This window comes from Pelobates fuscus, chromosome 7 (genome assembly GCF_036172605.1).
Source record: "Pelobates fuscus isolate aPelFus1 chromosome 7, aPelFus1.pri, whole genome shotgun sequence".
Taxonomy (NCBI): Eukaryota; Metazoa; Chordata; class Amphibia; order Anura; family Pelobatidae; genus Pelobates; species Pelobates fuscus.
Genome location: NC_086323.1, coordinates 145136797 through 145280975, shown reverse-complemented (window position 1 = coordinate 145280975; position 144179 = coordinate 145136797).

Genomic DNA, 144179 nt, shown 5'->3' with positions numbered 1-144179 from the left:
TTCTTACCAGGTAAACCAGTTGGGCTGTTGATAAAGTCCTCCATTCACTTCCAGTGCAAATAGAAGGAGGTGTATGTGGAAAGTTCAATCTCAGCAACTGTTGTCTGCACATAGATGATGAAGGGCAGGCAGTGGCTGATCTCACAAGCCACATGGCTAAACTGACGCATGTACCGACTTAAGCCTGGAACGAGTACAATTCTAGTAGTTGGTTTGGAAGTAGGTACGAGCAGCTTGGAGGGATCAAGACATTGGTAGGAGGAGTCATGTTGATTATAGTGTGTCTCTTTCTACCATGTTTGGTTCCATTGGTAATTAGGTCCATACAGAGTGTCATAGAGAGCACGACAGAAAGGAAACCAGCTGCGCATGTAATGGCTGTTTGCAAGTATGAACCCTTAGCCCAGAGAGAATATATTCAGAATGAGGAGTGCTGAAGGAATTTGTAAGGATGCTAAGATGCTTACGAGGTCTGTTCTGATTCATGGCAACCTGAGGTGTAAGCAAACTATGGTTAAGTGATGCATCTGGAATTGTGAAATATCAGAAGCATCAAAGGGGGGAATGTGGTGGAATCTCAGTAAAAATAAATTTACTAGGACAAGATTGCCATGTGGCATATGTGTAAATGTTGTATCAGTTAGTTAGTTTCACGTAGCTAAGATACAATCAACACCGTATTGAGCAAATGCAGGAATGCAGAAACTGAAAACACTTCCCCCCTCCTCCATTGTTCTGGGTGAGCCATGTGGTCTAACAAGTAAGGGAAGTTAGGCTTTGTTCAGCTGATTGTGTAAAGAATATATGTGGGTAGAGTTAACTATAGGAGGAGCTATATGTCTATATCATGCATTTACACAGTCAGTTCTGGGCTCAGATCTTGTTGTATTTTGGTGACATAAGTCCCTCTGAGCCCCGGTCGGTGAATCGAATAAAGAATCTCTTCCTTCCTGAAGAAACCTGTGTCCATCTCTCTGTGCTTCGCTTCCGTCAGTTTCTCCGGTATCAAATGTAAGGAACTTCTTTGTAATTTCTGAACATGCCATCAGTTCCTACACATTACACTCACGTTATGTGCATGAACCACATCCCCCACAATGCCCATTTATCACCTTCATTGTTTCCAGCAAACATCAGTTGCCCACAAAAGCACTGGGGTCTCATCCACCACTTAAGAGACATATATGGCATCTCCTTTACATTGCAAGTGGCTGGTGGCCTGAGACAATAATGGACAACATCATTATTTAGTTCTTTCTCTAGTTACGATAGAGTCCAGTACCAGAGACAGATGTGCAGAGTCACCGTTAACAGCGAAGCTTGCCTGAATGCTCCTTTTTGCAGTGTGCATATCTCTTGTCGGTGTGTGCATGGGACTGGGAAATGACTGAACTTTACATCCCCACTTTCTGTCTCTAAGTACAGGAGTGGCCATCTTTAAGATTTTTTTTTTTTAGTGAATGCCACACTTTTCAAACCAAACACCATGAAGTTAATGGAAAGCTAGCGCATGTTCATTAACCTTAAAGTCATACAAGTACTGGATATTAAAAAAGTGAGACATGTGTGCAGGCAGTGGTTACCGTGTAGTGTGACCAACCTTCTTTACCAAACATTCTCCCCCCAATAAAATTTTTGACAGCTTTCAAAGCTCTGCTTAGGGTCCGACAGGTTAACAGATCTGTAGCGGATTATACTATCAAATTCCGCACTCTAGCAACTGAAGTGGTTTGGAATAATGACGCCCTCGTAACAGCCTTTCGGGAGGGTTTGGCCGCTTACATACTGGATGAGATAGCATCCAGGGAATTGCCTGTTCTTCTGGATGATGTTCTGGACTATATAATTCTTATTGACAACCGTATTAGAGAGAAGCGTAGTCAAAGACGGATGAATACACAGGTGTTACCTGCTCTACCCAGTACTGCATTACTAGCATTACCCGCTCCTAGTCAACCATCCCCCGAACCCATGCAATTGGGTGCTACGGGGTTAACTGAGGCTGAAAGAGCGTATCGTAGAAGGGAGGGGTTATGCCTTTATTGTGGAAAGAGGGGGCACCACTGTAATACCTGCCCTAAATTACAGGGAAACTTCAGCATCTAAGGCCTAGAGAGGGGTCGGCCTCGGGTGTTATGACTTTGTCCCCTCATGTGTCCATCTCCAGACCGTTTATTAAGGTTTCTCTTTTGGTCAATAAAACCACTATAACAACCAAAGCCTTGATCGATTCAGGTGCGGCAGACAACCTAAAACCGCAGCCTTGACTTTGATCCAAAAGGCCACACCCTTGGCCGTTGAGGCCATAGATGGTAGACCACTTGAGAAACCTCTGGTGACCCATGAAACCCAAGAAATAGTTATGTCTGTGGACTTAAGGCTATACAGCGGTTTATAGGGTTTGCCAATTATTATAGGAAATTTGTTAAAAACTTTTCATCCATTATTTCCCCCATCACTAAACTGACTAAAAAAGGTTTACACCCCAGGGTTTGGACTCCTAAAGCTATTGAGGCCTTCGAGACTCTTAAAAAGGCCACTGCCCCTGTGTTACACCATCCTGATCCTTCCCTTTGTAATGGAAGTAGACGCTTCTGAATCAGGTATAGGAGCACGAACCCCTCCTTCCCTGTTGTTACTTTTCTAAACGGTTGTCTGAGTCTGAAAAGAATTACGACGTCGGGAACAGAGAATTATTAGCTATAGTGATGGCTTTTAAAGAACGGAGGTACTTATTAGAAGGATCTAGACACAAAATCCTGGTTATAACTGATCATAAGAATTTATCCTATATCGCAGATGCTAAAAGGTTGTCCTCTCGTCAGGCTAGATGGTCTTTATTTCTCTCACGCTTTCAGTACATCATCACTTACAGGCCTGGATATCGCAATGTCAAGGCTGATGCTATCTCCCGACAGTACGAACCTTTAGATTCAATTGCCTCCACTCCTGAGCCCATTTTGCCTACATCTAATATAATAGCTGCTACCCGTTTGGTTATTTTGTCTCTTTTCCTTGGTGGTATCAAGACATACCAATCCCAAGCACCCTCTGAGACTCCTGTTATTATTATTATTATTATTATTATTGCCATTTATATAGCGCCAACAGATTCCGTAGCGCTTTACAATATTTTGAGAGGGGGGGGATGTAACAATAAATAAGACAATTACAAGAAAACTTACAGGAATAATAGGTTGAAGAGGACCCTGCTCAAATGAGCTTACAGTCTATAGGAAGTGGGGTATTAGAAACATTAGGATAGGAAATATCAAGTAGGAGTGAAGCAGAGCTGGAGGAGAGAGCAAAGCACTATCCCATAGGGACAGGTATGTAAGGGAGAGATTACTCTGGGAGGCCATACGCTTTCCTGAAGAGATGGGATTTAAGGCCCTTCTTAAATGATTGAAGACTAGGGGAGAGTCTGATGGAAGTAGGCAAGTTATTCCATAGGAGAGGAGCCGCCCGTGAGAAGTCCTGCAAGCGTGAGTTGGCCGTACGGGTGCGAGCAGCGGTCAGGAGGTGGTCGCGGGCAGAGCGGAGGGTACGAGGAGGGGCATACCTCTGGATCAGTGAAGAGATATAAGAGGGGCTGGAATTGTTCAGTGCTTTAAATGTATGGGTTAGCACTTTGAATTGACTCCTATAGGATACAGGGAGCCAATGTAAGGACTGGCAGAGGGGCGAGGTGTGAGAGGACCGACTGGATAGGAAAATCAGTCTAGCTGCAGCATTCATTACAGACTGTAGCGGGGCAGTACGGCTTTTGGGGAGACCAATCAGGAGAGGGTTACAGTAATCCATGCGGGAAATTACTAGAGCATGGACAAGCTCCTTGGTAGCATCTTGCGTAAGAAAGGGGCGGATGCGGGCTATGTTTTTGAGTTGGAACCTACAGGACTTGGCAACAAACTGGATGTGAGACTCAAAGGTGAGACCAGAGTCAAGTATGACGCCAAGACAGCGCGCTTGTAGGGATGGACTTATGTGGATATCACTGACTTGAAGGGAGAGTGAGAGAGGAGGATCAGTATTAGGAGGAGGAAAGACAAGGAGTTCAGTTTTAGAGAGGTTAAGTTTGAGAAAGCGTGACGACATCCAGTCAGAGATGGAAGAGAGGCAAGCAGTGACACGTTGCAGGACGGCCGGGGAGAGGTCCGGAGAGGAGAGGTATATCTGAGTGTCATCAGCGTACAGGTGGTAGTTGAATCCAAAAGAGGCAATAAGTTTTCCAAGAGAGGCAGTATAAAGAGAAAATAGAAGGGGACCAAGGACAGAGCCTTGGGGAACTCCAACCGAGACAGGGCGAGGGGAGGAGGTATCCTTGGAAAAGGAGACACTAAATGAGCGTTGGGAGAGATAGGAGGAAAACCAAGAGAGGACAGAGTCACAGAGACCGAGTGATTGAAGAGTTTGAAGGAGGAGAGAATGATCAACTGTGTCAAAGGCAGCAGAGAGGTCAAGGAGAATTAATATGGAGTAGTGACCTTTGGATTTAGCGGAGATTAGGTCATTAGTCACTTTGATAAGAGCGGTCTCAGTAGAGTGGAGAGGGCGGAAGCCAGACTGAAGAGGGTCAAGGAGAGAGTTGGAATTAAGGAAGTGAGACACACGGGTAAAGACAAGTCTTTCCAAAAGCTTTGATGAGTAAGGGAGCAGGGATATGGGACGATAGTTCGAGGGGAAGGACGGGTCAAGAGATGGTTTTTTCAGGATAGGTATTACAGTGGCATGTTTAAGGTCAGCAGGAACAGTGCCAGAAGAGAGAGAGCAGTTAAAGATGTGTGTTAGGATAGGCACAAGACAAGGGGAGAGAGATCTGATGAGGTGAGATGGGACAGGATCAAGTGGGCAAGTGGTGGGGCGAGAGGAATGGAGAAGTGCTGTTGGTAAGCTATACGTGAAAGTGAAAGACAGAAAAAAGTTATTAGCTTTATTTCACACCGCCAAAACTGCTGGTCATCCAGGGGTTACCAAGACATATAAGGGTCTCCTTCAACAGTTTTGGTGGCCCTCACTTAAAAAAGACGTGGTAGATTATGTGCAGGCTTGCCATGTCTGCACACAGTGTAAGTCCCCTAATGTTAAACCCCTGGGACTCCTTATGCCCCTATCTGTACCCAAGAAACCATGGACACACTTATCCATGGACTTTATTGTGGATCTTCCTTCATCTGATGGACAGACAGTAATTTTGACTGTAACTGATCGGTTCTCCAAAATGGCACACTTTATTCCACTTAAAAAGCTACCTTCTGCGGTTCAGTTGGCTCAGGTGTTTGCCAAAGAAGTGTTCCGCTTGCATGGTATACCATAAGATATCGTATCCGACAGGGGCTCTCAATTTGTCTCTCGGTTTTGGAGGGGCTTTTGTGCTGAGATGGGGGTCTCCTTATCGTTTACTTCCTCCTATCATCCACAATCTAATGGAGCTGCCGAACGGGCAAATCAGTCTGTGGAGTTATATTTACACTGCTTCACGAATGCACACCAGGACAACTGGTCTCATCTCCTTCCCTGGGCTTAATTTGCCAGGAACACTGTGACTCGATCTTCTACTGGCGTAAGTCCTTTTATGGTGGCTTATGGGTTCCAACCCTCTGTCCTTCCCGGTGTGTTCTCCGACAAGGGAAAGCCCGCTTTGGACGAGCACCTCGCCTCCTTCCGGAAGATGTGGGATCAGGTCCATGCTGCTCTTTCTCGTGCTGCAGTTGCTCAGAAGAGGTTCGCTGATCGCCGTAGGTGTGCGGCTCCTTCTTATGCTCCGGGTGATAGGGTTTGGTTGTCCTCTAGGAATCTCTGCCTCAGGGTTCCCTCGATGAAATTCGCGCCCAGGTTCCTTGGCCCCTATAAGGTATTGCGTAGGATTAATCCCGTGTCCTTCTCCCTGGCATTGCCTCCTTCCATGCGTATACCCAACTCTTTTCACACCTCCCTTTTGAAGCCCTTGCTCTGTAATCGGTTCTCTGGGTCTCTCAGACGTTCCGATGCCCTCCGCGCAGTCTCTAGTGACGTGTACGAGGTGGCTGCTCTCCTTGATTCTCGTTTCTCTCGAGGTCGGTTGCAGTATCTGGTTGATTGGAAGCGTTACGGCCCTGAGGAGCGGTCTTGGGTTTCTGTCACTGATTTGGACGCGCCCTCTTGGATCCGCTCCTTTCATGCACGGTTTCCTTTGAAGCCTTCGGCTTCCCGCCCTCCGGGCGGTCCTCAAGGGGTGGATTATGTCAGGGCTCCGCGGGCGGCTGTGAGGGGAGGCTGCAAACCTCTCGCAGCACTCACCCTCGGTCCGTCGCCCCTTACCTGTCAGCGAGCGGCGTCCTCTCTTCTTGACACGCCGCTCGCGTCCTCCTCTCCTCCTCCCAGCGGCAGCATGTATAACGCTGCCCGCTGGGAGCCGGCACAAATATCTGAACGCGGAGGTCACTCACATGACCCGGCGTTAAAGCTACAGCACAATAATCACAGTGGGAGGTATAGATATCCCCCACGTGTGATTGTTAATTCTGATTGGAAGTTTTCCAATCAGAATTAAGCACAGGATTTAAATGCTTACCGTTCCTGTCTCTCAGTGCCCTGTTGTGGTTTTTGATACCTGTATTGCTTTTTGCTCGTGTGTCTCTCTGGTTACTGTATTTTTGGCTTGTTATTCCGATTCTCCTGCTTTCTCCATTCCTCTGACCTTGGCTTGTTTCTCGTTCTCCTGTTTTCTGGCTCCCTTTACTTGGCTTGTCTTCTGACTATTCTTAGTGTGCTTAACCCGGCCATTCTAAGGACCGGTATTGCACCCTCTACTATCTGTGACCTGTTAGCGTGTTAGGTTCCGAATCGTGACACCGTCAAGCTGTTAATGGCAAACAGCCAGGTTGTCGCAGTGGAACACGATCCACCGATCCTGAAGGAAGGACCCCTACAGATGAACCACTACCACAATTGGGAACAGTTCCAGGAATGCTAGGTTCCTAGTCAGACCTGCCGAATGCCATGACTCCGGCCAGGACTCCTGACACACGTGTACAGGGCCGGTGAAAGGATTTTTGCCGCCGTAGGCAAAAAAAAAAGCCGCCCCCCCCCATATGTCATGCCCACCATGTGACATCACAATGCCCCGCCCATATGCTCTGCCATATGGGCCAACGTCAGTCTTCACAAAGTGTCTATTATCTGAAAAGACTGTGTTTACATTAAAAAGCCTACAGGCACAGGCTATAGACACCAGAACCGCTATATTATGCTGTAGTGCTTCTGGTGACTATAGTATCCATTTAATGTGAGGTAAATTAGAGATTAGTGCCACTAATAATATATCGGATTGCCTACTTACCACCAGATGAGGACAAGAGGCTGATGATGGGCTCAGTCTGGCTCCACAGGTCTGGTGTAGAAGAGGCTCTCTGGAGGCTGTTTTTAACAGTGCTCACAACAATTAACGAACAGGAAGCAGCTCCATTTTTTAGGGCCCCTTACACAGCTCAAGGTCTGGGCCCCCAGGGCTTGACTGTGAGTATGCCTACAATGCCCACCCATATATACCTACATGGCCCACCCATGAGTTCTCTCACAGGAAGTGGAGTGTATGTGTGTAGGGGATGTTTTATGTGTTCTTGTAGAGGATGCAATGTGTGTGTGTTCCTATGCAATGTAGTGTATAGGGATACCAATTTGTGTAAGGGATGTAGTGTGTTTATAGGGGATGCAGTGTGTGTTTGCGTGTAAGGAATGCATTGTATGTTTCTGTTTGTGAGTGTGAGTGTAAGGGGTGCAAGGTGTGTTTCTGTGTATGTAATTGAATGCAGTGTGTGTCTGTAAGGGGTGCATTGATTGTGTTAGAGATGCATTTTGTTTCTGTGTGTAAGAGAATAAGTGTTTGTGTGAACGTAAGGGATGCATTGTGTGTTTCGGGTGTGTCTGTGTGTGTGTGTGGGGATGCATTATGTATGTGTGTAATGTAAAAGAGAGGGTTTGTGGGGTAGGATAGGGACTGAGAGGGGAGCAGCTCTTTATTTTTTATATTTTACATTTCATAGTGCTCTTCCCTCCTGTCAATTATTGATTTGCCCTTCCTTCCTGTCCCTCCGTGTTCTCCCCTTCTGTCCCTTAGTGCTCTCCCTTGGCCCCCTGTCCCTCTGCAGTCCCCCCTTGGTTGTCTTCTCACTCCCCCCTCACCCCCTTAGTGGTCCTCCCCCTCCCAAACCCCTTAGTAGACCTTCCCCTCCTCCCCCACCCCCTTAGTGGTAACCTCCCCCCTCCCCCAGTGGTCATTACCCTCTTCCCCCTCTCCTTAGTGGTCCTCCCTCCTTACCCCCCTTTGGTGGTCCTTCCTCCCCTTAGTGGTCCACCCTCTCCCAAACCCCTTAGTGGTCCTTACTCCCTCCTCCCCTAGTGGTCCTTACTCCCCCCCTCCCCTAGTGGTCCTTACCCCCCTCCACTAGTGGTCCTTACCCCCTCCCCTCCCCTAGTGGTCCTTACTCCCCCCCCTCCACTAGTGGTCCTTACTCCCCCCCCTCCACTAGTGGTCCTTACTCCCCCCCCTCCACTAGTGGTCCTTACTCCCCCCCTCCACTAGTGGTCCTTACCACCCTCCCCTCCACTAGTGGTCCTTACCACCCTCCCCTCCCCTAGTGGTCCTTACTCCCCCCCCCTCCACTAGTGGTCTTTACCCCCCTCCCCTCCCCTAGTGGTCCTTACTCCCCCGTCCCCTCCACTAGTGGTCCTTACTCCCCCCGTCCCCTCCACTAGTGGTCCTTACTGCCCCCCTTCCCTAGTGGTCCTTACTCCCCCCCCCTCCCCTCCCCTAGTGGTCCTTACCCCACCTCCCCTCCCCTAGTGGTCCTTATTTCCCCCCCCCTCCCCTCCCCTAGTGGTCCTTACTCCCCCCCCCTCCACTAGTGGTCCTTACCACCTCCCCTCCCCTAGTGGTTCTTACTCCCCCCCCCCTCCCCTAGTGGTCTTTACTCCCGCCTCCCCTCCCCCAATGGTCCTTACTCCTCCCCCTCCCCTAATGGTTCTTACCCCCTCCCCTCTCCCCTAATGGTCCTTACCCTCCTTCCTGCCTATGTCGCGTGGCCGGGCGGCGCGGAATGCGGGACAGGAACTTCTGTTTCCTGTACCCGGCTGCCGGCGGACTGAAGGGAAGTGCTCACTCAGTGAGCACTTCCTGTCAGTCCGGCGGCGGCCGGGTACAGGAAACAGAGGTTCCTGTCCCACGTTCCGCGCCGCCCGGCCACGCTACATAGGCAGGAAGGAGGGTAAGGACCATTAGGGGAGAGCTCAGGTGGCGCAGCATGAGGTGCCGCAGCGGGGACTCCGGGCACAGGGATCTGGCGCCCCCTGCTCTTGATAACAAAAAAGAGCGGAGCATTTCTCAGGTGTGTTTTCCCCAATTACGCTGGCCAGGATGGAAAAAGCCCGAATCCAATGACCGAAGGTCTTCGGGATGTTCTTGTAATTGGATTTTCTTGGAAACTGTCCTTCTCTTTTTTGACTCTTTGGCATCCTTATCCATCAGTGGCAGGTCCTCCAAGGGGAGGAGGGAATTTTTTTTCCAAAAACTCCCCTTTCCAAATTTTCTCCCTGATGTCCGACTTCAAGTGCAGGCCCAGTGGGCCAGACCAACACATGTAAGCCACTCCATGGGCGGCTTGGGCCACCTCGCCGCAGGAGGCTGACACCACCGCCGCAGGATGCTCGGGAACCAACACCGGAAACACAGGCAGAACGACCTGTAGCGCAGGAACCGGGCCCGAAACAGGCACCTTCCCGCTCGATTGAGTCGATGTGACACCAGGGGTAATACCCACCCGTATCTGGCTATCCAAGGAAGTGGACAGTGGAGACACCACTTGATTGCTACACTCCCAGGAGTCTAAGAAACCCCTCATGCTCCTAACCAAGTCAACCCATTCCTGTAACCCACCAGCGCCTGTACCCCCACTACCCTCCCCCACACTGCCACCCGCAACGGAATACTCGCTGATGGTCGCAGGAGTCGTAGGCAGCAGTGAAGCTAAGCCAGGACCAACAGGCTGAGCCGTATCAATGGGGCAGGCCCAGGGTAGACAGAGGGGGAGGCATGTGGGGAAGGGGGGGGGCTGTCAGACTCACTTGCAGTTACTGGATCCATGCCCTGCCCCCCCAACCCTTTAGAGCAAGCCCTCCTGCCAACCTGCTGCCTACTCACCATACCAGTGGACTGCCTGGATGGGGATGCTGGGGATGGAGGATCCTTCAGCCATATACATGCACCTTTTGGTCCGAAAAATCTCTATGACCTCTCCTGCTATGTTAAAAAAAATAATAATAGTTTTTATTTGTCCTTTTTAAAGAAGGCTGCTCTAGTGGCGTCAGGTTTAGTCAAGATCCACTGGAAAGCAAGCTTTACTTATGTGTGCATTGCAAAATGACATGCACATTATACTTAATTTTTCATAATAAAAAGTTTCTTTAAATAGATGACCATTTAATTTATTGAAAGCTCTCTACCCCTCCCCCCCACATCTTCCTCTTCTCTTTTACCCTTATTTTTTTTTTTTATATTCAGAATCTAAGTAGCCATTTAAATATTCCCTACATTTATAAATGCAATTTAGCTATTGACAAACCAGAACCTTGAAAGAATTAGATTCAGTCAAATAGAAAGGGAACTGTCAGTGTGTGAGCTTATCAGAAATGGCTGAGAGGCAACTGAAATGATATGTAATAAAGGCATCATTCTAAGTAATAATTTGAAACCAATATTTTTATTGAGATACTTATGACAGGATAAAAAAAATCTTAAATGCCAATTAAAGCGAAAGCAATTTCAGTAAACATGTTCTGTGTACAAACCAGCTCAGAAAATACAAAGAACAAGGGTAGCTACAGACTGGCAAAGGCCACAAAATATTAGAATTTTCTGTCTCTGATTGGAAAAACACAGCATAATGTTTCAGATTAACATCATCCCTTCCTGCCTGTAATAAAACGGACATTATGAAAAACAGGAAAATTGTCTTCATAACATGAAGTCTTAAATGTCTAAATAACGCGGCATAGTTTGGCTTCTACAGTGCGGGGATAAAACCACAATTCTGATTTTAGAAAAACAATCGGTAAGAAGAATATAATAACGTGGATTATTGAGGGAAAGTGAGAGTAGTATGATATGATATAAAACGTTTGATATGCTGACAACCTCAAAGGAAATCTACACTTAAAGCAACTTTGTGATCCAGCCACAGATATACGGATAAGCTTATATTCCAGTGTGTGTATGTATCTGTGTGTACATATGTGTGTATGTAGTTAAAAAAATTAATGTTAGAATGTTCTGCATTACCAACATATAACAAGTTAGACCATGGAGATAGTCCATCTTAACACAACAATGCTGCAAAATAATGTTTCCATATTTCTCCCAGAATGCCCTGTTAGATATGCAAACAAGCACAGAAAGGCATTGTGTTTTAGACTTCATGCTAGTTACATCAAGCACCATTAGTAATGGAACCAGGGGCGGACTGGGGATGCAAAGCAGCCCTGGAAAAAAAATCTATGCCTGCCCCATAAATCAATGCGCCATATATTGTCGCATGTAATATGTAAAGCTATGTCTTGCCACCCCAGATGATTGAGTTATTACATACATTACATACATACGAAACATGGGGGATGGTTGCACTCACCTGAACATGCTTAAATGGGGTGCTGCTGGGGGCCATATTATACAATAAACAATTCACAAGATCCAGCGCACTCTCCTATCTACTAAACAGCAACTTCAATGTTGACAAATTTTATTAGTTTTTAAAAGTTTTTTTTAAAAACACCTAATCTAGGCAAAAAACAAAAAATAAAAAAAATAATGGGGATTTAGTTACATTATATGATCATACATTGCATAAGCCTGCCACAACGTCAATGTACCCCATCTTTGACAGGTCCTACTCTCACAGTCTAATGTCTGCTCTTATGAGATTAACCCACTTACTTGGGAAAAAAATCCATCTGAGGCTCTCTGCAGTACAAGGCTAAATAGGGACCTGAGATGAGGCACCTGTAACAGGGAGGGGTGCAAAACCAAGGAGTTGGCTAGACTCTTCGAATATAAAATATTGGTCCTTTCAGCGTAAAACGTTTAATTATACAGTAAGCATACTCGCATGCCGACACAGACAATCTCACTGACACGCACAAGCTCATTGATATAAAAACACAAGCTCACTCACTAGCAGACACACACACACACACATACATGCAAGCAAGCTCACTAGCAGGCGCACACACACACAGCTTAATGTAGTGGTTCTGGTGTCTATAGCCTGTCCCTGCAGGCTTTTCAATGTAAACACTGACTTTTCAGAGAAAAGGCAGTGTTTACATTGCTTCCAAGTGACACCTCTAGTGACAGTCACTCAGACGGTCACTAGAGGTGCTTCCTGTGTCAGTGAGTAAAAACACTATTTTTAAAACACACACACACACCATGACAGACACACACATAAGACGACAGACACACACACACCCCATGATACAGACACAAACTTGATACAGTCACAGACACACACCATGACACAGACACACACCATGACACAGACACACACCATGACACAGACACACACCATGACACAGACAGTCTATGACACAGACACACACACCATGACAGACACACACACACACCATGACAGACACACCATGACACAAAGTCCATGACACACACACCCACACTATGACAGATAGACAGACACACACACACACACACACACACCATGACAGACACACACACACCATGACAGACAGACACACAAACACACATACATACACTGACAGCATTACACATTACCTGTGGGTGATTGGCTAGGGGGTCATGCAGGGCAGAGAACTGGGAGTGCTTACGGCCGCAGAAGGAGCTGGGAAGGCGGCCACAGAAGGAGCTGGGAAGGCGGCCGCAGAAGAAGCTGGGGAGGCGGCCGCAGAAGAAGCTGGGGAGGCGGCCGCGGAAGGAGCTGTTCTGGCGGCCGCATGGGAAGCTGTGCTGTCTCTGCTCCCCCGCCCTCGAGCGCTACTGAATGAGACCGGGGCTGGAATATGACGTCCTATTCCGGCCCCGGTCTCATTCAGTAGCGCGCTGGGAGCAGAGACCGCACAGAACAGCTCCTTCTGCGGCCGCCTCCCTAGCTTCTTCTGCGGCCGCCAGCACACCCAGATGTTTGCCCGGCCCCAGGTGCCGACGGCCCACTGGGAAATTTCCCGGTGTCCCAGTGGGCCAGTCTGGCCCTGAATGGATTGTTATTTTAAACATTATCTTTAGTTATGTGTGACCCTAAATGACCAATAACTATGGCCTGGACCATCTATGGCTGTTCTTTGGAGCCATATAACATACAGGACTCTGAGCCAGTGGCAACATTTCAAATGGACAAAGAGCGACACTTTAATTTTACGGGTGTGAGTAACAGTGTGGCCAGGGGTGGGGCTGTTCTGAGAAATTCTACGTAACTTACTAATAACAATTTATGAAACTAAAAAGTAATTTTAAACAAGAAAAATATATCTAATTTACACAGTTGTTTCTGAGCACATTCATTGTAGTTTAAAGACCCATTGCTGCGAGTATTACTGCTCTGAAACTCTTTTATACACTCTCACAGACCAACGATATGGAGCTCCTAGAAATGAGGGACATTAGGGTAGGAAAGAGGACAAAGGCATTTGAGTCCAAAAGAAGCACTGCCCCTTCTAAATGGGGACACTTGAGAGGTATATGAAAACGTAACCCTAGTGAGTAGAAATTTACCCCTGGTGAGTGTGCTATCAAGTCTCCAGTCTTGCAGTTATAATTTCCATGGTCTGGCTCTTAGTAACATAGGACTTAACATTTTAAGATGGACACGTGTGTGTGTGTGTGTGTATATATCTCCCACCTCCACTACAACCCTTTATGTACAAACTTTGTGTGTGCCTCTCTCTGCCTATATCTACATCTATGTGTGTGCATGTGTTTATGAAGTGGAGTTTTTGGAAGGCATCGGCAAACTATTTTTGACATCACGGCCTTGGTGTTTTGGACCCTAGCAAGGCTCCTGTCTAGCACAGTCACAACAGTTTTATATGTTGTGGCAAAACCAACCTCGCCACTGGGCATTGGAGAAGCCTGTTTGCCCGCCTCCTGCCTGCTGACTATGTCCCCTGGGAGATTTGGCCCTTTAAATACAGTATTTGGGCATATTGTATTTTATTATGCTGCTGCTGGCCCTTTAAGAACCATCTGGGGACATAGTGACTTTTGGGAACAATGCCCCTTTAAGACAGTGTCCCCAGTCTTATTTGGGACAATGTTCCTTTAAGACTTTGTCCCCAGTGTCCCCAGACTGTTAATATACTGTGTTCCTGGCTTTCTCCCACTTGGTTCAGTAAATGGGGCTTACTGAACCAAGTACCACACAAGCGGACCACCCAGAAGTGGAAGTGTGCAGGCAATTTACCCCCCAGGCTGGGAGCCTGCTGTAGGTAAATTGCCGAACGTTGGGTGGCCGCCATTCGACAAACGAACACGTGGCGGCGGCCATCTTTAATTCAGCTGACTTTTTACCTTCTCCAGACTTCAATGCATTCGACAGTTCAAACGCCGTTCGACAGTTCGACAATTCGAATGGTCGTCGTTCGTCTGTTTGAACTGACTTTAACATGGGAAATAGACCGACCACACAGCCTGATTCTCTGGAACTCTTTTGGGCATGAAAATGTGCTTGCGGTCGGTCAAAAAGGGACCTCCAGCTAACTTTTTAACCCCTGGATGGAATTGGCTGAATATTGACTATGTTTATAATTAAAGTGTGCTGAGTTCGAATATGTGATTGTTTATGTTTGTGGCCTGTATATTTTGGAAGTTATTAATATTTTGTAAAAACTGTATTTCTCTGCCTGTGACAATTATATTAACCATTGTGTTCAGTAATCATATCACAGGCAGAGGGGAGGATTTTGTGTGGGAGTGTCTGTGTGTATTGTACGGATTGATTGGTTGTATTTAAAAACCCTGGGGGCCGTACTATGTTTGTGGATTGTGAATAAAAGAGGCTGTATGTGCCAGTACAGTCAGTTCTGCTTGACCCTCAAAACGAAGTGTCGTCTCGTTATTGGGGGAATTGGATTGTATGCTGATTGCCAGGAGTGTAAGCTGATTGTATGCTTTTCCTGTTCAGCTGTTTACAGCATTCATATGCTTGAGAGCATTTGTATGTTTCTCCGGTTCGGTGGTTGTGGTGTCTGCTGCAGTGCTTGGAGTCCTCAGGAAGCGCTAGGAGCATCCTTCAACGGAGGTACCCAGTCGGGGTGCCCGTCGATCCGTTACATATGTAATCTAATCAAGCCATCAAAAATCTTTCTTTAGGTGTCTCTAATATGTGCAACTTTATTAGAAAATTATTTGATTATTAATACATTAATACATAAAGTGTAATGCCAACAGAATATACTTTGAATTCATATACTAACAATACAATATCATTGCAATTTCCAGCCATTGTGTTTTATTTCTTTCACTTTACTTATAAATCAATCAATACTTTGTTAATTTGGAAATTTCATTTGTGTATGGGTTTTTATGGCTTTGATAAGGTAAGGTTGTTTCATCTTATCGTTTTAGTCTCATTGTATCTAAGACATCATCTGCCTTCTCTGAAGAGTTTCTTGACATTTCAAGCAGGGGAAAGGTCAATAAAACAGACAAAGGTGGCCACTTTTATTCTGTCAAGGTTCCATAGTAATAATGTTTCATGGGACTCAGTCTATAAAGTATAACCTTGGAGATTATACAGTGAAACATTGCATGTATCGATCTGAACTGAAGAAATTCCATTTTTCTCCTTGTGGGTATATCATGTTGTCCAATTCTACAATATTGTCTTTGTGTTCGGTGCACTTGCCTCCTATAAAACTTTACCTGTTAAGATAGCTCAGTGGATTAATTTCCCAACTACTGATTTGTGGGCAACCTGAAGCCACAGAGCTGATTCCCAGCAGGTCCACTTAGCTTTCCATCCTTCTGATTTAATGGTACTCATGTTGACAAACCCAGATTACTGCAGCACTTGGGTACCTCTCAGGGTGAGGATGTCACTATATAAGAACAACACGCTTTAACTGTCTTATTTTCTGTGTGTTATATACCAACGTAATTTCTTTTATTTTTGACACATTGATTTGGCCCTTCTGTAGATCCATTTTGGAAGTAAGCCGCATATGTGAATTTCTTATTTTTAGATAATGTTTTTAGTTGGTTCCCGCTATACATTTTATCCATGGTTGGTGTTCTTCACTCTTGAACTATTGCAAAATATGATACTTGTCGGTGTGGGATTATAGAACAGAATGCAGTAACTAGGATTTAATAGACAAGAATCCAAAATTCCTTTGACAAGTCTGCAACCGAATGTCCGTTATCTTATTTATTTCCAATAATACAATTTGTTAAACCTGACACCCAAGAGTATTTCCACATTATTAATGGGAAATCTTTTTGTCACTCACCGTCTATCTTCTATTTATTTTTTAATACCTCTTATATCATTTCATATATAGAACCAAATGTTGCTTGATTTATGAGCTATATAAATCCATTGAAGAACTGTACACATTTCCTCTCGACAATGGTATTCAGTTTCCCAATCGACTGTATGGTTTGATTTTCCTTGCAGTTTCTATAGTCTATTCCTATGTTTATAATTATTTTGTTATAATAATCCTCAGAAGTCTTTTGACATGTCAGACTTGGAAATTGAAACCTATCTAAAATACTTATTATATTTTTTACAAAGAGTCCATGTATCATGACAACAACCTTTTGAAAGCTTCTTAACAAGGACTGGTTACCCATTCGATTTATATATGGCTTGGGAGAAAGACCTATAGAGCTTTATAACAGACAAGGAACGACAAAACATGTATCACGCATACTGTCCCTCTGTCTATTACTATAGTCTTCTCCACCCCCCGTGAGTAAAGGGTTAACAATATTTTTTACACTTACCTCTTTCCAGCGCTGAGGTCCCTTTCCACTACATTGGTCTCCTCCTCCAGCGAGATTACACCAATGGGGTAACCGCTGCGCATGTGTGATGAGCGCATATAATAGTTTCCCCATAGGAAAGCTTTCCTGTGGGGATTTTAAGACATTGGACGTCCTCATGCACAGCGTTGGACGTCAAAGTAGTTTTTTATAGAGTTAGATTCTGTTAGAATCCAGGAAACACCTTTTTAGCGGCTGTCTGGAAGACAGCAACTTGAGGTTGTAAACATTGCAGGGTTAATTGGCCAGAAGCACTTCACCCAGACCACTTCAATGGGTGTCTATAGTGTCCCTTTAATCATCAACGTAGACTTCTTCACTTTTTAACAACTGCAATGACTGGTGTATTCTTGTAAAACATTCTCTCTTTGTAGACAATGTTCCCTTAAACATTCCGTTAACAGACCTTTTTAACAGCCAAACCCAGTAGTTTGCATTACTTCCTGATTGTTCCTCTACAAACAGGTTGTGATTGCTGTAATAATGGAGATGGGGGAATATATATATATATATATATCTGCATAGGTGATGATAAACTGGAATACAGTTTATTCACAAAATCCACAGACAGAAATACACTGTTACATTATCAAAGTGCGCATACATTGGCACTCAAAAACTCCCTACCCAAATCGCAGTACATGCGGGTTATCAGGAATAATTCGAATTCAGAAGTAATGGAACAAATAATACAGGCGATGACTACTAAATTTATGGAAAGAAGCTACCCACAAACAGTCTTACTAAAAGCGCTTCAAGAGGCAAGATATGCACGCGCAAATGAAAAGGCAAGCAGCCCTGCGAGATTAGTCTTTCCTATACAGTTTCATCAGTCTGCCACATACATCACTTCTGCAATCAAGAAAAACTGGAAGATGTTATCAAGTGACGACACTCTCCCCAAAGTTTTCAAGGAACCTCCCTTAATATGCTACAAAAGAAACAGGAATTTAAAGGACCTGTTAGTACACACTGACCCTGTTAAAAGCTACACAACAACAATGACAACCCAGAACCGAGGATCAGTCCGCTGCTTGGGGTGTGTGACATGCGGCCATATGATGCCAGCCCGATCATTTAATCATCCCCATACCAACAAGAAATACCACATTAAGTGTACAATCACATGTAAAACTACCTTTGTAGTGTATAAATTATCATGCCCATGTGGTTTAGCATATATAGGGAAGACGGAGACAGCGTTATGCGAACGCATCAGTGGACACCGGTCCAGTATTAGATTAGCATATAGAGTCTTGACATCGGATAAGCCCATAGCAAAACACTTTTTGGAATACCAGCATCCATTGATGGCTTTGAAGTTTGTAGGGATTGACCATGTCCCAGTACCTAGGAGAGGTGGTGACCGTGGCAAATTATTGCTACAAAGAGAAGCCTTTTGGATACATGAATTGGAGACAGTATCCCCTAAAGGCCTCAACGAGACATTACCTTTACATGCTTTCCTATAACCTTGCAATTCTGTAATCATGTTGTTATTTTTAAATACTTGCTCATTCCGTAATTTTTAAATTAGAGTGTAGTATAATGGTAACATTAATCTGGACTTTAATGTCATATAATAGTAACCATTATTTTTTATTACCGTAGCTACATTAAGGAACTATATGGATATTCATATATATGTATGTACATTTATACACAAGTGAATAGCAACTAATATTAGCTCGTATAGTTCATAGGATGCCTTAGATTATCAATATATTTTTTGTGACACAAGTTTTACTGCTATATTTGTCTCATGAGGCATCTTTATTTAGTAAGCTATGAGTTTGTATTTATAGTCCAGTTTCATTGTATAGTATACATTTTGTGTACATCTAGTTATGGGAATATAGAACATATTTTGATGTTGGCACTTTATCTTTGCAGGCACTTTAATAAGTACCATTAGCACTTTATTTGTCACTAGCACTTTTCAATCTTTTTTTGACTTTAGTAAGCACACATCACTGCATTAGACAATATGCAATATCCTGAATTTATTATCTATCTCTCGCTGATATTTTATTATATTGGCAGTATATTCACCAATCAACTATGCTGCACTATTACTTAAATATTGCTTTTAATTCATCCATCTCCATCACCCCTCTTTCTTTTTTTTTTTAATATATATAAAATTGAATCTGCATAACTGTCTTTATAATAACGCATAACTTCAAGCACTTTACATTTTCACAGGCACGGCACTTTTTTCAAAGACATTGGTTGCCATGGCGAGGTCGCCATGACAACAATCACTGTTAGTAAACACTCCCCGTCCCCGGGACGTAATATTATGCGTCTGCCGGCTGTTGATGTAGAGACGGGTTTGCACATGCGCATATCGCGCCTGGGCGGTTTCTATGCCTAATAGTTTTTGGACAGTCACGGCTTCCGTCTTATACAAGGCTGGAGCCAGTTACACATTACACATGTGCACTGAGGTCGGCTAGACGCCGCCAGTCATACAAGTCACCTGGGGTGAGTCTATTTTCTTAATTTTAGTGATGTTTATTTCCTTAATCACTATTTATCTCTTAATTGTATAGCCTATATATTGTGGCAGTTTTTTATGTAACACATTGATCCTGATGAAAGTCCTGAGAGAGGACTGAAACGTTGATCCTGGACCTGGAACCTATGTTTTAATTCTTGCAAAATAAAGAAGATATTTTAAACTGAAGACCGTGAGTGCTACCATTACTATTTCTTGTTATTTATATATATATATATATATATATATATATATATATATATATATATATATATATATATATATATATATAAATTTTGTTATATTTTATTTTTTATGGTTTGAATAACAAACCACTCACATGTAAGTGTTTTGAAAGAATACTTATAGGATGGAAGTAACTAAACTTCGTATTGTCTACCTCAACCCCTGCTGGAATAGCACACTGTGACAGTCGGCAAAAATGAAATTCTTACAAGATAAAGATTTGTAGCTTTCAGTTTCTAGTCGCTCATTAAAATGTCCCATTACGGCTCAATATCCCCAATTATCCATTTTAGGTCCTTGGAGTCCCTAGAACCTCCATAGAAGTCAGACAACCACCCAGTGTGATTTTGCCATTATAATGATAAATACAGACTCTTTGCAGATTAGGGCATTTGTATTTCCTGATTTCATTACATCACGTTTGATGCATTCAGTAAATTTATTCTTTTATTGCTTGCCTTGCTTCATGGATCATTATCACAGGTCTATGTAAATTTGAAGCCGATTTTATTAGCTGTTTCTGTGTTTCCATCCTCCCGACAGAGGTCCAGACACGTACCCCTGGGAGCAGATCATCAAACACAGGTTGGTGGAAGCATTGACTTGACATTTCGGTTGATTCCAAATAATGTCTGTTACCAGACACATGATTGCAATGCAGCTGTGAGCTTCCTTAGTTACCCTATCACAAAATTAACTAGGGACCAGACATTTGTTTAATAAACTGCCCTTTGCTGTTCACTGCTGTGCCCTGAACCAGGATTGGATGCTTTTTCCGTATCTTAATATTCTGCTGTGAATCTAATCACAAATTTGACATTCAGAGGAATATTTTTGAGTCGTGGAAGTCTAACATAAAAATACAAATTGCATTAATATCTGGGTCTTTGTAATAAACTAGGAATTGTGGAGATTTGACAAAGCAATTCCAAATTTTGGGCCATAATGGTCACATTTTACAAATATTCTCCAATTTTGTCCTAAAATTTACAACTTCGTAAACTAATCTCTATGCGTTGTGACAAAAGTACTCCTTTCCCTTGGTACCTTGTCCTGGGATTGGGGTGTTACACACAGTCTTTTCAGGCTTTAGAGACACTTCACACGCTGGATGAGGTAAATTAACTTGCTCTTTTATTGAGGTTCCAAAATAAATGCACAGTAAGGTATTGTAATGCCTTAACTATGGTATCCTCTTACTTCCTGGTTCCACGGAGCCTAGCCACACCCCTGTATGACACGGTCTGCCTATTTAATCTGACTGCACCAGCTGATCAAGGCTGGATTATTGAACTACGTTCCTTACTCACAACCCGGCTACAACTTCGTTGTGAAAGCCTCTGCTACCAGACCGGACTGAAAGACTCTGCAAAGTTCCCTTCACCTCTCCTCATCCACGACTAAAGATTAAACACTCTTCATACGCCTCTGAGGAGATCTCGGGAAACCAGTGTTCTATGTGCCGGAAGCTAAGTAAAACCAATGTGATAAGAGTTTCATCTAAAAGCTGTTATTACCTGTCTCCAAAAGTCCTTCGGTAAAAACAATTCCGTTACAGCTAACTTCAACTCATACTTTATCTCAGTTAGCTGCATCTGTCTTGCTTTGGTTAAAGTCTATGGAACAGCTATTGTGACTGCTTATCACCTAAACCGTTGATTCTACTAAGAGACTCTTTATTGATTCAGTGTCTGCAATTTACTATCGTTTACTCCTTAAAGCTACAGTGCCTGTAATTGTGGACTTCAGTTATCATTTACTACTTAAAGCTACAGTGCCTGTAATTGTGGACTTCAGTTATCATTTACTACTTAAAGCTACAGTGCTTATAATTGTGGACTTCAGTTATCGTTTATTACTTAAAACAACAGTACCTGTAAATTGGAATTAAAGTCTTTACCTTTTACTTTCTTTAATAAATATTCAAACTATACGAAATCTGCAGTTGTGTTCCTTCATAACAAATGTTTAGACGTGACAGGTATAAAGGTAACAAAAATATATAAAACAAAAGCCTTGCTCTTCTGAGCACTAACTAAACAAAATAATCAGCTAACTGGGTTGGATGGCTTGTCCATTTCCCAACATAAACATAAGCATAAACAACCTTACTGTTTCAGGCTTTTCAGCTCTCTGTTTCCACTCACAGAAACCAAACACAATCTCCCTCCTTCCTTGGCAGGGGAGTACTTAATAGCACTGGTAATTGACAATCCTTTTCAGGTGAGTTAAATTAGGATTCAAACTCTGGAACTGGACTTCTCACCTGTAGGTTACAAGCAACTTCCAAAATGTGGAGTGGAGCACTGGCCCACCCTACTCTCCAAGTACTCCACCCCAGGGCCCAAATATACACATATTTAAAGTGCAACATTCATTATAACATAACACATTTCCCTGGGGCTAATTACACAAAGTAGGATCCTTGCAAAATCTGGAGAGGTATATAGATTCCCTCCAGCACAATTCCTTGCTTTCGGTCACACATCCTCCCCCCCAGCTCAGACCTATTGGGTCGAGCGACCATGGACATTAGCGAGTGCATCCGCGAAAGACCATCTGCATTTCCCTGTTTACTCCCAGCCCTATGCTCTATGGAGAAATTATAGGGTTGCAAGCTAAGGAACCAGCGGGTTACTCTACTATTTTTCTCCCTGTTTTGGCTCATCCAAGTAAGGGGTGCATGGTCTGTCACTAGTCTGAATTTTTGTCCCAAGAGATAGTATTTAAGTGTGTCTACTGCCCACTTTATAGCCAGACACTCCTTCTCAACAGTCTCTTTCTCCCTACTTACAGACTTTGCCGTGTGCTGCCCACATTCTCCACCATATGTGACAAAAGTACTCCTTTCCCTTGGTACCTTGTTCTGGGATTGGGGTGTTACACACAGTCTTTTCAGGCTTTAGAGACACTTCACACGCTGGATGAGGTAAATTAACTTGCTCTTTTATTGAGGTTCCAAAATAAATGCACAGTAAGGTATAAAGGTAACAAAAATATATAAAACAAAAGCCTTGCTCTTCTGAGCACTAACTAAACAAAATAATCAGCTAACTGGGTTGGATGGCTTGTCCATTTCCCAACATAAACATAAGCATAAACAACCTTACTGTTTCAGGCTTTTCAGCTCTCTGTTTCCACTCACAGAAACCAAACACAATCTCCCTCCTTCCTTGGCAGGGGAGTACTTAATAGCACTGGTAATTGACAATCCTTTTCAGGTGAGTTAAATTAGGATTCAAACTCTGGAACTGGACTTCTCACCTGTAGGTTACAAGCAACTTCCAAAATGTGGAGTGGACCACTGGCCCACCCTACTCTCCAAGCACTCCACCCCAGGGCCCAAATATACACATATTTAAAGTGCAACATTCATTATAACATAACACATTTCCCTGGGGCTAATTACACAAAGTAGGATCCTTGCAAAATCTGGGGAGGTATATAGATTCCCTCCAGCACAATTCCTTGCTTTCGGTCACAGCGTGTTGTTTTACTCTATAAGCAAACTCTACATCACTATAAATGTCAAACCTATTTTTTCATATACATTTTTTAGGCTAGATGATACTGAAAACACCAGTATAATAATGTAATCTAGAGTAGCAATTTTGTCCTCCACCGTTGTATGAGAACGCCCTAACAAAAGATGTTCCCCATCTGTCTATAACTGAAAAAAGACACTTGCATCCATTTAAAGTAGACTCTTAATGATGTATTTCTGAATGTCATGTGTATATATGAGATCATGGGTCACATGCTTGTTAGCGTGGTCAGGGCCGGCGCGTCCATAAGGCGGCACAGGCGGCCGCCTTAGGGCGCACCGACTCCGGGGGCGCAAGATTTCAGTGACCGGCAGGAGGGAAAACTCTCCCTCCTGCCGGCCACCATCTCCGCCCCCAGTGCGGCAGTGCTGCGATCAGGCGCGGCGAGGGAGCTCTAACCTCTCTGCTCTGCTCCCTCGCGCATCAGCAGACTGCCGCACGTCGCCCAGCAGCCCCACTGGACCCCAGGGAATGATCCACACCAGCTCTCCAGGTAGGGAGGCTGGGTGGATATTATTTATTTATTAAAATAATTTGTGAATGTATGTGATGTGTCTGTGTGTGAGAGTGTGAGTGTCTGTGTGAGAGTGTGTGAGTGTCTGTGTGAGAGTGTGTGAGTGTCTGTGTGAGAGTGTGTGAGTGTCTGTGTGAGAGTGTGTGAGTGTCTGTGTGAGAGTGTGTGAGTGTCTGTGTGAGAGTGTGTGAGTGTCTGTGTGAGAGTGTGTGAGTGTCTGTGTGAGAGTGTGTGAGTGTCTGTGTGAGAGTGTGTGAGTGTCTGTGTGAGAGTGTGTGAGTGTCTGTGTGAGAGTGTGTGAGTGTCTGTGTGTGTGTCTGTGTGATAGTGTGTGAGTGTCTGTGTGAGAGTGTGTGAGTGTGTGTGAGTGAGTGTGTGTGTGTGAGTGTCTGTGTGAGAGTTTGTGAGTGTCTGTGAGTGAGTGAATGAGTGTGTGTCTGTGTGAGTGTGTGTGAGTGTCTGTGTGTGTGTGTCTGTGTGATAGTGTGTGTGTCTGTGTGATAGTGTGTGTGTCTGTGTGAGAGTGTGTGAGTGTCTGTGAGTGAGTGTGTGTGTGAGTGTCTGTGTGAGAGTTTGTGAGTGTCTGTGAGTGAGTGAATGAGTGTGTGTCTGTGTGTGTGTGTCTGTGTGAGAGTGTGTGAGTGTCTGTGTGAGAGTGTGTGAGTGTCTGTGTGAGAGTGTGTGAGTGTCTGTGTGAGAGTGTGTGAGTGTCTGTGTGAGAGTGTGTGAGTGTTTGTGAGTGAGTGTGTGAGTGTCTGTGAGTGAGTGTGTGAGTGTCTGTGAGTGAGTGTGTGAGTGTCTGTGAGTGAGTGTGTGAGTGTCTGTGAGTGAGTGTGTGTGTGTCTGTGAGTGAGTGTGTGTGTGTGAGTGTCTGTGAGTGAGTGTGTGTGTGTGAGTGTCTGCGTGAGAGTGTGTGAGTGTCTGTGTGAGAGTGTGTGAGTGTCTGTGTGAGAGTGTGTGAGTGTCTGTGTGAGAGTGTGTGAGTGTCTGTGAGTGAGTGAGTGTGTGTCTGTGTGTGAGTGTCTGTGTGATAGTGTGTGAGTGTCTGTGTGATAGTGTGTGAGTGTCTGTGTGAGAGTGTGTGAGTGTCTGTGAGTGAGTGAGTGTGTGTCTGTGTGTGAATGTCTGTGTGAGAGTGTGTGAGTGTCTGTGTGAGAGTGTGTGAGTGTCTGTGTGAGAGTGTGTGAGTGAGTGTCTGTGTGTCTGTGTGTGAGTGTGTGTGAGTGTCTGTGTGTGAGTGTCTGTGTGTGAGTGTCTGTGTGTGAGTGTCTGTGTGTGTGTGTGTGTGTGTCTGTGTGTCTGTGAGTGTGTATGTGTCTGTGAGTGAGTATGTGTCTGTGAGTGAGTGTGTGTCTGTGTGTGTGTGTGTGAGTGTCTGTGTGTGTGTGAGTGTGTCTGTGAGTGAGTGTGTGTGTGAGTGTATGTGTGTCTGTGAGTGACTGTGTGTGAGTGAGTGTATGTGTGTCTGTGAGTGACTGTGTGTGAGTGAGTGAGTGTATGTGTGTCTGTGAGTGACAGTGTGTGAGTGAGTGATTGTATGAGTGTTGCATGTGAGTGTATGAGTGTGTCAGTGTATGTGTGTGTCTGTCAGTGTGTGTTTGTGAGTGTCTGTCAAATCAGTGAGAGTATCTTTGTCATTGAGTCTGTGTGTGACTATCAGTGTGTCTGTCAATGAGTGTCAATCAGTGTGTGTGTCAGATCAGTGAGTCTCTGTGTTTGTCATTGAGTGTGTGTGACTGTCAGAAGAACACAAAGGGACAGGGAAGGGAGGGGACCAATAATATAATATATTCAGGGGCACCAATATATATATATATATATATATATATATATATATATATATATATATATTGCTGTACAGATGCTATACAAAAGAGATCTATCACATTAACAAACTGGTGAACAGAAACCATTAAGGCTGATGGGAGTTTCAGTCCAGGAAATACTTGAAAGATGATGTTTGGCCAAATCTGCGGTGAGAACAAAGTGACAGGCGTAGCAGGATGCACTGGTGTACAACCTTACTTGCTGGTTCTGTCTGTGCAATGAGAAACACATCTCATTTTAGTGTGTGTCGTTGTAACGTCAAAGCTGATTTCAAATTTGTACACCAATGGCAAAATGACAACATGGACTGGAGAGTTTTTTTAGTTCTGTTAGTTTGGCCTGAAATTTGACATTCACTTTGATTTTTTTTTTTTTCATACTAGTGAAATATCCAGTAAGACATTTCACTAATTTTTTGTAGTATCATTGCCTGTTGTGTTATTTTGTTGGAAATGTTCATTTTATTATTTTATTTTTTATTTTTTAATACAATCTTCAATTTGCCAACCTTACCATACTCTACGGGAAGAATAATAATCATATAAAAGAATGTAGGCAGGAAAATTTGCTAAGAGAAATTAAACTTGAGCTTGTTTTTGCAATAGATGCTAGGTGTGCAATGGTTATCATTTTATTAGTATCAAAAATATGAATGGCTTAGAACAGTAGTTAATGCAAATGCCTTAGCACCTATATCTATCATGCTTAAAGTGACATTCTAGACATTCAGTTTATTGAAGTTATGGGGCAGGTGTGTCTAGGTACTGTCTTATATTCAAGGGTTAAATGGTTACATTGGTAACAGATTTTGTGACCGAGCTCCTGTACTCGGCCGGGTCAGCTTCTTCTGTGCTATCAGGAGGAATCGAAATGTTTTGATTCCCATTACAGCCTCCCTGATGAGGGGACTTGGGTCACGCCACCAATAGGTTCAATATGCCTCGAGTCTTAATGTAGAGGTAAAACAGAACTGTTTTATTGAGCACACACCACACACCCTAATCTTTTGAATGTGTAGCTGCCAGCCTCTCAATAGATAGAGGATTCCAGATACTGTTAATATACAGACTCCCAGGAGATAGGAAGAGATTTCTTCAGGAACTCTGAGACCTGTTGGCTGGCTTAATCCTTGTACTCCCAATTTGGCTTATATTGGGAGATTGCAACACTTGGATTGATGACACCCTATCCCTGCTTGGGCAGGATCTCCTCAGCTTGATGAGTGCACTCTGCTTCACAAATAGTTGCCACTTCCACCCACAGAAAAGGTCATACACTTGGTCTAGTGTTTCAGTCTGGACTAGAAGTGTCACCAGTAACTGTAAATCCAGTTCTTTGGTCAGACCACCACTCTATTCACTTCTCCATTGTATCACAATCAGCAAGACCCTAGCCTCAGAACCTGGTCAAACACCGCTCATTAAAATAAGTGACACCATTGGATGTAACATCACATACGGATCTAAGTGAATCAATGGGTACCTGTGAAGACCCCAGCTCCTTAGTCTGACTCTACAACAAAACCAGTTCAGTGTTCACTAAAAGATGGAGACTTCCCAGATCCTCTAAAAAAAGCTGTGGTAAAACGACTCATAAAGAAACTTTTATTAAACCCATACTGCATGACTAATTACAGGCCAGTATCCAACCCTCCATTTCTGGGGAAAATAATTGAAAAAGTGGCAACTCAACTGGAGGCCCATCTATCAAGCTTGAACATCTTTGATCCTTTCCAGTCCGGTTTAAGATGCTGCCACAGCACTGAAACAGCGCTAGTCCGAGTGCTAAATGAGCTCCTTATGGCTAGAGACAAAGGTGATTACTCCATCCTAATCCTCTTGGATCTCTCAGCTGCATTTGACACCATTGACCATAGGCTTTTAATAGAGTACTTGCAGCACATCTGTGGTCTAGGAGGCACAGTCCTTAACTGGTTTAAACCTTTCCTCACTGGTAGATCACAGAGAGTATCATCAGGATCAAGCTTATCCACACCAACAGAACTGGCCTGCTATTCGCAATTTACTTGCTACCACTGGGGGACATCATTAGGCGACATGGCCTAAGTTATCATTGCTACACTGATGACACACAACTACTTCTCCTTTGCCCCAGATACCACAGACCCAGAATGCCGCATCAACAGTTGCTTAGCAGACTTCATAGAATGGATGAATGCTGGTAGGCTTAAAGTGACCCCGGGCAACAAAAATATCCCATGATCACCCAACTGGCCTGGTGCTTGGAGGCTCTGAACTCATTAGTTCATCAAAGGTACGAAACCTTGGAGAGCTAATGACTCTGGACTATCATTTAAACAGCAGATTTCCTCCGTAATAAAATCTGCCTACTTTCATCTGAAAAACAGCCAGGATACAATACTTAATTCCACCGGATGATATGCCAACATTAATCCATGCATTTGTATCCTCTCGGCTAGATTACTGTAATGTACTTTACTTGGGCCTCCCAGAAAAAGAACTCCATCACCTTCAGACTGTAAAAAAAAATGCAGCAGCCAGACTACTGACCAATCAAACTCGCTCCTGCCACATAACACCTGTTCTCCACTCCCTGCATTGGCTTCCAATTAAATGGCAAACATATTTTAAAATTGGCCTGCTAGCCTTCAAAGCTTTAAACAATCAAGGCTCACAGTACATGAAAGCGCTCCTGACACCCTACATTCCATTCTGTTCACTTCGGTCAGCCTGCAAATCCCTCCTGTCAGTGCCAAGAATAAAGACAAACTCCGGTTCCAGGGCATTCAGCCACGCTGCCCCTACCTTCTGGAACTCTTTACTGTGCTCAATCAGAGAGGCACCGTCCTTACAGACTTTTTTTTAAAAAAAGTTTAAGACCCACCTCTTCCATCAGGCATTCAGTCCGCTCATCTGACCTTCAGAAACTCCTAACTTTTTTTTTAATGTCTTTATGCTTGTATATTTGTAAAGTGCTTTGAGTCTCACAGGGAGAAAAACGCTATAAAAATTGCAACTTATTATTATTATATTTCTTTACCCCTGATGTGGATTCACCATACAGGGAGTGATCCGTACAATACAATATAATAGAATCCCCTCCCCGGCGCCACTCTGTCTAGGCTGATACGTGTTAATGAGATCACTTTATCTGATGAGTCCAGAGTTAATGATATTTTCCCTCTGCTGTATACACTCCAGATAAGGTGTCAGGAAATCTGAGCCCCATAATTCCCTTTCCCAATATCAACACACATCACTGGGTAGCTCACCCCCATCAGCTACCCACTATCTAAAAAGTGCCTGGATTGGATGTACCCAGCTCAAGCAACAGTCCTTTAAAGTTCCACTGGGTCGGAGCCATCCCTTGATCTGGCCCAAAGTTCCATGTGGTTCTCGTTTCTAGGGTTTCGGAGTCTACAGGACGGTAGTGACCCAAACTCCTAGGTATCCCCAGATAGCTCCTCACCTCCTTTTATTTCACTCCAAAGAGCACCATGATTGGTGGTTAGGGTACAGAGAGACAGACAATCAAAGAATAATTCCATAGAGTGTCAAGCTATCTCCCGGTCAGGTGCTTGGTGCGTGAGTGGGTCCTGTGATCCCTAGAGTTCACCAAGCAGTAAGGTAGGCCTGCTTATACCATCAACCCACAGTGATCATAGCCCTTTGTGGTATTTTTAGAGTGTCCTGGAACAGGGTTCATAGTGTGGGGGGAGTAGGCTGGCCTCCATCAACAAGGGGCACATGGGCTAAGTTATGTTGGTGGAGAGTTTGGTGCAACATAGACCTAAAATGATAGAGAATGACTATTTTTTTTTTAATAATTCTTTTTTTATAGATTCAGATTCAAAGTAAGTACCAGTATTGGGGGGGGGGAGGGGGGTACAGAAGAGAGAGGGGAGGGTAGGGGTGGAACATTGCCTTCCAATCACGTGTGTACCATCGCAGGTTACTTTTTCAACCATTTTATTACAATTACATAAGTTGGTAATTCGACAGTTGGTTGAAGGTTTTGTGAGTCAGGTTCGGTTTGATTCACCCTTATCGGTCTTCTGTCTGTATCGGTGTACGTCTATGTTTCATCCGTGTGTGGATGAGCTGGGGTGGAGAGAAGGGGTCCGTTCAGGTTGAGTGCCCAGGGGTGGGTTTGTGTGCTTTTCTAATAGGGTTGCTGTTGGTCACCTGTTGAGTGTCCTGTTCCGGGTGACACGTCTCACTCAGTGGTGGGTCGTCAGGGCGGTTATGTGATTTTAGTGGGTTTGTTAGGTTGTCCTGTTAGCGTCACAGGTGGGTTGCTAGGGTGCCCGGGGTAGTGTCCCTGGTGTAGTCCCCTTGGGTCTTGTGTTGTAGTGGGTTACCGGGGCGGTGCCCCCTGTGGTCCCTTCGGTAGTCCCGGTCTTTTATTTCCCCCGCGTCTGTCTTTCCCGTTAAGGTAGAAATTCTGAGGTTGTCTGCGTGTGTTCCTAATTCGTAGATGACGTATGTATCCTTTTTTGTGGGTGGCTTAGGGGTGGGTTGAGGTAGGGTGTGGGGTATGGGTTGGGATGGGATGAAGTTGATGTTGGGGTTGCAGCCCGCGTACCGCCCGAGGGAAAGCGCCCTCTCATTCAGACTGTAAGGGAGCCGTGGGTGGCATGGGGCTAGTGGTGGATTTGCGATGTGTGTTCAAGGGAGTGTGTGTTAGTTTCCTGGTCGTTTGTCCTGGGGTTGTGTAGCTACGTCTCACGTTTGAATGGTTCACCATGGGATGGTTGTGTCTCCCTCTAGCCATGGGTCCCATATTTTGTGACACTGTTTGGGAGTGTCTCTAATTTGTGCTGTAAGTTTGTCCATCTGTGAGCTTTCCACTATCTTTCTTGTGATTGCTTCTTGTGTCGGAATGCGGGTCGAGGACCAGAGCTCCACTATGGCTCTGCGTGTTGCTAAAGTAATTTGGGCGATCAGCTTGTTTTCTGCTCTTGTGAATGGATCTATAGGTTTGAAGAGCAACATGGCCCAGGGGTCTGTGGGGCAGGGTTTGTTTAGTATTTTGGATATTAACTGTGCGGTGCTCTGCCATAGTGGCTGGAGTTTCGGGCACGTCCACCAGCAGTGGAGGAACGTCCCCGTTTCCCCGCATTGTTTCCAGCAGGTTTTGGATGGGATGTGGTGCATGGTGGCAAGGCGTGGTGGTGTGAGGTACCAACGGAACAGCATTTTATATGCTTGTTCCGTGTGTGTCACACAGATGGAGACGGAGGCTGTTGCCTCCCATATGTCTGACCAGTCTGTTACATCATCTGGGGGGCCATGCTGCTATGTATGGGAGGGAGCGGTGCATGTTGTGATTGGCTATGGTCATGTAGATGTCTGAGATTTGTCCCTGCCTGTTCGGGTGGGCTATGCAGTCGCATTCGAATCTAGTGAGCGAGGCCGTGCCAGCTTGTCTGATGCTTGGGGTTGCTGCAAAACTGCGTAGTTGGATATATCTAAAGTGGTCCAACGTCGCTAGGGAGGCTGACTCTTTGATGTCTGTGAATTGTATGATTTTGTTGTCCTGGTATAGGTGTCCTATTCTCGAGATATCCCTGTGTTCGAACTGGGAGAAGTGTTTGGGGGTGAGTCCTGGAGGAAAAAGTTTGTTCCTCCAGATCGGGGTCATGGGTGAGAGGAATGATGATAAGTCATACTTATCCCTTGTTTTGTCCCAAAGGTCTAGTGCATGACTAATTGCGGGTGCGGTCGGTGGAGGTAGGGGTCTGTGTGGTCTGGGTGCCCACATATATAGGGACGGATGGTCCCATCCGAATATCAGGTGTTCCAGGTCCACCCATTGTTTCTTACCAGGTGGTACGTGCCATTGCTGGATCTGTGCTAAGTGTGCCGCAGAGTGGTAGTGTGCGAAGTTCGGGAGGCCCAGGCCTTCGCATTTCTTGGGCACGTATAGTGTGCACCTGCGAACCCTAGGTTTGCGGCTGTTCCATATGAATGTGTTGATTGCCGTTTGTAAGGATTTGAAATCCGGTTTGTGGAGCGGCATTGGGAGGGTCTGGAAGAGGTATAGGAATCTAGGGAGGAGGTTCATATTAATGGAGGCAATCGTCCCAGCCACGAGATCCCCAGGGGTTTCCATTTGGCCAGGTCTTCGTGTGCTTTAAGTAACAGTGGGGTATAGTTCATTCATGGCATACAGGGATGAGGTATCTGATGGGAGTTGGATCCCCAGGTATGTTATTGTCGTGTGGCGTATCTTCAGCGGGAAAGTTTGTTGTATCTTAGCTAGGCTCTGGGGGTCCATCTGTATAGGGAGTAGTTCAGATTTAGTGAGGTTGAGCTTATATCCGGAGAGTTCAGAGTATTCTCGTACGATATCTAGGAAGGGGCTCAGTGATCGTTCTGGGTTGGTCAGTGTCAGCAAGATGTCATCGGCATACGCCGAGATCTTGAACGTCTCCCCCCGCACAGTGATCCCCTCTACCTCGCCGCTGGAACGCACCGCCTGGAGTAGGGGCTCCAGGGATAGGGCAAACAGCAGGGGTGATAAGGGGCATCCCTGGCGCGTGCCATTAGTAGTGGGGAATCGTGGGGGTGGTATGTTGGGTAGCAGTAGTGCCCCTTGTGGGGCATGGTATACGGCATGTAAGAATGAGGTGAATTCCGGCGGTAGGCCTATATGGGTTAGGATGTGGTGCAAGAACGGCCAGGTCAGGCGATCGAAGGCCTTTTCTGCATCAAGTGAGATGATTGCTGTTGGAATATGTCTATGGTTGGCTAGCCATATGAGGTCGATGGCCCTGCAGGTGTTGTCCACGGCTTGTCTGTGAGGGATAAATCCCACCTGATCTGGGTGGATGAGTGATCCTAAAAATGGATTCAATCTATTAGCCATGACCTTAGTCATGAGCTTGAGGTCGACATTGAGTAGTGAGATCGGCCTATAGTGGGCGTGTTCTAAATGATCTTTGCCCGGTTTGGTTATGAGATAGATATGTGTGCAAGTCATTTCGGGTGGGAGAGTTTCTCCCTTAAGTGTAGCGTTAAACACCGTGCAGAGGTGGGGTAGTAGTAGGGGGCTAAATTCTTTGTAGTATAGGGCCGAGTAGCCATCGGGCCCAGGGCTTTTGTTGGGTTTAAAGGATCCTAGAGCCAATGCCATCTCCTCCACCGTTACGTCTTGACTTAGAGTGGCTTTGGCTTCTTGGGACATGGAGGGGAGTGCCAAGTTCTGTAGGAACCTGTCTATTCGATCATGGAGGGGGTCTATGTTGTGTAGGGGCTGTCGGGTGTGGTTGTAAAGGTCGGTATAGTATTCCTGAAAGACTTTCCCAATTCGGGTTGGGCAGTCGCTAGTGTCGCCTTCCTTGGTGCGAATAGAGGAGATGCATTTATTCTCGATGCGTTTCTTAAGGCGGCGGGCCAGCATAGTGTCCGCTTTGTTTCCTTTTTCGTAGAATTTTTGTTTGAGCCACATCAGGGCTTTGGAGGTGTCTGCCTGTGTGAGTTTTTTGAGTAGGTCTCTGAGTGCTGTCAGTTCGGTCAGCGTGGTAGGGTGGGGGTGTTTTTTGTGTATGGTTTCTAGGCGGCGCAGTTCCGTCATTGCCTCAGTTAGTGGCCAGTAGGTGTTGGGTTAGAGCGTCTAACTGCTCCGTGGGTGGTCTTGTACGAGTGATGTCCAGTATAGTCTGGGGTTGGTGGCCTCTCAGTCAGGGCTGCCAGCAGGCTGTCTGATTACTGATTTGTGTACCCGTGTTAGCAATGGTCGGTCTTAGTCTCATGCGTCTCTGTCAGTGGTAGAGTCTCACGCCTGGTGTTTTGCTAGGAGCGTGTTGGGTGATATCTTTTCGCCATCGGTTTGGTGGTCGGGGCGTCAGGTGGGCGTCTGTCCATTCAGTTGTCGCGTTAGTCCCATGTTTGTGGTTATTGTCCACATTCCCTGGGTCAGTCTTTCGGGTCATCTGGAGGGTTGAGGTTTGCGATGTAAGGAGCGACATAAAAAGCGTAACATTATATCAACCAAACAGTAACATGAATTTGCTACAACTCCTATTGCCCTTACGGCTCTATACATAATCCTTGCTGAGACCTTTGGGGATCTTGTAGGATGAGGGTATCTGGGTGAGGGGTGTAGGTAGGCAGGTGAGTTAGTATCTTATGTCCACCCTACATGCTAAGGTGGTTCCTTGTATGTGCGTTGCCTTTACGTCCTATTGCTTGCTTGTCTATGTACAAAGTTCGGTCCATTTATATGGATCTAATGATATACAGTTCTGTTTCATTATGGGTTACCTTTTTTTTTTTTTTTTTCCTTAGTCTCGGTAGAGGGGGTCCATATGTGGAAATGGTATGTCAGTGAGTTTGGGTTGGTGCTGTCCCATGCCCATTGTGCCCCAAGTGCCGGTGCCCGCCTCCCTCCTTGTCCTTCTGCAGCGATGGTGGGGGGATGTATCAGTTTGCATCAATAGTGCTAAACTTGTCGTGATGGGAGTTCTGTCTCCCTGGTAAGTGACTAGAGGGGTGTTTGTGGCGGTTAGGTTGGGGGGCTTCCGATGTTATCGGAGTACCTGGGGGGGTGGGGATGATCACGGAGGTGGTATGGGCTTTATCGGGCAGGTGTTAGGCTCTGTTGCGAGGCTTAATTGGATAGTGAGAGGGGCAGCGGGCACGGCACCAAGCACTCCCTTGGACTCCCAGGGACTGTATAAGCATGCTGGTGGGTCATGCGTTTGGGGGAAGGGGCTCGTGGGAGTATGTGTGGTGGCTTCCGGACAGAGTGTCCTCGGATCAGGTCTCAGGGCTGTACCCGTAATGGCTGTAAGCAGCCGTTATTTGTGGGGAATATTAATCTACTAGTAAGTAACATAAAATGGAAAACAGTATGGACAGTAAGTTTACGAATAAGAGACAGTCTATATCTTATCTGTTCCGTGTTGATGTTCTTTCCGAGTCTGCCAAGCTGTCAGGTATGCTAGTCTGTGTGCTTGACGTGATGGGAGTAGTGTTTCCCGGGTTGCTCTTGAGTCCAGCCTAGGTGAGCTTTAGGATTGTTATGGCGTTGGGAGTCTCTTATGCAGTTGTGTAGCTGGCTTGTTGTGTCTATTTATCCGCTGGAGGATGTGGTTCGTTGGGAGTCGGGTGTCGAGTGGGTTGCGGAGGTGTACCTCTGGTCGATGGTTTCCTGATGGCTGTGTCAGCAGTGAAGTCTATCGCTGGTAGGCCCAGGCGCTCCACGAAATCTGCAGCTTCCGTGACGTTGTGCAGGGTGAATGTACGGTTGTTCTGCCTTACTTGAAGCTTGAAGGGGTGCCCCCAAGAGTATCGGATGTGTCTTCTGGTGAGTTCCTGGGTGAGGGGTCTTAACTCCCGTCTTTTGCGGAGGGTACTTGGGGCCAAGTCTTGGTAGAAAAAGACCTGTTGCCCTTCAATTTGGAGCGGGGTGTCTCTGGCCGCTTGCATTAGTGCTTCCTTAATATGGAAGTAGTGCATCCTTATTATTATATCCCTGGGTTGATTGGCGTTAGGGATAGGGGCTCTCAAGGCCCTGTGGGCTCTATTGAGTAGAGGTTCTGCCGGTGAGGCCTCTGGTAGGAGGCCGCAAAACAGCTCGCGTAGAGTTGAGGCCAGGGCGTCTATCTCTACCGTCTCTGGAATGCCGCGTATGCGAATATTGTTGTGGCGGGAGCAGTTGTTAAGGTCTTCTTGGGCCTCTTCTAGCTGTCGTACTTGGTCTTGTAAGGTAGCTATCGCGGTCTCGTGTGCCGTGGACCGTGTGGCGGCCTGGTCTAGGTGCGTCTCATCAGCAGTTGTACTGTGTGTTAGATCGCTGAGGCCTTCTTTGATGGGAGTCAGGTGTTTGGTGAATTCTGCTGTCATATTTAATTTAATCTCCTGGAGGAGCTGTCTGAGGTCCTCTTTTGTAAGGGGCGTTGAGGTGGCTGTTCGGCTTGTGTCACTCGCTGCAGAGTCGGAGTCATAGTCGCGGCCATCTTCCGCACGTGTGGAGCCTCTGTCCTTGCGGGTGCGAAATATTGGCGCTACCTCTGTTCCTTGTTTGGACTTGCGTCCCACTCCCATGACAGGTCGGTTGTGTGCCGTGATAGGGGTGTCGTCGACCGAGTGAGGGTATGGTCCGTTGGGTTTAAGTGCTGATATAAGCTTGTTTTTTGCCTGCTGGTACGGCGCTCTAAAAGAAAGCAGCCATCCGCACCGGAAGTCAGGCGCCGCCCCAGAATGACTAATTTTAAAGGCCAAGGCTATGATATTCCAAATCAAAATCCAACTCCATCTCAGTTATGGTGCTTTCTTACCTTTACAGTGTTAACCATTTCAAGCATACTATATTACCTGATGCTCTCAGTCTTTCACTGTTTGGCCAACGCTTCCCTAATAGAGCAGCTGAGAGCAAGACAGAGGAGGTGGCACGAACTGAAACTGTTTAAAGCGTTAGTTTAAAAATGGTCTGCATTTTTTTCTTTTATATATTGATTTGGTCTGCAATCGATGGAGACTTCATGATGATGAATGTGTTATGAGACTGAAATTGTGGCCAGAGTGTTCCTTTAATTTCAGGTGAAATTATATGCTGAATTGAAAGGCTAAGCTCATATAAACCAAAACACTCTTCTTCCAGCAGAACTTACTTTTGGATTTGCCCTTGAGAAAAGCATTGGGTGTGGCAAAATGTAGGGTGCAGATGGGAAGATCATATACACAATGCCAGCTTGAATCCAAATTTCTCTATTAAAGCAAGACTCCAAGCACCATAACCACTGGTAACAGGACTGCCCTGCACCCTTCAAACTGTAAGTAGCCATAGCATTTGCTGATAGTTTTACTTCTTACCTTTTACTTAGTCACTTTCTCTATTGAAAGCTCAGGCATGGATTTTCCATTAGCTCTCCTGAGCTAAACCAGGCTGTGCATGGCTAGCTCAATGGCTCTCAATAAAAGAAGTGGCCGGTACCCGTCAGACCCAAACAGAGAAGTCAAATTGTTAGCAATTGGTTTGCCTGCTTATTTTAAGGGGGCCCTATGGTAATCCTGGTATCACAACCACTACAGAGAGTTCCTTGTAAGAGACTGACTGAAATCAAGTTACCTTGCTCTAGGCAACCTGTTCGTTTTTTTTGTGTTTTTTTTATTTGGTGCTCTGTTTTTGTAACTTTCTTATCTTTTAAAGCATGCAGGGTTGCATGTTGTATATGTGTATTATTCAGAAGACTTTGGGGATGTTTTGATGAGCACCAAATATTTATAGGTTTACAAGTGCAATTAAACCTTATTAAATGTATTATAATATTTTGTTCTGTCTTCCTTTATGTGTGCGACCACATGTCTGCTATATTATTTTTTGAGTTGGATAGCCAAGTCATTATACAATTCAATAGCCGTGCCCCATTCAGCATAACAGAAATGTTGCTTGAATTTAAATTCTGCTCTATAAGAGGGCTCTTTCCCCCTTTTTATATGTATTCTGTGATAATGATGGCTGCTTGGAATGCACACACAGAAATCTTCACTTCTAAAAGCAGTCAAATTGCAAACATCTAAAGTGTGTATAATTAGTCTTTTTTGTTTGGTTGGTTTCCAAGCATAGAGAAAGGTATCACACAGATTTTAGCAGTAAACAAGAAGAATAAAAATATATTTTTTTTCAAAATCTATATTTTCTATTTCAACAATCAAATGTAATTGCATAAATAAAATTCCCTACATGCAAATTTCTGATAATAAACACACCACACATCCTCCCAAGCCAAATATAATACATATAAAAGGGGATCAAATGTTTAGTGCATCCTGTTTGAAAAATGTTTTCAATAATCTTCCAAGTATACAACCAGTGGCGTACACATGACCCATGGGGCCCCGGTGCGAAAATTTATCCGTGGGCCCCCCCCAACCCCCCGCGCTAACTCTGGCGGACCGGGGCCGCAACACATTGCGGCGGGCACCTGGTCGCAGGGGTTGCAGGGCTGCGAACCCTGCGACCGCGGTATGTACGCCAGTGCATACAGATGCACACACTTAAAGGACCACTACAGACACCCAGATCACATCAGCTCAATTAAGTGGTCTGGGTGTCAGGTCCCTCTGGTTTTAACCCTGCAGCTGAAAACATAGCAGTTTCAGAGAAACTGCTATGTTTCACTGAGGGTTAATCCAGCCTCTAGTGGCTGTCTCACTGACAGCCGCTAGAGGCGCTTCCGCATTCGGAGCTGAGAGGCGGAGGGTTCCCCTGCGCCAAGGGAGTCCGGCGCTGGAGAAAGGTAAGTGCTGAAGACACACACACACTCTCACGAACAGACGCATACACACTAGCTAACAGACACACACATTTACTGACAGAGACACACTCAGCGACAGACATACATACACACTCACTTACAAAACATACACTCTCACTGACAAACACACACTCACTAACAGACATCAAACAGACTCACTAACACACCCACAAACACACTCAGTAACAGACACACACAGTAACACAATCACTGACACTCACTAGCAGACACACACTCACTCACTGACACTAGCAGACACACACACTCTAACACACACACAAACACACACAGTAACAGACACACACAGTAACACACTCACTGACACTCACTAGCAGACACAAACACTAACACACACACTCACACTAACACACACTAACACACACTAACACACACACACTCACACTAACGTTTTTTTGTATTTAATCCCCCCAGCCTCCTTACCTTTTGGAGTGCTGAGGGGATTCCCTGGGGTCCAGTGGTGCTGCTGGGCTCCTGGGGGTCCGGTCACCCGGCGGGCAGTCAGGCTGGCGGGCGCGCGAGGGAGCACTCTCCCCTGAGTGCTTCCTCTTCAGCTCCCTCGCGCGCCGCGTACTGATACTGGCGCCGGAAGATGACGTCATCTTCCGGCGCCGGCATCCCTACGCGGTGCGCGAGGGAGCTGAAGAGGAAGCACTCAGGGGAGAGTGCTCCCTCGCCTGCAGGACCGGCCAGCCGGGTGGCAGCAGGGCCAGCCTCGGGGGGCCCGGAGGTGGCCGGCTCTAGGGCCCCCCAGGAGAAGAGGCTGGCCCAGTGGCTACATACCGGGTCGCAGGGGCGGCCGGGCCCCCTGGTGGGCCGGGCCCGGTCGCAGCCGCGACCCCTGCGACCCTGGTATGTACGCCACTGTATACAACCACCTATGTGAGCGAGAATAGAATTTCCATACACACAGTATTACATGCTATCTGTACTTGAAGTAATGTTCTAAGAACCAAAATCACTACATCTTAAAGGTACACTATAGACACCAAAACAACTAATGAAGATGTTTTTAGTGTCTATTATGCCCCTGCAGTCTCACTGCTCAATTCTCTGCCTTTTAGGAGTTAAATCACTTTATGGTTATGCAGAACTAGTCCCACCTTCCTGTATGTGACGTACACAGCCTTCCTGAACACTTCCAGTAAAATGAGATGTAATGTTTAAACTTCCTTTATTGCACACACATTTTCATTTCAAATATATTATATAGAGATATTTTTTAATAACAAAAATAACTTTTACAATGAAAAAGAAAATACCACGTTATACACAGAAAGAGTAAATATCAATGTATCCAGTCCATATGTAAATCAAGGACGACCGTTTTGAACAGACACTTTATAGTCAATTTTCATTGTGATAACATACTGGCATGGATGAACTATGCAATTATTTTCTCCTACACTCACAAATAATTTTTGTTCAAATTTAAATATAGCCAGTCTCCCTACCTTTGGGAGAGCTAGAGTGAATACACTCCCTGGGGTCCAGTGTGGCTGGGTGGGCACACAATGAAGGAGGCAAAGGAGTTGTAATCTTCTTGCTCTGCTCACTTGCACGCCACTTAGTAATGCCAGGGCACTCTAGGGAGTGACGTCATGTTCCAGCTTTCTTGCCCCCCACCTGCAATACACATGACCGACTGCCTTGGGGATTCCTAAGGTGGCCGGTTGGCAAGGCTCCCCATGACACTAGGCTAGCAAGGCATCTGCTGGGTTTTTAGGTGCGGCATTTCTTGCTGCCCCCCCCTGGAAAGTACCACCTAAGGCAAATGCCTTGTTAGCCATGTGGGAAATACAGTCCTATATCCCTGTATACAGATAGCTGTCCCTCTTCTTGGACAATGTAAAACATTGTCATTTCTGATAAACAACAATGTTCACATTTGTCTAAAAACACCCATTTAGTTGTAGTCAGACAACCACATCCTTTCATTTTCAAAGGTTTTTACGTACAACATTATTATTCACAGCATGATGATCCCAAACATAGCTAATGGTTCTCACAGAAAAGCATTCTTCTCCATGCGATGCTTAAAATTGGTGGAGTATAGATCGTGTATTCTCAATGCTTCTGTGTGAAAAGCATCTGATTGGACATCGTAATTAATGACTTCATTGGTAGAGGATGAGGCTTAGAAGAGGTGTCCGTCCTGGTACTGAAATAAAGGTTTATTTAATGGTTATTTTGTTTCATAAAAAGCAAGGGAGGTGCCATATTTAACAGGAATGAAGAACAAATATAATATATTTCTATTTTATTAAAGTATTTAAAGCAACTATGTCATCCAATTGGCACTGCAGACTTTATATTATTACAATATAATTTTGCTATACATACTTATGGAAATAAATTATAAAAATCCTATTATGCACCTAATAACCCTACGACCTGGCAAAAGCAGTGTGTATGGTGCCAAGAAAATCTTTCTCCATTCAGTACAACTAAACGTCATAATGAACAAAAACTGTCTATTGGGGATTTTCAAGTGGTGAAGCACATAAAACACAGAAAAAAACAAGCCATAAATCAGGGAAGTGAGATACAAATTCAGAGTCAGAGGGTTACAGCAGGGAGAAGTGTCAGAATAGTTGAGGTGAAAAAAACAGAGATACATAGAGAATAATATAACGTACTATTGGGAACCAGAACTAGAACCACAGGAGCCTTTTTATATTATGGCTCTTTCAAACCCCCCCAAAACTTTTAAAATTAGAATGTTTTGGGGGGCCGTGATGTTGACACGCACACACTGCACTATAAAATAAGGTGGCGCTAGGGGGCGGGGCCGGGCCGCCGAGCTGAGCGGCTGCAGGAGAGTTAAGCTCCCGCACAATATGGCCCAATAGACCCATTCCTCGGCTAATTTGGGATGAAAAAACTCACCACCTGAGGCCTGCAACCCACACGGGCTACCGGAGCCGAGGAGAGGCTTGCCGCGAGGGTTTTAGTCCTTCGGAGGAGAGACCCCTGCTACACCAGGCGGGGGCCTACCTGGCAGTGAGTGGAGTGGACGGCCGCCACTCCACTATCCTGCCCGACGGAGCCCGCACGGAACGCCGGCGGACCCGGTCCCGATCCCCCCCCTCTGGACCGGGGGGATGATCCCGGTCCTAGCCACAAAGCCATACCTGGAAGCTTCGCCCGATCACCGAGCACTGCAGGCCCAGGGCCCAACCCAAGATGGCGGAGATTGAGAGAGCGGGAGACAGACAGCAGTGTCCACTGCAGCATACAGGCACCTTGTGGCCTGGCACACGCGACACACCGAGCAATGTATACCCTGCAGAGGCACCCAGGACCAGAAACACACTGGGAGGAAGGCGTTGGTAACCCGGCTTGTACTGAAGCAGGCCTGCAACCCAGCAAAATGTCAAGAGACACTCACTCTGAGACGCAATGCAATGCCCCGACGGCTCAAGGCATGAGAAACCAGCGCAACAGGCAGCCACATCGCCGCACAACACAGGAGCCCTGAGCCCACACACACTGGAAGAGTTTCACATTATTGCAGTGTATGGCTCGCCAACCTGGGCAGAAAAGAGCCACCCAGCCATGACCTGCTTACCGAGAAGCACTCCTTAAGATGGCCGCCGCACGCAAGCCATGTGCGCTACCTGCCAGCATAAAGGAGCTGATCGAGGAGACCATCTGACCATCAGCACAGCTTACCTTAGAGCCGACCACACGGAGACCGGCAGCAGGGAAAATGAAGAGAATGGAAACAAAACGGAGGAGCAAGTAACCTCTCCTACCTGCACAAGCCAGCCCATAGATGAAGAGAAGGCAGTTAACTCCAGATATTCAGGGCTTGGGACACATTAACTTGCTGCTCCACCATAAGCAATAATTCTGCTAGCCTAGTTTCTCCCTCTGCTCAATTTATTGTGGGGGTGCAACCCAGTGGCTATTTTCTTATATTTCTTATATTTTATTCCATCCTGCATCCTATCTAACCGTATAATGCATTCATTGTTATGTTAAGCGACTGACAATAGCACTAAAGTGACTGATAACTGTAGTAAAGCGACTGATAACGGTAGTAAAGCGACTGATCACAGTATTGATGCGACTGATCACAGTACTGATGCGACTGATCACAGTAGTAAAGCGACTGACAAAAATAACAAACTCGTGACTTATCCTCTTGTACTTAAAAATATAAAATTGTGCTCTGTTCCTATATACCCCATTGTTACCTATGTTCTGAACCATGCAAGTGAACTGCCGTTGGGGCATCACATGCCTGTATGTTATCTTAAAATGCACTGCAAAAAATAAAAATAAAAAAGTGGCGCTATACCTGCCGGCGTCTGAACCGCTGAGGAGAAAGGGAGGACCATGAGGATAAACCCCCTCCACATGGAGGACATAACCAGGAACAAGTACAGGTACCCTGAAAAGGACCGGGCATCCAATTATTTTGAGGGTACAGGAACTCCCTAGCCTCCAATAATCTTAATATCCTGTACTCTGAGGCCCAGGAGACTATCTTTTGTAATCAGGTGTGGTTTTCTCACTGGACTACTACTACTGCCTAAATGATGTCTATTTAGTGTTGCATAAAATCCACATAGTATTTGACTGAAGAAAAGAATTGCATTGCATAAAGATCTTGAGAGATTTTGCAGCGATCCATACTGTGTAGAATGCTATCAATTTATCGCACATGTTTAAAAGCAATAAAAAGGAATTGTGTTAAGACTCAAAAACAATTAAAACCGTAAAAGGCAAATTGTTTGTGTCCATTAAAACCTGCAGAGTCTGTCAGCTGAGAATCGCGAGCTTCGATGTGAAAATTAAAACTATTGATTTTATCTTGCCAGTTTGTGAATATCAAAGGACTAATTTGTATCTTCATTTACTGTTTCATATGCCCACAAGGTCAACAAGAATATATCCCAATCAAACAGTCCCAGCAACGCCCTAGAGATTGCATTCAAAATCCCAATAAAATATGTATAACTATAATGTGCGAGACGCAATCGTATTTCATCAAGGCACAGTAAATGTCATTGTAATAATGAATTTATTATATTATTCACTTGTTGTTCTACACCACAGAGGAGCAAAACCTGAAAAGCAGGATAAGTATATAACATGTATTTAGAAACCTCCTGAAATTTTTTTGAAGCCATATGATTGTTTGTTTTATATAACAATAATTACTTTGAGAATTAACAAAAATTTGTAAAGCAAGTTTGTTCGTGAGATAAACTTGGCACCAATGACATCTCTATAGAGAAACATCACTATAGTATAAATAAAAGGCAAAGTATTAAAACAGGACACAAAATTAAATCAGGAATACCATGCCTGTAAAAGTGTCTTTAGTTTGGGCTTATTGTGCGTAAAAAATTTAAAAAATTATGCTATAACTGCATTATGCTTATATAGGTCTCGCCCCTCCATCCTCTGAAGCAGTAGAGTACTAACGTGGTATCTGTACTGGGTGACTGCTGGCAGGGGTTGAACACAGCTTCCCCATCTCAGCTGTGAAACATCGCATACAGTAGCGAAGGGCAACAATAAAAAGAAGGGAAAATATATAATGGCGAAGTATAGTGAAGAAAGGAACATAGTAGCTGCTAAAATTGGTGAAGATATAGATACAAGTGGATACAGGGGTAAATACACGCATGAACACACACCACGCAGCCCTCCGTCGTTCCTCACATCCTGGGGGTACTGAAAGCAGGCCATTTCAATCATATGGTACTTGCTCTCAGGACTCGGAGGTCCTGCTACCATGCTTATATTCCTTATGCTACTGGTCCTGTCACACAAGGCAGGGGATGTCAGCACGTAGGTACTGCACCCTTGCACTGCCCTGCTTTCCCAATGGCTCGCTGTTCTGTCCTGTGTCTGTATACTGGGATGGCGGAAGATCCGCTGCTCCTGCTTGCACAAAGCAACTTGCCTTCTGAGCCCGTGGAGGCAGGCCTGGATTCCTGCTACTGTGGGCACACCCAGACTACAGCTGATTTGGCAACATTTGGCAAGGGGGCACACGGGGCAGGGGCAGGAGTATGCAAACCCCTCCCATAGAGACACCTATGAATGTTAAAAAAAGTTGAAGGTAACCAGGACAGGGTTTTAATTGGGAGGAGGACAAGGAGGAAGTACAGCATAATGTCAGGGGGGCCATGACACCTATGGCGCCCTCCATCAATGCCATTGCTTCTGTGATCTTTGAAATTGGTGTTTAGTGAATGAGATGTATCGTCAGGGGTCAAGTCCTGGGTAAAAAAGTGCAGGAACTCACCCAAGACCCACTCCACTCCCCGCCCCCTCCCCCCGCCCCCTCCCCCCGCCCCCTCCCCCGCCCCCTCCCCCCGCCCCCCCCCCCCTCACACCACAAAAAATGATACGCTTGTATGCAGGGGCTGAGTAAGGGCACGGGGCTGAGGAGGGGGACAGGAGCTGAGGAAGAGGGACAGGAGCTTAGGAGGGGTGGGGGGCATGGGCTGAGGTAAGGGATGGGGGCTGAGGAAAGGGACAGGAACTGAGGGGCTGAGGAAAGGGACAGGAACTGAGGGGCTGAGGAAAGGGACAGGAACTGAGGGGATGAGGAGGGGGACAGGGGCTGACGAAGGGGGCAGGAGCTGAGGAGGGGGGCATGGGCTGAGCAGAGGGAAAGGGGCTGAGGAAGGGGGACAGGGGCTGAGGAAGGGGGACAGGGGCTGAGGAAGGGGGACAGGGGCTGAGGAAGGGGGACAGGGGCTGAGGAAGGGGGACAGGGGCTGAGGAAGGGGGACAGGGGCTGAGGAAGGGGGACAGGGGCTGAGGAAGGGGGACAGGGGCTGAGGAAGGGGGACAGGGGCTGAGGAAGGGGGACAGGGGCTGAGGAAGAGGGACAGGGGCTGAGGAAGAGGGACAGGGGCTGAGGAAGAGGGACAGGGGCTGAGGAAGAGGGACAGGGGCTGAGGAAGAGGGACAGGGGCTGAGGAAGAGGGACAGGGGCTGAGGAGGGGGACAGGGGCTGAGGAGGGGGACAGGGGCTGATGCTCGTATGCAGGGGCTGAGTAAGAGCACTGGGCTGAGTAAGGTGGACAGGGGCTGAGTAAGGTGGACAGGGGCTGAGTAAGGTGGACAGGGGCTGAGTAAGGTGGACAGGGGCTGAGGAGGGGGACAGGGGCTGAGGAGGGGGACAGGGGCTGAGGAGGGGGACAGGGGCTGAGGAGGGGGACAGTGCTGTGGAAAAGGGACAGGAGCTTAGGAGGGGGGGGCATGGGTTGAGGAAGGGGCCATGGGCTGAGTAAGGTGGCAGGGCTGAGGAAGAGGGACAGGAGCTTAGGAGGAGGGGGGGCATGGGCTGAGGAAGGGGCCATGGGCTGAGGAGGAGGACAGAGGCTGAGGAGGGGGACAGAGGCTGAGGAGGGGGACAGAGGCTGAGGAGGGGGACAGAGGCTGAGGAGGGGGACAGAGGCTGAGGAGGGGGACAGAGGCTGAGGAGGGGGACAGAGGCTGAGGAGGGGGACAGAGGCTGAGGAGGGGGACAGAGGCTGAGGAGGGGCGCAGGGGCTGAGGAGGGGGACAGAGGCTGAGGAGGGGGACAGAGGCTGAGGAGGGGGACAGAGGCTGAGGAGGGGGACAGAGGCTGAGGAGGGGGACAGAGGCTGAGGAGGGGGACAGAGGCTGAGGAGGGGGACAGAGGCTGAGGAGGGGGACAGAGGCTGAGGAGGGGGACAGAGGCTGAGGAGGGGCGCAGGGGCTGAGTAAGAAGACAGGGACTGAGGAGGGAGACAGGGACTGAGTAAGGGGACAGGGCTTGAGGAGGGGGACAGAGACTGAGGAAAGGGACAGGGACTGAGGAGGGGGGCAAGGACTGAGGAGGGGGGCAAGGACTGAGGAGGGAGACAGGGCTTGAGGAGGGGGGCAGGGACTGAGGAGGGAGACAGGGACTGAGTAAGGGGACAGGGCTTGAGGAGGGGGGCAGGGACTGAGGAGGGGGGCAGGGACTGAGGAGGGGGGCAGGGACTGAGGAGGGGGGCAGGGACTGAGGAGGGGGCAGGGACTGAGGAGGGGGCAGGCACTGAGTAAGGGGACAGGACTTGAGGAGGGGGGCATGGACTGAGGAAAGGGACAGGGACTGAGGAGGGAGACAGGGACTGAGGAGGGAGACAGGGACTGAGGAGGGAGACAGGGACTGAGGAGGGAGACAGGGCCTTAAATAGGGGGAAAGGGACTGAGGAGGGGGACAGGGACTGAGGAGGGAGACAGGGACTGAGGAGGGGGGCAGGGACTGAGGAGGGGGGCAGGGACTGAGGAGGGGGGCAGGGACTGAGGAGGGGGGCAGGGACTGAGGAGGGGGGCAGGGACTGAGATGGGGGACAGGGAATGAGGAGGGGGGACAGGGTCTTAAATATGGGGACAGGGACTGAGGAGGGGGGACAGGGCCTTAAATAGGGGGACAGGGACTGAGGAGGGGGGACAGGGCCTTAAATAGGGGTACAGGGACTGAGGAGGGGGACAGGGACAGGCCTGAGGAAGGGGGACAGGGCCTTAAATAGGGGGACAGGCCTGAGGAGGGGGAAAGTGACAGAGGAGGGGGACAGGGACTGAGGAGGGGGACAGGGACTGAGGAGGGGGACAGGGACTGAGTAAGGGGATAGGGCTTGAGGAGGGGGACAGGGACTGGGGAAAGGGACTAAGGAGGGGGACAGGAACTGAGGAGGGGGGACAGGGCCTTAAATAGGGGGACAGGAACTGAGGAGGGAGACAGTGACTGAGGAGGGAGACAGTGACTGAGGAGGGAGACAGGGACTGAGGAGGGAGACAGGGACTGAGGAGGGAGACAGGGACTAAGGAGGGAGACAGGGACTGAGGAGGGAGACAGGGACTGAGGAGGGAGACAGGGACTTAGGAGGGGGACAGGGACTTAGGAGGGGGACAGGGACTGAGGAGGGAGACAGGGACTGAGGAGGGAGACAGGGACTCGGGAAAGGGACTTAGGAGGGGGACAGGGACTGAGGAGGGAGACAGGGACTGAGGAGGGAGACAGGGACTGAGGAGGGAGACAGGGACTGAGGAGGGAGACAGGGACTGAGGAGGGAGACGGGGACTGAGGAGGGAGACGGGGACTGAGGAGGGAGACGGGGACTGAGGAGGGAGACGGGGACTGAGGAGGGAGACGGGGACTGAGGAGGGAGACGGGGACTGAGGAGGGAGACGGGGACTGAGGAGGGAGACGGGGACTGAGGAGGGAGACGGGGACTGAGGAGGGAGACGGGGACTGAGATGGGGGGACAGGGAATGAGGAGGGGGACAGGGCCTTAAATAGGGGGACAGGCCTGAGGAGGGGGACAGGGACTGAGGAAGGGGACAGGGACTGAGTAAGGGGATAGGGCTTGAGGAGGGGGACAGGGACTGGGGAAAGGGACTAAGGAGGGGGACAGGAACTGAGGAGGGGGGACAGGGCCTTAAATAGGGGGACAGGAACTGAGGAGGGAGACAGTGACTGAGGAGGGAGACAGTGACTGAGGAGGGAGACAGTGACTGAGGAGGGAGACAGGGACTGAGGAGGGAGACAGGGACTGAGGAGGGAGACAGGGACTGAGGAGGGAGACAGGGACTGAGGAGGGAGACAGGGACTGAGGAGGGAGACAGGGACTGAGGAGGGAGACAGGGACTGAGGAGGGAGACAGGGACTGAGGAGGGAGACAGGGACTTAGGAGGGGGACAGGGACTTAGGAGGGGGACAGGGACTGAGGAGGGAGACAGGGACTGAGGAGGGAGACGGGGACTGGGGAGGGAGACGGGGACTGAGATGGGGGGACAGGGAATGAGGAGGGGGGACAGGGCCTTAAATAGGGGGACAGGGACTGAGGAGGGGGGACAGGGCCTTAAATAGGGGGACAGGGACTGAGGAGGGGGGGCAGGGCCTTAAATAGGGGGGCAGGGACTGAGGAGGGGGACAGGGACAGGCCTGAGGAAGGGGGACAGGGCCTTAAATAGGGGGACAGGCCTGAGGAGGGGGACAGGGACTGAGGAGGGGGACAGGGACTGAGGAGGGGGACAGGGACTGGGGAAAGGGACTAAGGAGGGGGGCAGGAACTGAGGAGGGGGGACAGGGCCTTAAATAGGGGGACATGAACTGAGGAGGGGGGACAGGACCTTAAATAGGGGGACATGAACTGAGGAGGGGGGACAGGGCCTTAAATAGGGGGACAGGGACTGAGGAGGGGGACAGGGACTCAGGAAAGGGATAAAAAAAACAACCCTAAAGTGCCTTCCCCACTCCCTGAGGCTTACCTTGGGCCAGGAGGGGTGGGACAGGATCTGGAACCTGCAGCCTGCAGTCAGTGGAGTAAGCCGGCCTCTCCTGATGATGTCAGGAGGAGGGGGCGTGACTTCCTCTGCTCCCCAGCGGTCCTGTGAGAAGAGCAGAGGAAGCCACGCCCCCTCCTACTGACATCATTAGGAGAGGCCGGACGACTCCACTGACTGCAGGGGGAGAGGTGAGTTTAAAAATCTGAGTCCCCAGTCAGAGGCAGGGGATTCGGATTTGTCCTCCCCCATGCTCTGGCAGCCGCTTGTGCCAGCCCTGGGTCCTGCAGGACTAGTAATGGGAACGGCGTTCCTGCTGTGGAAAAAGTGCAGGAACGCCGTTCCCACGCGTTCCTGCAGGACTCGAGCCCTGTGTATCGTGTATGTTATATATAAAATAATCAGTATTGCTTCAGACCTGAAGAAGAGAGGAAAACTCTCGAAAGCTTGTCTTTAAAATACTTTTTTTATTGGACTAACATAATATCATTGCAAACTGCAATACTCAGATATTTTGGCATCTAGCCTACTGGACTAATATGGCTAATCCAATCTACACTCTATATACGGATTTTCTCACCCCTCCTGGGTGGTATGTTTATTCCTCATTCTCGAGTCCTCTACCAGAGGCCTGGGAGTTTGAGGGTTCTGCACAGTATCTTAGCTTTTCCTAGAACTGCAATCTTCTGGACAGCGATCTCAGATGTCGCACCTGGAATCTGTTGAAGCCACTCTCCCAACTTGGGAGTCACAGCCCTGAGTGCTCCTATCACAACTGCCTTCATTCCACATCCTGTGTGTGTATATATACATATACACATATAATAGTGTACTGGCATGGAGGTGACTTGGACTCCCACGTGGTTTTCATTAACATAACATTGCAAGAATGAAAAAAGAAGGGTGTGGAGGGGAAACACACAAGCAACAATCATCATGGATTATTCACTAAACTTGAAACTTTTAGGAATTGATAAGGGAATTTGAAATGTTAGACCAGAAAAGTCAATCTGAATAAATAGCTGGAGAAATTTTCCAGTTCTGCCTTTTTTGGTATAAATTCTCCACATATTTTGTTTTTGTGAATTAATTCTGTTGGAGTCTCCATCAGTGATGACAACAGCCTAGTCTCACAAGTCTAAAAATAAGCACAATTCTTCCATTTTAAGGTTTACATAAATCTTCCGTCTTGTTAAATTGATCACACACTGGGGGCGGAGCCTAGCATCTAACCTGAGCGGTCGCATCTCCCTTGAGCTCCGGGTAATCGGACCTGAAATACGCTCAAAACCCACTCAAAACCTGCTAAAATCAACCCTGCGGAACCCCCGACCAACCCAGACCACAATGGGATGCAAGACCAAGAAACAAAGGGCCGATAAACCTACCCTGGGTATGACCATCGGAGACATGTGGCGGCAAGCACATGGCGCCTCGCTAGACAAGATGGCGTCCTACCCCGACACCAGCTCCGATTTCTCGGATGATCACACCCTGGGGGATGGAGACCTCCTCATGCAGGAACCACACAGACCGAGAGTGACCCCGACACAAACCTCGACCGAGAAGACCTCATCGCCGGTAACTAAAGCCGACATGCAAGAGCTGCTGACGCCAGACGGGCCACAAATCTAAAGGTTAGAGGGGTAGCAGAGACAGTGCCTGACGCGGAATTACCGCACTTTGTGAGACGCCTACTGGGCACAATCTTGCCCCCGAAACAAACAAAATCAATGATAATTGAGAACTCTTTCAGGATCACTAAGCCCATCAGAGCCCCTGTCGAGGCGCCTAGGGACTTGATTATATACTTTCAGACAAGACAAGACAAAACTGCAGTGTTGAACGCCTTACGGGGACACTCACCCTTCGAGTTTGAAAACTCTTCCCTCACCTTCTTTGCAGACTTGTCAGGGGACACACTGAAGTGGCGACAATCATTACAGCCTCTCACAACGCTGCTTCGTACACACACCATCACCTACCGGTGGAGACCGGCCCAAACGCTGATGATCACCCACGAGAGGGCTTCGTACACGATCCACAAGCTAGAAGAAGCAGCCGCGATCCTGGGGAAACTGGGACTCCCTCCCGACGCAATCTCCAAGGCCAAGCACCACCTTGAGAACACTCCACACAACTGGGACCCGGCGACCGTCAGCACCTTCATACCCCGGAGGACCCAGGGGACTACGTATGCCTCGGTCACGACCTGAGGGCACGGGACAGAGACGACAATGCAGACTGCCCGCAGCAGGGGACAGACCGCACACCACTTGCACCCAAAACGCGGTCAGGACAATCAAAGGGTAGCCGTATACCGACTGCCCGACATAAGTTTAACATATATGTTGTTTACTGTCTAAATATGTTAATGACGTGCTTAGTTGTTTTTATTTAAATATTTAGTTCACTACTCATACTCCCGCCGCTAACCCACGGCTTCAAGGGAACCACACCGGCCTGCAACGGTCAGCCGGTTGCTGCTAAACACAGACGGATAAGAAACATATAGCCTTCCCCTCACACGGACAGGCTCTTCATGTATGCACCAGCTTAATACCTATCTTTCCTTTTATAACACTGTATAAATATATATATATATACCTTTATGCCTACTTATAGAAGAGTATGACCCCCAAGCAGTTCCTTTACACCCGGTTGAAAAAAACATTACTCTAACGTGCCTATACATACTTTTATATAGTCTAGCGGCATTAGCCAGAATTTAACTTGCACCTAGACACAGGTGCCTAATATATACCCTCTTATTCTAACTATACGACTGTACAGATCCCCATGATATACTAAGCTATAGTAATATGCCTACTTTGTTCTCATCCTGTTTTTAATCTTTTTATACCTCATAGCCACTCGATGTCTGCACTACCACACAGCACAACACTCCCTGTCAATACCTCTTTCAAAATATTCAGCGCTCGCTTAGGAGTCTTTTATATATAAATTTTAGAGCTTCATGCTTCTTGCCTAATTAGTCTTACAAACTAACTACCACGGCTTAGCATGTCTACCTCACTATATTTGTATTTTTATTTTATTTTTAATATTTCTATCTCTGTGCAAAACTCAGAATAAGCGAACAATACTTCTTCCCACACGCATGCAAACATGCACTCATCACTCTCTTATGTTATCTTGTTTTGACGGTGTACCACTTTTTACTTAAAAATGTGCAAGTCCTCCTCATGCCATACTCATGTTATATTGTTTTTATGTATTCGCGCTTGAGACTGCTGTTATGGCACTTCGAGCTCTGTTGTACTCACCTGCACAACAAAAATAAAGAATTAAAAAAAAAAAAAAAAATTGATCACACAATTATTGGGTCACTTTGAAATGCATTTTAAGAAAATAAGCTCTCATACGCACACCATCATTTGATTTGTCTCTTTAGACTGAAAACACACCATTTTGAAACATGTATTTCTTTGAGGGTCAATGAAGTTTTTTGTTACCATTTTTTTAAAAAAAATTCAGCCAGAGTGTTTTAATTACAAGCATTTTTAAAAAAGGCCCACAGAGATGGAAGGCACGCAGAGTGACTGTCATTAGAAGCAATTGGATTTCTACTTGATAATTTACTAAAAAAAAAGTAAATACTGCAAACAACCCCCTGAGGGGAGGATAAAATGGTACAGAAGCAGACTGCGTGTGGGGATTTTTAAAAGTTTATTATAATGGGATGGTTGTCCGTATGAATGACAAAGATTAGGAATATTTTTTAATTTTTTTTTACATTGCGGGGGGTATTTTCAACAGGAAATGAATATCATAACAATTCTACAAAACCCAAATTTTATTAAAAATGAACAATTTATAAGGATTTTTTTTTAAAGCTTTGTAATTATATTTTTAAAAGGCATTCAATTTCTTCTGCTTTATTTTCCTTTGTTTTCACTGAAATGTAATTGAATATCAAATCTATACAGTGGAACCTCGGAACTCGAACTTAATCCGTTCCAGGAGACTGTTCGAGTTCCGTTTTGTTTGAGAATCAAAGCAACATTTCCCATCAGAATTAATATAAATTTGATTAATTAACCCCCAAAATTTAGAGCATTTAAACACAAATTTTACAGTATAATAATGCCTTACATGCATAAAATCATATATCCTATAGAAAAAAAATAAACACAATCTACAGTAAATGGGAAAAAAAAATTAGCTTCACTTTACCTGTAAAGATGATTATTGGTTGGATGGGGAAAGGTAACTGTTCTTCTGGTATTTAAATGTGTCTAAAGTGAAACATAGCTTTATAATTGAACATGTTTGTGACATGATTTTTTTCGGGTACCGAGAATCATTCGTGTACCGAGACATTGCTTCTCAGATTATTTGTTCAACTACCGAATTGTTCGGGTAAGGGACTGATCGAGTTCCGAGATTCCACTTTAGTTACATTTTCTATAACTTTAAAAATCAAACTTTTGTTGAAGAGACACTTTAATTAATGTGTGTGTAGCAGTGTGCAGCCCAGGTCAGAGCGGACCCTTGACACTTGGAAAAGTTTGTAAGCCTTTGCCCATGTACAAGTTTTGTTGCTAGTATATAATGTTTGAGTAGCCATGCCCTTAATTGGAAGTATGAGAACCGAGCTATATTCGGTAAATTATAATCTATTTGTAGCTGTGTGAAGGTTAGGATTTTGCTTCCCTGAATCAGTTGTGTAATGTACCTGATGTGGTGATGTTCCCCAAGTCGGAAATTAAAGTTGGTGATGATCACCGATTGTAAAGTGGTGATTGTCATTGCTGGGGAGTATGCTTTGGTTAACCAGGCTCTATGAGTTTCCCAGATTCTCATTGTCAATGCAGTGGTGGGTAGCATTTTTAAACCTTTAGGTCTCAGGTGACTGGGGAGCCACATTATTAATAAAAAGTTGTGCCCCTGTGTCATTGCCAACTCTAGCTTCACTCATTGTGCCGTGACCATGGGATTGATGTTGGCTGCCTGGTAATAGTAGCGTATATTGGGGAAACTCATGTCACTTTCTGTATGGTGTCTGTACATCGTAGATGTGGAAACCCTTGTTTTTTTCCCTACCCAAATAAAGTGGTTTAGGAGTTGTTGGTTTTCTCTGAAACAATATGTTGGTATCTGGATCATTTTCACTGCGGCCACTCGGCCCAACCATGGTATGAACTTATTGTTCCAACCCTGTAAGAGCGCTTTAACTTGGTTTTGTATGTACACGTTGTTAGTCTTATATAACTTATCTATGGAGGAAGTGAGTTTTATCCCCTGGAAGGTTAAATGGTCTATTCTCCAATCATACTGGACATTTTGTTGTAGTGATTGCATGGAGGTACGAGGAAGGTTAAAGCCCATGGCTTGTGTTTTAGTTACATTCAATTTGTAGTAGGAGCATGTACTGTAGGCCTCTAGGGTGGCAGCAAATGCCGGTGAAGATTCCCCTGGTTTAGTCAATGTGAGAAGAATGTTGTAACGGACCGTTTTGCTCACAAGGGGATAAAAAACGTTTAGGCGATAATCCCCTTCCAGATAGACCAGCAGCTAATGCAATCACCAAGCTCCCACCACCAACACTTCACTTTGAGGGTCAAGCAGGAACTCCCTGATTTATTCACACAACTGTCTTATAAAGGATTCTCCCATGCAAGGGAGGGATTTACAACAATTACACAATACACCAATCACACATGAGGTACCTCCCACAATGCCTCACAATCCCTCCTCTCTGCCCTGGAGATAATTGGGGAAGGAATCTAATTATCTCCAAGGACAGAGGCAAAACTCCATTACCCACATGGCAGACAAAAAGACAGTAAAAGACATAAAATTGCATACTGATATGTTTAGTACACAAAACACACATTTCTACATATCCCCAGATAGCTTAGATCTGAGCGCACATTATTAGGTGAATGGCACTCAGATCACACGAATACAGTTTAATTGCCATGGAGCCAAAGTCTTTAATTACACGAATAGGCTCCATGGCATAGCTATCTGGGTTAAAACATTCCCCCAGCATAAAATACCGGGAATCATACATTCGTTAGATCGGTACGAATTGGAACCGGGGGCTGGAGGCTCAGCGGTGCTTAGCTGACACAGTGTCCGGGTTTGGCGCATGAAAGCCGGGCAGAAAAGCGCTGGCTGCCCGGGGAGCTCCAGAACACCGCCATCGTGTGGCGGCTAGGTGTAACCGCGACCACCCAGTAACGGTCAATTAAGCTGCGGTTAACCGCAGCTACTGGGTGGTCAATTGCCGGCACACGCTCGTTAAGCCGCGGTTAACCGCGGCTTCAGGGAGGTAGATGGAGGGCACACGCCAGCTTCTGGTTGGCCAATTGACGGTGCCTGCCGGCTTACCACGGCTCTGGGGAGGCTAAGAAAGGGCTGTTTGTTCGGTAGATAGAATCTACCGAACGGCTGTGCAGAAAGGAAGGAATAAATCTTTCTGCACAGTAAAATTAACCGTTTAACTGCCGGACCACAATCCAAAGGCAGCAGGCGGGCAACCAGGCTTCTCCAGTTCACAGTGGCGAGGTTGGTTTCGCCACAAATGTGTTCATTTATGTTTACGTTGGTGTATTTGGATACCATGTATGTGTGAGTGATTGCAAAAAAAAAAAAGATATATAAAATCAAACAGAACAACTACTATAATGTCATCTGAAAGAAAGAAAAGAATCTTGAAAGAGGTTCACTTATTTCTACACTTGGTTCCTTAAGTACTCTTGGATGAATACCGTCAGTCCCTGGAGCTTTGTTTATATTCACTTTCTTTAGTTGCTGCAGCACCTTGTCTTGAGTTAACCAATAACAATTTTTCTGCAAGTTTTTATCAGCAATTATTTGCATATCTATTGCCATGGGTTCTTCCCTAATATATATACGAAGGAGAAATATTTATTTAAATGTCTGCCTTTTCCAGACACGCCCATTCCAGTTTTTAGTGTATCTACACTTTCATTTTTTGTTTTTTGTTAGAATTTATGTACTTAAAGAATGCTTTGGGGTTGGTTTTGCTTTCTTTGGCTATCATTTTTTCATTTTGAAGTTTAGCTAATCCGAGACATGAGACATGAGACCTGCCTGCTGTATAAGTTGTCTCAATTGAATAAACTGGAGACAAAGTACCCTGCAGATTTATTTGCAGATCAATGAGACCTTCCATTCGGGTAGTCTGAGAACACAAGACTGTTGATTTTGAATCATAAGAACTGAACCTAACTGACTTGGACTGGTTCATGACAAAACCGAGAGACTCAAGAAAATCCACAATTAATCAAATTTGACTACGAAACCTTAAGGCTTTAGAAGAAAATATTGTCCAAAATGACAATACCATAGATCCTGCATATGAGCCACCAACAGGTTCAGAAATTTTATGAAACTCCATGGAGCGGAGACTGAAAGGAAGGCAGTTGAATTGCCATGGTGTCTTGGAAGTATCAATGATTGGAAGGATGCACTGGTACAGAGAGTTACATGTCATTTAGTTGAGACGTTAAACAAATCTCCCTCTCAAGTAGGTCTCTCAGAAAATGAATCCCCTCCATTTTGAAATGACGGTACACCACATACACGTTGTGGTCTTTTAATAATACAACCAGGAAGAGATTGCTGAAAAAGCCTTTGCAGTCCATAGTGGGTTGAATGGCCACATTCAGGGATAGCTTGCAAACCTCCTCATTGACTAGATAAGCATAGTCTCCTGGAAAACCAAATACTACGAGGAGGATGCCCCTCATGTGGCTCGGATGTGAACTCTATTATGTACCGCTGTATGATCTGCTGTATCCAAAAGAGGTCCACCCATTTCTGGAAAAAAGTGGAAAGTTCTGCAACAATTAGAAAGTGATACATGAGGAGGACTTAACAGTAGAGAATCTCATATGACCATGTCTGCGTGCACTATGACCTCTGCCTGTACCCCTCTGGTATTGGTATCCTTGGCATTCGCCCACCTCCAGGTAGAAGAGTTGACATTAGATATCATGAGGGCCTGATGGCCAGAAACAGCTTTGTGGCATGGCTTTTCTGCTGACCAGCCCTGTCAAAAACACCCATGAGGGCATAGTCTTAAAAACCTTCCTCATTGAGGTTCGGGCTTCATTCAGTAAAGTGAAGACATTCACAAGCTGGTAAAGCTCCTTCTAGGGGCGCTATAGTCGCCAGAATCACTGCAGTCTAACAAAGTGGTTCTGGTAACTATAGCCTGTTCCTGTAGTCTGCGCACTGTAAATGCTTCCTTTTTAGAGAAAAGGCAGTGTTTACATTGCTGCCTAGGAACACCTCTAGTGACAGTCACTAGACAGCCACTAGTTGTGTTTCCTTATCCAGTGCTGCACACTGTGCACACTGCAATCTAAGGGGGCACGGACCTAAATAGTTGGTTAAACACTGTATTAGGAATATACGTTTATCTAAGGAATGCTTTGCTGAACATCCTGCCTTAAGCCTGTGGTCCCAGTTTCTTAGTGCCAAGGTAGTTCAGCTTGCCATCTATGCGTAACAAGGCTACTTTGTGCCTCTCTGAAGAAAGGGCGACATTGGTGTTGCCCACAGAGTAAACACACCACCATTTGGACCATTCCTGAATGTCATAAGCCCATTCACACCCCCTATATTGGTGTCAAAAGATTCAGCCCTGGACAGTGCATAATTTGTTAGTTAAATAATGCAGGAGAGAGTCCACATGCTATCTAAGAGCTTGCCTTGAGCACCCTTAAACCCTTCTCGATTTCTTTATGTCAAGAAGGTCATCAGGAGCCTATAGAGTTCAGGGATTAGGGTAATTCTATCTAGTAGAGTAGGCCATGGATATTTTGGTCGGTGTCAGATGTTATGTGGGTCAAACATCCGTTGACCTGAGGAGTCCAGGAGGACTTCAAAATCAGCCAGCAGAGCTGTGTCCTGGTCTCCATGAATACCAAATCTGACCTGGTTCTAGCTTCCCACGACTCATCATCCAAAGTGGAATGACTAGCCCACCATTCATCCACGAAGGAGAGTGGCTGGGGCAAATCCTAATTGTCATCATCAGAGGAAGGAGGGGAAAGACGGTCAAGAGTCTGAGCAGTAACCTGCTTGGGCCTTTTAGCCAATATTCGGCCTTTGGGCTCCATGGGATGATAGTCTTCTCGTTCCGAATGATGTTTGGTGAAATTAGAGCTTTCTCTGGCAGAAAAGTTAGTTGCGCGATTCCTTTAAGCATCTAGCAGCAGGGCTGTCTTTTATATTGATTTGGACCCTGAGCAAGCATTTGCTTGGGCCCCCTGGAACCTGTGCCCCCACTGACACACACACACACACAGATACACATACTGACAACATACAGATATACACAATATGAGAGACATACTGACACACAATCATACTGACACACACACAGACACACTGTGACACACAGACAGACAGACATACTGACATCCATAGTTGCCAATGGTCCTTTAGTGAGACAGTAGCATTTATGGGTTGCCTTCTGGCGCGTTTTCTCTGGTGTCCTGCTTCTGAGCACAGCAGAGAAAAACCCCAATGCCAAACAGTGTGACTGCAGCTACTACATTGTATTTGCTATGGTTAAAAGGTTCTTGGGTTGTCATCCTCCTGATTTATTTCAAACTGTTTTTGTGTAGTTTGAGAAAACTGGAGTCTAGTGCCGCTCTGCTAATGTGGAAGTGTTATGGATGTAAATTAGTGATCGTAAAATGTCTATTTACTGTGTATACCTGTATTCAATATTTATTCAAAATGGCTGCTAGAACACCCCCTCCCACCGACTACCTCGTGTAACAAGATGGCGCCTACATCCGGAGTAAAATCCCGGGATGATGGTGACATCACGCCTCGTAGGATGTGCACTAGATAAGACACTTAACACCTAACCAATTAAAGATGTATTCTTTGTTATCTACATTTTTGCATATGATGTATTCTTGCCTTTTTTTCATTAACCTGATACCTGTGTCTCAGGGTGATTTACTTCAGAGCGTGCACGCATTTATTTTAACAATTTGGAAGGGAGCAGATACTCAAATAAACAAACACTTGGTTTGATCCACAACAGAAGCAAATGTCTGCATTAACCCAGCCAGCCTTGGGAGGCAATAGAAGGCATAGAATGCCAGTCTAACCTGCCCCTAAATGCTCTTGGCCTATAATTGGTACCCAAAGATGGATAAGCTAAATACAAAATTCACTTTTGTATTTGCAAAGGAGCCAGGCTGTTAAATCAAGCAGTAAGGATCCCATTTTGTATCAATCTGTTTGAAAATTATTTAAAATAAATTACAAAGGATAGCACCCACATACTCAATGTCCAATGATATACATAACGTACACAGTATACATTTATTTTCTTCAGCTTTACATTTGGGACCTTTTTGTGTTATGAACATAAATTGTATATTTCCATAGTCACGTGAAATGAGTGTAGTGTAATGTAGATGATTTCCATTTCTCAACTGACTTTAGTTTGGTCTTTCTACTGTCATTTAAACATATTTTGATGTTTAAGTGACAGCTCTAGAAACAAGGCTTCTCTGTTCCAGCTGAATTTGGTGTCTAACAGTAACCTTAGACTGCTGATACACCTATGTCACACATTTATTGTATTGAAAATCCGCCTAGACATACATACTGATACACACACAGACACAGTCACACACACAAACATACTGACACACACACTGTGACACACTGAGGCAGACATACTGACACACACACACACACATACACTGTGACACACAGACAGACATACTGACACACACACACACACAGGCAAACTTTACAATTTTAAAGTCACTCTTCAGTTTTCTACCTTTTGAGGTGGTTGGGAGTTGGGGTCTTCTGGCTCTCCTTGCTCGGTCCCCCTCCTCACTGCCTCCTTGCTCAGCCTCCAACGCGACTCACTGTCTCTGTAGGAGGAAGTGAAATGCTGTCACTTCCTCCCGTGCTGCCATTAAGGAAGGGGCCTGGTCGTGCTGATAAAAGACCATAGCGCCTGACTGGGCCCCTGCTGAAACATGCCCACCCGGTGGCACTTATTGTGCGGGTTGGATGCAGCTGCACCACCAGCACCGTGGACCCATGGGGGGGGGACATTTTTTTTTTGCAGGCTGAGGGTGGCGTGTCCACAGGGCAGCTTCTTTGGGCCCCCCAGGAGTAACAGGACCCAGGTTAGCTGCCCTGTTTGCCCTGCATTAAAGATGGCCCTGTCTAGCAGCAGAGGAGGTTCTAGCAGGCACATGAATTTGAAAGAGAACCTTAGAGAGGTGGGTTGTGGGACTTGCGACTCTTGCATGTTCTAAAGGTTATTGGCACAATAACCGACAAAGGACACACCCAACAGACAATAAGACTGTAGAGAAAATGGTAGTATAGTGAGGTATAAAATGAAATGAAACACAAGCATGTAGCATTGACCTAAATCTACACATAAGGTAGGTATAAAATGTAAGCAAGTGGCTCACACAATAAGGTAGTATTAATTAAACACCAACTTGGTTAAGTTGGAATCACATCTAGAGGCTGCAATAACAGGCTCCAATAAGGGAACATGTTAAACTGATCAGTCAATGGAAAAAAGGCAGCTCATCCAGGGGGCAGAGGCTGGCATTAAATGCATTAAAAATGCCTATAAAACATTAAAAGGCAGATTTAATTAAAAGCTTCCATTAAATATTATCTCACCATGTATGATAACCGTGTGTAGTGTGCAGTGGGGCACACCCAGAACATATATATTAATGCACCAATAACTATACAAGATATACAAAATAATCGATCGGCACTACAGCTTGCAAAAGGCTCATTAACCTCATTTCCTCCAAACCCTCTGTGTGTCTTTTTCTCTCCACAGCCTCTCTATGTGTCTCATTTTTCCCACCAGCCCCTGCATGTGTCTCATTCCACCCCCAGCCCCTCCACCTGTTTCATTTCCCTGCCGCCCCTCCATGTGTCTCAATTCCACCCCAGCCCCTCCATGTGTCTCATTCATACCCTTAGCCATTTCTGCATCTACTTGTAACATGGCTGGACCGTGGTAGAGGAGCTTCTGTTCCTCTATCCGGAATGACAGGAAGCAGTTTGGTGCTCACTAAGAGTACTTCCTGTCAGGCCAAGTAGGGAAACAGAAGCTCCTCTACCGCAGTCAGCGGCTTGGCCATATTACATGTTGTGACCGGCAGGAGGGGAGATCTTTTCCTCCTGCCAGTCACCCTATGATTGCGCTGATTGGCTGTGCACCGGCTTGAAGGTATGCCACCCACTGAGAATTTTTGCGGTATCCTGGTGGGCCACTTGGGCCATGTAGTGAAAAAAATACTTTTTGTATGGAATCCGGCATTTTACTCTTGACAGCTGTGTGAGATCATTTGAAAATATTTTCTGCTGTGGACATCTTTATATCGTGAGTGTCTTTGCTTTGCTTCTGACTTCAGCCTCGATTTAAGAATTTTGGATAAGCTTGACTTAAATCTGTTCAATTGATTTATATACAAAAAAAACTAGAAATGATTAGAGAAGCCTATCCAAAAATATTAAATTGACATTTTAGTGTTAATGGACCTCCAACTATCCAATTCCCTTAACGCTGCATATTATGCTACAAATATCCAATAGCTGCTTGTTGCCAGGGTGAAACTGTAAAGTTCTAAAAAAAAAAATAACATTAAAAACCTTCACATTCCCAAGCTAACTTTGCAGTCTAACCCATTATTTATGATTATTTGTCCTAAACATTCCAAGAAAGCAGCATGAATTTAATGCACTTCAGATGATGGTTTATCATTTAAGATGCACAAAAGTCTTATAATATCAACTCTATTTAACGGCAGCAAAGAAATTGCTTGTCTCCAGACCGCTTTTAAATAAAAGCAGTGCTACATTTTTATCTAAGTCCATTAAAGAAATTCCTTCACCATGATAGTTATTTTCAGTCTCTGCATAAAGAGGCTTTGTGAAGGTCAAAATATCTTTAAAAGATAACTTAAAAATCCATTTGCCTCTTGTGAGTTCTGCATGGTTGTCATCAGTATTTGTTTAGCCAGTGATACAATCTGAAGGCTGGGAAGAACATTAAATATTTTCTATCAGCTCTTTGCTTGGTATACTGAGATTTCATGGATTTGGTTTTCATGCGTCCTAGTTAACTGGCTCACAACTATTTTATATCTGCATAGTTTATTGAGTACTGATGATGGGTATCTCCATACTCGATTAGAATTTAAAATATAATTTTGGAAAATAGACCAAGAACAATGCAGCCCGTTACAAGCTGGTTCCTGTGACTGGTATAATTTTGCCGAATGGGCACATGAGGACCTAGAGCAGGGGTAGGCAACCTTCCGTACTCCAGATGTTTTGGACTACATCTCCCATGATTCTTTCACAGCCATAATACTGGCAAAGCAATGTCACCACATCTGGAGTGCTGAAGGTTACTTAACCCTGAGTAGTTGGCAAACCCCTTTAAACTCTGAAATATTTTACATGTTTTTTTTACCTTCTCTCCAATCCTCTTCTGTCCCAGACCTATAGTTTGCTTTTTCACACAGCCCTGGACTTCCTTTGCCTTCCTTTGCAGTTTGTATCAGACTGGTTGAATATGTCTATAGGATCCTCTTCTTCTTTTTTTTTTTTTTTTTTGGGGTGGGGGTGGGGGGTGGTGGTCTTGTTTTCAGAATCAATGAGTATCCCCTCACATTTAAATTTCAATTTAGTTTTTCACGCCATTTTAATGTATTTATGCATTTATCATATGTATTTTCTCCAGGTTCCGTAACTAAGAGCGGTGCTTGGCCATTCTCGGTTAGAGCACCAAAAAGTTTGAGTTACTTGGCAATCTAGTTTGAAAAAAAAAGATTCACTTCCATCAAGTTAAGGATTTAAACATATCTTTATATGCTGTTGATCTAAAAGAAGGTGGAACACCCAATTTGAAGAGACTGTCCACTTGTGATGCCAAAAGGGAGGGGATCCTTCTTGATTCCATGGTGGTAATCAGATTTGTATCAACAGCCTGTTTTCAGGCTGTTATTCTGTTTTCCAAATATTCTGTTTTCCAAAAACATCAACTTTAAAAAAAAATATGTACAGAAACTTTTTTAGCCAGATAATTTCATATTACTATTGTTCTTACTGTAAAGAACCATTTCCTCTGCTGTAAGTGAAAATGCCGTTTTCCCCCCCAGTCTCAATGGATAACCTCTTGTCTGTTGTATATTCCTGCTAATGAATAGCGGTTTGTGCTAGCCATGTATGTAGTGGTGGAACGAACGTACAAAGACTGTTGGTACAATTCCCGCAATACTGGGGATCTACCATTTGCCCATATTCTCCGCAAGGCTAACAAGGTATTTTCCTTCAGTGGTACTTTCTGAGAGGCACAAAAAACACTGCTCCCAAAAGCCCCGACAGATGCCTTGTTAGCTTCGTGTCATGAGGTCCCCAAGAGCTGGCCAGCTGGCCACCTTAGGGCCCCTCCAAGACAGGCTGCGAATGAGCTATGATCTCTGTGCTCTTCTTGTTTTATTCCGTCACACACCCTCAAGCAGCACGTGAGGTAGCAGATCAAGAAGATTACAGCTCCCTCACCGCCTCCATTGCAAACGAACCCTCCCAGCAGCCATCCCATCAGCCTGCCCAGCAGCCACACTGGATCCAAAAGACAGATGCCACTCTGGACCCAAGGGAGAATAATCCATTCCAGTTCTTCCAAAGGTATGTAGGCTGGGTGGACATAAATGAAAATTAAAAAAGAAATAACAATTTGTGAGTGTGCGAGATAATGTGTGTGAGTGTGTTCGTACCAATGTGTATGTGTGTCTCTCGGTGAATGTGTGTGTGTGTGTGTGTGAGTGAGTTTTGTGTGTCAGCTCTGTTTTTACTGCTAGGCTAACAAAACATTTGCCTTGGGTAGTACGTTATGGGAGACGGCAAAAAATGAAGCTCCCAAACACCCCTGCATTACTCTAGCCAGGCGAGCAAGGGAGCGCTGATCTCTGCTACCTCGCCTGCCCTGCTGTAAAGCTGGGAGCCAGAATATGACGTCACTTCAGCCTGTCATCACTCGCTATCCACCTTCATTGCGCACCAGCCCGCCCAGACTTGGGCGAGATAATGTGTGTGTGTGTCAGTATCTCTGTGTGTGTGTGTGGGTCTGTCAGTGAATGTGTGTGTCTGTCAGTGAGTGTGTATACTTTTTGGAGATTCAGCACTCAATGTATAGCATAGGTGCAGCATTTTAAGGTTACTTTTCAAACACTTTCTCAAAGTGTTTGAGAAAGTGTTTGAGAAAGCACTACAACATAACCAAATAAATATTTTTTCACCATTAAGTGGGCCCTGCAACTTTTTAAAACATGCAGTGTCTTTGTCAGTAAGTGTGTCTGTCAGTATGCGTATGTCTGTCTGTGCGCGTGTGTGTCTGTCAGTGTGTCTGTCAAAACCAGTATATGCTCCGGTCCTCCACTAAGGGGGCGCTGTGTGTGTAGGATGGACACAGCTGAATCCACCAATGTAGCATCAAAGAAGAGAAACACAGGCAGGTTTTAAAAGGTAAATTTATGTGCACTTCTGGTGAACCCACAAATAAATTTACCTTCTATTTATTGGAGTGCTGCCTGTGTTTCTCTTATTTGTCAGTGAGTCTGTGTCTGTCAGTGAGGGAAGAAGGCAGGTCGGCTGAGCAAGTGTTATGCTCTGGGCAATGTTCTGCTGGGTCCTGGCATTCATGTGGAAGTTCTTTTCACATGTACCAATTAGCTAGAGATTGTTGCAGACCATGTACACCCCTTTATGGCAAAGGTGTTGCTTGAAAGTGGCCACTTCCAGCAGGATAATGCATCCTGCCACACTGCAAAAATTGTTCAGGAAAAGTTTGATGGACATGATAAAGACTGCAGGGTGTTACCATGGCCTCCAAATTCTTCAGATCTCAATTCGATTTATCATCTGTGGAATGTGCTGGATACCAACGGACGCATTCAGAGGCCTTGTGGAGTCCAAGCCTCGACACATCAGAGCTGTTTCGGCAGCACAAGTGTGACACAATATTAGGCAGGTGTGTTTCTAAATGTGTTTGTATTCATGTGTGTGTGTGTGTGTGTTTGTGTATATATATTTATATATACATATAATGTTTATTTTTTATTTTTTTATTTTTTATTTTACTGCTCCTCCATATATTCCCCCTACATTGCTTACTTTGTCTTACTTTATCTGTGAACCATATGGTATGAAAATGAGCCTATCGGTGTATTGCAAAATATGTACATAAATATTATATATATATTTTGCAGTACACCAATAGTCACATTTTCAACCCCAATTTGTGTCTGAATAATTTTTCCAAAATCGATTGAATGGATGATATACAGCAAATTGAAACGCCGGATGGATGAAACCCAATTCGCCGTAAACATTTTTTTTCGGTCGACTTGATTTGGACAAACCTCATTTGTACACCATACACAAGTATATAAAGTGAAGTGTGAATTGAGTGAAGAGGCCGCACCTCTCTGGCATCACAAAAGAGCAGGTAGTATGAGGTTTCTGAGCTAAACTGAAATATTGTGTTTGTGGATGTATTTGTTAATCTCAGTTGTTTTTGCTGATACGTGGAGTATAATTCCCGTGATTTCATAAAATACTTTGTATAGTTAGAGCTTTATAATAATCAATATCTTATACCATCATATTGCTTCCTCTCTAATCTGTGGTTAAATTCCTGAACAATGCAAACAACTAATAAACAAAATGAGAATCAAGTATGGATCTACGGAGTCTCTAGAGAAATAAGATTTAAAGGATTCTTGAATAATTACCATAAGCGACACAGCAATAATACAAGCACAATGCTTTCTATTAACCAAACAATAGGCTGCATATATGTCTGTTATCCTGATGAAGGACAATTAAATCTTTTACACCCAAGTAAAGATCAAATGTATACTTAGAAATGAAACTGGTGCAATGGAAAGGTATGTTTATCATATATATTAGTTTTGAATATGTTTATTGTTTCACATAAAAATGCATATTACAAACTGGTTCGAAAAAGGCAAGCAGTTGCCCATGCAGGGGCTTAAGCAGTAGTTTATACCATACATTAAGCTGAACAGTCGCTTACGTAGAGGCTTAATCATTAGCGTATGGGGAAATATGCAGATTATCGCCTGTGCAGAGGCGTATTGATCAAAACATATACTTAAACACCTACTAAACTTTGTAAGGATTCACTTGTGGGCATCACAACAAAAGCTGTATAGACCGAGCTAATGCGCTATTTGTTTTGATTTAATTAACAGCATTTTAATCTGGTGCAGGTTATGACTAGTTATGTAATACAGGTAAAGAGATATATAGAGAAACAGGCTGGTGCAACTTTAAAAGGGTTCATTCAATAATGCACAATCTGGTGTAAGCTGTAGGCCTGTAGCTAATGATGCAGTGCTGGTAAAGGAACATGTATGCAAACAATTATATAGATATAGCACAAGGGCTCCCACATTAAAGAGAAGTAGTATCAAATAATCAATGCAGGTAAGGACTAAAAACTAAAATTGCGGAAAGATCAGTTTCACAAACGGAGTGTCATGAAACAGTCCCATGAGCCTTGTCTGTCCTTCATTGTTTTATTTATCCTTTGCTTGGGACAGTGCTTAGGCGAAGTGGAGTTGTATAGCGGCATTAATTGAGCCTCTCCGCTGGAGGTGGCAGAGCAGTGCCTTGCAAGATAGGTTGTAGCTGTGCAGGCTGCTCTCTACTGTGGCCTCTGGAATGCTGATGCCAAGTGTGTCCCTATTCGTCCAGTTGGTCGGTCAGTGCAAGGTCTCCCTAGCACCCCCGGCGCGTCTGTCCCCCTCTTTTCCCCTCCAGGTCTGCTCTGGCCGTGCAACCGGGAACACTGCAGTGTTGTGGGCACTCGGGGATGTCGGTAGTCTGGCAGACTCCCACCCCTGAAAAGTCTTCGTCCCCTTGTCCCCTGCACCTCCCCAACTCCAACAGTTCCCCGTCAGAGCTCCAGCCCCATGGTGCCTCACCCTTCTCCGGTCTCACGCTTGTCGCCGGTGCTCGCCTCTCCGACCACCGGTCCGTCAGAGGTCCAGCTCGCCCCGGCGACACAGGGCTCGCAAAGTTGGGGGCATCCTTCCCTGGACCACCACCAAATCCTGGGATAAGGGCCGGCTCCGCGCCGTCCGTTCTGCCGCCTGGGGGGGTCCATCCGTGGGATCCGTCGCACCGATGGCCCAGGTGACCCCGCGTACCTCCCTGCGGCGTGTGCTTTCGGCGGCCATCTTGGCGTGGGGAAGGGCTCCCCTCAATCTGCGGCCCTTCTGCCTCCAGTCTCTGGAGATTAGCCTCGTGGGCCGGGATCACCCCCGCCGGCCCAAGGGGGGGGGGAGCGGGGCCGGGTCCGGTTCCCCCTCTCTCCCTCAGCCATCTGGTCTCGTGGCTCCTGCCGTTGCCGTGTGTGTGTAGGCCTCATGGGCTCAACTTGCTCAGGTTAAGCGGATTGCGTGGCGGTGGCTTAGCAGGTGTCCCTGCGTTTTGCTCCTGTGCCTCTCCCCTGCTCCAGGTGGGTTTTTGGTGCCTTATTGTAGTGGGATTTGGCATGTTTATGCAACCCAGAGCCGGAGCCGGCATGGATGGCTGCCGCTCAGCTCAGCCGCTCAGCCCCGCCCCTATCCTATCATATATATTAGCAATATCTATATCTACCCCCAAAATATTTCCATAATTTTCCATAAAATCGTTGTCACCTATTTTCAACATGAATTTCATATTAATCATGATCATAAAATACACACTATAGAGAAGTGATTGAATAATTAGTGGGGGGGGGGGGGGAGAGTCTGACCTTTGAAGAAAACTAAAGGGGGTCCATGAATACCCTCATGCATGCAATGGAATAAAAATGGCTAAGCATACTCCCTGCGTCACTCCATAGTATACTAGGAACTAGTATGTTTAGGATTATTTTAGTAAATGTGTAATATATTCACTCTATAGGGGAATTTTCTCCCTCTGTATGTCGCGCTCCTCCTCCACAGACATCAGCCAATGGGGGTGTGACTGAACCGTGCACGCATTAATTCTTCCCCATAGAAAAGCATTGCTTTCCTGGGTGATTTTTCAACACATAGTCAACACAAACTGTGCAGGAAGTGTATCTAGTGGCTGTTTGGTAGACCGTCACTAGAGGCAGTCTTAACACTGCAATGTAAATTTAACAGGTTCTCAAAAACTACAATGTTTTATATTTTAGGGTTAAGGGAATAGAGCCGTTGCACCCAGACCACTAAAATAAGATAAAATGGTTTGAGTGCCTAATAGTGTCCCTTTAATTAAAAACGTTTGACAGCGATTATGAAAAAGTCTAGCCTTTCCTGATGATATTAAATGACATTCAGAAGATATTTATATATAGAAGTAAAATTTTGGCATTAATGCAAGCCCTGGACATTTTCCTGCCTGGATTCAAGGACACCCTGCTGCCCATCCCTGTCCACGTATATAACTTCCATTATTAAATAATTATATATTTCCTTTGTTTCTCCATCATCCCTACATCCCATGCTCCAAGTTTTCTGAAATACATTTTTGCAGTGTACATAGTCACTAGGCTAACCTAAGCTTTTTCCATGATTGAATCTCTGTGTATTGGGATTGTTCCTGTAGCCCCAAGAAGAAAGCGCAGCTTAGCAGAGGGGGCCTTGACAGGTCTTAGAGGCAGTCTTAGGGGGAGCATAATGATGGTTGGTGGATTAAGGTTCAGGGTGGGCAGATATAAATGTCGGCCATTTTAGAAATCCCCATTACTAATTGACTTACCAGGCTGAGTTGGTTCCTCCCTCCCTTTAATTGTGGGTTATGTTTTGCCCGCTTGGTCACAGCGGTGGGCTAGTATAAGGAAGGTCAAGGGGGTAAGGTGCCTGCTTAAGGAAGAGAAGAGCAAGAGTAGTGAGTTGGCTGTTTAATATGGTTGATTACCTGTTGGTAAGATGTTGGTTGGTTTCAAGCTCGTTGGTAGCTCAGAACCTGGGTGGTGTAGGCATATCAAGGTGCACCCCGGCCAGGATTGTGTGGAAAATGTTGGATCTTGTTTATGTTATATTTACGTATTGTTATACCATTTTATGTTGTATATAATGGGTCATTGCTTTTGCGATTTGATATGTGGGAAAGTGATAAAGTTGGATGGCTGAGGGTTTGGGGGTAGGCAATGACTTTTAATGTTATTTATATGTTGTTATTATCATTATTATGAATATAATAAATAAAAGCTGTGGACATATTGACCCATACCCAAAGTGTCAGTGTTTCATTAGGGGTGGGTTGGTTTAAGGTAATAGACAGCTCCTCCAGCCCATATGGCGACAATGCACCTGTCATGTTTGTGCTGTCTTTGACATCACTGTAGCATTATTTAAAATGATCAATTTTAGAAGTATTAAAATGCATTATTAGCAGTGTAGAGTATTTCATTGAGGATGTATTTAAAAATGTATTGCAAAAGCTGCAGATCTCTTGTCTGAAGTCTTTGCAAACCCTCCCCATCTACCCCTGTCCAGATTTTCTGGGGTTGTCCAATCACAAACTTCCCAATCATAAGTCTTTGCAAGGCAGGTGCTTTGAGCAATTGCTGCCTCTTGAGTTTAGTTCCACTGAAGTAAACAACCAGGAAGTAACAGGAACTGTTGTCTGATTGACATTCAGAGGGTGAAACCAGGTTAGTTTACAAAAGGGACAATTTCTATTAAAATCTGTACTTTTTGTAAACTCTTCATAAAGCACTTCAGCAAGCTGAGTGTTCCTTTAACCCCTTAAGACCGCAGCCAAATGCACACGTTGTGAACGAAACAAAATGTAAACAAAGCCTGGCATTTGCGCTATATGTCTGTCCAACCGTAATTCACCTCTTTCATATTAAATGCACCCCCCCTTATTATATATCATTTTATTCAGGGGAAACAGGGCTTTCATTTAATATCAAATATTTAGCTATGAAACATAATTTAATATGAAACAAATGGGAGAAAATAAGAAATGTTATTTTTTTTAGTTCTACATGACATTTTAACTGTCAATGTCATAATACTGTTTGCTTTTACTGCAATACAATACACATATTTGTATTCAGTCTCACGTGTAAAACAGTACCCCCTATGTACAGGTTTTATGGTGTTTTGGGAAATTACAGGGTCAAATATAGCACGTTACATTTGAAATTGAAATTCGCCAGATTGGTTACGTTGCCTTTGGGACTTTATAGTAGCCCAGAAATGAAATTTACACCCATAATGGCATACCATTTGCAATAGTAGACAACCCAAGGTATTGCAAATGGGGTATGTCAAGTCTTTTTTAGTAGCCATTTGGTCACAAACACTGGCCAAAGTTAGCATTAGTATTTGTTTGTGTGTGAAAAATGCAAAAACCGCCAATTTTGGCTAGTGTTTGTGACTAAGTGGCTACTAAAAAAGACTGGACATACCCCATTTGCAATACCTTGGGGTGTCTACTATTGCAAATGGTATGCCATCATAGGGGTAATTTTCATTACCTCATGATGCCTCATGATAACTGTCTGTTTGCCTGATAACCAAGCACCCCAAAAATAAAGAATTATAAAAAATAAAATAAAAAATGCTTCAAAGGGCTAAGAATTTCACCTAGAAAGAAAAATGCAAGTTTGGTGCTTTAAAAACGGCGCCCATACGTCATAGGAACCAAAAATTAAAGTATGCATACACGAATCATAACTTACATGCACGCACAGTAACGGCATGGTACACCTGTCCGGTTCATGCATGCGCATTTTTCTTAAACGTTGGATGCATTCATTTATATAGAGACGCATAATGACAGATACATGATGGTTAGACAAAAAGACATGTATCTGATCCATATACTATGAAGTAGATGTAAAAGACAGATGCCAGATTATGAGATTATTTGGACCTTTTGTGTATTTTCCATTGCAACACATTCACTAGAATTCTTGGTTATATTAACACAATCTAAACTTAGGATAATGACTATAATCTTGTGTTTTAATATGTTCCCATCTTCCTATACATTGCGTGACATGAGTGCCCAGTGACAAAGGGGTTAAATCGGAGCAAAATGATGAATGCCTACGCCAAGTAATAAAACACAAAGCGGAGTCACCTTTGAACTCAAAAGCCTGTGTGAAGGTCAGAGATTATAAAGGCCGTAATCATGATTTATGCCCGCTTTCTCTCTGTAAGATACAGACGCAGCCTTTCTTTGTCTCATTTGAAAGATTTTATTTATTTTATTTTTTTGTCAGGTGGAACATAGAATCTTTTTTTTAGAACGCCTCGTTAATTGATCCAATTCTCATAAGAATTCTGTCCCGTCTGCGTGTGAATTTGTTTTATCCTTTCTTAAGAGCTCATAGCTCAGTTGGTAACCATACAACGAGATAAAATGATCACATATACACCAGTGAGGGCGGTGTGCGAAGACCCATGCATGGATCTTTTTGGTTGCATTGTGATTTCAAACAAGTGAATTCCATTTCTTCTTTTTTTTCCTCCGAGACAAAAATTCTCCCAGACCAATTCAGATATTCAAACATGTGGAGTTTAATTGGGTGTATAAATCAGTGGCCACACATTGCACACATACTAATGTCTTGTCAGTAGGCAAGAATTACGTAATATTTCTACTTTAGCCCATGTAAGTTAATTAGCGACTCAGTCATTTTCATGGGGACACCTGTGCACTGTTGCTTATATCCTGAAATTTTGGTACGGTGGTTTGTCCCACAAGACTTGTTTGGACAACACAATCCCAAGATGTTTATATTTCGCAATGTGCAAAAACAAATACACAGCAATAGCCTAAGGAACACTCGTCATCATAATGTATTCATTTCAATGGTTCTCTCTGCTGTTTTTAAGAAAAGTTGCAGATTATAACATGATTATTTATTTTAAGATATATTTTACCATGAAAGATGCATTGAGATTTCTACCGCTTTCATGCTTGCCCTGGGAATCACCGTTAAAATACATTGTTTTGCAAGTAATAAAAAAAAATATGTACAGTTAAGTTATAGATACACTGTTACACCTGCAGTAAACATCTACAGGATAATTCTAAACTAACAATTGGTGCAGTTGTTTTTTGGTTAGATAGGTTTTCAGGGACTTCCAACTGGTTACAGAGTTTATATATTGACCTGGCAGGTTTTTATATCCATGTATGTGATTCTATAGGAACTAAAACTAAACCAACATCTTTTTTTGAGTTTGGGAATAAAGAGTAAGAAGCAAGAAGTGGAACGGAGAACATAGATTGTGGCATGAGGATTTAGGATTGTGGCGTGCATACTGTTCAGGTAGCTTGGGATTTTTCCAGAGAAGTGGTATGAACAAAACTAGAACGGTGCTGAATATATCTGCCTGAATTTGAGAGTTGGCCGATTTATTTTTTTCAACATATTACTATGATGAGTTCTGTAGTTATATTGAAGAACAAAGTGATATAATTCATGAGGCTAGTGAGATGTCGTACAAATATATATACTAAATCCCTAATCTAATCTTGTTCATGAAGTGCAGATTCATTCCATTCCATTGCACTGTAGAATGAGAAAATAAATTATAGCAAAAAAAAAAAAATATAGATTAAAAGAATCACCATGTTTAAGACAATATTGAGGTTATCCTGTAAATCAGGAATTGTGAAGAATTGACAAGGGAAATGAAAGTTTAGGGAAAATGGTGGAATCCAAAACATATTTTAGAACTCTGCTCAACTTTTTATTCTAAAAGTAGCATTTTTCTTTTCAAATACTTAAATAATACTTTATATTATGACATACTGTAGGAGAAATGTAATAGACAATTGGTACGGTGGAAAAGTAGCCAAATTGGACACTTTTTCTAACTTTATTATTCCTTGCATAAATTTTTTCATCACTGCCATTTCTCTTATCTCAAATTATTGCCTGGCAAATTCTAGAACAAAATTGAATAACCGGGCTTGTTTCTGAACCCCGGAACATTTGTGTTATATTCTAACATTTTATGCAAACCCACAAATTCAGAAAGAAAGATGAATGCCTGTGAATGCTTTATTATAATTCAATGAAGAATGCATCCCTGAGGCCAATGGCTTAATTCCAAAACTTTGCAGGTGGGCTTATTCTTCTATCCTCTGCCAAAAACGGCTACTTGTGACTGCCAAATCCTCTGTGGATGAACCAATTAATCTTCCCTGTTGCTCCACAATTCCTGGTTCACAAAACCCAAATGGTAGTATAATTGCCTACTGTCTGTTAATAAATAAATAGACATATCATAGATTAGTTCATTGACGGTTCTCAAAACGTATGTTCAAGTGTGAAAACAGCCCTGTGCAAATATGGATTACAGATCATGTTTTTACCAAGTAATCCAATAGGGTATTTCAGTTTAAAAAATATTTGGCTCGATTATCAGGCACGCTCCTTGTATTTCATAAAATAGTAAATGCTAACCTTGGCACTTAATATATTTGAAAACTACATTTCCCATGTTGCTCAGCCAGCTGATACGAATTCTGATTTTGTTCCAAATATTAAAAACTATATTTTGTGTACACACACACACGCACACTTACTTTTAGATTCTCATGACTTTGCAAGCCAGCCAGCCAAATCCTTAAATGTCAAAATGGTATAGAGGGTGACAAGATATATATATTTTTAATATACCGAATTTATTAGGCGTATAACACGCACTTTGTCTCCCTGAAAATAGGGGGCAAATGATGTGTGCGTGTTATACGCCGATATACATATTTTCCGCTCCATAAGATGCACTTTTTTTCCCCTCAAAAGTGAGGGGAAATGTCTGTGCGTCTTATGTAGCGAATGTGAAGGTTTACTTACCTGTCTTGAAGCGAGGGCCGGTGTTCAGCGCGCACCGCGGTACTGGAACTTCAATTTCAGGTTCCGGTTTCCGGCGGGACTGAAAGGAAGTGCGCACTCAGTGTGCACACTTCCTTTCAGTCCGCCGGAAACCGGAACCTGAAATTTAAGTTCCTGTTCCGCGGTGCGCGCTGTGAAGCCGGCCCACACTTTAAGACAGGTAAGTAATTATGGGACAAGGGGAGGGAAAGTGCACTATGGGACAAGGGGAGGGGGACACTATGGGAGGGGGGGGGGAGAACACTATAGGATGAGGGGGGGAACACCATGGGAAGGGTGGAGAATACTATGGAAAGGGGGGAACACTATGGGATGAGGGTGGGGGAACACTATGGGGGGGGGGGGGAGAAAACTATGGGAGGAGGGGAAATTTCCTTCTTAAAATGAGTGCGTGTTATACGCCGATAAATACGGTACTTTATTTTTGTTGTGCAATGAGTTCATTAGTGATAACCGTTGCCATGTTCTCAGAATGTCAAAAGAAATAGGTAGCAAAGGTAATAGTAACGTACACGTCTAAGTAACTGCACAATTTTTGTAATGGTAAACCATGCTTATTTGTAAACAGTAGGCTACAAGCTTTATGTTCGGAAAGGACATCTAGAACATAGTTCTATCTGATTATAACAGTAGGAGATAGTCACAATTAGAACAGGTAGGCACACTAAATGAGTTAATAAAGAACAAAACGTAACAACTAAACTAGGGTGCTCACTCGTATAAGGCCGTATTCCAAACAGGCCAAAAGAGTTACATTATTAACTTAAACAAGGCGCACAACCACAAAAGTATATAGAAAAAAATGTTTATTACATGGGTCAAAAATAATAGGCTCTCATAAACAGTATCAATGCATAAAAAGTACAATAAATGTCCAATAAAGAATACAATGCAATATCTATCAGTTCTTAATTTTGCATACAAGCAAACTGCATAATGCATAAAAAGTTATATATAAGTATACAAGACAGCTATATGAGATGCCAAATTCAATAACCCCAAAATAATGATAAATAACAAAAAAAATTAAGAAAACATACCAGACCTAGTGAGAAGAAGGACAAGAGTCAACCAATACACCCCCAACGTTTCGGCAAAATGCCTTTATCAAGGGAGCCATGTAATAAACATTTTTTTCTACATACTTTTGTGGTTGTGCTCCTTGTTTAAGTTATTAATATAACAGTAGGAGAGACAGGATAATTTAGAACTGTGAGGACAAACATGAGGGAAATACCACTGGGCAATATAAAATAGACTTCAGCATACTTTCAATATGAGCAGAGTAAGAAATAAAGCGTAATAATCATATATGAAACCATGCATGTATGATAGAAACATAGCCTTGCTATGGGTAGGGATTATGAACCTTTCAGCCAACTCCTGTAGTGGGAAGAGACACATTCCATTCATACTGATAGGGCTTGCAACATGGGCCCTAGCTTTCAGGCCAGTCAGCAGGGTGCTTCCCTGGGTCCAATCTCGTGTGGCAGCTGTGGCCTGTGCCCGCATGCCGAGATCCTTTGAGTGGGCAGGTTGGAGTCTGAAAGACGGCACCTGATGCCCTCTAGTACAGATGAGCAGGAGCAGTTTTGGTGTCTGTGCGGTGCTTGTTCGCCCTTTGTGCCAGTCTCCTGGGTCTACGTGATGCCACATGAGAGCCGCGTGTGAGAAGCTTTGCCTTGTGATGGCGGCTCACTGTTCTGTTCCAGGAGGCTTTGGCCCGATGCACAGGGGCAGTGGTAAGTGCATGAGCATTCAGCTTGGCCCAAAATTGCACACACAGGCTGTCAAAAGCCTTCAGGAGCGGGGTCACGCTGCTGGATGGCAGTAGGGAGGCTTGCAATGCTTCAGGCTCTGGCGTGGTGGCCATCTTAGACTGTGGGCCCCGATCCCTCAGATTACCTTGGAGTGTACTACCGTATGGTTCAGGCTGCAAGAATGCCCCAGTGGGGGCTGGGAAAACCCCCACCAGTTCAGAGGAGGGGGGGGGACAGGGTTCACAAACAAGCTGTCTCCAGACCAGGGCAGAGGAGCGGCCCCCTCCACCGCCACAAGTATGGCTGCAGGCCGCAGAGAGGCCTTTTATGAGTTATGCCCACTGGTGTCAAACAGAAGCAGGTCAGACACAAAACAGTATCCCAGCAGTATCCCAGTATCCCAGTATCTCAGGTAAGTAATCCATTTGTGGTCTAGAATAGGTTACTGCTGTATAAGTATTAGGTTTATCCCAAAGTTTTCCCTGAGGAGCTCATGCTACAAGATATTTTTAACATCGCCAATCAATATATCAAAATTCCAGACACAAAATGACCTAATTTGGTGCAGTTAATGAATATAATCACAACATTACTGGACTGTATATTTATCAGGGTTGGCTAGATGATCCTCAGCAAGGTAAGAGGCAGCATCCTAACAAAAGCAAAGACAAAGAGATAAGAACAGACAGATTACCAGACTTTTGTGTGGCCGGGCTAATGAAAGGTAGAACTACGAAAAAGCTACAGACTGGGAGAGTAACAACATACAAAAAATATAAAACACAACAAAATAAATATAAAATACACAGGCAGGTAACAGGAACACTGAAACCAAGACATAGTCCAGACAGTCAAGTGTCCGTAGCTTGGAGAAGAGCAATGTCGATAAACAAGCCAAGGACTATTACACAGGCTGGGTAGTCAGACAAGACTGGAACCCGAAGCAGGCAGGAAACTAAACAGGCTGGGTCAAGCACATGAGGGCATAAGAGCAGAAATGTAGTCAAGACTAGCTGGGTCAAAAGTAAGAGACTCAAAGAACAGGTTCAAAATAGCACTAAGGATTCTGGAACCACAAGAGGGCCTAAATGAACCAGAAAGTCTGTTTAAATAGGCTGGTCCTGACTAATTGATTCTGCTTCCTGGGAGTGATTAACACTGAAAGACAGAACCTGTGCTACTCACAGGATCTTTGCAAAACATGCAATAAACGTGATTAAACAACCTTTAGGAATCTCCCTGGAAGAGCAAGTCCCACAAGGGAGAAAAGCTTAGAGGCAGAAAGTCGGAGACTGGGTGAGAGACTGTGGGAGTCCCACCAAAGCCAATCAGAGCCGTACGTTTATAAATTAATTTATTCATGTAAAAAATAGGAAGCAAAAAATGGACAATCTGGTTGCATCTCTGTTATATTTCCTACTGACATATTTTATATGCTGAGGTATTGGTTACTGAGTCTCCTATGCCATGTTAGTGTTGCAACATTGAATTTAATTATTTCAATAATCAAATAAAACTGTGCTGAATACAGTTAAAGTACCTGGCATTAATCATTAGTGGTGTCAACATCAATCGAGGGACCACAGTTTAATGTGATGACAGCACATTATCAAAAAGACTTCATCTTTCTGCAATGTTATATTGATTATGGATAATTGAACATGGATAATCATTTATAGTGTAATCTTTAAAATATTCAAATGTTAAAGAAACACTCCGGGAATGGTAACGACTTCATCTCAATGGTTTACTAACCATTTCATCTCAAAGTGGTCCAGATAGTGCCCATCCTCCATATTACTCTTTCTTCACCTTCATCGCCTCAATCGCCTCCTTCCCCAACACCACAGACAGAGTCTCAGAATGGGTAATGGTGAGAGACTGAGAGAGTCAGCTGACTCCCCATTAGGGAAAATCAATGAGAAATATATCACCAGCACCCAGTCCAAGGCTTTCTCATTGAAGCCAGGGACAGAGGTAGAAGGAAGACCGGTGCTGCCTGGACCACTTTGACGAGTTAAACTGTTTACAAACGGTTGAACCTCTATGTAAGATGCTGCCAACGACCTCTATACACCATAAGAGCTTTATTGCGATGAAGTTGTTATCGCACTCATAATGTGATTTTAAAAGAACACTTTTAAGAACACTTTTAATATCACTCTTCCTTTAATGAGGTGGTTTTTCGGTGGGTTTTAGGTATAATTCATAAGCTGATAAAAGCAACTTGTATCTGGTACGGGGCAAATTGAAGCAATCTTGTTGCCTATACAAGTAATACCTTTATTAGAGAATACTTGATTTGACTCTGCGTGAAGTGCCCAAGCAATTTGCGTGCATATTTCGCTTTATTATTTTATTTTATTTTTATTTTAAAATTTGGTTTTGTATGTTTCAGTACAAAAAACATGCTGTATATCCCAATTTATTTTTACAGTATTAGGATTACGGCATTAGACATTGATCAGCTTAGATTATAGTTTGTGTGTAATGCTCAAGGGTTAAACCTTTTTTTTTTGCTGCTATAATATAAAAGTAGAAAAAAATATATAATACAAGACATTAGTTTTTTTTAGTAATAAGAAATATTTCTAACAATACAAAATACGGCACCGGAAGCGTTAATTCTTTATTAAAGATTCTCACTTTTCCCTTAGCACAGCGTGTTCTTACAATAAAGTGTACGCAGTGAGGCATGCGGTGTGTTTTGATGCATACATGGATAAAATTCACTTATCTATGTACTTATTAAATTATGTCTTGCTGTGTCGGTGTATTCGCACTGAAACAACATATATGACCTGATCATCTCAGTGAGGGTATGATCACACGCAGCGTGGAGACCCTTTATGCTCTTTCATGCTCTATAGAAGGGAGCGATATCGAGCCCCCTTTATAATGTTAATCTTACTTTTCAAAAATAAAGTCAATAAATGGACATAAAGGACCCCCCAGCCTTGAATAGTCTCCCCGGTAAATTGTTTCTGAAGATTGGGGTTTATTTACTGAAGAGTCAATTTAAAAAAGAACTTGCAAAATTTAGACTAAAACAGGATAACAAAATGTATCAGTTATCCTTATTTTTCTGGCTTGGTGGTAAAGTCCAGATTTGGTAATTTCGCGTTTAGTTCACCACAATTTACGGTTAAATGATTAATTGAAATCCTCAATAGCCAACTAGCCCATTTGATTTTATACATCTTGCTTTAAACATGTTGATTGTCCGTGTAACACTCAGAAAGGCATGAGTATAGGTAACAGTCCTCTGTGAATTGCTCAGACATGTGACTAAAGAGATGTCTGATGCCTGGGGCAGTGAATATTTACAAAGAATCGGGCTGCTCTTCCAAGATCAGACACAATGGGAAACAGAACTACAAAGCAGATGCATTTATTTTCTATGTAAACCTGAGGCTGTCATGGGGGGCATTGTGAAATGGGACTTAATATGGAAAAAAAAAAGTTTGTTTTGATCTTGTATATAGTTGTATAGTTTCCTTCATACGTTCCTAGTCACCCACTTTAGAAAGTACTTCCCTATTTGGAGCCCAAATTAATTCATCTTCTTTTTCCATCCCATTGTCCTTTTTTTTTTTTTTTTGCAGGGGGGGTGGTTGACTCTGTAACAGAGCTTCACAGCAATGTGTCTTTAAAGCACAATAAATGTGTTGTGAAATTAGTCTGTGCAAATAAGGCTCTTCAGTCTATTTTTAAATTACTTAAAAGAAACACTATATCGTTAGGAATACAAATATGTATTCCTAATGCTATAGAGCCCTAGTCACCATTTAGTTGACTAGGGCCCCGTTCCGTGGCGAAAATTGGTTAATTAACCATTAGTGATGTCCCGAACTGTTCGCTGACGAATAGTTCCCAGCGAACATCGCTTGTTCGCGTTCGCCCCGGATGGCGAACACATGCGCTGTTCGGTCTGCCCCCTATTCGTCATCATTGAGTAAACTTTGACCCTGTACCTCACAGTCAGCAGACACATTCCAGCCAATCAGCAGCAGACCCTCCCACCTCCTGGACAGCATCCATTTTACATTCATTGTGAAGCTGCATTCTTAGTGAGAGTAGGGACAGTGTAGCTGCTGCTGATTTGATAGGGAATTGATAGCTAGGCTAGTGTATTCAGTGTCCACTACAGTCCTGAAGGACTCATCTGATCTCTGCTGTAAGGACAGCACCCCAAAAAAGCCCTTTTTAGGGCTAGAACATCAGTCTGCTTTTTTTTTTTTTCTGTGTAATGTCATTGCAGTTGCCTGCCTGCCAGCCTGTGTGTCAGGCTCACAGCATATACTGTGCCCACTTGCCCAGTGCCACCACTCACTCGTGTCACAATAGCTTGCATTTAAAAAAAACAAAAAACTTTTTTGAATGTAATATAATAGCAGTCAGTTTCCTTCACTAGTGTGCGTTTCAGGGCCTGCCCAGTGCCACCACTCACTCACTGGTGTCACAATAGCTTGCATTTAAAAAATACAAAAAACTTTTTTGACTGTAATATAATAGCAGTCAGTTTCCTTCACGAGTGTGCGTTTCAGGGCCTGCCAGGGCACAGTGTCACACCAGTGCAACTCATATCTGGTGTAACAGTAGTGTAAATTTAAAAAAAAAAAATTTGACTGTAATAGATTGAATAGCAGTTAGTTGTCTGCCAGCATGTGTGTAAGGCTCACAGCGTATACTGTGCCCACTCGCCCAGTGCCACCACTCATATCTGGTGTCACAATAGCTTGCATTTAACAGAAAAAACTTTTTGGACTGTAATATAATAGCAGTCAGTTTCCTTCACTAGTCTGCGTTTCAGGGCCTGCCAGGGAACAGTGTCACACCAGTGCCACTCATATCTGTTGTCACAGTAGCTTGCACGCATAGTACCACTAATCGAAAAAAAAATGACAGGCAGAGGCAGGCCACCCCGCAGGGGCCGTCGTGGTCATGGTGCTGTGATTCCCTTTGGCCCTAGAATAATGCGCAGTGTTCAGAGGCCACATACCCTGAACTTGAAAAGTTCTGAGGACATAGTTGACTGGCCAACACAGGACACCCAATCTTCTACAGCTTCCGCTCGGGAACCTCGATGCACCATCCTCCTCCAGCTTAGCTTCGGGCACCTCTCAAGTTACCACTCGCCCGCCTGCCGCCACCACCAACACTAGCACCACAGCCGCTTCACTTGGTATGTCAGAGGAGTTATTTACACATCAGTTGGAAGAAATGAGTGATGCGCAACCATTATTGCCAGAGGATGTAGATAACAGGGATATGTCTCAGTCAGGCAGCATTACACACGTACGGTGTGATGATGATGATGTTGTACCCACTGCTGCTTCCTTTGCTGAGTTGTCAGATACAAGTGAAGCGGTTGATGATGACGATGCGTCCGTGGATGTCGCGTGGGTGCCTGCTAGAAGATAAGAAGAACAGGGGAAAAGTTCAGATGGGGAGACAGAGAGGAGGAGGAAGAGACAAGTTTGAAGCGGGGGAGGTCGTCGCAAGGAGCTAGTAGCACAGTCAGACAGCATGCATTGGCACCCGGGGTCAGCCAGACAGCACGCCAATCAACGCATGCTGTTGCCACCAGAGCTCAGCAGTGGGGCATTTTTTTTGTGTGTCTGCCTCTGACAACAGCGATGCCATTTGCAACCTGTGCCAAAAGAAACTGAGTCGTGGGAAGTCCAACACCCACCTAGGTACAACTGCTTTGCGAAGGCACATGATCGCATATCACAAATGCCTATGGGATCAACACATGAGTACAAGCAGCACACAAACTCAAAGCCGCCATCCTCCTCCTGGTCAAGCATCTTCAGGCACGTTAACCACTGCTGTCCTCCTTGCCCCCTCTCAACCATCCGCCCCTCCGTCTCTCGCCTTGAGCAGTTCCTGCTCATCTGCCCACAGTCAGGTGTCTGTCAAGGACATGTTTGAGCGTAAGAAGCCAATGTCACAAAGTCACCCACTTGCCCGGCGTCTGACAGCTGGCTTGACTGAACTCTTAGCCCGCCAGCTTTTACCATACAAGCTGGTGGAGTCTGAGGCGTTCCAAAAATTTGTAGCTATTGGGACACCGCAGTGGAAGGTACCTGGCCGAAATTTCTTTGCACAAAAGGCAATCCCCAACCTGTACTCGATTGTGCAAAAGGAAGTAATGGCATGTCTGGCACACAGTGTTGGGGCAAGGGTCCATCTGACCACTGATACCTGGTCTGCAAAGCATGGTCAGAGCAGGTATATCACCTACACTGCGCATTGGGTAAACCTGCTGACGGCTGCCAAGCATGGAAAGAGTGGCTCTGCAGAGGAGTTGGTGAAACCGCCACGACTTGCAGGCAGGCCTGCTGCCACCTCCTCTACTCTTCCTACTTCATCCTCTTCCATAACCTCCTCGGCTGAGTCCTCTTCTGCTGCTGCATCTTGCTCCACATCAACGGCACCCCCCCAGCTCTCCAGGTACTGTTCCACATCCCGGATACGGCAGTGTCACGCCGTCTTGGGGTTGACTTGCCTGAAAGCAGAGAGTCACACCGGACCAGCACTCCTGTCCGCCCTGAACGCACAGGTGGATCAGTGGCTGACTCCGCACCAACTGGAGATCGGCAAAGTGGTTTGTGACAACGGAAGAAATTTGTTGGCAGCATTGCATTTGAGCAAGTTGGCATATGTGCCGTGCATGGCACATGTGTGTAATCTGATCGTACAATGCTTTGTGCATAAGTACCCAGGCTTACAGGATGTCCTTAAGCAGGCCAGGAAGGTGTGTGGCCATTTCAGGCGTTCCTACACGGCCATGGCGCACTTTTCCGATATCCAGCAGCGAAACAACATGCCAGTGAGGCGCTTGATTTGCGACAGCCTGACACGTTGGAATTCAACACTCCTAATGTTCGACCGCCTGCTCCAACAAGAAAAATCCGTTAATGAGTATTTGTATGACCGTGGTGCTAGGACAGCCTCTGCGGAGCTGGGACATTTTTTTGCCACGTTACTGGATGCTCATGCGCAATGCCTGTAGGCTCATGCGTCCTTTTGAGGAGGTGACAAACCTAGTCAGTCGCACCGAAGGCACCATCAGCGACATCATACCATTTGTTTTCTTCCTGGAGCGTGCCCTGCGAAGAGTGCTGGATCAGGCCGTAGATGAGCGTGAAGAGGAAGAGTTGTGGTCACCATCACCACCAGAAACAGCCTTATCAGCATCGCTTGCTGGACCTGCTTCAACGCTGGAAGAGGATTGTGAGGAAGAGGAGTCAGAGGAGGAATGTGGCTTTGAGGAGGAGGAGGAAGACCAACCACAACAGGCATCCCAGGGTGCTCGTTGTCACCTATCTTGCACCCGTGGTGTTGTACATGGCTGGGGGGAAGAACATACCTTCAGAGAGATCACTGAGGACGAGGAACAGGACATGAGTAGCTCGGTATCCAACCTTGTGCAAATGGGGTCTTTCATGCTGTCGTGCCTGTTGAGGGACCCTCGTATAAAAAGGCTGAAGGAGAACGACCTGTACTGGGTGTCCACGCTACTAGACCCCCGGTATAAGCAGAAAGTGCCTGAAATGTTACCGAATTACGGCAAGTCTGAAAGGATGCAGCAGTTCCAAAATCAATTAAAAAGTATCTTTACACAGCGTATAAGGGTAATGTCACAGTACAACGGGAATCTAACAGGGGAAGAGGTGAAAGTAATCCTCCTCCTCCCATGACCACGCCGGCAAGGACAGGACGCTTTACAGACGTGTTGTTGATGGAGGACATGCGGAGCTTTTTAAGTCCTATGCATTGCCACTGCCCTTCGGGGTCCACCCTCAGAGAACGACTCGACCGACAGGTAGCAGACTACCTCGCCTTAACTGCAGATATCGACACTCTGAGGAGCGATAAACCCCTTGACTACTGGGTGTGCAGGCTTGACCTGTGGCCTGAGCTATCCCAATTTGCGATAGAACTTCTGGCCTGCCCCGCTTCAAGTGTCCTGTCAGAAAGGACCTTCAGTGCAGCAGGAGGTATTGTCACTGAGAAGAGAAGTCGCCTAGGTCAGCAAAGTCTAGATTACCTCACCTTTATTAAGATGAATGAGGGATGGATCCCGAAGGGACTGACAGTGGGCAATACATTCGACTAAAGAAGGCCTGATGAGGGGGACTACTTAACACACCACTCCTATCTGGTGGCACATAAGATTGCACGCACAGTGCCCCAAATTTGAAGTAGGAGGACCGACCAAGCATCTTTTTCCATCTCCCGCTTCCTAAAATCGATGCCTTATATACACGTCCCCTGATAGGGGACGTAACAGGGATTAAACTGATAGGAGTGGTGTGTTAAGTAGTACTATTCCTATCTGGTGGCACATTAGATTGCACGTGCAGTGCCCCAAATTTGAAGTAGGAGGACCGACCAAGCATCTTTTTCCATCTCCCGCTTACTGGGTGGAGGAAGAGAGACCATCAATGACATCAGTGAGGACAAGGAACGGGACATGGCTAGCTTGGTATCCAACCTTGTGCAAATGGGGAGTTTGCAGTTGTGCAAATGGACTGTTTGCGGTTGTTTGCGGTGCGTTAAACGGTGGAGTTTGGTCTGTCACTGTGAAGCGGGCGTAACCCTTACACTACCTGATCGATACAACATCATACCTGATGTTTTAAAGCACGTTATTCCAAACAATTTAGGAATGTTAGGTGATTTATGCCCTTTATGGATTAAAACCAGACTCTGCATCAACTATGTAATGTTACCGAATTACGGCAAGTCTGACAGGATGCAGCAGTTCCAAAATCAATTAAAAAGTATCTTTACACAGCGTATAAGGGTGATGTCACAGCACAACGGGAATCTAACAGGGGAAGAGGTGAAAGTAATCCTCCTCCTCCCATGACCACGCCGGCAAGGACAGGACTCTTTACAGACGTGTTGTTGATGGAGGACATGCGAGAGCTGTAGTGGTTATTGTGTCTGGATTATTTCTTCAAATAATCTACCAGTGCCCCTCCCGAGATTAGGTTCTGGATCCGCCCCTGTGTAAGATAAACCTTGTATCTCAATTAAGCTGCCTAGGATCATATCCAGTTTGTGTCCAATTGACCTCTATTTTGTGGATAAACCAATTACTCTGGACATATATTCTTTTGGTATTATTTGTAGTTCAAAGTTTAACTATGACTCTGAAATCACAAACCTGAGACAGTGAGGGGTGCGTCTGAAATCTTATTATCGTTATTAATATTTATAAAGTGCCAACAAATTCGGCAGCACTGCACAATAGGTGGAATGTTTTTTCCTCTGTGTCCAACTCGTCTTGTTGCAGAGGATGTTAAGCACCATGCCAAAACAAGCTTGTATTCTAGAGGCAGTGGGGTAAAGTGACACAACAGGTAAGGGTAAGATGTATTTCATGTACAGGTAAAATAAGTAGTACCAGTATTTTAAATTGAGGACTGACAGAGTTGGGAAGTATGGGAGGTGATTAGACCCAACATTAAAACCATCTACCTAATATCGTGTAGGTCCCCGTCATGCTGCCAGAATCACTCTGATGCATCGAGGCATGGACTCCACAAGATCTCTGAACGTGTCCTGTGGTATCTGGCACCAAGACATGAGCAGCAGATCCTTTAAATCCTGCAAGTTGCGAGGTGGGGCCTCCATGGCTCGGGTTTATTGTCCCATCACATCCCACAGATCTGGGGAATCCTTGAACTCTTTGTCATGTTCCTCAAAATATTCCTGAACACGTTTTTCAGTATGGCGGGGTGCATTACCCTGCTGAAAGAGGCACTGCCATCAGGGAGCACCATTGCTATGATGGGGTGTACGTGGTCAGCAACAATCTCTAGGTAGGTGCTACATGTCAAGTACTTGCGGTTTTGCAGATGCTCTGACCCAAGTCGTCTAGCCATCCAGGGCCGGACTGGCCCACCAGGATACTGGGAAACATTTCCTGGTGGGCTGCGGCACCTAGGGGCCGGGCAGACAGCCCAAATTATCAGGTTCCTGTAGTTTAGGTATTTTCCCCTCCGACTGTGCCAACCTATGTCAGTCTGAGGGGAGTAAAAAGGAGGAGCCGGGGGCCGGAGCGGTCACAATTCGGCTGCCCATGGCCGGAGGGAGACCTGTCACTCTTCCTGCACAATTTACATCAATTTTGTCAGCATGCCCCACCCCCTCATGCAAGCCCCATCCCTGTATTCAAGCCCTACCCCTAAACAGAAGCTCCGCCCCCCACGCATGTTGCTGACCTTGCTTGAAGGAAGAGGCCACAAAATAGTAACTTCACCCACCAGTGCCAGGTAAGCTTCAGCCATGGCAGTGATTGCTTGTGTGTGTGTGTGTGTGTGTGTGCGCGTGCGCCTGCTAGTGAGAGAGCTTGTGTGTGTGCTTGCTAGTCACCGAACTTGTGTGTGCCTGCTAGTGAGAGAGCTTGTGTGTGTATCTGCTATTGAGAGAGCTTGTGTGTGTGTGTGTGTGTGTGTGCCTGCTAGTGAGTGAGCTTGTGTGTGTGTGCCTGCTAGTGAGGGATCATGTGTGTGTGCACCTGCTTGTGAATGAGCTTGTGTGTGTCCCTGCTTGTGAATGATTGTGTGTGTGTGTGTGCCTGCTAGTGAGTGATTGTGTGTGTTTGCCTGCTAGTGAGTGAGCTTGTGTGTGTGTGTGTGTGCCTGCTATTCAGTGAGCTTTTGTGTGTGTGTGTGTGTGTGTGCACCTACTAGTGAGTGAGCTTTTGTGTGTGTGCACCTGCTTGTGAATGAGCTTGTGTGTGTGTGCCTGCTTGTGAGTGAATGTGTGTGTGTGCCTGCTGGTGAGTGAGCTTGTGTGTGTGTGTGCATGCTAGTGAATAAGCTTGTGTGTGTGTGCCTGCTAGTGAATATGTTTGTGTGTGTGCCTGCTAGTGAGTGAGCTTGTGTATGTGTGTCTGCTACTGAGTGAGCTTGTGTGTGTGTGTGCCTGTTTTTTTCCTTGTGGTGGGCATGTGTATGTCTGCGAGCTTGTTTGTGGTGAGCATGTGTGTGTCAGTGAGCTTTGTCTGTAGTGAACATGTGTGTTAATGAGCTTTTCTTTAGTGAGCATGTTTGTGTCAGTGAGCTTTTCTGTAGGGAGCATGCGTGTGTCGTCAAGCTTTTCTGTAGTGGGCTTGTGTGTGTCAGTTTGTCTGTACTACATTTGTGTGTATACCAATATGCTTGTCTGTGTGTGTCAGTGAGACTGTATGTAAGTGAGCCTATGTGTGTGCATCTGTGAGCTTGTGTTTTTGTCAATGAGCTTATGTATATCAGTGAGATTGTTTGTCTATGAGGCTGTGTATCAATTAGCTTGTGTGTGTCAGTGAGATTGCCTGTGTTTGCATGTGAGTATGCTTACTGTATAATTAAATGTTTTACTCTGAAATGACCAATATTTTATATTAGAAAAAGCAATATATATTCATGTTGTATATATGTGTGTGTGTGTATGTTTATATATTATTTAATCATCAGGCCTGGCAAGACATAGCCTTACATATTACATGTGACAATACATGGCGCAATAACTTATGAGGCTGGAATAGATTTTTTTCCCGGCCTGCTTGGTATCCCCAGTCCGGCCCTGCTCATATCTTTACGCATGCCTGCTTTTTCAGCTTCCAGCACATGAAATTCAAAAACTGCCTGTTCACTTGCTGCCTAATTTATCCCATCACTTGACACGTGATATTATTGTTATTTGTTATTCACTTCATCGTCAGTAGTTTTAATGTTGTGGCTGATAAGCGTATGTGTGTGTTCCTTGTTTCAAATCAATGCAATATTTATTTACTAAATTCCTGTGGTGAAGAAGTTAAAATGAGGGAAGAGGGCTTACATTACAATAACTGCAAGAATTGTCTCCACTATCTCCACTATGAATTAATTAGTGCTGTAAAGTTCACTAATCTGCTTATTTTGTTATTTTTTGTGACTTTTCAGTCAGATGGCTTTAGACGGTATGCACATAGTCAGTTATGGGTCAGTTTTTCCAAACTAAAGAGATTTACATTTTTTTAACCTTTCTTCATAACTAAAATGCTCCATTCCTTTTATCAATTTTGTAGCTCGTCTCTGCACTTTTTTTAGTGCCATGATATCCTTCTTTAGAACAGGTGCCCAAAATTGCACAGCATATTCAAGGTGTGGTCTTACCAGCGATTTATAAAGAGGCAAAATTATATTTTCATCCAGAGAATGTATGCCCCTATTTATACATGACAAAACTTTACTGGCCTTAGCAACTGCAGATTGACATTGCATATTGCTGCCTAATTTGTTGTCTATAACAATTCCCAAATCCTTCTCGTGTATGTGGGTTACACCATTTATTATTAGCAAACTTAAACCATTTATGTTCCCTACTACTAAACACATGGCATGTGGTAGAACACCTTTTATTACACCTTTAATATATATGTAATATTCTTCTTGGGGCTTATTCATTAAACCACACATTTTGGAGAATAGAAAAGAAAACAAAATTTTATGCGAAAACTATCCTAGATTAAAAGCCTCCTGGGGTGGAGAATTTATTTTCCAATTTTTTATTTTGGCTAAAAATGTGTTCTTCCCTTGTCAAGTCTCCGCAATGCCATGTTTAATGAATATATGTAATATATATTGTATGTTTCTAATTGAAACGCATTTGGTTTGGCTTCTGTATAGTGATATGTAGCTTGCGGCATTACATCAGATGCATAGGAAATCTTCATAATGTAGCCAATTATTATAAGACTGGCAGGAAGTAAACTCATCCATCACGATTTGACAAAGCTCTGACACTCTGTTCATATTACCAGCGATGCTACACGAGTCCAAAGGAGATTATAATGAAACAGCTCTTGTTTTACTGATAAAACATGATTCTTTGCTTTAAGGTGTTTGTGTTTATTTGTTTGAAGACTGGCACGGAGTGAGAAATAAGCTGTCTAGCTCAAAGAGAGACTGGAAATTGTAAGACACATTCAGAAGAGAATTAGATATCTCTCCAAGTAATTAGCAGAGAGCAGCTTCGACAAGAGTAAAAGTACACATCAAACTATATATACATATATACAAGCTGTCTGCAGGATAACAAATGGTAACCTACCTCCTCAGGGGGCACATAGAGTTTCCATACGAACCTTTTGGAGGCAAAACTAATTGGTTCTGATGTACATTTATAGCGTAATTCAACCAGAGCTAAAACGACAAAGATATCTGAAATCACAATCTAGTGATTTAGGGGTGAACTAAATCCTATAGCAACCATCAACACTCCAGATGTTTTTGACTATATCTCCCTTGATGCTTTGCCAGAAACTCTTGCTTTGGGGCTTCTATTTTCTTTCCTGAGTTAAGCCCTGCAGTGCAGGGATAGCCTGGTGCCTGAGAGTGTCACCTGATTGGCCAATGAGCGAAGCAATGCAGTGCAGGGTGCTGAGGTTGTAGAGGAGAGCGTAGAACCCAGGTAAGAAGTAAAACCATTCTAGGATGGTTTGACTACTAACAATTGGGGTTGCTAGGGCACCCCTGGCACCATAACAACTATATCATGTTGTATTGGTTATGGTGCATGGAGTGTTCCTTTTACTGTATGTTGCAGACAGAAAATATACAATTCCAGTAGTATACAAAATATATATATATATATATAAAATATACAATTCCAGGAAGAAGAGTGCCAATGCACCCATGCTGACTGCAAATCATGCTGGCCTACCCTATTAAGGGCAGGCCATGAAGAGTTCCCTGTTCCAGTTCTCTCTACCTTGCCCTGGTGCCCTTAATCCAGGGCAGGTCCGTTTAATAATGTGCTGGTATTATGTTTTCTGGGGAAAGATCTTCGGTGTCCCTAAAAGCAGCCCCAGTGAACATACGCAAGACCGTAGAACCTGGAAATCGGTACTTTCCCAGGATTGTTGGGAAGCTTGGTCATGGAAAATGATTTTCAGTTCAGCTATTTTTCGTTAAAATGTTAAACTTGCTTTGAAATCCTAATAGTTATAAATTGTGTTAAACTTAGAGAGTAAACCCAGATGTTAGTTTGTGTAGGAGCCCTCCTCATTTGTAATCCATTAAAGATTAAAATTCAGATAGTGTTCTGTAGTACCTTCCTGGGTTTCTAAATCAAGTTCTGACACAGGGATCAATAGAACATTGTAAACTGTATCAGTTAATTGGTGTTTATCAGATCCTCCTTTTGTTTAACAGCCAATATAGTGAGTTGAATAATATCTGTTTTAGACTTGGGCTGTGTTGGTTAGATAATGGCATTTAATCAATTGGCTACAATAAAACAGGCATTGGATTATTTATCAGCTGGTTTGCAACTCAAAAGCTATCTATACGCAAACAAAAACCTAAAGAAAAATCAGTATAGCCTAAAAAAAAAAAATCCAACAAAACAAAACAAAAACAAATTCTATCTTTATCTTTGAAATTTCTCTGAGCTTGGAGAAAAAAGTCCTTGTTCAAAACTTCCTAATTAACACTCTGCGTCAATTCACCTTGTTAGTGTCAAGAATCACAGCATCAAATGTTTGAATGACAGAGCTGTGGCTCTACAGAGGCTTACATGCAAAACTGTGTTGTGTCCCCATCCCTAGTTTCTGTTGCACTTGATGTTGCACTTCTTTTGTTGAGTACATTGTATATAAAGTGGATGTCTGGAATTTGGCAAAAACCTGAAGCACTATGCCAAAAGACTCCTTGCATCATGGCTGACCACTATGGCAAACTGAACTGGCTACAGTGCTTAAAGTGTCCCTTTAACTATATGAACCTTACTTTTTGTTAGTGTGTCAAAACATGGGAATTCTTCCTGGCTGAACACTTTCTAAACATATAAAATGAAATAAAATATTGAATGGAGCAGTGTTTCCCAACCCTAGTCTCCATTGTGAATGCGTTATTTATTTGTTTTTCTTATAAAAGTGCAGATTGGAATAAAAAAATTGGAACTTTTATAAATACGCTTTGTTATGCCAATCAGAATAATGAGGAGGGGTGGGAGCTTGCACTAGCTGTCTGGCATGTATTCATCCACACATAAAAATGTGGTTAATGGCATTTACTGTCCTGACAGGAAAAGTTGTGCCGAGCAACATTACTGTCCTGACAGGAAAAGTTGTGCCGAGCAGCAATCAAATCCACAGGAGGGTTTGTGCTGAGCAGCATTCGTGCAAATGGAAACCTGGTAATTGCCTTTGGCGTCAAAGGCCGGTTACAGCCAATCAGATCCACAGGAGGGGTATTTAGGCCCAGTTCTCCTCTTGCTTACTAGGACAGCTCATTGACAACCTGAGGCTTCTCCAATTATATCACCACTGCCTAATGTACCTAAGGCACCTACAATCTCCATATCTCCTCAGCCGCATTTTTCTGGTAATATCCAGGAATGTAGGGGATTTCTCAATCATATTGAGTACCACTTTGAGGCCTCACCTGGTTCATTTCCTTCAGATAGAGCTAATATTGGGTATCTGATGAACCAACTTAAAGGTAAGGCCTTAACCTGGGCTAATCCATTGTGGGAAAGTAATAGGTGTATCGCTCATTGTTACCAGGAATTCCTGGCGGAATTCAAACTGACGTTTGAACCATTAGGCAGAGCCTCCACTGCCCTAATGCATATCAAACAAGGGAACCGGTCTATCTCGGATTATGCCATAGAATTTCGTACCTTGGCATCTGAGGTAGACTGGACTAACAACGGATTAATCACTGCTTTTAAAAAAGGATTATCCGAAGTTATACTTGACAAAATTGCTGCCTAACTAAGGGGCTAAATGACTTTATTACCTATGTGATGCAGATCTATAATAGACTATGTCACTATGTCACTAGCACCTCGATTCTCCAAACCTGTTGTCCCTGACCTCTCGACGCTGTCTGACCCCGAACCTATGCAGTTAGGGGTTACAGGACTGTCTGAGGCAGAGAAACAGTATAGGAGGTGAGAGGGTTTGTGCTTATATTGTGGCAAGAAAGGGCATATGAGAGATGTTTGTCCTGTACGTCCGGAAAACTTCTGCACCTAAGAACCTTAAGGGGACACCTCAAGGTGTAATGGATACATCCTCTAGTAATTCCCGAAGCAGATTTCTCTTTGACATTTCTGCCTTTTGCTACGAGGAGAACTTTTCATGCAAAGCCCTGGTTGATTCAGGTGCGACTCATAACTTTATTGATTTGTATTTTGTTAAAAAACACACTATACCAGTCAGGGAGAGATCATCACCTCTAGCGGTTGAGGCTATTGATGGGAGACCCCTATCTCTTATTACCCATAAGACCTTGCCCATTTGGATTACGATAGGAGCTTTGCATAAGGAAGACATTACTTTCCAGATAATCGCTTTCCCTTCTTGTCCCATCGTATTAGAGTTCCCTTGGCTCATCAAGCATAACCCTCATATTGACTGGACTAGAGGGGAAATATTGGAATGGGGTAGAGACTGTCAGGGAAGCTGCATGTTACCCATTTCTAAAAAAGTGGGGATCGTTGCTTTACCCGCTGATACGTCTCCAACTCCCGAAATTCCCATACAGTATTGGGAGGTTAGAGAGGTGTTTAGTAAAAGCCAGACTAATGCTCTTCTTCCACACAGATCCTATGATTGTTCCATTGATCTGTTGCCCGGGGCTATGCCTCCTAAAGGAGCGGTATATGCCCTATCCCCACAAGAAAGTAAAATCATGGATGAGTACATCAAGGAATCTTTAAGTAAAGGCCATGTACATAAATCATCCTCGCCTGCTGGTGCAGGGTTCTTTTTTGTAGATGGAGAATTACGACCTTGCATAGACTACAGGGCATTAAACAAGATTACTATCAAAAATGCCTATCCCATTCCCCTTATATCCAAATTGTTTGATAGACTCCATGGTGCTAAGATCTTCACTAAGCTTGACCTTAGGAGTACGTACAATTTGGTGAGAATTAGGGAGGATCATGAATGGAAGACGGCGTTTAACACTAGGAGTGGGCACTAGGAATATCTTGTTATGCCCTTCGGGTTATGTAATGCTCCGGCCGTATTTCAAGACTTCATTAATGATGTACTCAGAGACTATATTTACTCTTTTGTGCTTGTATACCTATGAATATCTATGAAGATTTCTATTAGCAACTATACAATTTATCTTTAAATAATGATACCCACACCCCCACTAAAGAGGAAATAGACACTTACATTGAGTCGGTCACCCTACCCACATTAAATGTCAAACAAAGGGAGGAAGTAGACCAACTTATATCTGAAGATGAGGTCCAAAGGGCCATCAGACTCTTGCCATGCAACAAAGCTTCAGGTCATGATGGTTACTGTAAAAATATTGCTGACATTCTGGTCCTGGCAAAGTCCTTATATCATGTGCAAATTTTAGACCCATATCTTAAGTGTGGACATAAAACTTAATGCAAAAATCCTAGCAATGCGCCTAAGCCCTTTAACCCCTTAAGGACACATGACATGTGTGACATGTCATGATTCCCTTGTATTCCAGAAGCTTGGTCATTAAGAGGTTAATGGGCCATTTAATCTGCCCTGATCAAGCAGGATTTGTCCACAACAGAGAAGAGTCTGATAATACTAGACACGCATTAAACATTATCGAAATTATACAAAAACAAAGACTTCCCAGTGTCTTCCCTGCTCTAGATGCTGAAAAAGCATTTGGTAGATGGCACTGAAAGTATATGGAACTCACTCATCCTACAAAAATTTGGTCTCTTCCCCATATTCATCTAAAGGCTGTACTCAGCCTTTAATTACATCCATCCACTTGTATATTTTCTTCTGGTTTTCTATCAATTCTCTTCCCTGTTACACATGGCACCCGCCAGGGAGGTCCTCTATCCCTGCTTATTTTCATACTGGTCTTAGAATCATTGGTGTACAAGTTTAGGGCGTCCTCTATAATCAAAGGTATACCCAGACCAATAAGCCATCAAAATATCTCCTTATTCACAAATGACATTCTAGTTCCAATATCTTCCCCTGACTTGATGGAGCTACTGCAACAATATGGGAGGGTGTCTTACTATAGGGTGTCTTACTATAAAAGCAATGCAAGTAAAACTCTCTAACACCCCATTGTATAGTACACATCTTATCTCTAACACCCCATTGCAGAGTACACAAAACCTACACACACTGTACAATTTTCAATTTAGGAAAACATCCCTATCATACTTAGGAGTGAAGATGACAACTACACTCCCATCTATTATTAGAGTAAACCACTGACCATTACTAAGACACATATGATCCAACTTAAAAACGTGTATAAAAGTGGGATCGCTACCATAAGCAGCTCGATGTTAATCCCTTCCCGTAAATTGTTCCCCTGCCCCTGCTTCCTCCTTCCCCCCCCCCATGATCTGAGACCTTGTTCATCCAGCCAGATCTTTCTAACTAATGTTGTACATTTGAACTATGTGTGTACAGTATTCTTGCTTGTAATACCTCCATTTACTGTGTACATGCTCACAAGTACACTGTCATAATGCCCAACATGGCTGTATGTACGCCCTGCTTGTACTGGAAAATGTAGTCAAAATGGAACACGTATAAAATGTAAGAAATTGTAAGTGATCATGTTCATTTTAGTAGTCGAAAATTGGAAAAGGGGTAGGATGTTTTCCTAAATAAGTCCCACTTCTTCATGGTGATGGGTAGAACATGCAAATATGTTTCTGTAATATGTACCATCCCTGTGTGTCAGGGTACCTGAAGTCTCTACCTCCGAGAGAGGTAGAGACTTAGACGTCCATCCGTCCGGACGGGCTGTTTCCTCTGTTCCTCGCGGCCCATCCGGTCACATAAACGCCGGCCGCGAGGGACTCACTCCCTTTTCTAGCATGACGTCCGGAAACCGACGTCATGACGCCAACCCGGAACGACCTGTCACTCAATCCTTCAGAGACTAATCAGGACTCGTCGGAGGCGTGTCTACCCTTCCGAGCCAGGGTATTTAAACTTGCTTCTCCCATTTGCTCATTGCCCTGTCGTGGTTCTAGTCTGCCTAGTCACACAGTGCTCTTGTATTTCTGTTATCCCTTTGGTTCTGACCCGGCTTGTTTGACTTACTCTGTTTATCTCTGTTACCCTTGACCCGGCTTGTTCCTCGCTTACCTGTCTTGTCGTTCCCTCGACCTCGGCTTGTCTTTGACTATTCTCTATATTCTCCGTACGTTAGTCCGGCCATTCTAAGGTCCGGTATACGTATCCTGTACCTGTTTGTACTCTGCGTGTTGGATCCCTGTCCCGATCCTGACACTGTGCTACTCAATATCCATAATGAAAGGAAAACTAGTGGTTCTAGTGCAAAGAGACTGTCCTTGCAGTCACTTTATTTTAAATACTGCTTTTTCTGAGAGTGTTTCCATTTATGCCCAAGGCCACCTCTAGTGGTTGTTACTTATCATGGAGATCCTGAACGCTCCCTATATAGATATGGCTATGGATAAATCTATTGCATTGCATATGTATGATGAGATGCTGATTGGTGCAGAGTGGCAATTGCCGAGCATAAAAGCCAGCCCCACCAATGCTTCCCTATCGTCATTGGTGCTCTCAGCAGGGGTGTAGCGGTGGCCACATGAATGCAAGAAGCTTTTCCAGGGAGGACCTTAGCAAACCCTCTGACATTAGGAGTACATGCTTGTATTCCTAATGATACTGTTCCTTTAAGCAAGGGTTTCCTTGTAATCCGTTCCTTTGTGATGCTTCTGATGAATATTCTTTCCTCCAGCAACATAGAAATTCTAAAATTCTAAATAATACAGAGCCGTAATTTTCATGCACCACCTTCAACCACATTCACGTGATCAGCATTTACAAAAACATACATGAATGTATTATGGCTTGTGAGCATACATAATGAAAGCACATTCTTCCTTTGCCGACATTTTTTAAATGAAATTTTATTGGAACCTGTGTTTAGACATATGATTAGTGATTATGGTTCATACAGCTGCTCATGTACTAATGATCACCAAAACTTTATTTAACGAGTCTTTGTTCACCTGGAGTATGTAATATGCAAAGCATTTGCCTGTAATGGAGCAGGGAGTCTTTAATTAAATCTTTTCCCGTGGGGATCTGAAGCAGCCTTGTACAATTCTTGGCTGGTTCCTAAACTTAGCATTCTGCTAACATGTGGAGGTTATTGGATGTAGGCTCCTTAGGGAGCAATACGAGCAGAGATGTTGGATGCTAGAGATGAGAAGCTATTTGTATTTAAGCAGTGTGTGAAAAATCTGCACTATTGTGGAATGGGTGTAAGATACCCTCAACACACAGGTGCGCCAATATCTAGACAAGCAGACTGTGGTTTCATTACCTGCGGCAAAATTAACTTGACTCTGCAGAGGGCTGGAAAACAAGCTTTTTAAACACAGATATACAACCTGTAATGTACACCGCAATTCTGTACAAAGGGCTCATTCAGATAAAGGCTAGCTGACCCAGTTTCTTTTCTTTTTTTATCCAATAATTCATACAGATGAGGCAAAATATATGCAGTTTCCTAAAGTAGGGAAGAGAATCTCAGACCCATTCACTCTGATCACTAATGTTCCCCAGTCATGATGGAAGGCCTTACAGAACAGGTTATGGGCAATATCATGATCTGCTAGAGTAGGCTATTGTTAAAAGTGTCTATTTACTAACTTACAATGTTGGCTGAACCCAACAAGAATTATACAAGTTTTGTACTTATTCTGATAAAATCTGTTTAGTCCTAATTTGTGAACTCTCTGCCTATTCTCTAGCAGGAAGCTCTCCGCTCAGAGCTAAGTCCAGCAGTCCAGAGATCAACTGACACCTCACCTAATGACTTGCCCTTGACCATTATCCAGATGAATAAATACATCATTTTAAAGGGAAACTCCCACTTTCCATGAAATTCACACCTCACTGTCCTGCATCTGGACATCCATCTTAGCTCTCTGTCAATTATTGTTATAAGCTCTGTTCTTTTCACTTGGCAGTCAGCTAGAGAGAAGAAATTAAACAATGTTTATATTTATCATACTCATTTGTCTGAACTGGGTTTTGAAGAATGTATGTTTTTTTTTCCACATGCAAAAAGATTAACACATATTTATAGGCAAAGTGACCATTTCCCTTTAAAGGAACACTAGCGTTATGAATAAAGATCTATTTTCCTAACCCTACAGCCCTGATGCCCGTTTAGATTTAGATCCCCCCCTCCTCCCATATAAAAATGAAAAAAGCTAAATAATTAAAATGAAAACAAATTGGTCACCTCGAGTGATGTTATCCTGGTGGTGTGCCTCAAGGATGATGGTCCAATCCAATGCTCCTCATAGAGGAGCATTGGGCACCTTAGGTGCATGCGCAGCACTTGCAGCGATTAGCCTAAGATTCTGCCATAGAGAATCATTGATTACAATGATAACAAAGTTATTAACTACAGTGTGAATTTTCTGAAAATTTAAAGTGAAATAAAATAGATTTTCAGATTTTAGGCAAAAATGGCTTAACACAGCTGACTTGGAGAATTGTTCCAGTCTAAACTATATATATATACCTCATATCTGAAATTGATATTCATTGTCTAACTTGGGTAAGCCCTCCTGACTTTTCTCCTGTAACACTCGGGCACTCTTTTAATTTTTCTATCCTAGAAACCACACTATACATGCTTCCCGACCTGCGTGCAGTCATCGCGGTGTAACTTGATCCGCTTGGCGCATTTCCTTGTTGCTCATTTGGTGTTTTGCCGGTCCTGGACACAATTGGTGAGTACATTTTCAAATTTCCTATCAAATCTTGAGTGTTTCACATATTTATTTGATCTTGAAATTTTGTTTTTCGCTATATTTTTAACAGCAAAGAATACTTTGTCAGAGACCTTTAAGTGCATTCTTTTATTCTTGTTTGTTTAAATTATTTGTGGATAGCACCCAAGCACTTTGTTTGAAAATCTTTTGGAAGTGATGTGTGTAACGCATTTCTCAGCAAAAAGGACAGAATTGAGAGTTAAGTTATGATACTGGAGTTAAAGTTACAGGTAAGACACAGGTCAGATACAAAATATACGCCATTCTCACAGAGAGCTATAAATATCTTGTGTAAGGATCACAGAGTGAGAGGGGGAGAAAAACAAACCGTGCAGGAGAAGGGGAAGAGTTAAAAACATTTTTTTTTTTTTTTTTTTTTTTTAAATACGCAGGTTAATGCATGAATTCACACCAAAGAATCCAGAATAGAATCCAGATAGATAGCTTGTATTGTTTCTTTGGTGAAAATTCTGTCTTTTGTAAATACACTTCTATTTAAATGTGTTTCTATATTATGGGACATCCCATGTGACATTTCTACACCCGTAAAGAAACATTTTAGGGTTAAGAATACAAAGGTCCCTGTTAGTGTTGTTAAAGGGCTAAATAACCTATTGGGGGGACGTAATGAGCATGTTTCGTGCATTAGACCTTTCCTTTTGCCTCAGTGCATTCCTATGGGGTTTTCTCTGATGCTTGATGTCCTCATGCAGTCAGAGGACGCCCAGTGTCGTTTCATGGAGTCAAACGCTATGAAACTGCAGGGAGCGCCTCTAGTAGCGGTCTGGTAGAAACCATCAAGGAAGTCTTAGTACTACAAAGTAAATATTCCAAAACAATAAATGGAAAAATAAGTCATATATTAGATGTGCTTGTCAGACCGTTTAAAATGCAATTCTCTATCTCAAGGTTCTTGGACAGAAATAGAAACATTGTTTAATTTCTTCTTTCCTATATATAATATTAATTAATTAAAAATCCAGAGAAGTGATGGTTCCGCTTTAAGTGTCTCTTTGTGCCTCCATCATTAAAGAATCTAAAGCGATAAATTACTGAGAATTTCAGTATGTAGAATAATCGCCACGGGAAGCAATATAACAAAAGAAGAGTGTCTGTTTATGCAGATTAATCTGATAATGTGAGTAATTAAATTAGGTTAGGAACTGCAAAACTGTGATATTTTGATGCAAAGGCAACTGGGCATGTTGCAACTGAAATGTGACTCTCTATAATTGAGGTATTATGATACAGCTTTTTTAGAGCTAAGGCATATTGACACCCCTATAAAAACTATTAAAAACGCAAAATCGCCTTGCCGAAAAATAGCTCATGTTGAATAACATTTCTGTGATCTAAAAATATAATTTTTTTCTTCTTCTTTTTCAAGCATCTACACAAAATACTCCCACAGAAACCTTAATTAATCCCATCCCCCATAAAACTGGTTAATCATTATATTCTGTCCATCTGCCAATCCTCCTGTTTATCTCTTCCCAGTCACAACACCCCAGGGGGGTGTGCAGTATGGAATTGGCATTGGCTATAAGAAAATGTTTAGAATATTGGTTTAGCGTAGAATATACATGCTAAGGAGCTGGTCCATGCCGTTGTTCTTTCTCGCCTTGACTACTGCAGTCCCCTTCTCGGTGGTCTTATGTGTTCCCAGATTGCACCGCTGCAATCTATAATGAATGCGGCAGCGAGGCTCATTTTCATGTCTGCCCGCGCCACCCACGCCTCCCCCCTCTGTCAGTCCCTACATTGGCTTTGAGTTAGATGTAGGGCTTAATTTAAGATTCTGGTGCTTGCTTACAAGTCCCTACATAATGCTGCTCCACCCTACCTATCCTCCCAAATACACAAGTATGTCCCGTTGAGGCCCCTGCACTCTGCCGGAGACCTACATCTATCCTCTGTCCGTACTCCCACATCTGATGCTCACATCCAAGACTTCTCCAGGGCTGCACCTTTTCTGTGAAACTCCCTTCCCTTCACTGTTAGACTTTCACCCAGTCTCCACTCCTTCACAAAATCTTTGAAAACACACTTCTTCAGGAAAGCATATCACTTAAACTGTTAGCAGGTTTTCATTCCCCCCACCACTCCCCCATGACTCCTCTCCTGCAACTGTCAAAAATAACCTACTAAGTTCTCAGTGAATACTTTTCTAGCAACCTATTTCATTGCCCCTACTAATACCTTTTGTGTCACTATACCCCACTCCCTCTAGCATGTAAGCTCATTGAGCAGGACCCTCAACCCCTCTGTTCCTGTACGTCCAGTTGTCTGGTTACAATTACGTGTCTGTTAGTCCACCCATTGTACAGCGCTACAGAATGTGATGGTGCTATATAAATAATACAATAATAATTATAATAATAATATATCAATTATTAACCTCCCTGTACATTTATTACAATATTTTTTGGGATATAACATACCTTTGCATGCGTTTGGTGCTCTTATATAATTGAGCTGTATTTTTCACTGGTGAGATAGTTTAAGTGTATAGAGATCCAGCTCTGGTATATTAGTCACAAATTTGATTTCTGGGAAAGCTTTTCATCCTTCCACAGTCAATATAATCAACACTGTTATTTTTGGTAATACAATTGTATAAAACACACATATACTAAAGAAAAGGTAAATGTAATTTTCTGGGCTAACGTTAACATTATTTAATTATAGTATGTATAATGATGCGGTAAGGCCTAAAACAACATTGTTGAAGTTTTTTTTAAATGTTTTATATTGAATATTTTGATATGCTAAGAGATACCATTAGATCATTTCTATTTATGAATTTTTAGAAATTATATTGTTCTGCAGGGCTTAGCTCGGGGGGACTAAGGGAAAATTCTATTTAAGGTCAATTTAATGATCTTCATGTAAAGTTAAATGCACGATTAAACCTTTAGAATGGTTTCATGAACGATTACACTTTAATAGAAACATGATTTTGTTTCTGCTGTAAGGGCAGTTAAGATGAGGAATTAATTTGGTTCTGCTAAATTATTATAAGATTTCCCGCATTTATTGGCTATTGTGTCATGCTTTTGTGATTTGTATCCAGAGTTGTTCTTTATATCTCACGTCATGTTTTTGTTTGCTGTCTTTTAAAAAAAAAAAAAAAAGAAAGAAAGAAATATAAAAAATAAATAAATAAATAAATAAGTGGAATTAACTTTAGCACATCCAGTCAAAATAATTATAATGGCCTTGCTAGTAACTTGACATACTTTTCCCATACTAATTAACGATACAGCTATTGTTTCATCTACAATTTTCCTTGATGCAGAATAATTTCTGGGAAAAAAATAGATTTTCAAACTAAATATAGATCTCTCTGTTCTCATCTTAACAATTCTTCTCAGTGGGCCTGCTGCTGTTTTTTTCTTTTAATTAATGGATTTCTATTTTATTCTGTATCATTCATAAAGATTTAAATTGTCCTGGCGAAGTGTTTAGAAATCTTTAAAGTTTACCCGTGATGACCTTATTTTAATCGACTTCTTACCACACAATAGTGGCTTTTAATTAAATGAGCTATCCTAGACCTGTTTGAAAAAAAAAAAATATCTGTGTGAGAAAAAAATGATCAAGATAAAGAGCCAAAAAAAAAATCTTAAAAATGAAACTATACTCTAATAGTATAATTCTCAGCTGCTAGCCTAGTATCTCTGAGCACCACAGGCAGATTCCTGACCGGTGTATCGTCGCCACATGGGCATGCGGAACATTGGACAAACCCCCCACATACCTACCCCAATAGTACACGGACACTAGGATATATGGGTAAAATTGTCCACAGCTTTAATAAATATATAAATAATAATAACTTAACATAGAAACTTTTTGGGTCATTGCCCTATGCCCCGCCCTTACTTCCGTATCCTTCCGTTAGGTATAAAAGGCAATGACCCCACTATAAATAACATTATACCAACATAACATCACTTAAAGTGCCAACCATTTATTATAATTTAACCATGGTAGGGGTATACCCAGATACCCGTACACCACCAGGTTCTGAGCCACTGACAGGACTCAAAACCTACCAAACATACCAATAACCCTTAACATAACCTTCCTACTGGGGACCCTATTTCCTCTCCTAGAGCTCCCTATCCCACCACTGTGACAAAACGGGAACCCCACTACCGCCAAAAACCCAGGGAGGGAGGGTGGGACAAACTCAGGCAGGTAGGCAAGTTAAAAGTGATTTTTCAAAGATGTCTGCCTATTTATGTAGCCCAGCCCCTTACCCTCCATTAACCAATCCCACTAGCTTCCTCCTATGCCCGCCTTCTAACCCCTGTCAAGGCCCCTTTCCACTAAGCTTTGCTTTTGTTACATTCTTAGTGCGCTATCTTGGTGCTTTTCAGAGAGGTGAGAAAGTCAAATTGCACCCTTGTATAATACCCAGCATAAGTATGCGCGGCCCATTTCATTTTAGGATGAGATCTGAGAAACCCCCCCCCTCCCCCCCGTTATTTCTTATGTTATGAAATATAGAAATATTTATTAAAATGCTGAGTGGATGTGTGGTGTAGGGTGGTTGTAAGTGTTGTAGCTTGGTGTGTTGTGGCTGTAATGGTCGGATTGCTATGAGAGATATGTGGCTGCGTATGGGCAGCCGTGGGAGACGTCGTGAGTGATAGGTTTAGACCACAGTGATTGTTGTATGTGGCAAAGCATGATGTGTGATAAGTAGAGTAATTTTCATTTAGTATAAGATGGGAAGGGAGATTCAAGTTAGCTTCCCCTCAGCCCCCCCATATAGCTAGTAAGGGGGTTAGGTGATGTAGTGAGGGGATGTGACTGTAGTGGTGGATAGTGAGGGGGGGATTATGGCAGGGGTTCTATTGGGTATTAGGGGCTATAGTGGAGAATATGGGCTGGCATGGGGGTTATGGGCTGTAGTGAAATATAGGGGCTGTAGTGGGGTATAAAGGCTGCAGTGGGGATTTAGGGGATGTAAGGGGGGTTTACGGACTTATAAGATGTAGTGTGGTAGTAAGGGCTGTAGAAGAGTTAGGGGTAGTAGTGAGGGAAGAGGCAGTACTAGGGGGTTAGGGGATGTAGTAGGGGATAGAGGCAATAGTGGGGAGTTTCCAAACTGGAACCTGTAGGACCTGTAGTAGGATGTTAAGGGCAGCACTGCAAGTTAGGACCGGTTAGGAGCAGTGATTGTAGGGGTTATAGGCTGAAATGACGGGTTAGGTGCTTAAGAGGGGGCTAGGGACAGTAGTGGGGGATACGGGCAGTAGGGGGGGTTAGAGGCTGACATGCGGTGGGATAGGACCTAGTTTTTTAATGCATCAAAATATTATTATAATGTTTCTTCCCCCTTCCCTGAAACTTACCATTGATTAAACAGTCACAGAAAGTGTGAAAAATACATTATTAAAAGCATGCATATTTTTATTAAAGGTATATCTACTTAACGGCGTTTATTTATTTTTGTTTGTTTTGACAGTGGAGTGTCTCTTTAGTGTCCACTTTTTACCAATATGTGTGGGCAAAGGGCAAACTTGGGCATTCATGGCATAGAACAGTGCTTCCCCGCTCAGTCCTCAGGGAACGCAGGTTCAGGTTTATTTGGGATTTTCAAAGGCACTGTATAGGGAAAAGCCTGGACGTGTTGCCTGTACCTTTTAGATTCTGTTCCATACAACTGGTATAAAGGTTTCCTTGACATTCATACCAAAAATATTTTCTGATGTTCATACATTGCTCCAATATGTTTTTCTTCTCTGAAAGTACTTGGAATTGTGTCATTATTTTAAGAACATTGGAGAAGAATTAGGACCAGTGACATTGATAGCAAAACAATATTGTTACCTTATCTCTTCAAGTTAACAAATGAAACCCCTTGTATTTTAATGCCAAATCCATGGTAAATAATTGCTAAATCAATAGACCTTCTTGCTTCCTGCATGTTTTATTAATCCTGGAATCTCGGTTTCTTTCAGGAAATGATGAAAAAGACCTTTTTTATTGCAGGTAATTTGGCCGGACCTTTGGGTGCTGTAATCCCTAGTTGTATGTGGAATTTTCAGACTATTGTTCTTCTGTCTGCAGTATATGGTTTGGCATAAAATTAATTATTGGATATTCTTTGTTAAAATAATAGAAATAAATAAAGAGGCACATTCTGACATTTTGTAGAGGTTACACAACGATGAGCTAATTTATTAAATAATAATTATAATTGTGATTTGTAAAATACTGATTGCTGTCTGTTTTTGTTTTTTTGCTTTTTTTTTTTTCTGGACTGAATTGCTAATTCCTCTGCATTGAACGAGAAATTGTGTTCTTGTGTCAAAGAGGTACTTAATGGTTTTACAGCTTCAAATCGCTAATCTAATTCCACTTAGTCCATCTCCACCTGCACCAAAATATAATAAAATGAAGCACAACACAGAGGAACCTGTGAGAGAAAAGAGGGATTAATGGTTCAGCTTGTTGCTTTATTAGCACATTGTAACATGTAATGCTTGCTTGCCATCTTTCCACTTTCTTAATTTTTTTTTTTAAGACAGGGTTTTGCTTTACTTAATGCAATCCCAATTATATAATGTCTCTGAATATCAATGCAGTTTTGTGTTAAATTCCATAAAATGTTAAACCACTAGTAACAAGGACAGAGCTACCGGCAATGTAGCTGTCCCAGGCTCAAAGGATTGTGGGGCCATCAGCAGTGGCGGCTCTAGACTTTGCGAGGCCTTAGGCGAAACTCAAAAATGAGGCCCCCACTAACACCAATAGTGAAAAAATAGGGGTTGCCTTGTGTGTTTATAAGGAGCTGTAGGTATATTGAAGGACAAGCTTGCATCGTTGGATACAGAGTGCTAGTCTCTGTATTCATCTTCAGAGGCTTGCATTGTCGCGGCTCCCTGTATTAATGGTGAGGGAAGAAAAGTATCCCCTCATGAGTGTTTAAGAGCAGCTATTCACACGTTGATTTTGAAGCGCTACTTACTGTTCACACTGAGCTCACTTGTTAGTCACTTCTGTTATATACTACACACAAATACACCCTTGCATTTAAACATCAAAATTGTATGCATTCACAAACATGCTTCACATGGAACACACATACAATTTTGAAAAGAGTATATCCTTGTTGGATCATGCTCTTCGGCTGGCAAAGCATTGAGGGAATTGTATGAGAGTTTGATTAAGATCCCACAAGGTCCTAGGCAGGTTATCAGTTTGCCTCACACACTCCTGTCTTCTATGCTGTCACTTTTCACAAACACTGACACACAGACACTGACTTGTACACACAGACAAAACAGACCATGCACACACACTCACAATATGACGCTGACCCTCACACACACTGATACACAAACACTAACATATGCACACAAATACCCTTATACACTGACATGCAAATTGACACAGCCACTGACCAATACAGATTGATATTCATATACTGACATACACACACACACACACACACACACACATATATATATATCTATCTACCAAAAATGCCTGAGTATTGCATTGATACTTTTTTTTCTTTTGGACTAACATAAAAAAAACTTGTTTTGAAAACCAATCTTTAATTTAGATACTTTTCCAGCTTTTTTGTTTTTGCTTGCTTTGGTTTTTCTTAAATTGTTTTTGTTCTTTCCAATATACATAAACAAGAATACATTACAGAAACAAGTACATCATCCACAAATACTATGTTTGTTTTATGAGTCACTGGTTTTTATCTGATAAACTGTTTGGATCCAACTCAACGGTGGAAATTAATGGGGAAAACGGGCCCTGCTGACAGTACCATCTGTGCTATGAAAATGTCTACATATTTAAACTAAAATAAGAAATGTGTGCAGACAGAACATAACAGTTGTATTGGACAGAAAAAATGTCTAGAACTTGAAATGCACATTCATCCAGTGGAGTCTATCAAATGTTTTTCCCTGTGTCTAAAAAGTAAGTTACAGTAAGTTGAACAACCTCTGGGACTGTGTGAGGCCTGGCATCCCGGCATGGTTCTAAGATAAAAATCTCAAATTTGTAAAAATATTATTAAAAATTTTTTTTTTTATATAAAATAAAACATAATCTAGAAATTAAATATATATATGTATAAGCTCAACATAATTTAGCAAAAATATGTTGTCCAAAAATATATTTATAATGTTTTTAATATTTTTTTTTTACTAATCCAGGACCTTCCTGTATCCTTGAGCAAAATCCAGTGGACTTGTTTAATGATGGGTAAAGATTTTACATATGATGAATGACAGACATTTGCTTATTCACCTCTAGTAGGCTGTGCTGCAGGTATTGTTCTTAATGAGAGTTGATCATTTCCATATCTTTCCATGACAACCCCCAACCACCCCTCAGTCGAGCCGCTTTGCACACAACAAAGCAGTTTGCCTAGCTTTAGTCGGTTTTTCCCAGCAGAATCTATCACAAATCACAATAAATCACAATAATGCAACGCACATGGTATAGTTTTCTTTAATTCAATTTGCAAAGTTTTAATACATACTTTTTTGTTGCGGTTATATTAATACAGAAATTGTGATGGTATTTATCTTAGTGAATGCTGTGATTTAGAGGGTTTCCCCAGGGCTTGGGTTTAAAATATGTCAATTATCAGCCCCAAGTACCACGTACTGGGCTGGCTGAGGACTCGGAGGCCAAGTGTACAGTGCACACTGTGCAGATCTGTAATTATGTGCGGTGGGGAAAATTCTGTGGCAGCAGTGGTGGGTAGTACTGGAGAGTGAAGAGCCGTTGACTGAGGAGTCCAAGTATTGTAAGAATATTACGATACAGTATTATAATATTCTTGGGGCCACGTGCGGAAATGCATTATGACTTTCTGGGCCCCACACTACATGATCCCATGACAGTTTATATAATATCGTATCATCACTGTCTACTGTGAACTCCATTAAGAAAATGTGTGCCTCATTTATCCTAGCAAACACTACTCTCTACCATGCACGCGAGCCATACAGAGTCAAGGGAAAGCCGCACACTGCCATCCTTATTCCTTCTCCTGTAGAACCGTATTATTTTCTGGTACCGTTTTTAGTGAAACAAAGTTTTATTGATCTATAAGTTTGCTTTTTGTGTTTTAGTATTGATAACTTACTTAACTTGTAATTAAAATTAAGCACATAATGCCAGCTGCCAGTCAAAATGCAAAAAGCCAATGCAACAAAAACAGGATATGAGAACGGACAAACGCTTAGAGAAACTCAGTAGTTTGCCTTTCGGTATATTCCAGGTCCTCAGGTCTCAAAATAGTTTTTGCTATAATATGTACTATTTCCTCGACTTGCATTTGAGACCTTGCAGCCAAAATTCTTTGCACTGGGAGGGGGCCTGTGATCTCCTTTTGCTCGGGGACATGTGAGTTGTAAGTCTGTCACTGACAGGAAGTATATGTAAGTGTACTGAGCATATTTGATTAATATAATTCCTGAGTCTAGGATGGTATGAAGACACAGTATATGTGGGCCAGTGTAATGCTGCTTGCTCTACCTACAGGGAGCTTGTGGCTGCCGGCCCTGAAACGGCTAGCAGCTTGCCGCCTTCCTCCCCCACCCCCTGTATGATGACACATTTCAAAGAACAGGGAAGAAAACCAGTATTCTTTTTTTTTTATTTTTATTTTTTATTTGAGTGTAAGTATGCATTTGAGAGCCCGTGGTTATATGTATGCATATGTGTTCTTGTCTGTATTTATGTACCTCTCTGGCCTTTTGGTGCACGTGTGTGCACCTGTCCCTACGTGTACCTATCTTTACCTGTGTGTAGCTGCCTCTATCTGTGTGTGCCTGTCTGTGTCTATATATCTGTGCCTGTGTGTGCTTTACTGAGTCTGTGAGTGACTGTATGTTCCAATGTGTGCTTGTCTGTCTCTCTGCAAGTGTCTGTGCTTGTTTATGCCTGTGTGTTTTGGTGTCTCTGTGTCTATATATTTGTCTGTGCCTGTATATGCTTTACTATATCTGTGACTGACTTTTCCTGTTTGTCTGTGTGTTCCAATCAGTGTCTGTGCCTATCTGTGTGTGTTTTGCTGTCTGTATGTGTATGTCTGTTTAAATAAGTGTCAAGGAGTGTGTTAAGTAGTAGAGTTTGCAAAGAGACCAGGGTTGGAGAGGGGTCACCAAATATTTTTTGTTCTCAAGTCTGAGTTGTTTTTGTCCCAAACAATGCCCATGCTGTTATTTCTCTTTTTACCTGAACTTGACTGATAATATGGATGGCTACAGGGCATTAATGGTTTGTGGTGTACAACAGATACTCAATGAACCAGGTGCTCTGATGTAATCAAGAGAGGAATGTTGAGAAAAACACAATTTACAAACAAAAATGCAAATTGTAATCACTGTGTCTTAAACAAACATAGGTTCAATAATTTCAAGAAATTGTGGAGAATTGACAAAAGAGCACATTTTAGATCAGACTAGCAAAAGTAGAAAACAATCTTCAACTCTGTTAAATAGACACCCCAGATCCCTCAAGTGCTTTATGTGAAGAGTGTGCTCTTTTTAACTTTATTACACCCCCCTGAATGTCAGTCAGACAACAGGCCCTGTTACTTCCTGGTTTATTTAGCTCAGATTAGCTAAACTCAAAAGACAGCAATCACCCAGAGCACCTGCCTTGCAAAGACTTCATATAGAGCTGCATTGGGAAGTTTGTGATTGGACGGCCACAGAAATTCTGGGCCGGAGAATAATGGAAGGGCTTGCAAAAGCAGCATACACAAGGTTTTTAAGTTACATATATCATATGAAAAAAAATGCATAATTAAATGCATAGGACACAAGGTCATGCGTTTAGACTAGAAGAAAGAAGGTTTTGTCTAAGGCAAAGGAAAGGTTTTTTTACTGTAAGAACAATCAGGATGTGGAATTCTGCCTGAAGAAGTGGTTTTATCAGAGTCCATACAGATGTTCAAACAGCTACTAGATGCATACTTGCAAAAACAGAATATTCAAGGATATAATCTTTCAATGTAGGGTAATAACTGCTTGATCCAAGGATAACTCTGACTGCCATTCTGGGGTTTAGAAGGAATTTTGTTTCCTAGCTTGTTGCAAAATTGGAAGTGCTTCAAACTGGGGTTTTTTGCCTTCTTTTGGATCAACAGCAAAAAACATATGTGAGGAAGGCTGAACTTGATGGACGCAAGTCTCTTTTCAGCTATGTAACTATGTAACTATGCATGTTTTCATTGAGGCTATATCTGCTAAACAGAGATTTATTTTTTTTAGCAGTGGCATGTCCCTTTAATTTTCCTGTTTAGATATTTTGCTCTACAACTTCCAATTCCCTTGTCAGTTCTCCAAAATCCCGGGCTAATTTTTTGTTTTATGGGCCACTCAGCAAATAAAATCCATAACTGCCTTCTGGTTAAAGAGTTTGTCTACCATGTCAAAAAACAGTTTGTCTTTTCATTTCAGGAGTAAAATGCTGCATTGAGCTTTATGCTCTGAAATGTGTACACAAGAACAGAAATGTGTTCTAATTAGTATTCTTTAAAACTGTCCCAAAAGACTCACATCCCCACAACCACAGAAATCCCGGACTATCTTAACTATATGCAATTTATTTTTCATTAGAAAAAAAAAGTTGCATTTAACATGGTTGATGATGTTGTTGTTCTCGTTTTAAGATTGTGGTAACAGAAATCCCTTCACTGAATCAAGCTGCTTTCCAGGCTGTTTTAATTCCTACAAATCCTAATTTGAAGAAAGCGCAGATGTGCTTTAGTAAATAATGACAACATTATCTCTCGTCAGACACCTGTCCATGCCTTTGTCACAAGCATTTCTCTCCTGTGTCCTTCCTTATATGGAAATATTTGGCAACCAACGCAGAAAATTCAGAAGATGCCTTTAATCTGTTCCTATTAACCCTTCTGGAGAGGAATCAGTCAGGAAATAATTTTGTGGTTTCGGCATTGAAATTGCATCAAAACTAAAACCTTTAAAAGTCTCTACCTTGCAGCGGGTTCTAATTATCCTCTCTCTGTAATGTGCCAATATGGAAAACTATAGGGAGAGATGAATGTAATCTGAAAATGCAGTGATCGTTTACCTCTCACTAAGGTTGCCATAGAGAACTTGGAATTAATTATGAAAAATGGAACCAAGAAGATAAGGGTTTCTCTGAAAACACCTTGCAATAAATATTGATCTAGGATTGAATCATCTTTTTGTCATTTTAAAAAAAATATTACAGTTTATTACAGGGGTGAAGAGAGGAGCATTGGGCAGCCCTGCCTGTGCAGAAGATGTGTTAGTACCTTAGAACGACACTGTAAGCACACTCCAGACACCAGCTCAACTTCAGTGCATTGGATTTGGTTTGGCCTCAGATTCTGACATGTATTTTTTTTTTTTAACACATTGAAATCTGTTTAGTTTCGCAGCTTGCGATGTAACTCCACCCCCTTATCCATGCCATTTGTTATTACTAAGAAATTAAGATTTACTGAGTTCGTACTCAGCTCCGCTATTAAGAGATTAGTGTGAGTTGGGTTTGGTCTTGTGATTCCACCTACAGATAATCACTTTTAATAGGGGTCCTTGGTTTTCGGCTTGGTCAAGTCAGTGGCTCACTCCACATCAAATAATAATAACAAAGTATTTAACCAGGAAAGGTACATTCAGATTACTCTGGTTTCCAAGTACATCCTGGGGATGTTACCTTAGCCCAACATCCAGGGGTTGTTACTATTACCCAATTTAATGGTACTCATTTTATCTACCTCGGAAGGATGAAGGGCTGAGTCAACCCTGCCGGGATTAAATACACTTAATTTGTGTTGATGCCTGGATTGTTTGTCTGATGGTATAAGATTACTTATAGAAACATAGAATGTGATAGCAGATAAGAACTGTGCCTGAGTTTTGTCATGCCTAGGACAGCACAAAACAAGAATACACCACTGGGTATACCTGACCTGGCTTTGTCTTATCGTCTGATTCCTGGTTTTCCTTGACTCTGGCTAGTCCTAACTGTTCTTAGTAAAAACCAAAGAAAAAATGTTACCTGCGCTCGCTCCTAAATCGTTATGTACATTTAAACAAATGGAGGTAATTTAGTCACTCCAATGGCCATTGGAGGGAATGACCGCCTGCCAACGTCAAGGCAAACCCCCTCAGGTGGGTCCTACACTGACCCTTAAGCTTGCTTCCTTGAGCTTCTGGCACAGATATCTCCACTGACACAGAGAGGGGTATTTTTTTATATATAACTATTCTGTCTGTCGGTTTAATGTAAAGTCCGGCCAATCTAAGGTCCAGTAGTATGCTTAATGACCAAGGTTTTACTCTGCATACTGGGTATAATTATTTCTTTCACCATGCAATTAGTCATTTTCTATCACGTTAATTGTAGACCAAATACAAATTAGTACATTCTCAAAACTCATAGTAAATTATACAGCTAAATATCCAATTCGATTTCTTAATAATAATACATACATCAACACTCTACAATGAAATGAAGAACGTACTAAAAATGTGTTATAAACATATCATCCAACTAAAGACCAAGGGTTAAATATTTAACTGAGCTCACGTTAACGGTGCACAGCCTGATAAAATGGAAATATACCGTCTCTGCTATTATAGCGCTTCACTCAAATATAGGCAACATGCCTTGCTTGTGTAAATCAGCTGGACGTGAAACATAAAATTTATATGCAATCTGACATCTTGCTTTCTCCAATGTCTAAAATAAGTCATTCTTCGATTGTAAATTAAGGATCAAGATTGCAGTTTTTACTTGATACTAATAAATCATTATAACTTCAGAGCGTTCAGGAATTGTTCTCATTAGTTTGGTTTCACAGGATCTGCTATGAGCAAGCTACATTTGAATGATATGTCTAATATAAATGCTGTTTCATTTTCTGATAATGTTTTCCTTTCGGTTCTAAAATGTCTTCGAGGCTATGTATTAAATTCTTCAGTGCCCGAGAGGCTGATATTCTGTTTTAAAGTGTTAATTGTGTAAAAGATTTCAATTAATCAACCTCAATATTTGCAAATGAGTCTGGCTAGCACATATCCTGGGATATCCACATGGGTATTGTAATAATAATAATGATGACTCTGTATAGTGGAACCAAAGAGAAGTAAATCATCTTTCATTGTAATAAATAAAAAATAACGGCTTAATTTACTACTTGGTGGTTTTGCCACTGTAGCTACTAAGTAAAAAAAAAAAAGTTTCATGATGTTTATTATCATGGCTTTCAAACTAAGTGCTGACTATAACTCAGCTTGGATATCATGGAACTACAGGAAAAATAAGAGGTGTAAGTAACAGTGACACTTTTTTGCTATTTGTAGCAATTGATGTGTCAAAACATTCAAAATATTTCCGTGCTGGTATCCGTGAGATAGCAGCATATAACAAGAACTGTGTTCCGTTTCAATGTCATAGTAGAGAGCAGCATGATGTGTTGCTCTCCATTGTATTATAAGAGAAACTAAAAAGTGTTTACCGATGCATAGTTGATCTGCTCTCTCCTATACCAATAAAAAAAATGTAGGGTCCATTGCATTCAAAATAAAAAGGGGAGGCCTGTCACATGGCCTCAGCCACTGTAAACATCTGTGTGCATGAGGGATGGAACAGAGACAATTCGGATAGACGCCTGACAAGTGGTTCCTATCCTACCCTCCACGCTGGGGGCTGTGGAGTGGATATAGAATATGATATGTTACAATGATAAAGATAGAATTCGCACTCAATCCCAGCAGCCACCCGGTGCTCCGGAGCAGGACCAGCAATCCCACAACGACAAGGCAAAAAAAAATTAATTCTGCAGGCACTGAGGGTGTTCAAGCCGCAGGTAGTTTTAATAGAACAGACAGGAGCAGCAACGTTTGTACCTGCTAAGAGGTCTTTGTCAAGCTTGACAAATGCTTGACAAAGACCTCTTAGCAGGTCCAAACGTTGCTGCTCCTGTCTGTTCTATTAAAACTGCCAGCAGCTTGAACACTCTGAGTTCCTGGAGAGTTTCTTTTGTTGCCTTATAGCTTGATATGAACCAGGTAGTGCCAAGTTCTGATGCCCAATTTAAAACCGGGTCCAGAGGATGCATTGAGCCCTAATGGTTTAAAAACATTTGAGGGCCAACCTCTGACCCTAACATGCCCAACCCCTGATGCTAAGGTGTTATTAGCAGAGTGAATTGAGAATTTAATGCAGCCCTGGAAAATATATTTACACCAGCCTTTTAGTGTAATAGCTCTCCTGAGGTGCACAAATATAAACAAGGGGAAAGTTTTTTTTTTTCTTTGCAACACATATAGTTAATTAAAACAAACACCTGAAGTTGACAATCAATGTTGTAGCCCGGTCATCTTGACATCTCGAGCAAATCCCAGTGATAAATGGTAAATGTTGACTGAATGAAAGTATGGCTGAATTAATTTGTACAAAAAATTGATTGATTAATAAATAAATTGTTCAGGTAGATCGTTATTCGTTAATGCGGCAGTTCAAACTGGCCAAATATTGCGTATGCAAACTATTTGGGGAAAACGATTCAGACAAAATAAAAGGGCACAAAAATGGACCAATCGGTTACTGCAAAATATACTGTAACTATTATGTAAATATTTAACAGTGATCTGATGAGGAAATTTTGCACCATTTGGTTTACAGACCTACTTCCCCTCTATTCTTTGGTCAGTTAAGTATTCAACTGGAAGAAAGTTCACCAGTAATTTTGTACCTGCTGGCTCCAGTCTATGAAATCTGCTGGCTGGCCAGTCCGGCCCACGACATGTTCAATTCTCTGGCTCTGTATTTCTTAGGCATGTGCATGGGGAAAATGTTCGGTTCGGTTCGGCATTCCGAAATTCGGCATTTTTCGCAATTCGGGACTTCGGCACTTCGGAAATTCAGCAACTTCGGCACTTCAACACTTCGGAAATTCGGCAACTTCGGCACTTCAACACTTCGGAATTTCGGCACCTCAGGACTTCAGCACTTCAACACTTAGGAAATTCGGCAACTTCGGCACTTCAACACTTCGGAAATTCGGCAACTTCGGCACTTCGGAATTTCGGCACCTCGGGACTTCTCTTGCAGCCGCTTGGTAGATAACTCCCTAATTCCCACGGTATTAGGGAGTTATCTACCAAAAGGCTGAAAGACCTAAATTGGTCTTTCAGCCAAATTTACTAATACTAAGTAAAAATTACTTAGTATTAGTCAATTTTGCCCCTACTCACTATACCGTGAGTAGGGGCATGTGACTGCTCACTTAAAAAAAAAAAAATAGTGCTCCCCCCCCCGGCCCCTACCCCTGAGCGGAGTCTGTTTTTCTTCTTTTAGGTTCTAACACTTTACACTGATTGCACCATTGTAATATTTACCTCCTTTTCCTGAAATAAATTCACAAAAACAATAGCCTTGTTTATGAGCCACTTTTTCCACAACAAATTACAGGCCTGGTCTCATCTACTCCCAAAGGACAATTATGAAACTCCACTGTACTAGGGAGCCCTTACCTCTAGGCCGAGCCAATAAGATTGCGTGCAATAATTTATTGACGTGACAAATTAGACATCTAAACATAGTAAGGCATTGATTTTTTTCACATTACTGGAAGAGTTAGTCCGAGTCCTGCAAACCATTAAGCCAACAGATTGTGCAATGAGAAACATCTTCATGTCTGTAAATCTGAGAAAGTATTCAAGGAAAAGCAATCAATATGAAACGTTACATCTTTATTTAAACACAGCTGGGAGATACAATAGATATCTTTATTAATACAATTAAGGAGGCATGTTTTGTTTAACCACATATCAGTCTCAAGAGAGGCTACTAAAACGTTTCTCAAAATTCCATTTGACAGATTTGTCTGAATACTAAATGAAAATGTATTTGAACACCGCAATCAATATATCTATATATGGGTTTGTTAGGATTTTTTTTTACATACATTTGAAAGCTGTTGTGAATTTGAAAACAAGTTGAAAGGACTTATGCATGGCGTAACAAGTTGCATACCAGTGACCAGTAACAAATGACTACCAGTGTGTAGATGTGGTATAATTGTATAGTATTATTCACAGATGGCATTGTCTCAGTTAACCAATCAACAGATCTGCTTAACAAGACGAGCAGTTGGAGTCATGGGGTTAACAGTGGCAATTTGGGGACTTGGCTCATTTATCTTGTGGTTTTAATTACTAAAACTCATAATATGAATAAAGAAATGCAAGGAAGTAGATTGTTTGCAAAAAATTTAAAATATTTACTTGGCCAATAAATACTATTTGTGATCAGGCTACATAATCAGACTCAATGGAACAGAGCCCTCTAAACAGGGTAGGAAAAGAGGTGTGCTCAAGTTCAGCAGGACTAACTTACATGGTGTGAGTGTGCCGTGCAAACTCTAAATAAAGTTGGATTTCAGAATAGGGAAGCAATGCTTATGCAAATTACACAAGAAGATTGAGGGTGGGGTTAAAACCCTAGGTATTTCTAAAAAAAAATACAGAAAACTGCAGCAATTACGTGGGAAGTAAATTTTATATCCGATTACGCCATACCCCCTACAATAAGCTACATTGGTCATCACGCTTGGAGTGACCCTTGTATATTAAGGGGTTGCTCATGATGTGGTATTTGATAATTATTGATATGTTAATGGCAGATGAACCATCATCAGTGTTGAAGTGAGGACAATCCCACGTTTCTCATACTTTTAACAACACTTTTACCACAATCAATTTAGTGGGGGAAAAAACGAAATACTGCACCTTAGATTAAACAGTTCGTTTTAAGTTATCACAATTTCTCCAAAATAGATTTATCGACACAATAGATTTATCAGATACTTAACAAAGTCACTTCGCTGGTGATATGTGTCCAAACGTAAAGAAACAGACACACACATCATATAACTCTAATGTGGATTTGGAACACAACGCACGTCGCCTATTATGTAGGTTGGTTCAAACTGGCAGGTCACATCTTTTAAAGATAGATCCAATCAGTCTGTTGTCAACCACGCAATCTTGAAATTGTGTAATTAATTAATGACAGGTGAAGTTAAACATATTAAATTATTGGCTAATTCTAACTTTGGCAAAATTACTGTCAGTGATTGTATTTAGATTTTTGGCTGTCCTAGGAAGTCAAGGCTTTACGACCACTCCACACATATACTTTACATACCTCAAATACACATACATAAACATCATGACCATTTATACAAATGTAAACACACACACACAGACACACAGTGACATACTCACATTTACTCATTCATATCCTCACACAAGTTTTTACTGATTAAACCCTCTCCTGCAGTTTACCTGTTTGTCAGCACCTCAAAAGTGGTTGCGATACATGTTTGTATTGTGATCATATTGAATTCACTCACAAAATAAGAACAAAAAATTATAACACATTGACGATCCAATACCAATGATGAAATGTAATTAACCCCCAACTGCATTTCTTACTATTAAATTGTTATTATGCACATACTGTCCATGAATCCTAAACAAGATCGTTTATGCCCTGCAAATATAAACTACATATACAAAGCAGTAATATTTTTTCCTATCAAATCTTCTTGATGCAATTTTCCAAATCTTCTATAAGTAGCCCTGTATGTGATATGGTGATTGGTCACATTTAGTTTTGAGTCTCATTACATGAATCGTAAATGTGTATCTGTTTATAAAATGCCACACATGTGCAGTATCCACAGGGATATACCAATGTTATTTAGCAATTAATTGGATACTACTACTACAGCTTACTTAAGTGGAACCAATTGACTGGAAAGAACAATATATATTTGTAGATTGTAAACTCATTTCTAGAGTCCTCATCAACCTATTGTTCCTGTAACTTTTTGTAATAGTCTCATCTATTGTTAAATGTCCTCCTTTATAATATTCGAAAGCACTGCGGAATATGTTGACCCTATATAAATGATGATAATAATAATAATAAAATTATAAGTAAGGTCGCATTGGTTTATTGTACAGGCATTGATTTCAAAAGTGCTACAGAGACATTTTTAAAACAGAGACGTCTTCAATGAAGGTGATTTGCAAAATCTTTGTCAATAACTATATTGTGCCTGAAGCATTTCACATCCCAATGAAACCATTAAAACATAATAATAATTATACTATAGAATGAGCAATGCTTATGCTTTCATTGTAATCCTTATAAAAAAGAATAGTCACTTCACGAGGAACGGAGGTGTGAAATGTTTCTTTCTCTACGAGAATAGAGATATCTCCTGGAAATGTATATACAGCTGTTGACTTCCGAAAGCAGTTAATCTATTTCCATCAAGTGAGACATTTGATATGTGTTGTATAATGTTTTTATTGAAGCTCACTTTTGACAGAACTTGTTTTTTTGTTCAAGGAAGAAATTATCCTTTTTTTATGCATAATGAATAAGAATATTTACAGGTAATAAATTCCAGGCACACAAGAGGGTCTTGGAGCAATTAAAATGTTCTGTTGGTAGAATGTGGAATTTGAGTATAATAGCTGCTGTTTATCTAAGCAGGGAAGGACTCGTAAAGAATACCAGGACAATTTTCCCTTTCTCCAATAACTGATTGTCAGATGCAATTCAGTAGCTACATAAGAATGGTATCTGGACCCCATGGAGATACTCTCAATAGGGTGTTATTTACATAATACACAATATTTACTAGACTATCATTCGTGTTGCTATGACTCCAACTTAAATTGAGTGTTCCAGCACACATTAAAGCACAAAAAAATAAGATTTGATAGAAAGAATGATAAACTAATTACAAGTACTACTGTAAAAATATTTTAAAAAAAAAAGCCTAGTGCCAAATCCCATTTATTTATTAATAACTCTATAACTACATTCCGTAGAAAGGCTAGTACCAATTCACTCTTTTTAAGAACTATACAACTTGAATCAGTAGGTCAAGTGTAGAGACATAAAACTGCTGACCCCCCAGTTGGCAGAATCTCTCATCCCGAGCAGAATAAACTATAAGGAAACCTTAAGCGAGGGCCCCTGTGTTGAGACTGGGAACCTGGAACAAAAAATATGCTGGGTTTCGTTCACTATCACAATGTGAAGAATGAAAGGGCCCCAAACTTGCAACGGCCCAGGGCCCTGTGGGATCTTAATACTTCTCTGCTCCCATACTTGTAAGATTGAACTTGACTGATGGTGTTCACCCAAATCCTATAACAGAGGTGCATGACCTTGGGGCCCTTGTTGAAGATAGCCTGAACATATTTCAACTGCAGCAATTTCTGGATAGGAATACCTTGAGTAATGCCAAGAATGGACCCAAAACGTTTGGATTCCTAACACATACAATTCTTGCTCTATGCTTCTGTCTCTTTGTTTTATGTCAAATTCATATACAAATTGACATACTCGTGAAAAAGCTCAAATGGCTGGTGTAAGGGCATGTAAGGCTGAACTTGATGGACGAATGAAAATGAAGAAGTAGTGTTACATAGCTCAAAAGAGACAAAGTCTCTGACTTTCACTGAGGATTCTGAATCCTGTTCAAGGTTGCCCTGAAAACTTATTAAACTCACTGCATGATGTGGGACCTTGTTATTTAAAGAGAAAACCAATTCAAAGTAAGAAATGATTGTGATCAGGGCATAGGTGAGATGTAGTTAGATCAGGAACAAAACAGCTCGAGTTCCAAAAACTAAGGGGTTTATTTCCAAAATACCAACTAGTGAACTGAAAGCCAAATTGCAAGGTTAGGCTAAAAATGCCAAGTTGTGACTATAGCTTAATTAAGGGATTTTACCAAATCTGCTATTGCAGTTAGGGTAGGGCACACACAAATATACGCAACATGCAAGATACTATGAACTGCAACATCCATCACTCTCATTCTAGCTACAAGGTAGGTCTGACAACAACAATTCACAGAATTACCGAAAATATAGCTACTCTTTGTCCATTTGTTGGGTAGTTCCACTATTGACCTATAGCAGGCTTACATATCTATAACCCACGCACATTAATGATGCACAAGATTGTGCACATTGACACAAAGCTCAAAAGAATACATTTAAAAAAACAACAAAGTGGCCAAAAAGACTATTTTTTTTTTTTTAGACTAAACTTTTTAACTCCGATATTTTAACAGGAAATTGGTTGTGGCATAATATCTCCCTTCTTAGGTTTAACAGTTATTTAGCAAGGAAGCAAAAAAAAAAAAAGATACATTTCCATGGCAGGTCAATGCGAACATCCATCAATAATAACAGATGATGGATATCACACCATGCCACAGTTAAAACGGTCGTTAAATATTTAAAAAGCTTTTTGACTTTCAGCTTGTGCTGGTGGTGTTGATAAGAACAGATGTTCTGTTGTCAGTGAACAAAAAAGAAAGAACTAAGGAAAATTATAGACCTGTCAGTTTAACAGGCAAAGAATCAGAGGTAGCAATTAAAGAAAGATGGCCAGGCTATTGGAATTGTCAGATAGCATTTCTTATAAACAGTGTGAGTCCAGACAAATGGATCCTGTAAATCAATGCGCAGTAATTGCATTATGTTCTGTGTGGTCACTTGAACTGTTTGATAAGAAGACCTACAGATAACGTCCATCCAGGGTATAGAGAACTTTGTCTTCTAAACTATAAAACATATCTGATGCAAGACTCACAGAGTTACGAGTAGGGTTGGATTTTGAACAGAAACTTGTCCTAGAACAGGCAAGTAAATCCCCATTGTGACGGACAGCCTGGCAACACGACTGGGTACCTCCATCAAGCTAGCTTCCTAGCTTTCCACTGGGACACGAGTGCTCGAGTCCCTAGCTGCCACAGCTTGGCTGGGGTCTCTCTGTCACTTCCCACCCTGGAACAGGGTCCTGGGTACAGCTTCAAGTGATTAAGCTCTCCTGCAGGGAGTATAGCTGATACACCCAAACACTAGCCCAGACTGAGTAAAGGGTGTAAAGGAACTAGTTTTTTTTTTTTTTAATTTTTTTTTCTTCAATTTGTATTGTATTCGTTTTGTACACACATGTATACTTGGGTTCAGTAACTGATAAGGTAAATTAGTCAGACAGTTGGGTAACAGTCAGACAACATAAAGGAAACCGGATGAGTAAAACATTATGGTATAGCAAACAACAGAGTGTAACAGTTCTAGCCATGATCTGCCACAGTCCCTTTGTTATATTTGGTATGGGAGAATTGGCTAGAGTGTTGGTGGGCATGTCTCGTTAGGCTGGGGGCATATTTGGCACAAACTAGTAGGAGGTATGTGTTATGGTATGGCCCATACTTTTGAGGATATGCTAGAGCTGTCCAATTTAGCCATCTCTCGATCGTGATCTCAGTCGCCTGGGCATTAGTGGCTTGGTTGGTGTCCTTGAGGAGCTATCTTCTTCTGGATATCCCCAAGCTGCTAGCTTATATCTCGAAACATAGAAACATAGAAACATAGAAACATGGAATGTGACGGCAGATAAGAACCATTCGGCCCATCTAGTCTGCCCAGTTTTCTAAATACTTTCATTAGTCCCTGGCCTTATCTTATAGTTAGGATAGCCTTATGCCTATCCCACGCATGCTTAAACTCCTTTACTGTGTTAACCTCTACCACTTCAGCTGGAAGGCTATTCCATGCATCCACTACCCTCTCAGTAAAGTAATACTTCCTGATATTATTTTTAAACCTTTGTCCCTCTAATTTAAGACTATGTCCTCTTGTTGTGGTAGTTTTTCTTCTTTTAAATATAGTCTCCTCCTTTACTGTGTTGATTCCCTTTATGTATTTAAATGTTTCTATCATATCCCCCCTGTCTCGTCTTTCCTCCATGCTATACATGTTAAGATCCTTTAACCTTTCCTGGTAAGTTTTATCCTGCAATCCATGAACCAGTTTAGTAGCCCTTCTTTGAACTCTCTCTAAGGTATCAATATCCTTCTGAAGATAGGGTCTCCAGTACTGTGTACAGTACTCCAAGTGAGGTCTCACCAGTGTTCTGTACAATGGCATGAGCACTTCCCTCTTTCTACTGCTAATACCTCTCCCTATACAACCAAGCATTCTGCTAGCATTTCCTGCTGCTCTATTACATTGTCTGCCTACCTTTAAGTCATCAGAAATAATCACCCCTAAATCCCTTTCCTCAGATGTTGAGGTTAGGACTCTATCAAATATTCTGTACTCTGCCCTTGGGTTTTTACGTCCAAGATGCATTATCTTGCACTTATCCACATTAAATGTCAGTTGCCACAACTCTGACCATTTTTCTAGTCTACCTAAATCATTTTCCATTTGGCTTATCCCTCCTGGAACATCAACCCTGTTACATATCTTAGTATCATCCGCAAAAAGACACACCTTACCATCAAGACCTTCTGCAATATCACTAATAAAAATATTAAAGAGAATGGGTCCAAGTACAGATCCCTGAGGTACCCCACTGGTGACAAGCCCAAGCTTCGAATATACTCCATTGACTACAACCCTCTGTTGCCTGTCACTCAGCCACTGCCTTACCCATTCAACAATATTGGAATCCAAACTCAAAGATTGTAGTTTGTTGATAAGCCTTCTATGTGCAACAGTGTCAAAAGCCTTACTGAAATCGAGGTAAGCAATGTCTACTGCACCACCCTGATCTATAATTTTAGTTACCCAATCAAAAAAATCAATAAGATTAGTTTGGCATGATCTCCCTGAAGTAAACCCATGTTGTCTCTGATCTTGAAATCCGTGTGTTTTTAGATGTTCAACAATCCTATCCTTTAACATGGTTTCCATCACTTTCCCCACTACTGAAGTTAGGCTTACTGGCCTATAGTTGCCCGACTCCTCCCTATTACCTTTCTTGTGAATGGGCACAACATTCGCTAACTTCCAATCTTCTGGGACTACTCCTGTTATCAATGATTGGTTAAATAAATCTGTTAATGGTTTTGCTAGTACACCACTAAGCTCTTTTAATAGCTTTGGGTGTATTCCATCAGGTCCCATTGACTTATTTGTCTTTACTTTTGACAGTTGAAATAGAACCTCTTCCTCTGTAAACTCACATGTAATAAATGACTCATTTATCCTTTTTCTTAACTGAGGTCCCTTTCCTTCATTTTCATCTGTAAATACCGAACAAAAATATTCATTGAGGCAGTCAGCTAGACCTTTATCCTCATCTACATACCTTCCTTCTTTTGTTTTTAATCTAACTAATCCTTGTTTTACTTTTCTTTTCTCATTTATGTATCTAAAAAAGGTTTTGTCCCCCTTTTTTACTGACTGTGCTATTTTCTCTTCTGTGTGTGATTTGGAAGCTCTTATAACTTGCTTAGCCTCTTTCTGCCTAATCTTATAGGTCATTCTGTCTTCCTCACTCTGGTTTTTTTTATAATTACTAAATGCTAACTTTTTGTTTTTTACTATTTTGGCTACATCTGTGGAGTACCACAGTGGTTTCTTGAATTTTTTGCTTTTACTGACAAGCCTAATGCAATTTTCTGTTGAAACGGCAGTAGCTGTTGCGGTCGGGTACTTGGGTGGAATCTTCAGTTGTTTCCAGAGTGTCTTTGGGTCTTGCTCCAATCTGAGGGTTTAGGTCCAGTCTCCTCATGGGACCATTAAGGTTCTGCCATTGCTTCATTTATACTGGACTGATTGATCTCTCAGCTGTTTGGCAACTGGTGCCAATTTGCGTTTTTCGGTTTGGACCGCAAATGATACGTCTCCATAGAGTGTCGCCACACTGTTTTCAAATTCCACTCTGCCCATTGCTCTTGATCGTGCCATGATCGCGGAATGAACCGATATATCCCTGGTTACAACTATGACGTCTCTTGGTGCATTGGACGGTGCTGTGGCGACTTTACAGATGCAAAATGCAACTAGCAGCATGGGTGGGTAATTTCTTCCCTTAAGGCTCATGGATAGAAACAGCCTCGGGGCGAATGGTTGGAGATCCTCTCCACTAACCTCTTCTGGGACTCCCCTCAGCCGGACATTCCGGCATCTGTCCCTAGATTCCATGGGAACCATATTTGTTTGCATATGTCGGATCTGTTGGCTAAGCTCCTCTATCTGCGTCTCTGTGGCTTGTAGCCTGTCGCCCCTGTTTTTTCCAGGGCAAGCTACTAAGGACGCTGAGCAGGTTCAACTCCCGCACAGGATCTTTGTATATGGCTCATAGTCCTTAGGCAGGAGGCTAGCTAGCGGGCTCCCCCAGGAGCTCGTGGCATAGGCACATTTGACACACCCATCATAGTTAAAGATTTTATAAACTTTACTTGGTAAATAAAAAAAATTAAAAAAAAAATTTAATCTGATATTTGTCGATTATGAATAACATACATTGAATTGTGTAAACTACTTCTCTATAGAATCGGGTATCAAATTATTCGTGCTTAGGGCTAGGTTTCATGAAGAAGTGAGAACTCTTAAGAATGACACTTTTCAACTCTTGCAGGAATTCCGATGAATATAGAAAAATCTTCTGGTGCCAAAATTTCACAAAATTGTCATGCCATGAAATAAATATATGTACAATATTGTGTAACATGCAAATAAGTTTACAAATTATAATTTTATCATTTTTTTTAAATGCATCATTTAGGGTTAAAATGTGGGTATTTTTTGAAGGTAATATAGTAACTGGTACCATCAGCAATATATCTCCTGAAGAGAGCGACCACAACATCTGACAGGATAGAATCAGAGGAAAGATGTGCCTTATCTTAAATAAGTAGCTGTCTACCTTGACATGACTCTGCTTATCTCCCTCAGTCCTGGTCAGATCTAATGGCCCAAGAGATAACAAAGCAAGCTCTCTTAAAAGAAGCAGGTTTTCTATAACCTTTAAGTGTCAATAGTCGAACAAAAGGATGAATCTGTAATTGTGTTCAGTCTTGTAATTGCAATAAATCTGAGAACAAAAAAAATGCCAGTTGAGGGTTTGTGCTACCAGAAACAACTAAATCTGTCTTTTTTTTTTTTATTGTGCAGTTTCAAATTCTACAAATACATTTCTGATCTGCATATCAGAGAAAACACATTATTTTTAATTAATGACTTGTACTACATAAGAAAAAGATGATGGATGCAGTGAAGATGAACTAGCTTGAAGAAACAAAGCAAAACTGATTTGGCATTATATTTTATCATCATCATCATCATCATCATCATCACCACCACCACCAAGTCTCTCTGCGAATTGGCTTGCACCAGTTACCAATGACAGAATGCAACATTAAGGAGACTTCTGAAGTTCGGCATCGATAGTGGGAAACGTTTTCAGGTATGACAAAGTTCAGATCTTGTCAAGATTCCAAATGGCATAACGAGGACTAGATCTATAGGATGGAAGACATTCATTTTATTCCCTGAGAGCTTTAAAGCAACAGGCAAATGAAGATAGATCTAAATGATTCACATATTGGGTTAACAAAATAGTGTACCTGCAAATGACTCATAGGCCTCAATTTAATAAGCTTTCACAATGTTTCAATATTGTTAGAAAAGCTTTCCAAATACCGTATTTATCGGCGTATAACACGCGCCGGCGTATAACACGCACCTCTTTTTCAGAAGGAAATTCCAGGAAATTTCCACCCCTCCCATAGTATTCCCCCCCCTCATCCCATAGTGTTCCCCCCCCCTTTCCATAGTATTCTTCCCCCCCTCCCATAGTATTCTCCCCCCATAGTATTCTCCCCCCCCCCCTCATCCCATAGGGTTCCCCCCCCTTCCATAGTATTCTTCACCCCCTCCCATAGTATTCTCCCCCCCATAGTATTCTCCCCCCCTTCCATAGTGTTCCCCCCTCATCCCATAGTGTTCCCCCCTCATCCCATAGTGTTCCCCCCTTCCATAGTATTCTTCCCCCCTCCCATAGTATTCTCCACCCCCCATAGTGCCCCTCCCATAGTGTGTCCCCCCTCCCATAGTGTCCCCTAGTGCACTTTCCCTCTGTCCCATATTTACTTACCTGTCTTGAAGCGTGGGCCGGCTTCACAGCGCGCACCGCGGTACTGGAACTTAAATTTCAGGTTCCGGTTTCCGGCGGGACTGAAAGGAAGTGTGCACACTATTGTGTGCACACTTCCTTTCAGTCCCGCCGGTTGTGGAACTTAAATTTCAGGTTCCGGTTTCCGGCGGGACTGAAAGGAAGTGTGCACACAATAGTGTGCACACTTCCTTTCAGTCCCGCCGGAAACCGGAACCTGAAATTTAAGTTCCAGTACCGCGGTGCGCGCTGTGAAGCCGGCCCACACTTCAAGACAGGTAAGTAAATGTGGGATATCGGCGTATAACACGCACCCATGATTTTCTCCCTATTTTCAGGGAGAAAAAGTGCGTGTTATACGCCGATAAATACGGTAATTTATCTACAACAACTCCCATAGAATGTAATGGTGTCTTCTGTTAAAAATAGTTTCGAAAGTTTTTCCTACAGTATTGAATCATTTAGAAAGCTTATTCAATTGAGGCCATAGTCTGATAAAATAATCCAGCCATTACCCCAGTTACAGCTTGGGACTTTTAATTCTGCTGGTCTCTTGGTGTTTGATATTCAGAACTGGGGCTTCTCTTTTCTCCTCCACTGGCAAAGTGTCCATATCTGCAAACATTGCGGTAAGCCTGGCATGGATCTTATTCTAACCTATGAATTGTAGATTGTAGTGCTTTTCTTTGAGTTTTCTTAGACCACCACCTCCCCTCTCCCATTTTCTGTCACATTAAACAAAATTTAGCTTCAATCCAGAATTGGGACAAGTTCTATGAGAACCTATTCCTGCCTACTTCGATGTAACCCACTCCCAGTCAGGTCCAATCATTCAAGTCCATTGTCTGGCTGGCCAATCACCTATTTCTGGTAAAAAGGCATTGAATCCAATGTTCCTCTTTCAGAAGTAATGAACACTACACCACGCTGAAAAGCATCCCCAGGACATGATGTTACCATGATGTTGACTTTGCACCAGAAAAAAGTGTTCAGCTCTATGGTCAAAAGATTTAATTCTGATCTATTTTTCTTTTGTTATGTATGGTGTTTGCATTTTTTTTGCAAATACTCAACAATATGCCATAAAGGCACATATGACATATTAAACTGTGTTTAATACTACTGCAAGGGATTCTGGGTGTTTATGCAAATTATGGAATAACACCAAATTAGGCAATAATGATAAGGAGTATGGGAGTAATGATAAGCCTCAATAGTAAGGAATGATGGGAGTAATGATAAGCCTCAATAGTAAGGAATGATGGGAGTAATGATAAGCCTCAATAGTAAGCAATTAACCAACCTCATGCAGATGAGTTGCAGTAACCACAAAACAGTTGTCCATGAGTGGTTCACTGGCTTAGCATCTCTTCTTGAGTTGTTTAAAAGCTGTTGTATACAGCAAACAGAGACTCAAATTAATCGATTTTAAAATGGAATGAGGCAAACATTTGATTCTTTGTTAAACTAATTTGCATATGCCCACCCAGAATCCATTGCAGTAATAACGACACGTCAAATTTGTGATTTCTGTGGGGAAAGCAAGTCTTATGGTTTGACTGGTGTGCAGATCTGTGTTTAACAATGTGTAGAATATATGTACCTTGAAAAGTCTTGAGAAAGGCCCGAACGGGTTGAAACGCCCTTTAAGCTGAATGTCAACTGACATTTGGATTAAAATAGTATTATACTCATCAAAGACCGGAAAAGAGTGCATCTCTTTTCAAGGTATATATCTGCTACCGCGGGATTGCACCAGGGCATTAAACTACACAGCAGGAGAAATAGTGAGTGCCAAGCTACTTATCTTTTATATATATATATATGTGTGTGTGTGTGTGTGTGTGTGTGTATCTGAATGTTTGTGCATATCTGTGTTAGTCTGTGTGTTTGTCACTTACCTCCCTGTTGCTCTGCCTGGCTCCAGTATTCTATTTAATTATGTTTCCCATTCAAGATATTGTATTCCACCTGGCGATCGGCAAGCTTCAATTCAGCATGAAGTGGTTTATTAAGGGTTTAATGCGAAATTAGAGTTACCAGCAGCCAATCCTGACTGAGATTGTCAGATGACTGATTTCAGCCTATCACAGTGCCATTGCTGGTATGAATTGGTATGGATAGAAGGACATGTGTAATCTCTGCCTTAGCTATACTGCCTATGGGGACAGAGCTACAGAAAGCCAAGGACTCTCATTCACTGTTAAACTGCTTGAAAATAGTTTAACAATAAATAAAGGACTGTTTATCCATAATCCCAATGGGTTTTAAACATAGTAGCAGCATGTTTAATGAAAATCTATGCATCATTTTAAGATCAGCGAATGGGTTAATGCTTGATTCCCATCATACATGAGGAGGGAAAAGAGAGGTAGCACTTGAATAACTTGAGATTAGAAAAAGAGGCCTTTCTAATAATAAAGATCAATAAGCTCTTAGTTAAACATACGGCTTGTGGTCTTTGAAATTCACAACATGAACGTTTTGAAGTCTTTTCCAAACACGATGTAGAGAAAATATATTAGACTAAAACAAAAGGCGCTCTCCAGACTGGTCTCAAACCTTGCTGAGAGGCAGCAGGCTAACCACCTGCTTCCCTTTCACACTCTGACTGCTCTCGGCAGGAGACAGACTATCAGACACGCAGGGATTGCTGCCTGCCAATGCCTTGCAAGGAAGAAAGACATAAAACGAGGGAATCTACAGAGACACTGAGCCACCGCCTCTAACTGGGACGGAGGTCACCAAACATGTGAATGCTTTAAGTTCATGTCAATATTTCCTCAGCTGCATTACCCACCCAGCTCTTCTATCTGAATATATCTGTAACGTGCTGGGTACCTGCAATGTTCTGCTGCCATGATCTGGCTGTATCTCTGCCACAGAAGGCACAGTAATATTCTCATTTTATAGGAAACTACTAGTGGAGAGTGTAATGCATGGCGACATTGTTGATTGTAAAGCAGGGTCATCAATATGCAAGTGTGCCATTTGTATCCAGCAATAACACAAAGGAGTCTTAAATAGAGAGTCGCCGTGATTTGACAATAGATTGGTAAATTTTGTGCAAAAAAACTGCAGCTTTTTATTTTTAGATGTTATCTAACTCTAATTCGCTGATTTAGCAAACATTTTGTAGGAAGTATGTTTTCAAATTCCCTCAAATTGCTTTTTTGTGAACGGACCCCAATATATTGAGAAACTTGCAATAATGTTATTATTAATTTCCTGTCTTTATTGCCTTACAGTCAAGTGCTTATTTTCGTATATAGGATAATTACATGTCCTGCTTTGGTCACACCTAACATCTCCAGTATATAAACTGTGTCAAAGTGGAAAACAACTTGTGGCTTATATACACTGATCATCCACATCATTAAAACCACTGGCAGGTGAAGTGAATAACATTGATTATATTGTTACAATGCACCTATCAAGAGGTGGCATATATTAGGCAGTAAGTGAACAGTCAGTTCTTGAATTTCATGTGTTTGAAAAAGGAAAAATGTGTAAGCGAATAGATCTGAGTGACTTTCACAAGGGTCAAAAAGTGATGCTTAGACAACTGGGTCAGAGCATCTCGAAAACATGGTGCATCTACCAAACATGGTGCAAGGAAGGACAAGAGGTGAACCAGTATCAGAGTCATGGGCACCCAAGGTTCATTGATGCATGTGGGGAGCAGGGCCGGTGCAAGGAATTTTGCCGCCCTAGGCAAAAACAAATTTGCCGCCCCCCCATATGTCCTGCCCACCATGTGACATCACAATGCCCCGCCCATATGCTCTGCCATATGGGCCAACGCCAGTCTGCACAAAGTGTCTTTTATCTGAAAAGACAGTGTGTTTACATTAAAAAGTCTACAGGCACAGGCTATAGCCACCAGAACCACTACATTAAGCTGTAGTGCTTCTGGTGACTATAGTATCAATTTAATGTGAGGTAAATTAGAGATTAGTGCTACTAATAATATATTGGATTGCCTACTTACCACCAGATGAGGACAAGAGGCTAATGATGGGCTCAGTCTGGCTCCACAGGTCTGGTGTAGAAGAGGCTCTCTGGAGACTGTTTGTTTGTAACAGTGCTCACAACAATTAACGAACAGGAAGCAGCTCCATTTTTGGGGCCCCTTACACAGCTCAAGGTCTGGGCCCCCAGGGCTTGACCGTGAGTATGCCTACAATGCCCACCCATAAATCCACCTATATGGCCCACCCGTGAGTTCTCTCACAGGGAGTGGAGTGTATGTGTAGGGGATGTTTTATGTGTTATTGCAGAATATGTAATGTGTGTGTTCTTATAGAATGTAGTGTATAGGGATACCAATTTGTGTAAGGGATGTAGTGTGTGTGTATAGGGGATGCAGTGTGTGTTTGTATGTAAGGAATGCATTGTATGTTTCTGTGTGTGTGTGTAAGGGATGCAAGGTGTGTTTCTGTGTATGTAATTGAATGCAGTGTGTGTCTGTAAGGGGTGCATTGAGTGTGTAAGAGATGCATTTTGTTTCTGTGTTTAAGAGAATGAGTGTTTGTGTGAGCGTAAGGGATGCATTGTGTGTTTATCGGGTGTGTCTGTGTGTGAGTAGGGATACATTGTATGTTTCTGTGTGTGTGTGGGGGGGGGATGCATTGTGTATGTGTGTAGTGTAAACGAGAGGGTTTGTGGGGTAGGATAGGGACTGAGAGGGAAGCAGCTCTTTATTTAAAAAAAAAAAATGTCATAGTGCTCTCCCCTGAAGTCAATTAGTGATTTCCCCTTCCCTCCTGTCTCTCAGTATTCTCCCCTTCTGTGCCATAGTGCTCTCACCCCCTTAGTGGTAATCTCCCTCCCCTTAATGGTCATTATCCTCTTCTCTCCCCCCCCTTAGTGGTCCTTACCCTTCTCCCCTCTCCTTAGTGGTCCTCCCTCCTTACCTCCCTTTGGTGGTACTTCCCCCCCCCCTTAGTGATCCTCCCCCTTAGTGGTCCTTACCCCCTCCTTCAGTGGTCCATACTCCCCCTCCTTCAGTGGTCCATACTCCCCCCCTTCCCTATGTGATCCTTACTCCCCCTCCTCCCTCAGTTGTCCTTACTCCCCCCCCCCTATGTGGTCCTTACTCTCCCCATGTGGTCCTTACTCCCCCCCACTCAGTTGTCCTTACACCCCCACCCCTCCCTCCTTCCCTCCCTCAGTTGTCCTTACTCCCCCCCCTCAGTTGTCCTTACTCCCCCCTCCCTATGTGGTCCTTACTCCCCCCATGTGGTCCTTACTCCCCCCCACTCAGTTGTCCTTACACCCCCACCCATCCTTCCTTCCCTCCCTCAGTTGTCCTTACTCCCCCCTCCCTATGTGGTCCTTACTCCCCCCATGTGGTCCTTACTCCCCCCCACTCAGTTGTCCTTACACCCCCACCCCTCCCTCCTTCCCTCCCTCAGTTGTCCTTACTCCCCCCCCCGTTGTCCTTACTCCCCCCCCTCCCTATGTGGTCCTTACTCCCCCTATGTGGTCCTTACTCCCCCCCACTCAGTTGTCCTTACACCCCCACCCCTCCCTCCTTCCCTCCCTCAGTTGTCCTTACTCCCCCCTCCCTTCTCCTTACTCCCCCCCCACTCCCTCAGTTCTCCTTACTCCCCCCCCCCCAGTTCTCCTTACTCCCTGTAATGGAGTTCCGTGTACTCTGACCAAGTACCCTCCGTTGATGGACGCTTCCTAGCTTGCGCCGAGGACCACAAGCACCGCACCGGACACCACAGCCACCGCAGACTCCACAACCGCCGAAGCTTAACTGGAGCCTCGCCGTCTTCCTTCCACCCTGGATCGGCTTCTGTCCTTCGGCCCCCCTGGGGTACACACTGCCGCTGGGGAGGAAGGACAACACCTTCAGCTCCCTGTAACACACAGTGCCGCTGGGGAGGAAGGACGACACCTTCAGCTCCCTGTAACACACACTGTCGCTGGGGAGGAAGGCCGACACCTTCAGCTCCCTGGGGTTCACACTGCCGCTGGGGGGGAAGGACGACACCTTCGGCCCCCTGGGGTACACACTGCCGCTGGGGGGGAAGGACGACACCTTCGGCCCCCTGTAACTCACGCTTTTGCTGGGGCGCAGGGACGGAATACTTCGCTATCTCTGCCCGATATTCTGCTTCCTTCTGCAGATCCTCCGCCAGTTCTCTCCTCATTTTCTGTACACATTCCTCTGTTAGGTTGGACCCGAAGATAGCCAACCGCCTCTTCAGTATAGCGTCAAACTGTACGTGACTATACCAATATCCCAGGTTTGCTTGGTGTTCCCCGGATTCTGCTCCTCGCACTAGGGAAGCCATCCCACCGCTGCCACCACTGTAACAGAGCTCCGTGTACTCCAACCGAGTACCCTCCGTTGATGGATGCTTCCTAGCTTGCCGAGGACCACAAGCACTGCACCGGACACCACAGCCACCGCAGACTCCACAACCGCCGAAGCCTAACTGGAGCCTCGTCGTCTTCCTTCCACCCTGGATCGGCTTCTGTCCTCCAGGACCGTGTGGGGAAGACCTCTCCTCCAGGAGAGCGTATCCGGAACAAGCTCTTAAAAGAGCTAAGTGATTAAAGCTCAGGGGAGTATGTAGAACATAGCAATCCCCAGTGTGATATAGCAGTTCCCTCCAATAACGAGACAAGGCTACGTATTGAGGGTCAAGAAGAGGTCTGAGGTGCTGGAACACCCAGCCTGGTTTGTATTACCATTTTGTAAATACAGGACCGCCCACAGGGAGGGACAAAACAACCAATCATACACGTACATCATTGAAACCACTCCCAGTAATTACACACAAAATCCTCCCTTCTGTCTGTGATATAATTATGGTTTAACATAATTATCACAGACAGTAAAAAGTACAGTTTTTACACATACACTGTAACTTTAAAACTATACATTCAATCTCCATAAAACCATACATATTTAGACTCAGCATACATCCATAGGCGTGCGCAGCCTATTGCATTAGGGTGTGCACCCCAAAGCACAAGCACACGCCGCATATACATATATATATATATACATATATATATATATATGTGTGTATGTATGTATGTATGTGTATATATATATATATACACACATACACACACTGCTGTGTGTGTGTGTGTGTGCTGTGTGAGGGTGCTGTTAGTGTGATGTGTGTGTGACGGTGCTGGTAGTGTGCTATGTGGGTGAGGGTGTTTGTGTGTGCGCGCTTGTGAGGGTGCTGTTAATGTACTGTGTGTGAGGGTGCTGTTTGTGTGTGTATGTGTGTGTGTGTGCGCGCTTGTGAGGGTGCTGTTAATGTACTGTGTGTGAGTGTACTCGTAGTGTGCTGTGTGTTTGTTTGTGAGGGTGCTGTTAGTGTGCTGTGTGTGAGGGTGCTGTGTGTGGGTGCTGTGTATGTCTGTGGGTGCTGTATGTCTGTGGGTGCTGTATGTCTGTGGGTGCTGTATGTCTGTGGGTGCTGTGTATGTGTGTGGGTGCTGTGTATGTGTGTGGGTGCTGTGTATGTGTGTGGGTGCTGTGTATGTGTGTGGGTGCTGTGTATGTGTGTGGGTGCTGTATGTGTGTGGGTGCTGTATGTGTGTGGGTGCTGTATGTGTGTGGGTGCTGTATGTGTGTGGGTGCTGTATGTGTGTGGGTGCTGTATGTGTGTGGGTGCTGTATGTGTGTGGGTGCTGTGTATGTCTGTGGGTGCTGTGTATGTCTGTGGGTGTTGTGAGGGTGATTGTGGGGGTGGAGGTGGGGGTACATTACTTGCTATCCCCCCTCCCTTCTTACCTTTTGTAGGGAGGGGGGATCCTTGCTGCTGCTGATTCCATCCCTGGTGGTCCAGTGGAGATTCACTTGCGCGAGATTTGAGCGTTGCCGTGGCAACGCTCATATCTCGCGAGAGGAACCCTGCGGAGCTGCCGGCAATAGCTCCGCCGGGTCCTCTCCTGCCTCCCTCCCTGCATGTGGGTCAGTGGGGAGGAAGGCTGAGAGCAGAGCCGGCGCTCGGATAGCGCCGGCTCTGCATGAGCCGACAGGTGAGATCCTGAGATCTCCCCTGCCGGTCTCAATATACATAGGCGTGCCGCGGGATTAGGGTGTGCCCAGGCACACCCGGCACACCCCGTGCGCACGCCTATGCATACATCAAACATAAACACTTCCAAAAATCATACAAATCCCTCCAGCGGATCAAAAGTTACACGGAAGTCCTTTATGACCGACCGCAAGCACATTTTCCTGCCCAAAACAGTTCCATAGATCTGGGCTGTGCGGTCGGTCAATTTCATGCAGAAAAACGACCCATTCGAACGAGCGTTCTAATCTTCGAACGGGACTTAGTCTCTGCAGCTGCAAGTTCAGTATGGGAGAAGGTAAGGGTCAGCGGTGTTCGTGTATTTGCGCATCCGATTTTAGTTCCACAGAATCTTTAGCATACACCGCTGACCGCGTTCGAATGAACAAAGATGGCCACGTGTTCGACTGTCGAATGGCGGCCACCCAGCGGTCGGCAATTAACCTGCAATAACCTCACAGCCTGGGAGGTAAATTGCCTGCACACTTTAACTTCTGGGTGGTCCGCCTGTGTGGCACTTGGTTCAGTAAGCCCCATTTACTGAACCAAGTGACAGAAAGCCAGGGACAAGTTATTTTACAGGTCTGGGGACATAGTCTTAAAGGGGCATTGTTCACCAAAGTCACAATATGTCCCCAGACGGTTCTTAAAGGGTCATACACACCCAATAAAAGTTAATAAGTTTTCAGGGGCACAATCTTCCAGGGGCCATAGTCATGAGGAAGGAGGCTGGCAAACAGGCTTCTCCACAATCCAGGTAAGCAGGGCAATTTATCATTTAAAGGGCCAGTTGCAAATAGCAATTTGTAACACTCCCCCCCTCCCTCAGTTCTCCTTACTCCCCCCCCCTCCCTCAGTTCTCCTTACTCCCCCCTCTCCCTCAGTTCTCAGTTGTCCCTACCCCACTCTTCATTCCTGCCTTTGTAGCGTGGCCGGGCGGCGTGGAACGCGGGACAGGAACCTCTGTTTCCTGTACCCGGCCGCCGGCGGTGCTCACTTCCTGTCATTCCGCCAGCGGCCGGGTACAGGAAACAGAGGTTCCTGTCCCGCGTTCCGCGCCACCCAGCCACGCTACATTGAGAGACCGGCAGGAGGGAGCGCTCTGCGCTTCCCTCCTGCCGGTCACTCAAACTCGGCCACCCTCCATACAGCAGTGCTGCGCCGCCTGAGGCTTGCAAGAGCGCTCAGGCGGCGCAGCATGAGGAGGCGCAGCGGGGACTCCGGGCACAGGGATCCGGCGCCCCCTGCTAAGGTGCGCCCTAGGCGGCTGCCTAGGTCGCCTTACAGGTGGCGCCGGCCCTGGTGGGGAGCAAAGGTTAGTAGGTCTGTGCCAATCACACAGAAGAGCTACTTTAGCTCAAATTGCTGATAAACCTAATGATGGCCATGATAGAAAGATGTCAGAACACACAGTGCATAGTAGTTTGCTATGTATAGGGCTGAGATCAGTCAGAGTGCCCATGATGAGCCTTGTCCACAGCTGAAAGTGCTGTCAATGGGGACGGGAGCATCAGAACTGGACCATGGAGCAATGGAAGAAGGTTGCCTGTTCTGATGAATAGTGTTTGTTTTAGATCAAGTGGATTGCCGTGTGCGTAGTTAACCTGAGGATGTGATGGCAGCAGGATGCACTATGGGAAGAAGGCAGGCTAGCGGAGGCAGTGTGATTCTCTGGACAATGTTCTGCTGGGAAACCTTGGCTTCTGGCATTCATGTGTATGTTACTTTGACACGTAATACCTACTTAGAGATTGTAGCAAACCATGTACACCGCTTAATGACAATGGTTTTCCTTGATTGCAGTGGCCTCTTTCAGCAGGATAATGCACCCTGCAAAAATTAATCAGTAATGGCTTGAGAAACATGACAAACAATTCAAGGTGTTGCCTTGGCCTACAAATTCCCCACATCTCAATCCGATAGAGCATCTGTGGGGTGTGCTGGAACAACAAATCCCACTTTGCAACTAGCAGGACTTATATGATCTGCTGCTAATGTCTTGATACCAGCTGTTTTTTTAATAGCACATGCAATAAAGTGTTAAAAAATGCATCTATGTCCAGGCGTGAATTGTCCAGCACATTACTGTGAGTATTATTGCTGTGGAGCTCTGTTACACAATCAGACACACCAACAATATGGAACTCCTAGAAAGGAGGGGCATTAGTATAGAAGATAGGGACAGAGGGATTTGGCTCCAAAAAGGGGACTGTCCCTTCTAAATAGGAACACTTGGGAGGTATGCATAATGGCATTTTGTTTAATGACCCATTTTTCAACTGTAGTTTCATAAAACTATGCATTGGGCATGATGCGTGGTTAGTCTAAAGTGCTTTTTCTAGCATGTGCAGACACACTGAACATGAATGGTGGAACTTGTCTTAAAACAACTGGCACATCAGCATTGCAGCAGCAAGGACTCCCCTCAGTATTCAAGTGAATATTACATATAGATTATCTTCTGCCAGTGTAGAAACTGGATTTATTATGCCAAATACTGGTATTAAGGCACAGCACTTGTCTTTTTATTAGCAGAGTATATAATGCACATAATGGCATGAACTCTGGCCTTTTCTTAAACCTACTGTGCTTAGTGAGTGTGAGTCGGATATTAATTAATTTAGTATTAAAGGGAGCCTTTACTATTTTCTGTGATATTTCTTTTTTCTTTTAACTCAAGCTGTGTTTTTTTTTCCCCCAGCTCAGAGAGAGAGAATATTTTAGACAGCTCACCATACAACACAATTGTATTGTATCTCTCACTAGTTCTGTGTAAGAACCCCAGCACACACCACTTAACAAACGTAGATGAACAATTAAAGGGACATTATAATCACCAGAACCAGTACAGTTTAATATCGTGGTTCTGGTGCATATAGCCTATATCTGCAAACTCGGCTCTGAAAATGCTGCCTTTTCAGGGAAAAAGATGTGTTTACATTGCTGCCTAAGTCCACCTCTAGTGCCTGTCACTCAGACTTCCTGAATGAAGTCCTGCAATCCTTGTAGTACCTCTGTTCACGCTTTGCATGGAGATGGTGAACGCTCCCTATGGGGATGTATTGAGGCTAATTGGCATAGTGTGGCAGTTTGCTCTGCACACGCATTAGCTTCCAACGGTTTACTTACAGGGAAGCAATGGATTTGCTGAGATCATCATGACTGTACATTTTAAAGTAAAGCTTACCTTTTAAATCCTCATGGGGGAGCACATGGAATTCATAATAGCATTAGGAATTCATGTTTGTATTTCTAATACTTTAGTTAGATACCTATATTATGTACAATGTAATTAGCATAAAGCAATTCACCATGTAATTTCATCCACACATTATACACATTGTACACATGTGCATAGATTTTCCCATATGTAGTTGAAATGATCTCCCTCGCTCTTTGGCAAACAGACTACGGGCATTAACCATTGCTGATGTCTGTCTCCAGTTTAGGTTGCCTACCCATTCGGAGATGGACCAGTTTCAGTAAAGGGAAAGCGCATGCGTTCTATAGATACGCATCCTTTCCCCACTTCTTGCATTACTGCCGCCTATAAAAATAAAGAACTGGTCAGCACAATTATGTCAGTATAGGGAGTGCCAAAGAAAAACAACTTACCTGCGCTCTCTCCTTAATCCCTATGTATTTTTTAAACAAATGGAGTTTTTTTAGTTACCTCCAATGGCCATGGGAGGATAAGCCCACCTGCCAACGTCAAGGCAGACCCCCCCCCCCCCCCCCCCTACATTGTAGGGTGTGCCAGGCATTGGGAGGCTCTCCCAAAGAAAGAAGGTGCTCATGGTGGCGTTGGAACAGTTAGGGGGTAAGTGAGACAAATAAATGAGGTATTATATAGAAAAATAAATCTGAATTTTAAGATTAATAGTGCTCAGCCTTTCAGCAGCCATTAAATGGACACTCCAGGCATCCAGACCACTTCTGCCCATTGGAGTGGTCTGGGTGCCAACTCCCATCACCCTTAACCCTACAAGTGTTATTATTGCAGCTTTTTTATAAACTGCAATAATTACCTTGCAGGGTTAAGTCCTCCTGTAGTGGCTGTCTACCAGACAGCCACTAGAGGGACTTCTGGCTTCTTAGAACAAAAGTGTTTTAAACGATTCTGGACGTCCTCACGCTATGCACGAGGACCTCCAGCGTCGCTGGAATACCCATAGGAAAGCATTGAATAATGCCTTCCTATGGGAAGGTCTAATGCGTGAGGGGCCATTGCCACGTATTAGGTCTCCCCCGCTGGCTGAGCTCGGTGGGGGAGGAGTATGGGCGGAGCCTGACCCGGCACCGAGGGGCATCTGCGCTGGATTCTGGTAAGTCACTGAAGGGGTTTTGAACCCTTCAGCAACATGGGATGGGGGGTGGTGGTGGTGGGGCACTACAGGGTCCTGCAGTCCAGGGATATCACCAATAATTGAAAACTATAATAATTCAATACTATGCATGCATAGTATTGAATTTTTATAGTTTTCAATTATTGGTGATATGTGCTTTCCCCGATAACACACATTTGTGGCTGCCCCAGTCCAGGTTTTAATGTCCTAGCCCTCGCTCTCTTGTCTTACTCGAATCCGCTAATTACTTTTTGCTATAAGAATTTCAGTTAGAAGCTGAGCTGCTTCATTGATTATTGAGATGACATCTATATTGAAGCATGACAATAAAAGACGGATATTCACCGCGCTTGTAGTCAGGCCAAGTATAAAAGATCAGGACAAAATCCCTGATCATGTGCGCATCTGTTTGCTTTGAGTGCCTTGCTGGAAACTGGTATGAGCACAGCTAAATAATCCTGTTTGTCTTATTAGGGACTCTCTGGAGTATATTTGAAGATTAGTAGGCCCCTAATCTAGTTACAGTATCAACAGAGTTCAGAGTTTAAAACCGCAATCTGGAGACGTGAAATGCTTGTATGTTTTTACAATAGATTTGCCCATATGTACTAAGTAGCTCTTTTACAACAAAAGTAACTCAATAACCCCTTTTGATCTACTAAAAAAATGACACTTTATGGAAGAGGAGTTAAATTGTGGTGGAATCTCGGTAAAAATAAATTTAGTAGGCCGAGATTACCACGTGGCATGTGTACGTGCATATGCTGACGTATCGATCAGTTGGTTGCACGAGGCAAGATACGATCAGTAGTGTACGGAGCATGTGCAAGAATACAGGATGTAGTATTCCCCTCCTCCATTGTGCTGGACAAGCCATGCGGTCAAACAGGAAGTTAATTCTTATTTGTGTTGATTGGTTAAGAGAATGTGCGGGTGGAGCTTAATATGGGAGGAGTTATGTGCCTATATAAGGAGCCTGCACTATTGTCCGGGGCTCAGAACTTGTTGTATTTTGGTGACGCTAGTCCCTCTGAGTCCCGATCGGTGATCCAATAAAGAATCTCTTCCTTCCTGAAGAAACCTGTGTCCATCTCTCTTTGCTTGGCTTCCGTCAGTTTCTCCGGTATCATTTGGTGCATTGGCCGGGAAGCTCATCGTTCAACGGTAGCTGAGAGGCAGAGGCGTGAGACGGTCTATCTTTGCCCACGTTCTCTACGGCTGCACCCCTGAACTTCTGCGTGGACCTCCCTTCGTCTCGGCGCCACTGGTCCGTTGTCCAGGAGATCATCGGCCTCTACGGGAGAAGTGCTGGGGTGTCCCCGTCGATGAGTGTGAACTCAGGTTCAGGAACGAGGAGGTAAGACAACTGCTGTTTTAGACGGCAGGACCCACTAGGGGTATACCGATTGTGCGGTAGGCCCAAAGGGGTTTAAATCTGTGTATCTGCCCCCTCTGTCGGAGGGAAGGAGCGAAGGCGCACCGCTCGATCGAACGCTCTTTAGTCAGACCGTTTGATTTTGTTAGTCAGGCGGGGTCCTGGTGTAAATAGCCCTAGCCGGACACCGGTGTCTTGTCTAGACTAGCGTTCTAGGGTGTATATTACGTTCGCTAGGTCGGAGGGACCGGGAGACTAAGCGGCGCCTGTGTAAATTCGGTTCGCTAGCTCTCAACCTATCTGGGCTAAGTGGGAAGGCGTGTAAATTTGGAACCCACTAGACTTTTGATAGTGCGACTAAGAGGCGCCTGTGTAAATTCGGTTCTCTAGCTCGCTATATGTGGTGATTGGGCAGTGTGGCTAACCAAAACGGGTGTATATAGTTTTAGGTAGTCCATTCAAGGTACTGGCCAATAGTTTAGTTGGGAATTGTAAATGTGATAAAGATTGTTTAGTAAAGTGTATATCTTGTTAGATAGCGCGAGCTCAGCCGTCTAGCGAGAGTGTTAATAGTGTGTTGCTGTATCATAGTGCACGGTACCATAACCCTGTATATTTACTGACACTGTATATAAGTACTAATCATTGTCGTCCATTGCATGTTTAACACCATAACCACTAATAATTGTATTGTGACCTTAACTTGTGCTTTGACCTATGCTAACCGTACTGTAACCGCTATTTGTAAAAGACGATGTTACTGGGGTGTGTTATAGACGGGTAATTCATATATAGAGAATTATAGCGTGGGTGACTGTATAGTTTCGCCAAAGGGCATAATATTGATTATATAGTGACTGGTGTAACAGCTGTGTGTGTACGGGAATTCCCTGAGTGTTTATTGTTATTGTGTACGTTTCACTTGGTAACCGTACCACGTGGTGCTGTTGCCAGAGTAAACGGGTGTGACTGTTGAATAGTACGCGTGTATAGTATTCGTTGTCGACGACGTTCCATTGTTAAGTATGGGTGCGTCGCAGTCAACGATTCCGGATCCCTTAGGTTGTATGGTGAAGAATTTTAAAAAGGGATTCAAAACTTGTGATTTTGGGGTTAAAATGTCTCCTGTACGTTTGGTCACTTTGTGTACTAGGGAGTGGCCTACTTTGGTTGCGGCATGGCCGCCACGTGGCAGTTTGGATCCAACTCTGGTACAGCGCTTACACGTGGCTGTATCAGGTAGGCCTGAACTTTACGGCCAGTTTCCTTATATTGATTGTTGGAGACAGGTCGTAAATGACTCGCCAAAATGGATTCAGACATGCCACGAGGAGCAATGTCGCCTCATGGTGGCTAGGACTTGTTTGTCCACTAGGACTGGTGTTAGGCCCATTTTGGACACGCCCCCTGAGTCCGAGATCCCTTTGCCGCCCCCTTACTTTCCTTTAAGAGGAAGTGACGCAAATGCAGGAAGTCCTGCACCCCTCCCCTCATTGCCCTCATCCACTTCCGCTTCCTCCTCCAGTACAGAATCCACCCCCTCTCGTACTAAATCTCCCCTTCCGGAACCAGAGCCAACCCCCATTAGATCCGAATATCCTGATTTGGCGCCACTTCAGACTTCCGGTCAAGCTTCTTCTAGCTCGACCCGAAGTGTTTTATTCACTACCTTTTCCCAAAACCAAGCTCCAACATCCCCATGCCCTATCTCTCCCCGACTGGAACCCATGACTGACGCCCCTTTACGTAGCCCCATACAAACCCGACAACTGACCGGTACCCAACAATTAAAGCACTATCAGATGCCTCTTCGCTTGAATCCCGGGTCAGCCTATATCGATGCCGCAGGTCAAATGGCACATGCTGACCCAGTCTTCGTATATGTCCCATTCACTACAACCGATCTCTTAAACTGGAAGACCCACAATTCCTCGTATACCGAGAAACCACAAGCTATGACTGATCTGTTCACCTCAATAGTACAGACACATAACCCGACATGGGCTGATTGCCAGCAGTTATTAATGACTTTGTTTAACAATGAGGAAAGGACAAGAATAAATCAAGCGGCCATTAAAGCACTAGAGGATAAAGCCCGTACTTTGAACCAAGCTAATCCAGCAGCATGGGCCGCAACACATTATCCCAATACCGACCCCGACTGGAATGTAAACGGTGCTGATATGGTCCAGCTCAGAGCCTATAGAGACGCTATAATTGCTGGCATGAAAGCCGGAGGAAAGAAAGCCATTAATATGTCGAAGACAGTTGAGGTGATTCAGAAAAGCGATGAAGCGCCCAGTGTCTTTTATGACCGATTATTGGAGGCATACCGCTTGTATACCCCCTTTAATCCGGAAGACGCAGATAATTCCCGAATGGTGAACTCCGCCTTTGTCAGCCAAGCTTACGGAGATATTAAGCGCAAGCTACAAAAGTTAGAAGGGTTTGCAGGTATGTCAATCACCCAACTAATGGAGGTAGCGAATAAGGTTTATATGAATAGGGAAACAGAAAGTAAGAAAGAGGAAGAGCGCAAGATGCGTAAAAAGGCTGATATGCTAGCGGTAGCGATCGCAGGCGTAGATAGACGGGGTCCAGATAGAGGCGATAGTAGATGGAATAGGGAGCCTTTGAGTAGGAATCAATGCGCGTATTGCAAGGAAGAAGGGCATTGGAGGAACGAATGTCCACAAAGAGAGCAGTACGAGAGAGACCAACCCAGGGCAGGTTACGGAAACTTTAGAGGCAGAGCGAGAGGTAGAGGAGGCCCCGGAGGGAGTAATGGTAATAGAGGGAGTAATGGGAACAGAGGAAGTGTTAGGGAAGACAGGTATTTTCCAGCAGCGCAAAGGTCCCGCGATAGAGAAGGTAGGGACTTTGTAGGATTGGCTGACACGGTCATGGAGGACTATTGATACCGACCGGGCTCCATCCCCCTTGGTCGAGCGGAGCCTATGGTCGATGTATCAATAGGGGGAAAAAGGAGTGCGTTCATGATCGACACTGGTGCTGAACATTCAGTGGTGACTAATCTAGTTGCTCCTCCATCCGGAAGGACTATTACTGTGATAGGAGCAACTGGAAGAAGTGCTGAAAAACCGGTTCTTAAAAGTCGACTCTGTACATTGGGAGGCCACGTAGTAAAACATCAATTCCTTTATATGCCTGAATGTCCAGTCCAATTGCTGGGACGTGATATGCTATCTAAGTTGCAAGCGCAGATTACGTTCCTACCAAATGGAACAACATCCTTAAAGTTTAATGGACCTTCAGGTATTATGACTTTATCCGTACCAAAGGAAGAAGAGTGGCGACTTTATACAGCGTTGACTATCCAAAACCCTAGGAGTGATGAATCCTTATTCAACATACCAGGAGTTTGGGCAGAGAACAACCCACCAGGACTGGCCCGCAATATTCCACCTATTAAAATCGAACTAAAACTTGGGGTTTATCCAGTGAGCCTAAGACAATACCACATCCCGCAGAAGGCTAAGAAGAACATCCAATCTTATCTGGATAAGTTCATACGGTATGGTATCCTAAAATTCTGTACTTCCCCCTGGAACACCCCATTGCTGCCTGTTCAAAAGCCCGGTACAGATGAGTATCGACCTGTGCAGGACTTGAGAGCAGTCAATGATGCGGTTGTTAGTATACATCCAGTTGTACCCAATCCATATAACCTGCTTGCTTTAATTCCGGGCGGGGCTACTTACTTCACAGTCTTAGATCTCAAAGATGCCTTCTTTTGCCTCCGAATTGCCGCAGAAAGTCAATGTATCTTCGCTTTCCAATGGGCTCAAAACGCCAAATGACCTGGACAAGACTGCCCCAAGGGTTTAAAAATTCACCTACCCTATTTGGTTCAGCTCTAAGTCAAGATCTACTGGATTTCGAGTCCATCCCAGGAGAGTGTGTATTGTTACAATATGTAGATGACTTGTTGATAGCAGCAGTTACAAAAGAAATATGTCAGCAAGCAACGCACGATCTACTACACATTCTCTGGAAGGCAGGATACAAGGTGTCTAGAAAGAAGGCTCAGTTGTGTTTGCCAACTGTCAAATATCTGGGATTCCATATCTCTGAAGGTCAAAGAATTATGGGGCCAGAGAGAAAAGAAGCTGTCTGCCAAATACCAATACCCAAGAATAGAAGACAAGTGCGAGAATTCTTGGGGGCAGCAGGCTTCTGTAGGATATGGATTCCCAGCTACGCGATACTGGCAAAACCTCTGTATGCAGCTATCAAAGGTACAGAGCACGACCCCTTCTTATGGACTCAAGAACAACAAACGGCATTTGAAGATGTGAAGAAGGCTTTGATGAGTGCCCCAGCATTAGGTCTACCTGATCACACACGACCATTCTACCTGTATGTACATGAGCAAAGAAGAATGGCTGTGGGAGTATTGACACAGTACTTGGGATCATGGCAAAGACCTGTTGCCTACATGTCTAAGCAATTGGATGCAGTGGCCAGCGGACTTCCACCTTGTCTAAGAGCCGTAGCTGCAGCCGCCCTGCTAGTAGCTGAAGCCGATAAACTCACTCTGGGTCAAGAACTTTATGTACGAGTCCCACATGCAGTACAGACGTTGTTGGATTACAAAGGAAATCATTGGTTTAGTAACAGCCGTATGACCAAGTATCAAGCAATGTTGTGTGAAAACCCAAGAGTGCATTTAGAGACTGTAAATACCTTAAATCCAGCTACCCTTTTGCCACAACCTACTGAAAGTCAACATGATTGTTTGGAAGTAATGGATGAAGTATTTTCAAGTAGACCAGATCTTCGTGATTTTCCCATCCAGAACCCCGATGTTCAATATTACACCGACGGCAGTAGTTATGTGAAAGAAGGGATCCGCTATGCAGGATATGCAGTAACAACAATAGACAAGGTGATAGAAGCTCGGCCACTGGCGAAAGGAACATCAGCACAAAAGGCAGAATTGATAGCACTAACACGAGCGTTACAATTGGCTGAAGGTTTAAGAGTGAACATCTATATGGACTCTAAGTATGCGTTTTTAACCACTCATGCCCACGGAGCTTTGTATAAAGAAAGAGGACTACTGAATTCAGAAGGCAAAGAAATCAAGTATGCAGCTGAAATCCTACAACTATTGGAAGCAGTGTGGGAACCGAAAGAAGTCGGTATCATACATTGTCGAGCGCATCTGAGAGGAGATGGTGATGTGACCAAGGGAAATCGGATGGCAGACAGTACAGCTAAGCGTGCCGCTGAATCAGGAAGACAGGAATATGTGGGGCATATAGCTGCTCTTATACCAACTCCACTGTCTCAATGGACTCCAGTTTATACAGCTCAAGAAGAGGAGTGGTTAAAGACTGAACCGGGAAAGTATTTGGAGAACAAGTGGTATCAGCTAGAAGATGGAAGAATAGTCATACCAGCATCACTAGCGGTAGAAATTGTCCAAAATTATCATAACGGGACACATTCTGGGAGAGACAGTACAGAAGAATCTCTCAGGAAACATTTCTACATACCAAGATTGTCCAACTTGACTCAGGCCATTGTACGCAGATGTGTAACGTGTGCTAAAAATAATGCAAGACAAGGACCAGTAAAGCCACCAGGAGTCCAGTTTATGGGGGGACTCCCCATGTCCGATCTACAAATAGACTTTACAGTGATGCCTAAATCGGGTGGACATCGTTACCTGCTGGTAATTGTGTGCACCTATTCAGGCTGGGTAGAAGCATGTCCTACTCGTACAGAGAAAGCAGGAGAAGTTGTGAGATTCCTGCTACGAGAAATAATTCCCCGATATGGACTACCCTGTTCTATAGGATCGGACAATGGTCCAGCTTTTGTTCATCAGTGCCTACAACAACTGACTCATATGCTTGGTATAAAGTGGAGGCTTCATACTGCATATAGACCCCAGAGTTCTGGTAAGGTAGAGAGAATGAATAGAACTATTAAGAACCAGTTGGCTAAAATGTGTCAGGAAACCCAACTTAAGTGGAACGTTCTCTTACCCATAGCTCTATTGCGAATCCGCAGTACCCCTACCAGAAGGATGGGCCTCTCTCCTTTAGAAATCATGTATGGGCGACCACCTCCCGTACTTGGTAATTTAAGGGGGGATTTGAGTCAGTTGGGAGAAGGAATTACCCGGCAGCAGGTTGTAGAGTTGGGTAAGACTATGGAGGAGGTACAGAAATGGGTACAAGATAGATTACCTGTGAATATTTATCCCCCTGTTCATAGTTATCATCCAGGAGATCAAGTATGGATTAAAGAGTGGAATAATGTACCGTTAGGGCCCAAGTGGAGAGGTCCTTATGTTGTTCTTTTGTCTACCCCTACAGCGATAAAAGTAGCCGAAGTGACTCCGTGGATACATCACTCCAGGGTTAAACCAGCAGCAGTCGATTCTTGGCAAGTTACAGCAGATCCAGAGAATCCCTGCAAGATCCGGTTAAAACGCACTACTCAGTCGGAGTAACGAGGAATCGTGTGGATTACAAACTTTATTGTTACAGGGATTTGGTGAAGTGAGTGTTTTAGACGGCCATAATAAAGCCTGTCCGCTCACCAGCACATAGTATATAAGCCAGGAAAGTCTCGAAGGGACACCTGTGAAGACGAGCAGAACTCCATTCCCTGCAGCCCTTGCATCCT